Source organism: Aotus nancymaae, unplaced genomic scaffold (assembly GCF_030222135.1).
Source record: "Aotus nancymaae isolate 86718 unplaced genomic scaffold, 86718_ANA_hifiasm-v0.15.2.pri h1tg000067l, whole genome shotgun sequence".
In the NCBI taxonomy this organism is placed as follows: Eukaryota; Metazoa; Chordata; class Mammalia; order Primates; family Aotidae; genus Aotus; species Aotus nancymaae.
In genome coordinates this window covers 23,492,066-23,601,484 of record NW_026988482.1, presented here as the reverse complement: position 1 = coordinate 23,601,484, position 109,419 = coordinate 23,492,066, and the positions used below count along the sequence as shown (strand labels likewise).

The following is a 109,419-nucleotide window of genomic DNA, read 5'->3' as shown; positions in this document are numbered from 1 at the left end:
TCTACCTTCCGGGGTCAAGCGATTCCCTGTCTCAACCTCCCAAGTAGTTGGGATTACAGGCATGTGCCACCACACCTGGCTAATTTTGTATTTTTAGTAGGGACGGGGTTTCTCCATGTTGGTCAGGCAGGTCTCAAACTCCTGACCTCAGGTGGTCCACCCACCTTGGCCTCCCAAAGTGCTGGGATTACAAGCGTGAGCCACCATGCCCGGCCTGCTACTCTTTTTTTTTCAATTAATGAACTTTATTTATTTATTTATTTATTTTTTAAGATGGGGTTTCACCATGATGGCCAGGCTGGTTTTGAACTCCTGGCCTCAGGTGATCCACCCACCTCGGCCTCCCAAAGTGCTAGGATTATAGGCATGAGCCACCACGCCTGGCCATGAACTTTATTTTTTAGAACAGTTTTAGGTTCACAGCAAAATTGAATGGAGAGTACAGAGTTCCTGTATACCCTCACCCATGCACATGCACAGCCTCCCCTGCTATCAATATCTCACCTCAGTGTGGTGCACTTGTGTCACACTGCCAATGTTAACACATCATCAGCCAAAATCCATAGTTTACATAAGGTTCAGTTCTTGTGTTGTGCATCATCTTAGTCTGTTCAGACGTTTATAGCAAAATGCTACAACTGGGTAGCTTATAAACAACAGAAATTTGTTTCTTACAGTTCTGGAGGCTGGGAAGTCCAAGATCAAGGCACTGATAGATTCAGTATCTAGTGAGGGCCCCTTTCCTGGTTCATACAAGGCACCTACTTGCTGCATTTAAACATAGTTGAAGGGAGCAAGGCAGCATGCTAAGGCCTCTTTTATTAAGACACTAATCCTATTAATCCTAATCCTATTCTGTCCTCATGAGCTAATTATCTCCCAAAGGCCCTACCTCCTAAATACCATGTAACAGTGATCAGGTTTTAACAAATGAATTTTAGAGGGGGCACACACATTCAGCCCATAGCATAAATGCTATGAGCTTTGACAAATGTATAATGACATATATCTGCCATTATAGTGTACAGAATAGTTTCACTGTCCTAAAACTCATCTGTGCTCCATCTATTCTCTCACTCCCCCAAAAAACCTCGCAACCACTGATCTTTTTTCTCTCTCTATAGTTTGGTCATGGCTACATTGCTTATTTTGATTTGTATTCCTTGCCTTCTGATGAGTTTGATCATCTTTTCATGTTGTGAGGTTCTGTCCATTGCTTCCCAATACCCTTTTCTCCTTCTTTGCTAACAAACCTTGATTTTGTCCAGGAGAGTAAGTGTCCAGTCCCAAGTAATGGACAAATCCTGACCCCATTCTCTGACTTCTCAGCCTCCTTGTGAGCCTGAGAAGCCTGAGTCATTGGTCAGAGAACAATAAATGGAAGTCTGCTGGGGCTTCTGGGAAAGCATTTGCTTACCTAATAAAGCGGATAAATGTGGCTGGTGCCAGCCTACCTCCTGCTTTGAAATACTGATGTGATGTTTGGAAAGGATGCAGCTATCTTTCAATGCAAGGGCCATAAGCCTGAGGACAGAATTCAGCACATCAAGGATGATGGTAAAAGGATCAAAATAGCCTGAGTGACATGCAACAGAAACAAATGGTGTGTCCACCAAAAGACATGTAAAAGGCCCAGCGCAGTGGCTCATGCCTGTAATCCCAGCATTTTGGGAGGCCAAGGCAGGTGGATCACGAGGTCAAGAGATTGAGACCATCCTGGCCAACATGGTGAAACCCTGTCTCTACTAAAAATACAAAAATTAACTGGGCGTGGTAGCATGTGCCTGTAGTCCCAGCAACCTGGGAGGCTGAGGCAGGAGAATTGCTTGAACCCAGGAGGCAGAAGTTACAGTGAGCCAAGATCACGCTACTGCATTTCAACCTGGTGACAAAGTGAGACTCGGTCTCAAAAAAAAAAGATGTGCAAAAGAGCATTTTGGTCGAATGCAGTGGCTCACGCCTACAATCCCAGCACTTTGGGAGGCCAGTGGGTGGATCACCTGAAATCAGGAGTTCAAGACCATCCTGGCTAACACGATGAAACCCAATCTCTACTAAAAATACAAAAAAAAAAAAAAAAAAATTAGCCAGGCGTGGTGGCACGTGACTGTAGTCCCAGCTACTTGGGAGGTTGAGGCAGGAGAATCACTAGAACCTGGAAGGCGGAGGTTACAGTGAGCTGAGATCACGCCACTACACTCCAGCTTGGGCAACAGAGCGAGATTCCATCTCAAAAAAAAAAAGTTTTGCATATTTGGTGTACATGAACTTATTATTAAATAGTTTATGTCTTTATTTATTTATTTATTTATTTTTTAAAGATGGGGTTTCACCATGATGGCCAGGCTGGTCTTGAACTGACTTCAGGTGATCCACCCACCTCAGCCTCCCAAAGTGCTAGGATTACAGGCGTGAGCCACAGCGCCCGGCCTATTTATTATTATTATTATTATTATTATTTTTGAGATGGAATTTTGCTCTTGTTACCCAGGCTGGAGTACAATGGCGCGATCTCAGCTCACTGCAACCTCCGCCTCCTGGGTTCAAGCAATACTCCTGCCTCAGCCTCCCGAGTAGCTGGGATACAGGCGTGCGTCACCATGCCCAGCTAATTTTTGTATTTTTTAGTAGAGACGAGGTTTCATCTTATTGACCAGGATGGTCTCGATCTCTTGACCTCGTGATCCACCCGCCTTGGCCTCCCAAAGTGCTGGGATTATAGGCGTGAGCCACTGCGCCCAGCCCCTATTTATTTATTTTTTTAAGACCGAGTCTTGCTCTGTTGCCTAGGAGTGCAGTGGTATGATTTCAGCTCAGCTCACTGCAACCTCTGCCTCCTGGGTTCAAGCGATTCTTGTGCCTCAGCCTCCCAAGTAGCTGCGACTGGGACTATATAGGCATGCACCACCACGCTTAGCTAATTCTTGTATTTTTGTCTATTTTGTATTTTTAGTAGAGGTTTTTTGCTTTGGTTTGGTTTGGTTTATTTGCAGAGATGGGGTTTCACCACGTTGGCCAGGTTGGTCTTGAACTCCTGGCCTCAAGTGATCTTTATATCTGTTTCCTAAATTGTCTCTTTCTGTGTTAGATAGTGGCCTTGTTTATTTTGCTCAATGCCTTTCACCTTAAATCCTCCCTTTTCTCATGTCGTGTACTCCTATTCTCTTCTAATTGGTGCTGGCCTGATCTCTCTGTCCACTTCTTTGTTTTTCAGCCTTTTCTGTTCGTGTGGTCTCAAATATCCTATAAATAGCATGTGGCTGGATTTTGTCTCTCTAATCCAGTCTCTATGTCTTTAAAGGGGGTTCAGGGTATATTTACTGTGATAAAGATGTTTAATTTTGCTCATTCCATAAGTTCCTTTCTTTTTTTAAAGACACAGGATCTCACTATGTTGCCCAGGCTAGACTTCAAGTCCTGGGCTCAAGTCTCAAGTCCTCCTGCCTCAGTCTTTAGAGTAGCTGGGATTAAAGGGGAGAGCCATAGTTTCCAGCCCCATAATTTATGTTTATTATTTTTTACTTTGCAGTTTTATATATATATATATATATTTTTTTTTTTTGAGACGGAGTTTCGCTCTTGTTACCCAGGCTGGAGTGCAATGGCACGATCTTGGCTCACCACAACCTCCGCCTCCTGGGTTCAGGCAATTCTCCTGCCTCAGCCTCCTGAGTAGCTGGGGTTACAGGCACGTGCCACCATGCCCAGCTAATTTTTTGTATTTTTAGTAGAGACGGGGTTTCACCATGTTGACCAGGATGATCTCTATCTCTTGACCTCGTGATCCACCCGCCTCGGCCTCCCAAAGTGCTGGGATTACAGGCGTGAGCCACCGTGCCCGGCCCCCAGTTTTATATATTTTTTTCAATTGACCTATATGAAACTACTGTTTTTGTAGGTTAAAACAGTTGAATATTAGCAATTTCACAGGTCAACCTAGTATTTTTCTCTTGCTCTTGCTCTTGCTCTCTTAGGTTAAACTGTTGTTCATTTAATGCTTCCCCTTGGTAATTTGGACATTCTACTATGTTTTCCTCATTCATGGTTATTCTTCCCTTCCAGGCATGATAATTGTCCTTTAGCAGGGCCTAGGTGGGCAGATAGTGCACCTGTGTTATGAGGAAGAGTTTGAGGCCAGCTGGCCTTTCTTCCTTGGTATGTAACTTGTTTTATCTATCTAGAAGCTTATATAATGGTCTTTCTCTCCTCGGAGTTTAAAAATCTTACTGTAGTCTTTCTCTTCCATCCTGCTTAGGAATGTGGTCAGCCCTTCCCATCTGTAGATAGTTTTTTATTTTTTCTTCCATTTTTTTTTTTTTTGAGAAGGAGTCTTGCTGGGGTGCCCAGGCTGGAGTGCAGTGGTGCGATCTTGGCTGGTTGCAACCTCTGTGTCCTGGGTTCAAGTGATTCTCCTGTCTCAACCTCCCTAATAGCTGGGATTACAGGTGTGCACCACCATGCCTGGCTAATTTTTGTATTTTGTTTGTTTGTGTGCAGTAAGTGATTTATTTAGGTAGAGAAAGAGAAAAAGGAGAGGAAGAGAGAAAGCTTCCATGAGAGAGAGTGTGTGGAAGGGGACCCCAGAGGGGAAATCCTAATTTTTGTATTTTTTAGTAGAGACAGGGTTTTACCATGTTGGCCAGGCTGGTCTTGAACTTCTAACTTCAAGTGATCCGCCCACCTCAGCCTCCCAAATGCTGGGATCATAGGTGTGAGCCACTGCACCCAGCCGATACAGCTTTTTCTTCATGTCATGAAAATTTTCTTCTGTAATTTGACTAGCTGATGCCTCTATTTCAGCAGTCCCTTTTTCTCCCTTTAGGACTCCTGCTATTTGCACATCAGAATTCCTTGCCCTCCAGATCTGTGGTCTATTCCTTCAGGCTTTTCAGCTCTTTCTCTTTCTCTTGGGTCTGAGCTATTTCTCCCATTAGACCCAAGTGGCTTTCTCACATTCCTTCAAAATGTCAAACTTATTATTTCCTTGGGATCTTTGTAGTTGCTGTGCTTTTCTGCCAGAAATGGCTTCCTCCAGATCTTTCCATGCTCAGCCAATACCTTTAGGTTGATCTTAGCTCAGATGTCCCCTTCTCAGCTCTACTTCTCCCACTACCTTCGACATAAACACGATACTCTGCACTTTTACTTGGTTCCTTCTCTCCATTTTAGTCGTGCTGCCTATAATTATGTTATTTGTTCTTTTACTGTCTGTTGCCTCTCACCTACCTCTGGATAAATAAATCATTTGAATTCTTGCTGTGTTTATTCATGCTGCATCCCTGGGGTCTTATCTAAGTCAGACCTTGATAAGCACTTGCGAAAGGAATGGAAGAGTGAATTAATGCTAGGGCTGCCCCAAGGAGACTCTGCCTTTCCCAGCCTTACACCCCACACACAGGAGCACTGGAATGGGAGATGGGGTGGGGAGAGGGTGGGCACTGGTCTATATATTAAGGACCCGAATATGTAACCGCCCAATGGGTTGACCTGGCCCACTGACTAGACAGAGCCAATTTATCAAGACGGGGAACTGCAATGGAGAAAGAGTAATTCATGCACAGTCAGCTGTGTGGGAGACCGGAGTTTTATTTTTATTATTATTTTCAGACGCGGTTTCACTCTTATTGCCCAGGCTGGAGCGCAGTGGTGCAATCTCGGCTCACCGCAACCTCTGCCTCCTGGGTTCAAGCGATTCTCCTGCCTCCCGAGTTGCTGGGATTACAGGCATGCACCATCATGCCTGGCTAATTTTGTATTTTTAGTAGAGACAGGATTTCTCCATGTTGGTCAGGCTGGTCTTGAACTTCTGACCTCAGGTGATATGCCCACCTCAGCCTCCCAAAGTGCTGGGATTACAGATGTGAGCCACCGCACCCGGCCTCAGAGTTTTATTATTACTCAAATCAGTCTCTGGAGCATTCGGGGATCAGAATTTTTAAAGATAATTTAGCAGATAGGGGTGCAGGAAGTGGGGAGTGCTGGTTGGTCAAGTCAGAGATGCAATCACAGGGGTGTCAAAGTGAGGTTTTCTTGCTGTCTTCTGTACCTGGCTGGGATGGCAGAACTGATTGAGCCAGATTACTGGTCTGGGTGGTGTCAGCTGATCCATCGAGTGCAGGGTCTGCAAAATATCTCAAACACTGATCTTAGATTTTACAATAGAGATGTTATCCCCAGGAGCAATTTGGGGAGGTTCAGACTCTTGCAGCCAAAGGCTGCATGACCCCCCTAAACTGTAATTCTAATTCACAGCTAATTTGTTAGTCCTACAAAGGCAGACTGGTCCCCAGGCAAGAAGGGGTCTTGTGGGAAAGGGTTATTATCAATTTCGTTTCAGAGTCAAATCATAAACTAAATTCCTTCCCAAGGTTAGTTTGGCCTACGCCCAGGAATGGACAAGGACAGTTTAAAGGTTAGAAGCCAGATGGAGTCAGTTAGGTTTGATCTCTTTCACTGTCATAATTTCCTCAGTTGTAATTTTTGCAAAGGCAGTTTCAAATGATTAGTGCCTATTGAGCCTTTATTCAGCAGCCACTGTAGGTCCTGAAGCCACAGGCAGAGAACAAGAACAGGAGCTGGCCCAGGCTTCCCAGCAATTCTGCTGGTGTGAGGGGCCTTCTGGGCCTGACCTTGACCTGCAGGATTCTTACCCTGCCCCAACCTCTAGCTGCCCTGTTTTATTTTTCTCCACAGCACTCACCATTTAACACCATGTGACACTCATTTTATTCAATCAGTCAACTGGTCTATCTGGAGCTTAATTGGTATTTGAGTTGCTCAGGATACATCCATGAATAAAAGGGAGACTCTCACTTCACAGACCTCTCTTTCTTGTGGGAGAAGGCAGGCAATGCCATATAAGGATAATAAGTGTTTACTTTAAAAAGTGCAAAAAGCCAAATACAATGGCTCACACCTGTAATCCCAGCAGTTTAGGAGGTGAAGCAGGACTGCCTGAGCTCAGAAGTTTGAGACCAGCCTGGGCAACATAGCAAGGCCTTGTCTCTACTAATAATTTTAAAAAGTTGGCCAGGCACGGTGGCTCATGCCTATAATCCCAGCACTTTGGGAGGCCGAGGTGGGTGGATCACGAGGTCAAGAGATCGAGACCATCCTGGTCAACATGGTGAAACCCCATCTCTACTAAAAATACAAAAATTACCTGGGCATGGTGGCACGTGCCTGTAATCCCAGCTACTCAGGATGCTGAGGCAGAAGAATTGCTTGAACCTAGGAGGCAGAGGTTGCGGTGAGCCGAGATTGTGCCATTGCACTCCAGCCCGGGTAACAAGAGCAAAACTCCGACTCAAAAAAAAAAAAAAAAATGTTGAGGACCAGTCATGGTGGCTCTCGACTGTAGTCCCAGCACTTTGGGAAGCTGAGGTGGGCAGATCACTGGAGGTCAGGAGTTTGAGACCAGCCTGGTCAACATGGTGAAGAAACCTCGTCTCTACTAAAAATACAACCATTAGCCGGTTGTGGTGGTGTGTGTCTATAATCCCAGCTACTTGGGAGGCTGAGGCAGGAGAATCGCTTGAACCTGAGAGACAGAGGTTGCAGTGAGCTGAGATCACGCCACTGCACTCCAGCCTGGGGGACAAAGTAAAACTCTATCTCAAAAAAATTAAAAAATCACCCGGCATGTTGTCATGTGCACCTGCAGTCCTAGCTACTTAGGAGTCTGGGACTTTGAGGTTGCAGTGAGCCATGATCGTGCACTCTAGCCTGGGTGACAGGGCTAGACCCTGTCTCAAAAAAAAAAAAAGTGTATGAGAAGGTGGTAGCTGCTATGAAGCGGCTGGGTGTGGTGCCTCATACCTGTTATCCCAGCACTTTGGGAGGCTGAGGTGGGTGGATCACTTAAGGTCTGGAGTTCAAGACCAGCCTGGCCTGGCCAACATGGTGAAACCCCGTCTCTACTGAAAAATAGAAAAATTAGCCGGTCATGGTGGCGCACACCTATGATCTCAGCTACTCGGGAGGCTGAGGCACGAGAATCGCTTGAGCCCTGGAGGCAGAGGTTGCAGTGAGCCAAGATTGTGCCATTGCACTCCAGTTGGGGTGACAGAGCGAGACTCCATCTAAAAAAAAAAAAAAATTCTGAGAATGTGGTAACTGCTAAAGAAAAACATAGAGCCAGGGTAAGGGGATAAAAGTGATCCTGAGTGCTGGGGGCAGAGTGGGGCAGGTTGCAGTCTGAAATTAGGGGCTCTGAGAGTGCTGGGGTGCAGCCCTATGGAAATCTGTGCAATCTAGGCATGGGAACAAGCGCTGCTCATACACTGAACAGGAGAGTGCATGAGGTGTGATGTGTGAGGAACACTGAGAGACTAAGCTGGCTGGGAAGATACAGTCAGAGGGGTAATTGGGACTCATGAAGATCCTGCTGCCTCTGGTTTTTCCTTGGGGAGGAGGTACTTCAGGGTTCTGAGCAAGGAATGGGAGGATCTGACTCATGTATTCAAAGTCTGATGTGTGCAGAACGGACTGAAGGCATCAGGGGCAGCAACAGGAGACCAGAAGGCAGCTGTACATTTGCCCTCAGGAGAGATGGTGGTAGTTTGGACTCAGTGGAAGCTATAGACATAGCAAGAAGTTATTTCATTCTGGCCAGATGATGCTGATGGGGGCAGATGATGCTGATGGAGGCAGTGGAACTTTTTGGTGCACTGGATATAGCTGGGAAAGAGAGTACTCAGGGGGTACTTCGAGGTGTTTGGCCTGAGCAATAAGAAGGGTTGGGGTGCTATCATTCAATCTGGGGGAAGTGGGGTGAAGTAGGTTTGGGGTATGAGCCAGCGTTAGGGGACACGAGTTGCATTTGAGATGCCAATGACTGGGATTGAGAGTGCAGATGTCTAGTTGACAGTGGGACTAGTGAATCTGCCACTCAGGATGGGTCTGGACTTGACAAACACTTTTAGGAGTGATTGACATGTAGGTGGCATTTGAAATCATGAGCCTGGATGAGATTTTGCAAGAGTGAGTATAGACAAAGAGAAAATGCACAGATGAGATTGGAGGAAACCAGGAGGACATGGAGCCCTGGAAACCACATGCTAAGGTGAGAGCAGCTGCTCACAGGAAGTCTCTCCTGCCCACTGTTATAAGGTCAGGGATATTTATTTATTTTCCTTTTTTGTTCACTGCTGTATTTCCAGTACAGAGTGTAAGTGCTTAATAAATACTTGTTGAATTAGAGTGTTTGAGTGAATTTACACCTTTGCAAATGCCCAATACACAGGGCTGCAACATTGGCCTCCTTTACAGAAAGAGCAGAGATCAGGTAGGAGGCTCTAACCCTCTCCCTTGCCTTTCACTGCTACGCTGACATTCAGTCAGGTGAGAGCCCTTCTGTCCAACACAGGACCAAGAAAAATGAGCCTCAGACAAGCCCTGTGGTATGGAGCTTGGTGGGAGCTGGGTTGGGCACTGGGTCATCCACCTGTTCCCAGAAAACTCTATGGCCACTTTCTGTCTACCCCTCCGTATCTAATAATCTGGCTGTATATATAACCATTTCTTCGTCCACCGTCTACAGTCACTCTTTTGTCCATCTTTCCGTCTATTCACATCCAATCTCTGTCCATCTGCTAGAGTGACCAACTTCCCAGTTTGCAGCGGACTGTCTCGGTGTTAGCACTGAAATTCCTCCATCCTGCGAAATCGCTTAGTACGGTCAAACCAGGACTGTTGGTCAATCCATCTATTTCCCAGGTATCCTGCTGTCCATCGGCCCGCAGCTCTTCGGTCCACCCAACCGCCCATCTGACCTCCTGGCCACCCTCCCAACGGAGGACAAGGCCCCGCCCCCTCTGGCCCCGCCCCCAGTCCCCGCCTTTTACGGCAGCTGCTGCAGCGAATCCTGGCACCCTAGCAACAGCGCCTTTCAGGTTGTCCAGTCCGCTTGCGCGGCTCCTAGGATGAGCCAATAGCGAGGAGCATCGGGAGCGAGGTGTAGGGGGCGGGGCTCGGCCTGGCCGCAGCCATTTTGGTGCGAGAGAAACAATAGGACGGAAGCGGCGGGGAACCGGGCTGAAGCGGCAGGTAACGCCCGCGTTGTTGGGCTTATGGCCCTAGTTACCCAGGAGCTTTGAGGGAGATTTTTTCCGGGCTACTGGGAGACGTGGTCTCTGATCATTGGAGTCTTCTAGGTTATTTGGTAAGGACGTCTCCCGTGGTCATTGTGGGGGAAATCTCCCGGGGTCCCTGTGGATTCGACTTTCCTGGGTCATTTGGGAGGAGCCTTATTTCTTCCGATCAATGGAGAGGGATTTCCCTGGTTTGGGGGGTGCAGAATCCTGCTCGGTCGTTGGAGGGGTCTCCCGGGTTTTGCGGGGGCAGGATTTTTCCGGGTCATTGAGGAGATCTTCCCGGGTCTTACTATAGTGTCATTGCGGGGTCTCTCCTGGTCATTGGTGGCCACGATCTCCCCGGATATTTGGCGGGGGGGAGAGGGGTCTTCTTCGCGGATCTTTGGACAGGGAGTCAGCCCAGCGCCTCAGGTACTGTTACCTGGGGTCGGCAGATGTGCAGCCATTTTGAGTGTTGAATGCCATTTGGGCCCGTCAGATGGTGTTCGATGAGGGAATCTACACACTTAACTTTATTATGGAAAAAAAAAGCCTTAAAATGGATCAGAGGACACCTTTATAGTGATATTTCCACTCTTTGCATTTAATTACAGACTGCTTTTGTCTTTTGCATCCTAATGGCTTATTTTATTTTAGGATTGTATTCGGTCTCATATCAAGAAAGCCACACTAGCAGAAAAATGAGTGAAAATAAAATGTGGGAACCAGTAAAATCTAGTGCGCGTCAATACCAGGGGAAGTAGAACTAGTTACTGCTTCGAATTAAGCATTTCGGTAGCACATTGTACATAGAACAATAAATCATTTTGAATAGTTTTAAGAAAAAGTACTGAAACTTTGGAACGTGGTAATAAAAATGTTGCAGATTATCAGTTCTGTGATACTTTTAATAAAGGACCATGATTACAATAATTTTTTTTAATTCTAGTGTTTAAACTGTTTGCTGTATTTGCATTTGTAGCCAGGTAACATTTTAAGTGAACTAAGATGCTTATTTGTATAGGTTGTTGCCGTGGGGTTTGTATAATTACATCCTGTAACTTGGGTGTTAAGTTTAAGGAGAAGCTTCAGGGTGTTGTTTTAACTTGAGCCACTATCAGAGTTAGAAAGGACCAAATGAATACCTTATCATATGTGACATAATAGGCCAGTTGATGGCCTAGTAACTTTTCTTTTTGAGAAAGAGTTAACTATTAACTGTCATTTTTTTCATTTTTAAAAATTTTTATTTTCTGTGGTCTTGTTTGACATTGTCATTTCGATAGATTTACCTGCTTTGTGACTTTAGAATTCACAAGCATTGTTAGAAATCAAATGGAGAATCACTTGAACCCAGGAGTTCAAGATCAACCTGGGCAACATGGCAACACCCTATCTCTACAAAAAAAAAAAAAAAAAAAAAAGACAGGCAGAGAGAGAGAAAGAAATCAAATGGATAAGAACAAGGACTACAGTTGATACAATTGTAGAAACCAGGTTTTTTTTTTGTTTGATTGGTTCCTTTGTTTTTTATGCAGAACCTGGGTGGGGAGGGAGCAAGGAGGAAGAGGGGAGATCTAGAAACTAGTGTAACAAATGTAATATTATGACTTCTTTTGTGTTTCATAGCTTCGTAGGTAACAGACAGATACCCTGTGTGCCAGCCCTGTATCTGTCTGAGCAGTGGGATGTGTGGGGAAGGAAGGAGCAACCACTGACTGATGAACCTTTGCTAGTCTCCCTTCTAAGAGGGATGCCAGAGCCTTCTGTTAGCTCCTGAGATGTCACTGGTATCTAGGCAACAGGGATGAGCCTGAACCTCCCTGAGGCCAGCTTGCTGAGGTGAAAATTTTCCATTGTTTGGCTCATAAAGAGGATGCATTGGGGAAGAATTTTCCCTTTAACTGAAGTTACTTACCCTAGTGGGATAATCATCTTAAGTAACAAATTGAACACATTCTTATACATTAGAAAGTAGGCAGATGGATTATTCTGTTATTATATTTTAAAACCTGTTTCTTTTTTTTTTTAATAAATTACATTTTTGTCTGTTTGTGTACCATGTAATAAAAATAATAAGAAGTAGTACTGTTTTACAGTATATTCTGATGGCAAGAAAATGTCCTTTTCACGCCTGTAATCCCAGCACTTTGGGAGGCCAGGGCGGGTGGATCACGAGATCAAGAGATCGAGACCATCCTGGTCAACATGGTGAAACCCCATCTCCACTAAAAATACAAAAAATTAGCTGGGCATGGTGGCACGTGCCCGTAATCCCAGCTACTCAGGAGGCTGAGGCAGGAAGAATTGCCTGAACCCAGGAGGCAGAGGTTGCGGTGAGCCGAGATCGTGCCATTGCACTCCAGCCTGGGTAACAAGAGCAAAACTCCATTTCAAAAAAAAAAAAAGAAAATGTCCTTTTCTCCAAAAATTGAATTTAGAGCCCACTTCAGAATTTGGAGAAGTTAATTTGCTGAGATGATGCACAGTTGACTTGGGTCTGTCACCCATCACCAGCTTCAACAGTTACCAACTCTGGCCAATCTTGTTTCATCTACACTTTGCCCACCCTAATCACTGCTCTACCTTTTAAAGAAAGGGCCGGCCTGCTGGTTCACACCTGTAACACCACTTTGGGAGGCGGAGGCGGACGGATCATGAGGTCGGGAGTCCTAGATCAGCCTGGCTAACATGGTGAAACCCTATCTCTACTAAAAATGCAAAAATTAACCAGGCCTGGTGGTGGGTGCCTGTAATCCCAGCTACTCAGGAGGCTGAGGCAGGAGAATTGCTTGAACCCAGGAGGTCGAGGTTATAGTGAGCAGAGATTGCGCATACTGTACTCCAGCCTGGGCAATAGAGCAAAACTCTGTCTCAAAAAAAACATATATATTTTTTCTTGAACTCCTGACCTTGTGATCCACCTGCCTCGGCCTCCCAAAGTACTGGAATTATAGGTGTGAGCCACTGCACCTGGCCCAAAACCCCTGAATTTTAAAGGGAGCATCCCAGAAATTTGTTTTGTTTTTTGAGTTAGGGTCTCACTTTGTCACCCAGGCTGTAGTGCAGTGATGCGATCTTGGCTTATTGTAGCCTCGGCCTTCTGAGCTCAAGTGATCCTTCTGCCCCAGACTGCCAAGTGGCAGGGACTACAGGCACCACCCCCCCACCACATCTGGCTAATTTTTGTATATTTTGTAGGAATGGGGTTTTGCCATGTTGCCCAGACTGTTCTCAAACTCCTGAGCTCAAGCCATCTGCCTGCCTTGCCCTCCCTGTGTTGGGATTACAGGTGTGAGCCACTTTGCTTGGCCCTGAAATGTTATTTTTTCTATATATATTTCAGTGTGTAAGAGACAGAGAGCTAGCCACAAAATCTACAGTACTATTATTCTGCCTAAAAAATAGGATAATACCTTAATTTTTTTCAAATTAAGTCATATTTAAATGTTCCCAATTATCTCAGTTGTTTTTGTTTGTTTTAGACATGGGATCTTGCTGTGTTGTCCAGGTTGGCCTCAAACTCAAGTGATTTCTCACACTTCAGCCTCTCAGCTGGGCATACAGGCATGAGTCATCATGCCCAGCTCATTAGTGGTTGTTTGTTGTTGTTGTTGTTGTTGTTGTTGTTGTTGTTTTTGACAGAGTCTTACCCCTGTTGCCCAAGCTGGAGTGCAGTTGTGCAATCACAGCTCACTGTAGCCTCATCTTAGGCTCTGGTGATTCTCCCAGAGTAGCTGGAACTACAGGCACACACCACTGTGCCTGGCTAGTATTTGTTAATTTTTTTATTTTTTATTTTTTTGAGACTGAGTCTCACCCTGTCACCTTGGGAGTGCAATGGCATGATCTTGGCTCACTGCACCCTCCACCTCCTGGGTTCAAGCAATTCTTGTGCCTCACCTTCCCAAGTAGCTGGGATTATAGGCACGTGCCACCACACTCGGATAATTTTTGTATTTTTAGTAGAGACAGGCTGGTCTCAAACTCCTGGGCTCTAGTGATTCTCCTGCCTCAGCCTCCTAATGTGCTGGAATTACTGGTGTGAGCCGCTGTACTTGGCCTCATTAGTAGTTCTGTTCAAGTCAGGATCCAGATAAATTTTGCACATTGCATTTGATAGAAATAGCTCTTTTATCTCTTAAATTTATACATGCTCTCTCTGTTTTTCGTTTTGTAATTTATCTGTTGAAGCAAATAATGTTTGTCTTGTAGAGTTTCCCATATGTCAGCTTTTGCTGATCACCGCTTGTGCTTTACACCTTTTGTCTCTGGTGGCTGGATTTGTGGATTTGAAGTGGGGGATGCGTGTGTGTGGAGGCAGGGTCTTGCTATGTTGTCCAGGCTGGTCTTGAACTCCTGGACTCAAGCAATCCTCTTGCCTTGGCCTCCCAAAGTGCTGGGATTACAGGCATGAGCCACTGCACCTGGCCTGAAGGTGTGTCTCTTATTTATCTTTTCAGTGAAGAGGTTGAGAAGGAACTACCATGGCTCATTAAAAATGAGCCTCACTCCACTGTGAGTGCAGCAGTGGCAGTAGTGGGGATTAAGAAAAAAAAAGCCTCAAAGTATAAATTCTTAGGGATATCAGGAACCTAAAAGGCCACATAATATGAAACCCTCCTCCCTCTGTGTTACGTGGTCCAAGGAGTTTGAACCCTAGATTTCTGTATGGGACTGGGAGGAGATTCTGACTCTTTGCCTCCAGGAAGATGTAGATGTTCTGCCTCATGTGTCTGTTTACACGTTTGTTCAGACACCAATGTAGCACCCTTTGGTCACAGGAGGTTCACAGTTATGGAAACCTTGACCCTTTGTAGGTAATTCCCAAATCTGTTTTCAAGTGAGGTTCACTTCAGCTCCATCCCCACTGCTCACAACTGTCTGCTGAACCTTTCTTGAGTGCTTGACCATACCCTTTATATTTAAGTGTCTGCAGTTCAATATCTCCTCATCTGTTTCTGACTCCGTGAACGAAATGTTTGTCCCAACTTGGGAAGGCTCAATATCCGGGTCACCCTTTATAGTGATTTCATTTATCAGCAGTTTTGAGGATAAAGTCCATGGTTGCCTGTTCCCTAGATTATATGCAGAGTTCAGTGGTGTGTGTTTTTAAGGAGAGGCCCACAAATGTCAAATTTTTTTTAAAGCAGGCCTTCCTCTGTTGCTCAGGCTAGAGTGCAGTGGTATGATCATGGCTCACTGCAGCCTCCGCCTCCTGGGCCCTAGTGATCTTTCCACCTCAGTCCCCCAGGTAGCTGGGACTATAGGTGTGTGCAACCATGCTCAGCAATTTTTATTTTAAAATTTTTTGTAGAGTTAGGGCCTCCCGTGTTGTCCAGGCTGTTCTTAAACTCCAGGAACAGCCTGGGCTCAAGCTATCTTCCCACCTTGGCTTACAAAGTGTTGGAATGACAGGTATGAGCCACTGTTCTTGGCTTGCTGGTTTTGTCTTAACACTCTTTTTTTTTTTTTTTTTTTGAGATGGAGTCTTGCTCTGTTGCCCAGGCTGGAGTGCAGTGGCACAATCTCAGCTCATTGGAACCTCCACCTCCCAGGTTCAAGCAATCCTCCTGCCTCAGCTCCCATAGTAGATAGGATTACAGGCACATGCCACAATGCGCAGCTAATTTTTGTATTTTTAGTAGAGACAGAGTTTTGCCATGTTGGCCAGACTGGTCTCAAACTCCTGACCTCAGGTGATCCACCCACCTTGGCCTCCCAAAGTGCTGGGATTACAGGCGTGAGCCACTGCGCCCAGCCCTTGTCTTAACACTTGTTATGATTATATTTAATTGAAGCCATAATTTTTATATAAAAGTGGGAAATCATTTAATGTTTTCTTTCTTTCTTTTTTTGAGACGGAGTTTTGCTCTTGTTGCCCAAGCCAGAGTGCAATGGTGTGATCTTGGCTCACTGCAACCTCCGCCTCCCGGATTCAAGTGAATTTTCCTGCCTCAGCCTCTCGAGTAGCTAGGATTACAGGCTCACATCACCACGCCTGGCCAATGTTGTTTGTTTTCTCTGTGTATCCACCTATCTTACTTGAGACACTCGTATGTGTTTTTGAAATTGAGTGTCTAATCCCAAACCTAAGGAAGAGTAAAACTTCTTTTAATAGAATAAAACGTGTTACCAAGAAGCAGAACATCTGGCTCTAGTGTTGCTGATTTTGCACTTAGTTTGTGAGAATGTGCCTAGCTGGAACCTGGGCTAGATCTCACAAGTCTGGGTTTGTGGGAGGCTGCCACATTGCCTGGTCTGGCCCTGGGGCGCCATGGCCCAAGTTCCCCAGGCCATATTGCTCTACCTTAACCCCGCCTGTCAGAAGAGCCCACCTTTCATTGCTCCTTCCCTTGAACCTTGTCTTCCTCTTTTAGTTTGGGCTGCTTTGGTGCCAACAGTCCTTTCTAATTGAAATTGCACACTCAGAAATGAGATGACCCCATGGGCTGTGTGAGCTTGTCTCAGCTTTCATGGGATTGTGAACATCTCGCATCCCTCTTCAATATTTGTTTTATAAGAATAGTAGGTTACTTTTGCTTTGCAAGTGTGAAACTAACATTGGATATTACTTTTTGGTATAACTATTCGCCTGCCCATTGAGATTTTTATCTGCTGTAGTCTTTGAGATATATATATATATTTATTATTATTATTTTTGGAGACAGAGTTTCCCTCTGTTGCCCAGCAGTGATGTGATCTTGGCTCATTGCAACCTCTCCCTCCCAGGTTTATGCAATTCTCTTGCCTCAGCCTCCTAAGTAGCTGGGCCTACAGTCTTCTGCCACCAGCTAATTTTTTGTATTTTGTAGTGATGTGAGTTTCACCATGTTGGCCAGGCTGGTCTCAAACTCCTGACCTCAATTGATCCGCCCACCTTGGCCTCCCAAAGTGCTGGGATTACAGGTGTGAACCACCATGTCCAGCCTTTACATGGTCTATATTTTAAATATAGACAGTCTCAGTTGCCCAGGCTGGAATACAGTGCAGCAGTCATAACTCACTGTGGCCTCAACCTCCTGGGCTCAAGTGATCCTCCTGCCTCAGCCTCCCAGGTAGTTGGGGCTACAGGCACATGCCACTGGATCCAATTCCTTTAAAATTTTTTTTTGTAGAAACAGGGTCTCCCTTTTTTTACCCAGGCTGGTCTTGAACTCCTGGCATTAAGCAATCCTCCTGCTTCCATGTCCCAAAGCGCTAGGATTACAGCTGTGAGCCACTGCATTTGGCAAAGATCACTTTTCTACACAAATTTGATGGTATTGCTGAGGCCGCAGCCATATTTGTTTGGGGATTAACCTAACCCCAAGCCTGTCCGCTTTCACTCTGATGCCCATTTGTTTAGATGTGCTTTAAACTTGATGTCTGTGGACTGTGCCATGGTTTCCTTCCTCCTCATCAGCAGCAGGTGGTGTTAAGTTCAGTTTACCTGCTTTTATGGGGTGCCCTGTGGAGGTGTGCAGACCCGGTATCTGCTTGGCCCTGGTGCTCAAGAGTCATCATATTTCTTGAGAACTTGCCTAGTTACTCAAGGAAGAAAGAGGAGGGCTGAATGTAGTATACTTGACTAAGGAATGTATTTTTTTATGAGCTTGAACAACCTGACAGGAAAAACAAAAATAACTTGTTAAACCATCTTTTTGCACATTGCTGAGATTATGATCTTCCTAAATTAGTTAGTTCTTATTGAACATTTTCAATTTTTCAGCTATTATTAATAGAAGTTTTACTTGTAAGGCAGTAAAAGGTGTCATTCTTTGAAGAGTGTCTGTTCTTCCAGACAAGTGCCTCTGGAGGAGAGAGAGCTCAGTTGATTACAGACCCACTACTGAAGGGCTTGGGTTTTTCTTGCTTCGTGTTTGTATTTGAGCATGAGGATAGGATTGTCTATCCCTTCCTCAGGTCTTTGGGCTGCCTCTGTCTTTTATAGATTCTGTGCTGGGCCTTTGGAACTAACACCGCAACAACTTCCAGGGTCTCGTGTTGAAGACTTTATGGGTTAGTCAGAATGCTGCTTTTACATTGGGAAGGCCGGAGGAGGACTATAAGTGCAGGATACAAGGTCCTGGGGCATTTGGGAGGGTAGAACTTATAGGGGTGCCAGTTGGCAGCTGACAAGCTTAGATTCTGGGGCTTAAAAACTAATGGATGTGTGGCCTGGTGCAGTGGCTCAGGCCTGTAATCTCAGCACTTCAGGAGGCCGAGATAGGCAGATCACTTGATCCCAGGAGTTTGAGACCAGCCTGAGAAATGTGGTGAAACCTTGTTTCTACTAAAAATAACAAAAAATTAGCTCAACGTGGTGGCATGCGCCTGTAGTCCCAACTACTTGGGAGGCTGAGATGGGAGAATCACTTGAGCGCAGGAAGACAAGGCTGTAGTGAGCCATGATTACAACAACTGCACTTCAGCCTGGGAGATGTGATTGAGACCCTGTCTCAAAAAAACGAAAACAAAACTAATGGATGTGACCAGCAGGACTAGGGCAGGTGAAGCCTGGGAAATTAAGGGACAGGACCCCTGGGATGATTTATCTCATACTTAAAAGACCGTTTTTACTTTGGAAAATAACTTAAGCTCCTTGTTATGAATGAGAGAAGGGTAAGATGTTAAAACTGGAAGTAGCTTGTTGGCCTTCACTGCTGGTCTTGAAATGCAATCTTATTTTATTTTTATTTTTTTTAGAGACAGGGTCTCATTCTATCACCCAGGCTACAGTGCAGTGGCACAGTCTCATAGCTCACAATAACCTCAACCTTCTGTGCTCAAGTGATCCTCCTGCCTCAGCCTTCTGAGTAGTTAGGACTACAGGTGCATGCCACCAAGCCTGGCTAATTTTTAAAACATTTTTTTGTTTTAAGCCTCCATGCCTGGCCTCAAATGTGATCTTGGTTGACTGAATCCACTGCCTTCCTCACAAGCTGGGTGATTCTGAAGAGATCAGTGTGACCTTTGCTTTGGAACTATGAATGCAGTTGAACTTGATTTCCCCAACAAAAATTTTAAAATATTTTGCTGTGTCTTATTTTGGAGAGCTATCTCAGGACTTCTGAAGGATAATTGGCAAGTGTCTCTTTATTAGGACATAGTGCTGTGATTAGTGCAGTCTTAAGAATTTTCTCACAGTTGTATCTCATTCTTTTTCAGGCAGATTGGGTTGGGTGATACAAGCTGCTAGATTGCTACCATGAACCTGGAATAGTTTGCAGACCCTTGTAGGGAGTATTTGTCTAAGTGAGATGTTGAAAGGACCCGGAGGAAATTGTCAGAGTTCCCTTGGTCACAGGCACTGGTACAGCATAGGGCACCCTTTTGTCCCTGCTCCAGCAAATCCAACACTCAGGGGTGCTTGCCTGGGCAGATCAGGGATACCCTGCCTCTGTGGCTGCCCATTGGGACTGAATCACTTTTGGCACCCTTTATTTCAGAGGATGAATTTATGTGTCATTTGGGCTTGGCAGTGAGCTTAAGAGCTAAATGGGGTAAACATTGCCCACTGGCAGGAAACATGTAATCTTGTCTGAAGCTAATTGGACCATACTTTTTTTGTTTGTTTGTTTGAGACAGGGTCTTGCTCTGACTCCCAGGCTGGAGTGTGGTGGTGCAATCTTGGCTCACTGCAACCTCTGTTTTCTGGTCTCAAGTGATCCCTCCACCTCTCCCTCCTGAATAGCTGGGACAACAGGCATGTACTACCATGCCTGGCTAGTTATTTTTTGTAAAGACAAGGTCTCACGATGTTGCCAGGGTTGTTACCAAACTCCTCGGCTCAAACAGTCCTCCTGCCTTGGCCTCCAAAGTGCTAGGATTACAGGTGTGAGTCACCACACTGGCCCTGTGGGGCCATTACTTATTGGCATATGAGAGAACCCGTAACTTGAGGTAGAAAAAATCTCTCACAGATTGAGACCTCTGAGCAATTTTGGCTTTAGTCTGAGAGAGTTGCTTCTCTGTGTTCCTGTTGAGTTACGTTTCTTCCAACGTGGTGGTAGACTGGAGACAGAATTGTCCTTAAGAGAGGGGTAACTGGCTTTTCAAAGAAGACTGAAAACTCTCAGAATGTGTATGGAATACATTCAGCTATCTGAAGAAAATTTGGCCAGATGACCCATGGTTTGTAATCCTAGCACTTGGAGAGGCCGAGACCGAAGGATCACTTGAGGCCAGGAGTTCAAGGCCAGCCTGGGCAGCATAGCGAGCCCCCATCTCTTAAAACAAAATAAAGTTTCATATATTGATAAAGGAGACATAATGACACCTTAGAATCAATCATTGTTTTAGCTAGAAGCTTTTAAAATTGCTAAAATTCTTTATAATTCTAGCAGGTTATTCTGATAAATGTATTTCTTTTTTATTATTTATTATTATTTTATATATTTTTTTGAGACAGGGTCTCGCTCTGGCACACAGGCTGGAGTATACTGGTGTGATCATGGCTCACTGCAGCCTTGACCTCCCAGGCTCCAGTGACCCTCCCAACTCAGCCTCCCAAGTAGCTGGGATCACAGGTACGTGCCATTGCGCCTGGCTAATTTTTTTAATTTTTGGTAGAGACACGGTCTCCCCATCTTGCCCTGGCTGGTGATAAAGATATTTCTGGGTAGACTGAAAGTTCCTTTGTCCATGTTCCCCTTACCTTGGAGCCCTGTAGTCTGTCATTCCAGAAATCTGGTTAGACGAGGCAAAGAGATAGGGCAGTGTGGTCCTGCTGGTGGTTCTAGAAAGGAGAAGCAGCTGGGAGGCTACTGTGTCCCTTATGGAAAAGCTTGTCCAGATTTTTGGAACAGAACCTTCTGTTTTGGGGGAAGGAACTACATAATTGTATGACTTTCATGAAATCACTCCAGTTAAAACCTGTGGTTTCTTCTTTATTAAAACCAGAATGAAATGCTATTGAGGGCTCCTACCTTCTAGCGCCTTGTATACACTTTGAGGACAGTGTGTGTTGTGGTTGTTATTCTCACTTAGAGTGAAGCTCTGAGTACAAGGGTGGGTTGCATCAGTGTTTGTTTCTAGATGGCTTTAAAACCATCAAGAGCTAAGCAACCATCTGTGTTTTCCTGTTTCAATCTTGGATCCTCCTCTTCTCCCTGTATTTTCTCTTTCAGTTATAAAGGTAATGTGTGCTCAGAGTTGGAGGATATTATAAGAAGTTTGAAACATTCATAAAACTGAAAAGAGGGGAATCATGATCTTACCATCTAGTATAGGGCAGGTTTTACGGTGTCTGAAGCTTATGTAAAATAATTTAAGCTGGGCGCGGTGTCTCACACTTGTAATCCCAGCACTTTGGGAGGCTGAGGCAGGCAGATCATAAGGTCTGGAGTATGGGACCAACCTGTCCAATGTGATGAAACCTTGTTTCTACTAAAAAATACAAAAATTAGCCAGGCGTGGTGTTTTGAGCCTGTAGTCTCAGCTACTCAGCAGGCTGAGGCAGGAGAATCACTTGAACCTGGGAAGTGGAGGTTGTAGTGAGCCAAGATCGTGCCACTACAATCCAACCTGGGCAACAGAGTGAGACTCCATCTCAAAAAATAAATAAATTAATAAATTAATAATAATTTAAAAATATGTAACATAAATAATTTGTAATTATACATGTAATTATGAATGCCGTCTTTAAACAAAAGAATGTACAAATACGAGGCTGGGCACTGTGGGTCATGCTTGTAATCCCAGCACTTTGGGAGGTCGAGGTGGTGGGTGGATCACCTGAGATCACGCCATTGCACTCCACCCTGGGCAACAAGAGTGAAACTCTGTCTCAAAAAAAAAAAAAAAGAATGTACAAATATGAAAACAAATTAAGTAAGAAAGTGAATATTTAGATTGAAAAAAAATCACCAAAAATTGCACATTTAAAAATGTGGAAGTAACTTCTACAGTACTTATATCCCTACATTTTGGGACAGCAGTTTGACCACCTCTTTCTTCTTTATTTTTTTGGGGACAGTCTCACTTTGTCACCCAGGCTGGAGTACAGTGGCACGATCTTACCTCCCTGCAGCCTTGACCTCCCAGGTTTAAGCTGTTATCCTGCTTCAGTCCCCCAAATAGCTGGGACTACAAGTCTATGCCACCATGCCTGGCTAGTTTTTGTATTTTTAGTAGAGATGGGGTTTTGCCATATTGCTCAGGCTGGTCTTGAACTCCTGAGCTTAACTGATGTGCCTCCCAAAGTGCTAGGATTACAAGCCTGAGCCACTGCACCTGGCCTGACCACCTCGTTCTATAATAGCAGTGTTAAAACTTTCTGTAGAGAGAACAGAAGGGTCACCGTAGTCACTCCTCAGGGTAGTTGATCCCTTCTTTTATTTATTTATTTGTTTGTTTGTTTGACATAGGGTCTCAGTCACGAAGGCTGAGAAGCTCAGTGGTATAATCAGAGATCACTGCAGCCTCAAACTCCTGGGCTCAAGAGATCCTTCTGCCTCACCCTTCTGAGTAGCTAGGCCTACAGATGTGTACCACCACAACTTGCTAATTTTTTTTGTAGAGATACGGTCTTTCTGTATTGCTGAGGCTGGTCTTGAACTCCGGACCTCAAGCATTCCTCCTGCCTTGGCCTTTTAAAATGCTGGATTATAGATGTACCATGGTACCCAGCCTGTTATTGCTAACAACATAGATAAGTTTCTTTTGGTTTCAGCACTCATCACATGTTATTTCAGTTTTTAGGATTGTTGTCCTATTTGGGAAACCTGTATCAACTTTCTTTCACACATGAGCTGTGAGACTTCAAGGCATTCAAGGTTTCTTATGCAGTGACTGCAGGGCCTTGGAAGGGAGCAGGCAGCCATGGCCCCTGTGAGTAGCTGGTACTTTTTGTTAGTTTTTTTTTTGTTTTGTTTTGTTTTGAGACGGAGTTTCGCTCGTTACCCAGGCTGGAGTGCAATGGAATGATCTCGGCTCACTGCAACCTCCGTCTCCTGGGTTCAGGCAATTCTCCTGCCTCAGCCTCCTGAGTAGCTGGGATTACAGGCACGCGCCACCATGCCCAGCTAATTTTTTGTATTAGTAGAGACGGGGTTTCACCATGTTGACCAGGATGGTCTCGATCTCTTGACCTCGTGATCCACCCGCCTCGGCCTCCCAAAGTGCTGGGATTACAGGCTTGAGCCACCGCACCCGGCCTTTTTGTTAGTTTTTGTATGTATGTGATAAAATGTATGTAACATAGATTCCCATTTTAACTATGTTTGAGTATACTATGTGTACAATTCAGTGACATAGCTGGTACTTTTTGGCAGTCTTTTTTTTCTGTAAATCTTCAGACATAGTTTAAACAACATAGATTATCCACTTTATATATATATAAATGATCTGTGTACAGCAGGAAAAGTCTCTCTCTCTCTCTTTCTCTTTCTTTCTCTCTCTCTCTCTTTCTCTCTCTCTCTCGCCCCCCCTCCTCTCTCTTGTCTCTCTCATCTTTCGTCTCTCTGTCTCACTCTGTTGCCCAGGCTGGGGTGCAGTGGCATGATCACAGCGTTCTGTGGCCTCGACCTCATGGGCTTAGGTGATCCTTCTGCCTCAGCCTCCTGAGTAGCTGGGACTATAGACATGCACCACCACACCCAGCAAATTTTTAATTTTTTGTAGCGACGCAGTCTCATTATATTGCTCAGGCTGGTCTTGGAACTCCTGGGCTTTTAAGTGATCTTCCCATCCTCCCATCTCAGCCTCCCAAAGTACTGGGATTACAGATGTGAGCCACCATCCTGGCCAGATGATACAATTATATATCTTCTTTTTTTTTTTTGAGATGGAGTCTTTCTTACTCTATTGCCCGGCCTGGAGTATAGTGGCACAATCTCTGCTCACTGCAACCTGCACCTCCCGGATTCAAGTGATCCTCTTGCCTCAGCCTCGCAAGTAGCTGGGGGTACAGGCACATGCTACCATGCCCAACTGATTTTTGTATTTTTAGTAGAGATGGGGTTTCGCCGTGTTGGCCAGGCTGGTCTTGAACTCCTGACCCCCCTGACCTCAGGTGATCCAATTGCCTCAGCCTCTCAAAGTGCTGGTGTTACAGGTGTAAGCCACTGCATTTGGCCCGTCTTCCTTCTTATAACTTAAAAGTTTATCATAAGTGAGGCCGGGCGCAGTGGCTCACGCCTGTAACCCCAGTACTTTGGGAGGCTGAGGTGGGTGGATTACTTGAGACCAGGAGTTTGAGACCATCCTGACCAACACGGTGAACCCAGTCTCTACTAAAAAATACAAAAATTAGGCCGGGCATGGTGGCTCACGCCTGTAATCCCAGCACTTTGGGAGGCCGAGGCGGGTGGCTCACAAGGTCAGGCGTTCGAGACCAGCCTGACCAACATGGTAAAACCCTGTCTGTACTAAAAATACAAAAATTAGCTGGGCATGGTGGCGCATGCCAAAAATACAAAAAGTAGCCAGGATTACTGAGTAGTAATCCCAGGAGGCTGAGGCAGGAAAATTGCCTGAACCTGGGAGGTGGAGGTTGCAGTGAGCCAGGATCATGCCATTGCACTCCAGCCTGGGTGACAGCGTGAGACTTTGTCTCAAAAAAAAAAAAAAATTAGCCAGGCATGGTGGCATGTGCTTGTAATCCCAGCTACTCGGGAGGCTAGGCATGAAAATCACTTGAACCCGGAAGCAGAGGTTGCCATGAAGTAAGATCGCACCACTGCACTCCAGCCTGGACAACAGAGGCTGGACAACAGAGGCCGCCTTGGAGGCCAAGGCGGGAGGATCATTTGCGATCAAGAGTTCAGGGGCTGGGCACTGTGGCTCACACCTGTAATCCCAGCACTTTGGGAGGCCGAGGCGGGTGGATCACGAGGTCAAGAGATCAAGACTATCCTGGTCAACGTGGTGAAACCCCGTCTCTACTAAAAATACAACAACGACAACAACAAAAATTAGCTGGGCATGGTGGCGCGTGCTTGTAGTCCCAGCTACTCAGGAGGCTGAGGCAGGAGAATTGCCTGAACCCAGGAGGCGGAGGTTGCGGTGAGCCAAGATCGTGCCATTGCACTCCAGCCTGGGTAACAAGAGCGAAACTCCGTCTCCAAAAAAAAAAAAGAGTTCAAGACCAGCCTGAGCAACACAGCAAAATCCCATCTCTACACAGAAATACAAAAATTAGCCGGATGTGGTGGCATATGCCTGTAGTTGTCCCAGCTACTTGGGAAGCTGAATTGGGAGGATCACTTGAGCCTGGGCGGACCAGGCCGCAGTGAGCTGAGATTACACCACTGCACTGCAGTCTTGACAATGGAGACCCTGTCTCAAAAAAGAAAGCATATCATAAGCATTTTCACCTGGTTAAAAAAATATAAAATTGATAAGAAAGCTCTTTATGGTATCCTAATAGTCTGTCATAAAATTGAATGAAAAAAATATTTTTGTTTCATTCCTCTCCTATTGCTGGATGTGGAGGTGAATGTGTTCATCATCAAGGATGAGAGATGTCCTGATTTTACGGAGCAGTGGGCTTGAATTTTATGGAGGTTGAATTTTATGACTTGAATTTCCTGAGGTTGATAGTAGTTTGATGGTAGGTGATGGTACCCAGACAGGTCAATTTGGTGTTCCCACAAGACATCCTTTCAGAGTCAGACATTGACTGTTTTCTTCCTGAGTTTATTTTACTAAAAATGTTTTTAGTTTTTTATTGTTTGTTGTTTTCTTTGAGTCAGGATCTTGCTCTGTCACCTAGGCTGTAGTGCAGTGGTATGATAGTAGCTTGCTGTATCCTTAAACTCCTGGGCTCAAGTGATCCACCTCAGCTTCCTGAATAGCTAAGACTATAAGCAGGCACCACCATGCCCTGCTATTTATTTTTAATTTTTTATAGAGATGGGGGTCTTGCTATGTTGCCCAGGCTGGTCTCAAACTCCTGGGCTTAAGCAATTCTGCCTTGGCCTCCCAAAGTGCTAGGATTACAGCTGGCCTTACTCCTTTTTGCATATTCATTTTGTCACTAGGGATTGTACCTCATTTGTTGCCACTTTCCTTGAAAGTTCAAGTTATGGGAGGGAATGGTTTTCCTTTTCTTTCCTTTTTTTTTTTGAGATGGAATTTTGCTTTGTTGCCCAGGCTGGAGTGCAATGGCATGATCTTGGCTCACCGCAACCTCTGCCACCTGGGTTCAAGTGATTCTCCTGCCTCAGCCTCCTGAGTAGCTGGGATTATAGGCATGCAACACCACGTCTGGCTAATTTTGTATTTTTAGTAGAGATGGGGTTTCTCCATGTTGATTAGGTTGGTCTTGAACTCCCAACCTCAGGTGATCTGCCTGCTTGGGCCTCCCAAAGTGCTGGGATTACAGGCGTGAGCCACTATGCCTGGCTGGGAATGGTTTTCTTTTGGCATTGTGCTAACACACTTTAAGGCTGGACTGACAGACTCATTGCTGAAGAGGCCTTCTGTATATACTCAAGACTAATTCATGACCTCTCTTTACTTTGCCTGCAAAAGATTGGAATAGTTTTTATCTTTTATTTTTATTTTTTTTCTCTTTTTTATTATTTTTAGTTTTTAGTTTTTTTAGTTGGAGTCTTGCTCTGTCACCCAGGCTGGAGTGCACTGCCATGATCTCAACTCACTGCAACCTCTGCCTCCCTGGTTCAAGCAGTTCTCCCACCTCAGCCTCCTGAGTAGCTGGAATTACAGGCACATGCCATCATGCCCAGCTAATTTTTGTATTTTTTAGTAGAGACGGGTTTCACCGTGTTGGCCAGGCTGGTCTTAAACTCCTGGCCTCAAGCAATCCAGCTGCCTCGGCCTCCCAAAGTGCTGGAATTACAGGTATGAGACATTGTGCCTGGCCAATAGTTTTTATTTAAAAAAATTTTTCTGGCCGGGCGCGGTGGCTCACGCCTGTAATCCCAGCACTTTGGGGTGCCGAGGCAGGCGGATCATGAGGTCAGGAGATCGAGACCGTCCTGGCCAACACAGTGAAACTCTGTCTCTACTGAAAATACAAAAATTATCTGGGTGTGGTGGTGCACACCTGTAATCTCAGCTATTTGGGAGGCTGAGGTGGGAGAATTGCTTGAACCTGGGAAGTGAAGGTTGCAATGAGCCGAGGTCGCACCATTACACTCCAGCCCTGGGCGAAAAAGCGAGACTATATCTCAAAAAAAAAAAAAGATCACACCACTGCACTCCAGCCTGGCAACAGAGCGAGACTTCTTCTCAAAGAAAAGAAAAAGAAAATTATACTTATTTCTCATCTTCATGGTTGGCATGAGATAATTATTTTTGGCCGGATGCAGTGGCTCACGCCTGTAATCCCAGCACTTTGGGAGCCCGGGCAGGTGGATCACCTGAGGTCAGGAGTTCAAGACCAGCCTGGCCAGCATGGTGAAACCCCGTCTCTTTTTTATGAAAAAATAAAATAAAATAAAGAGATAACTATTTTTTAGTGATGATTTAGCAACCTGAAAACCTTGGTCATATCTTTGGGATATGGCCTCAGTATCCACATAGAATATCTGAATGCTGGTTAGTATATTTGTTATAAACAATGATAGAATTGAAATCTTCTTGTAGCCACATTTTCAAAGTTTATTCTTCATTAGTCTTTTGTTACTTGATTTTCTACAAGCGAGAGTTTCTCAAAAGGTTAGTTGTCATTACATTAAGAGCTTGGGTTTTGTTTGACATGAAATGTGTCTAGGCCAGAAGATCTCAGATGAATGTTCAGGCATGGGTCCTTAATTTATATTCCCCCGTTTATGCAGACTTACAAGGTGGATGATAATAAATGCAAAATAAACTAATATTAGCCAGTGCTTGGAATGCATTTTGTAAAGTGTGCAGCATGCCACATTTCAATACTTGTACTCACCATATGATTGGTGTGGATTTGGATGATGATTGCAGTGGGTGTCTTATGAGTTCTCTGCTGTGTGTGGTAGGTATTCATGACACAGTAGTGATTTGAGGCACATTCTGTGGAATGCCTACTTTATGCTGGTGCTCTTTTAGATCCTGGAGATTCAGCAGTGAACATTGCAGTCAAAAATCTGACATTACGAAACTTGTTTTGAAGTGGAAATGCTGTGGGAGACAAACAATAAACAAGACAAATAAGAAATTAGGTGTGCGTGAGAAATGCCTGAGGTAGGCGACTGGGTGGAGGGGGATGGAGACAGCAAACCACCATGTATGTACCTATGCAACAATCCTGCAGGATGCAGGATGTACACATTTACCCCAAAGGGAGAAAAAAAAAAAAGAATTAGGTGTGGTGCACGCCTGTAATCCCAGCTACTGGGAAGGCTGAGGCAGGAGAATCGCTTGAACCTAGGAGGTGGAGATTGTGGTGAGCTGAGATTGTGCCATTGTACTCCAGCCTGGGCAACAAAAGCAAAACTCCATCTCAAAAAATACAAAGAGTATGTTAGTTAGATGGTGATAAGTAGGAGAAAATGAAGCAGGGGTGCCCCAGGGAGTGGCACTTTTAGATAGAGTGGTTGAAGATCTCATTAAAGAGGTGACATTTGCTCAGCTGGCTGTGGTGATATACGCCTGTAGTCAGAACTACTCAGGAGGCTGAGGTGAGAGGAACACTTGAGCCCAGGAGTTTGAGGCTGCGGTGAGCTGTGATCACACCACTGCACTTTAGCCTGGGCAACAGAGCAAGACCCTATCTCTTAAAAAAAAAAAAAATGCTAACATTTGCCTAAAGAGCTGAAGGAGGTTGAGAGAGTGAGGCAAGGGGTTTATCTGGGGGAAGAATATATCAAGCAAAGGGAATAGCAAGTACAAAGGTCCCTGAGAAGCGAATATAATCGGAACATATTTGATGTTGATATTTTGTTCCTTATGGATATTTTTATTTTTTTGAGACAGAGTTTCACTCTTGTGTCCAGGCTGGAGTGCAGTGGTGCAATCTTGGTTTACTGCGACTTCTGCCTCCTGGGTTCAAGCAATTCTCTTGCCTCAGCCTCCCAAGTAGCTGGGATTACAGGCGTCCATCACCACGTCTAGCTGATTTTTAAAAAATATGTTATAGTAGAGGCCAAGGCTGACCTTAGCATGAGTGATTCAAGATACTCAAAGTGAGGCAGATGAGCCCAAAAAGAATAGATGCAAAAGGAAATTTCAGCCAATGAGTTTGTATATAGAAACTATTGAACAGTGAGTAGGATTTGTGTGTATGTGTGTGTGTGAGACAGAAGTCTCACTCTGTCAACCAGGCAGAAGGGCAGTGTATGATCTCAGCTCACTGCAACCTCCACCTCCCCGGTTCAAGTGATTCTTGTGCCTCAGCCTCCCAAGTAGCTGGGACTACAGGTGCCCACCACCATGCCTGGCTAATTTTTTTGTATTATTAGTAGAGACAGGGTTTCACCATGTTGGCCAGGCTGGTCTTGAACTCCTGACCTCAAGTGGTCTGCCTGCCTCGGCCTCTCAAAGTGCTGGAAGTACAGGCCTGAGCCACCACACCCAGCAGGAGCTTTTTAAGTATAATATTTTCTGATTATTAAAATAATACATACTATGGGCTCGGCGAAGTGGCCTGTAATTTTTCGTATTGTTAATAGAGATAGGATTTCACCATGTTGGCCAGGCTGGTCTCAAACTCCTGACCTCAGGTGTTCTGCCCATCTTGGCCTCCCAGAGTGCTGGGATTACAGGCGTAAGTCACAGCACCCGGCCATGTTGTCATTCCTCTTAGTTAAATACCTAGGAATGGGAGTGCTATGTATATAATAAGTATATGTTTAACTTTATCAGAATCTGCCAGACTGTTTCCCAAAGTGGCTTTGTATTCCTACCAGCAATGTATGAGGCATTGCATGATTAACCCTGGGTTGTATATGTGTACCAGGCACATGCTGGGTGGTGGCTCTGGGACACATGGGAAGGAGGTATAGGTGGTGAGGGTTGTTTTTCTGCCATCAGTATAGTGTGCCTTATACCATTCCTCTATGACTGCTTGACCCTGGGGCATTTCTTGAGCCAGAGTAAGTGACCCCAGTGGATCCCATTTTGTAGCCTCATTAACTAAATTCTGGATGAGTGAGCTAAGGGCCCAGGGGCTTTCATGAGTCATAGTCATATATTTTATTTGCATTATTTAAAAAGTTAAGAATATTAAGGCATTTTTTTTTTTTCCAACAGATCCTTAAACCAATTTGATAGATTTGGTGGATGGACTGTGGGGGAAAACTGTATGCCGTGCTAGGATGGATGTTCTGTGTTTCTTATGTGTTCGTAGTTTCATGGACAAATGTGAGGCAATGTGGAAAGCTAAAATAGATGCTAAATCTGAAGCCAGTATTTTGCATTTATTTCCTGTCTCTCTAGGTAGTGGGCCCATACATTGCATGGGCTTTATGGTAACCATTAATTAATTTTCCAGCCTTCCAGGGAAACTGAGATTTAGACCCTAGGGTCACACTGCAGAAAGAAAGAGAGAGAGAGAGAGAGAGAGAGAGAGAGAGAGAGAGAGAGAGAGAGAGAGAGAGAGAGAGAGAAACATGGAGATTGGTGCATCTGGTATAATTCGGGCTTTTCTTTATTTTGGTGTAGTTGAAGCCTGTACGGAGGGAGCTGATTTGCTTTGTAATCTTTGGAAAGTTGATCCTTCATTTTCTTGCAGAGATATGGGCTGTGAGGGACCCTAGAACAGAAGCTCCGCTTACTTGCAACTCCAAATGTGAGAAGTATGTTTTATAGTGAAGCCATACTTATGTTCATATTGAGAGTTTGAACATAATTGAAAAGAAAGGATCATAAAATAGGACTTACCTTATTATGTGCAATGCATTGATGTTTTGCAAGAGTGCTGGAATTCTAAGCAAGAGCCACCATACCTAGCCTGGATTGTGTTTCTAAGGCCTGGCCCATGAGGAGCATCTTGTGCTTTAACAGTTTTATAATATGGTGCCTGACATGTGCTTTGGTACTGGCCGGTGGACCATGAACCAGTAGCTTCTTTTGGTATTACTCTTATTCAAAAGGTCTTTTCAGTAGACTAGTGTCAACCAGTCTGCATAGACCTGGAGAAAAGGTTTTTGTGGCCAGACTTCTCAGAGCTCCATCTTGGGGATAGAGCCTGGAATGGCTAGAATGTACTCATAGTTACAGTCCCAGTGCCTGTGTTCAGTTTCTGGACTCTTCTCAATATATGCTGTCCTGGAGGCTTTTGTGGTGATGAGAAGGTAGTACCAAGCGATCAGAACCTTAGATTTAGATTCTCTGCTCTTTGCATATGGGAAAACTTATTGATTCCTAGCTCTTGAGGTCAGTTGAGGCCCACAGTCAGGCACTCTCTGAAAGGAAGAGATTAACACCATTTTACACTCTTTAAAAGAGGCTACTTTATAAATAGAAAATACTAACTAGGTGGGGTGGCATGTGCCTGTAGTCCTAGCTGCTTGGGAGGCTGAGGCAGGAGTATCCCTCGAGCCCAGGAGTTTGAGGGTACAGTGAGCTATGATCCTGTCATTGCACTCTAGCCTGGGCAACAGAATGAGACCCTGTTTACTTGAAAAAAAAATAAAATAAAATAATAATTGGCCGGGCACAGTGGCTCATGCCTGTAATCCTAGCACTTTTAGGAGGCCAAGGTGGGTGGATCTCCTGAGGTTAAGAGTTCAAGACAAGTCTGGCCAACATGGTGAAATCCCATCTCTACCAAAAATACAGAAAAATATTAGCCAGGTGTGGTGGTGGGCACCTATAGTCCCAACTACTTGGGAGGCTGTGGCAGGAGAATCTCATGAGCCTGGGAGGCAGAGGTTGCAGTGAGTGAGGTTGCACTTCAGTTTGGGCAACAGAGCAAGACTCCATCTCAAAAAAAAAAGTAAAAATTAAGCTGGGCAGTGCTGGAAATCATGGGCCCTAGAGGCAGCTGTGTGGGTTCATTTGGGAGAAGTGGCTTATTGTCCCTGGCCCTGGGTGAGTTTCCTAATCTTCTCTAATCAGCTTCATTGTTTGCAATAGGGAGAGTAGTGTCTACCTCAAAGAAAGTATCGAGAGGACCAAATGGCGTAAGAAATTCTTGTAATGAGCCTGATACATAATAGGTCATTTCCCCACATTAGAGGACAGAGGGCACATCTCCTCCAGATCCATCCTCACTCCTCTCTCAGTTGGAGTCATGGAACTGAAGGAGTTCCCAGTAAAATCCCTGTACAGGTACTGAAATGTAACTCAGGCCCTCTAAGAAATGCTAGTAGAAACTGCATAAATTAGACGAAACACAGAACGAGTGCAGCATGCCCTGTACCAGTTAACGGTGCATACAGAGATGTGCTTTGCTGATGATGCATCCAGTTCGTGGCTTTGTGAGTGGATGCAAGCCTGACTGCCCCAAGTGCACAACTTTGGTGTAAAGGTGTGCTCCGGCTTTTGGTGATCAGGTTAGAATGATAAAAATAGTCAGTGACCTAGAACACTGTCTGTCTTTTTAAATGGAGTTAGCCAGCCTTGATCAGTTGTTTTTAGATACAGACGTTAATCATTAAAGCTGGACCCAAGCTCCGTTGCTAATAAGGTTAATGGGGCTTGTCTTTCGCCTTGGGCAGGAGCAGTGTGTGTAGACAACCTGGACAAGTCAACAATGAGTCTTACTATATAAGATTAAGCAGGTTTTCCCTATATTTAAATGCATTTTATAAAAATACAATTAATAGGAGACCTGGACATCATTCACATTAAGCTTGACATTCTTATTAGAAAATGGTAACATTTAATCCAGGCATTAGGCTTGAAATTGTGATTTCACCTCACCATTGCATCAGTTTTGCCTATGGTAGTGGCTTTCTAACACCATAGTGGGGCCTCTGCCTTTTTAGGGGCACCTGGAACCCATTCCCTGCCTTTCTGCATCGAGCCCCGCCCCTATGAGCTCATGATGTTTTTGTTTTTCTGCTGGAGAAGGTGGGGCCAAAGTGGGTGGCATGGGCGGAGCCCTGCTAGAGCTCGGACTGTTTGTCTTTGTCTTTCTGCTGGCGGAGCAGGGTGAACAGCTCTAAGGCATTTCCTACGCTACTTCGAACCCCCATGTCATCATTGTGTTTGCTTCCAGCAGAGCGTCCTGGCCAGAGCAAGCCAAGAAGCCAAGTCGAGAGGGACACACAGACAGACAACAGACAGAAGACGTACTGGCTGCTGGACCCTGCCACCTCCCCCTTCCCACCATCTGCGCCCGGAGGATGAGCCCAGCCTTCAGGGCCATGGATGTGGAGCCCCGCGCCAAAGGCGTCCTGCTGGAGCCCTTTGTCCACCAGGTTGGGGGGCACTCATGCGTGCTCCGCTTCAATGAGACAACCCTGTGCAAGCCCCTGGTCCCAAGGGAGCATCAGTTCTACGAGACCCTCCCTGCTGAGATGCGCAAATTCACTCCCCAGTACAAAGGTAAGCCCCAGCTGCTGGAGGGGTTGCCACACTGGTGAGGAGATGTGAGGGATCGTGGCCACAGAAGGCCCTGGCAGCCATCCCTGGAGCCCTCACTCCTTCCCACTCTGTGCTTTTCCTCCCTCTTCTCCTCCTCCTTCTCCTCCTCCTGGCCCTCAGCCCAGCACCTCACACCCTCAGTTTTCAAGCCTGGTAAGATTGCTCAATTCTGTTTTGTTTTGTGGATTTGAGTTCGATTTTGGTAGAAGTGTAGTTGTGTTTTACGTTCAGGTGTCTCTTGACCACAGTAACCCATAGTCCCCCATGGTGGGGACAGTGGGGGAAGACTTTGGGAGGATTTTACCCAGAATACTTGCCGCCTGCTTTTTGTCCTCCAGGAAACCAGAAGCCCGGGTGATTAGGTAGGCCGGGGGAGCAGGGTTGAGTCAGATGGAATGCAGGAGTGGGAGGCCTGTGCTGATTAGCCCAAGCCCTTTGCTGTTACAGAATGTCCCCAGAATTGCTACATGAAAGCAACCTTTCGATTCACATATAATTTTTTGTTCCTTTTTACAATGTATTTTATAGGGGACATCAGCAGCCACCAGCATGGTGGGGTCTTTGTTGGGGAGGGGGGAGTCTTTTGTAAATCAAGGAAGAATCCATTAAAGAAATTAATTTTAAATGTGCATTGTCTGGTTACATAAAAGACTCTAGAACAACTTAGGTTCTTTTGGGACTGTTGAAACATTGTCTTTAAGGACAGAATGTACTGGGCGCCTGTCTCTGTACTCTGAATATGCATGTGTATTGTGGTGGGGATGGGGGAGTTGGGGGCCCTCACTTGGTCCTTCTCTGTTGTTTTTTCCAGGACAAAGCCAAAGGTCCCTTGTTAGCTGGCCGTCCCTACCCCATTTTTTCCCCTGGTCCTTTCCCCGTGGCCACAGGGAAGTGTGGTCTGAATCCCCCACTCTGGCTCCTCTGCACCCAGAGCTGGGGGCCACCTCAGAAGTGTCGTCTCTCTCTGAGCACGCATTCCCCTGCAGCAGTCAAGCGGGCGGGCAGCAAGGACTGAGCAGATTGAGTGATCCTGGGGCAGAGAGGCCTGGGAGGAAAGGTGTTCAGCCAGTCGTTTGTAAGGCGCTCGTCGGCACCTGCTGAAACGCCCCCCACCTGACAGCCCCATCCTCAAAGACTGTCTAATTACTCATGGCAGGTTCTAGAGACTTAAGGGGGAAAGCTGCTTTCAAGGTCACCACGTGTTTGTGTTCCCCAACCAACTCTATCTGCCTTGTGATCATTTTGTTCTTTTGTGACGTGAGATTGCAAAGACCAATAAAAACATATTTTATAAGGAAAAAAGGCCTGGGTGCCTACCCCGTGTGGGGGCACTATGGGAAACCTTTGCCAGGGTGTCTTGTGCTGTGTGGTTTGTTTTGTTTGCCCCTTTATTTTGCTTTGCTTACCCAGTCTTCCCTTATTCTTGGTTCTTAACCCTCAGGCAAACCTGTGTTCCCCAGTATTCAGGCTCTGCTTTAAAGCAAGCTTTGAGGCTGTTGGAGTTTCTGTTTAGGGCATTAAAATTTCCCGCAAACTATAAAGAGCAATGTTTTAAGTCTTTTAGGATTAGAAGAGTTACATAAAAATTAATAAACATTTTCAATGATGGAAAAATGTGTCTTGTAATTCTTTGGCTCTTGCCTTGTTGAGTACATGAGAGAGGAAGACTCTCGGCCCTGTTTGCTCCCTAATTGCTTGTCTTGTATGGTGTCATCTTTTCTAGCTGTTTTGATATTTGTTAAGTTTGCAGATGAGTTTGGGGCCTCTGGCAACATAGAGACTAAGGAACTGGGTAAGAAAAAAACAAATGTTACAATCATGTTACTTACAAGGCTTCTTCCTGTGGAATTAAAAGTTCTTTCTGCTCCTCACCCCCTTCCAGGTGTGGTATCTGTGCGCTTTGAAGAAGATGAAGATAGGAACTTGTGTCTAATAGCATATCCATTAAAAGGGGACCATGGAACTATGGAGATTGTAGATAATTCAGACTGTGAACCAAAAAGTAAGCTCCTAAGGTGGACGACAAACAAAAAACATCATGTCTTAGAAACAGAAAAGACCCCTAAGGACTGGGTGCGCCAGCACCGGAAAGAGGAGAAAATGAAGAGGTGAGTGGAGACTGAGCAGCCAACCCTTGGCTGTGTGGGAGGGTTGGGGATTTTGGTTACAGCCCAGTTCCCTAGAGCTAAGGACTTAAGTGGACTTACTAGGTGCCCTGTCATTCAGTGGCTAATTCCCACATGGGATGCTCTGCCTCTCTTTTATTGTAATTAACTGTGGTTAGATCATGCCAGTTTGGATAAACAGCTGCACTGGCCTCTGTAAGAGATTCACTCACTTTTCTATGACTGCTGTGTGTCAGGCTGTGAACTGGAGATGTAGCAGTGACTGACAGGAGCCATCCTTTTACCTCAGGTTGTTCACCAATAGTTGAAGACAAAATGGGCAGTTGGGCATCCCCGAAACTCAGTGATCCCCCTAAACAGGGTTATCCTACTCCTGCACCTTGGCAAAGCTTGTGAAAATATAAATAGTATATATAAATTAAAGTACATATAATACAGCTCAGTAGGTTGACCTATTCTCATGGAATTTGAGTTTCTATTTTCCCAGTCATCAGATTTTGGAATCTGGTTGTATTGGAGGCTAGGTGGTACTATTTCCTAGAAGAGGGCAAGGAAGGCTCTCCACATACAGGGGCTGGGGAGCTGGGGTTGATCTTGGATCTTAGGTTCTTTTTGCTGTAGAAAATAGTAGTTGGCTGGCCCCTAATTTTATTTTTTAAAATCAACTTTCTTGAGGTATACATACAGTAAAATGCACCCATTTGAAGTGCTCAAACAGTTTTGGCAAATGTGTACACGGTAAGCCACCACCACATCAAGAAGTCACTTTTCATTACTCTAGAAAGTTTCTCACTGGGTGTGGTGGCTCATGCCTGTAATCCCAGCACTTCGAGAGGCTGAGGTGGGTGGATCACCTGAGGTCATGAGTTCTAGAGCAGCCTGACCAATATGATGAAACCCCATCTCTACTAAAAATACAAAAATCAGCCAAGTGTGGTGGCATGTTCCTGTAATCCCAGGTACTTGGGAGGCTGAGACAGGAGAATCATTTGAACCTGGGAGGCGGACGTTGCAGTGAGTTGAGATTGCACCATTGCACTTCAATCTGGGCAACAAGAGTGAAACTCTGTCTTAAAAAAAATAAAGAAAGTTTCTTTGTGCCTCTTTTAACCCTGAATTTCTTTTTATTTGTGTATTTATTTATATATATATATTTTTAGACGGAGTCTCACTTGCTCTATAGCCCAGGCTAGAGTGCAGTGGTATGATATTTTTGGCTCACTGCAACCTCTGCCTCCCAGGTTCAAGTAATTCTCCTGCCTTAGCCTCCTTAGTAGCTGGTACTACAGGTGCACACCACCATGCCCAGCTAATGTTTGTATTTTTAGTAGAGACGGTTTCACCATGTTGGCCAGGGTGGTCTCAAACTCCTGACCTCAAGTGATCTGCCCATCTCGGCCTCCCAAAGTGCTGGGATTACAGGCGTGAGCCACCGAACTCGACCTGCTAAATTCTGGTAAGACATACTGATTTATTGGTTCTTATCTCTTTATAGCCATAAGTTAGAAGAAGAATTTGAGTGGCTAAAGAAATCTGAAGTCTTGTACTACACTGTAGAGAAAAAAGGGAATATAAGTTCCCAGCTTAAACACTATAACCCTTGGAGCATGAAATGTCACCAGCAACAGTTACAGAGAATGAAGGAGAATGCAAAGCACCGGAACCAGTACAGTATCCTTTGTTCATGGGCATCTCTGCATCGAGGGTTAGGGGAGAGAAAACAAGGAAGGCCCTTGGATCTTGGAGAGAGAAGTTGGGTTTTTATAGTCATGGTTGAGTTTCTTCTATCTGGGTTATTTCAGAACATGCTGTATGATAATTATGGGCAAGTAATCACTTCCCTCAGGGCAGGTACTGGCCTAGGAGTGCAGATGATGATGAGTGGGGTATAATGGGTCTCTGGGAGGTGAGGGGTGCCTCATGAAGGGGCCAGCTTGCATCAGGTGGGCTTTTGCCTAGATAACCTAGAGAAAGAGGGCAAGGGTCTGCCTCCTGTTTTCAGACTCTTCAGAAGTCTCAAAACATTGCTCACCTGCAAAGGGCTGGGGTGTTTGGGTGAGGAGATTGACCTTACACTCCTGGTTCACCAGACTGGCACTGGCACTGGACATGAGCAGTACATGAGGAAATCTTTCTTTTCTTCTCTCTTTTCTTTTTCCTGGAGACAGAGTCTTGCTCTTTTCCCCAGGATGGAGTGCAGTGGTGTGATCTCGGCTCACTGCAACCTTGCCCTTCCGAGTTCAAGTGATTCTCATACCTCAGCCTTTCTAGTAGTTGGCATTACAGGTGTCCGCCCCCACGCCTGGCTAATTTTTGTATTTTTAGTGGAGACAGGGTTTCACCATATTGGCTAGGCTGGTCTCAAACTCCTGACCTCAGGTGATCTACCTGCTTTGGCCTCCCAAAGTGCTTGGATAACAGGCCATGAGCCACCCCCTCTCCCCCTGCCTTCTCCATCCCTCCCCTTTCCCTCCCCTCCCCTTTGTAAAGGTGAGGTTTCACTATGTTGCCCAGGCTGGTCTCAAACTCCTGGGCTCAAGTGATCCTCAGCCTCCAAAAATGTTGGGATAATAGGCATGAGCCACCATGCCTAGCCTTTATCTATTTTTTTTGGTCTCTTAAAAATGTGAAAACCATTTCTAGCTTATAGGCCATGCAACAGCAAGCAGTGGGCCATAGTTTACCAGTTTCCCTTCTAGGGAGCACTGGTTCCTTGAATGGGAAATGATGAGACAACGGTCTGTGCACTAGACGCACTCATTAATTCTGGTCATTGTTTCTAGACCTTATTAGTGCACACAGCTGAGAAGCAGACATTTACTTTAAAAGAGAAAAGTAGCTGGGTGCGGTGGCTCATGCCTGTAATCCCAGCCCTTTGGGAGACTGAGGTGGGTGAATCACAAGGCTGAGAGTTTGAGGCCTGCCTGGCCAACATGGTGAAACCCCGTCTCTACTAAAAATACAAAAAATTAGCTGAGCATAGTGGCGGGCATCTGTAATCCCAGCTACTTGGGAGGCTGAGCCAGGAGAATCATTTGAAAACAAGAGGTGAAGGTTGCAGTGAGCCGAGATCGCGCCACTGCACTCCAGCCCTGGCGAGAGAGTGAGACTCCGTCTCAAAAATAATAATCATAATTAATAAATAAAATAAAGAGAAGGCCAGGCACAGTGGCTCATGCCTGTAATCTCAGCACTTTGGGAGGCTGAGGTGGGCAGTCACAAGGTCAGGAGATCAAGACCATCTTGGCCAACATGGTGAAACCCCGTGTCTACTGAAATACAAAAAACCAGCTGGGTGTGGTTGTGCACACCTGTGGTCCCAGCTACTCGGGAGGCTGAGGCAGGGAATCACTTGAACTCGGGAGGCAGAGACTGTAGTGAGAAGAGATCGCAACATTGCACTCCAGCCTGGCGACAGAGGGAGACTCCATCTCAAAAAATAAAATCAAATAATAAAGAGAAAAGTATTTTCATGAGTTTATACTGATACTTCCAGTTCACATATAAGGCTACAGGATTTACTGAACTTCCTTGATGTTCTACCTGTAATTGAGAACTTTGTTTTTGGACCCTAGTCCTATACTTAGTTAAGAGTTCAGGAAATGGCTTGTGTGTCTCCCAGGCTGGAATAGCCCAGGCCTGAGAGTCCAGGTGTAGGCTGCTTTCACACCAGTTCCCTGACAAGAAGTAAAGGTGTCGCTCAGCTTTCTAATCAGCCCTGGACTCCCTGTGTAGAGGCAGCAGGACTAATGGAGTCTCCTGTGGGTCACTGCGTCCGGGCACTGTGCCTTGGGAGTACCAAGGACCCATGCAGTAGCACTTCCTTTTGGGGGTATTTTTCTTAACTGCTCAGAATTTATCTTACTGGAAAACCTGACTTCCCGCTACGAGGTGCCTTGTGTCCTTGACCTCAAGATGGGCACACGACAACACGGTGATGATGCTTCAGAGGAGAAGGCGGCCAATCAAATCCGAAAATGTCAGCAGAGCACATCTGCGGTCATTGGTGTGCGTGTGTGTGGCATGCAGGTGAGGGGGATGCTAGGGCTGGCTAGGGCATCCAGTGGCTCTCACTTGGGGAAGTGACATAGTCCTGTTTGCTCAAAAGATTCCAGGCCAAGTCCGATGTCACACCTGTAATCCCAGCACTTTGGGAGGTCAAGGCGGGTGGATGACCTGAGGTCAGGAGTTTGAGACCAGCCCAGACAACATGGTGAAACCCTGTCTCTACTAAAAATACAAAAATTAGTTGAGCATGTTGGTGTACACCTGTAATCCTAGCTACTTGGGAGGCTGAGGTACGGGAACAGCTTGAACCCAGGAGGCGGAGGTTGCAGTGAGCTGATACTGCAGCATTGCACTCCAGCCTGGGAGACAGAGTCAGAGTCTGTCTCTAAATGAAAAGATTCTGGGCCAGGCACGGTAGTAACACGTGTGCCTGTAATCCCAGCACTTTGGGAGGCCAAGGCAGGTGGATCATGAGGTCAGGAGTTCAAGACCAGCCTGGCCAAGGTGAAACCCCATCTCTACTAAAAAAATATGCAAAAATTTAGCTGGGCATGGTGGCATGTGCCTGTAATCCTAGCTAATCCAGAGGCTGAGACAGGAGAATTAATTGAACCTGGGAGGTGGAGGTTGCAGTGAGCTGAGATTGCGCCACTGCACTCCAGCCTGGGCAATAGAGCAAGACTCCGTCGAAAATAAAAATTCCAGATTTAACTCCACATGAGTCTGTTGCCTTTTGGTTAAAAAAGAAAGCATGCATACCTGCATGATCCTGAGATTAGGTTGATTGACTGAGTCCAGAATCTGTGGATAGTAGTAGGGAAGAAAGCAAGAGGGTTAGGTCCTCTCCAGTGACCCAGATGTTGAGTTGGGGTGCCAGGGCACAATGACCAAACCCAGGTTGGATGGCTGCATCCCAGGTGGGGGCTGATCAGAGAATATAGTGGACAGTGGCTCATGTGTGACTGGTGTACTTGACAAGTTTTGATCTGATCTGATCTGTCACATCCCCCCCACACATACATACCACTGCCCAGGATCCAAGGTTTGAGATGGCCCTTAGCCCCTGACTTACTGGTCTCTCTCCTACAGGTGTACCAAGCAGGCAGTGGGCAGCTCATGTTCATGAACAAGTATCATGGACGGAAGCTGTCGGTGCAGGGCTTCAAGGAGGCACTTTACCAGTTCTTCCACAATGGGCGGTACCTGCGCCGTGAACTCCTGGGCCCTGTGCTCAAGAAGCTGACTGAACTCAAGGCGGTGTTGGAGCGACAGGAGTCCTACCGCTTCTACTCAAGCTCTCTGCTGGTCATCTATGATGGCAAGGAGCGGCCTGAAGTGGTCCTGGACTCAGATGCTGAGGACTTGGAGGACCTGTCAGAGGAGTCAGCTGATGAGTCTGCTGGGGCCTATGCCTACAAACCCATCGGCGCCAGCTCTGTAGACGTGCGCATGATCGATTTTGCACACACCACCTGCAGGATGTATGGCGAGGACACCGTGGTGCATGAGGGCCAGGATGCTGGCTATATCTTCGGGCTGCAGAGCCTGATAGACATTGTCACAGAGATAAGTGAGGAGAGTGGGGAGTGAGCTTGCTAGCTGCTCCCGTACCTGAGAGACTCTGTGTCCCTGACGCAGCTGTGCTACGTCAGGGAGGAGGCCAGTATGGCCAGGTGGTGGCTCCTGCAGCCTGGAGCTGATGTGCAGTGGCCTCTGTGAGCCCCAGCCTGAGCCAGCCCCAGCTGCGCTTGGAGTCTTTATTTATTTTAACTATTTCTTCAACATTCCACATTTGATGATGATACCTCTTTCTTCCCCGAGTGTATCTGTCCTAATACAAATCTGTTTGTTTATTGTATATAGTGCTGCTGTCATTCTTTCAAGGGCAGGGAGTCGCCCTCCCAACCCTAGGAATCCTCACCACATGCTGTGACCACCTTCCTGGTTCAGTATTCTGGCCACCACCACTACCCCATGGATCCTAAAGTCAGCACAGCCTCTTGGCGTGGTCTGCAGTCTCCACCCTAGCACGCTGAAGGTCACCCAGAAAGGATCCCACCATATACATACCTTAGCCAGATTCTTCTGGGATCTGTGCCAGCTGAGAGTCTCGAACCACACAACACTTGGCACAGGTCTTCTCATGGGCCCTATGCAACTTAAGCCGGTTAGGTAGCAGGTGCTCCAAACCTTGGGTCCAGTTTTTAATCCCTTCTATGCCACTGGAAGCAGCTAATTGGCTGGTTATTGTGATAGATGTCCTGGAGCCAATACTCGTGTCTCTAGCCTCTAGGCTCTGGTCCATTGGCAGCCGTGATCTATGCTGTAAAGGGCCCCACATGATGGAGGGCACGTTAAAAGGGCGTGTTTGGGTAGGTAGGGTGGTCCTCTTGGCCACACCACCTGTCACCACTCCTGCCCAGCCCTGGGCCCCATTGCAATTACACCAGTCTCTTCTTCAAGTAGTCCCAGCTAGCACAGACCCTGAGATTCTACTCCTCTGCCCCAGGAGGGCTTCTGGGAGGAGGAGGGGCCAAGAGAGGACTTAAACTGCAGAGCCAGACCTGGTGCAGAGAAGGCAGGGTCTGGATGTCAGTTTCTAGCAGTTCTACCCCTCACCTGAACCTCACACTATGCCTATGTACTCTAGACATAAAAATAGGCAACTGGGTCAGACTGATTACAGGATCCCAACACTGGAAGGCTGAGGCGGGAGGACTGCTTGAGTCTGGGAATTTGAGACTAGCCAGAGCAACATAGCAATACCTTGTCTCTACTAAAAAAAAAAAAAAAAAAATCAGCTGAGTATGGTGGTGCATGCCTGTAGTCCCAGCTACTTAGGAGGCTTGAGCCTGGAAGTGAGCTTGATCATCTCACTGCACTTGAGCCTGAACGACAGAGCGAGTCCCTGTCTCAAAAAATAAATACAGATAAAAAGAAAAGTAGAAAACCTGCACACACTGGCCTGGTTGTGTCCACGACCCTACTTCCTGTGGAGTGGGCTCAGGCTTCCTGTGGAGTGTAGCTTGGCCATTCTCGGCCACCATCTCTCCAGGACCCTGAAGGCCTCTTCCCTGACCAGGATTTCAAATACCTGGAGGTCTGGGCTGACTGGAAAGCTGGGAGGATCAAACAGGCTTTTAAGGCCACGTGGTACCCCACTCCCTCTTCCAGCCCTCCTGTATGCTCTCAGAAAGGGGCATCAGAAATCTTAAATCCTATAAAGACAATAAAACACAGCAAGATGATAGCTATTGATAGGGGTGGGAGCTTCACGGACAAATACTATAGGAGACAGAAGGGAAGAGTGTCCCAGGTAGAGGAAACAATATGCAAAGACTCAATATAGAGAAAACCAGCCATGGCTGAAGAGAGAGGAGGAGGAGGAGTGGGGAGCAAAGATGGGAGGGCTTTAGACAGGGAATAGCCCCGCCTGGTTTCTTCTGTTTTTATAGCCCTCTTTTCCCCACCCTTGCTCCCCACCGGCCACCACCGGCACTCGGTGAAGAGAGGTGGTGAGGCCTAGACACACAGAGGAGAGCCGGGCCCCACGGGGGCTTCCAAGTGTTGTATCAGCAAGATCGTCTTTTCGAAGTCCCCGTCCTTGCACTTAGTACATGGGACTCACTCACTCCCCCAGGGCGGCGGGGGCGGAGCGCGGTTTCACCGGGAGGTAGGACGGGACGCAGCGCTAGGACTTGAGCGAGGAAAGGGAGCCGAGGGCGGGACAGATGAAGCCGAGGCCGGGGTGAGGATTGAGGGTGCGGGGTCCGGGGATGAGGGGCCTGGAGTCCTGGCTCCAGAGGCTACAGCGAGCTCTGGAGCCCCGCCCCGCCGCACCTCTCGTGGCCGCGCGGGGGCGCTGCGCTCCGGCGCGTGGATCGTTACAGCCCGGGGCGGGGCTTTGGCAAGCGGGCGCGCGCGCGCATGCTTGGTGTGTCACGGGGCGGGGCGAGCGCGGCGCGGCGCGGCGCGGAGCTCCCGGCCTGGCGTTGTAGCTCCGCAGCCCTTGCCACTTTCTCTGCACCTGACCGGCCCAGCCCCATGTACCGCGCGTTGTACGCGTTCCGCTCGGCGGAGCCCAACGCGCTGGCGTTCGCCGCGGGCGAGACCTTCCTGGTGCTGGAGCGAAGCAGCGCGCATTGGTGGCTAGCAGCGCGGGCGCGCAGTGGTGAGACGGGCTACGTGCCACCAGCCTACCTGCGCCGCCTGCAGGTGAGTGCGCCCCTCCCCGCTCGGCCTCCGCGCCCTTAGGGCAGGACCCCTTCACAGCCCCGCGGAACCGACCCAGGAACCTCCGGGTCCCGAGGCCAGGACCTCTATCAGACAGGCAGTTTGAGAACCTGACCCTGAGATCCCCGGACCCACGAGGGCTGAGACTCCAAGAGTCAGCATCACCCACAAAAGACCAGGCCCTTGACAGCCCAACGCCCGATCGACCAAAAGCCTAACTCTGGGACTGAGACTCCTCGGCACCCCAGACCCAACAATATCGAATCCGCCATATGAATGGCGACCCTGAGATTCCATCCCCATCGAATTCTGGCCAATTATTCAAATCCCTGGGACCCCAGGCCCTTAATATGCTCCTTCTGTGGATTCCTAAGACCCTACACCCATCCTCCCTCCCTCCCTCCTTCCCCCTTCCCCTTTTCCCTCCCCCCTCCCCCCGTTGAAGCCACCACTGAGACCTGGACCACCTTGGACACCACCTGTTTCCCCAACCATCCTGCAGGTCCTCAACCTCCCAGCTTGGACCCTGGAGCCATAGACACCTCCATCCTCTATGTGACACTCAAGCTTTGGTACTTTAGTGTCTTTCACTAGCCTGTGCTCAGCCACCCTATAGGCTCTTCTTAAGTCTCTCCTAACCTTATTTGAACCAAGAACCCAGGCCTCTGCTGACAGGGCACACTGCTCCCTCCACTCCCCAGTCCTGACTTCTCAAACATTCTTCCTTTGAAAGTGAGGGGGCTCCATCCCTTCTTGTCCCCAGCCTAGAGTGGGGACTGCTCCCATTGTGACGAAATGAGTTCTTATAGCTTCCCCTGGCCTGCCTGTGGCCCCATTTCCTTCCAGTGGAAGCTGCAGTCCCAGTTCCTGTTTCCCTAAGAGTAGCCCTGCTGCGGGGGTTGGGGTGTGGTGTCTCCAGCTGGTCTATTCTGACCAGAGAGGAAAGAAGGGCCCAGAGCTGCCTGGCCTGTGCCAGACACCCCCGCCCCGTCGTAGTCCCGATCCTTTAGGAAACATCCTGTCCCAGCCCAGTTCAGGACAGAAATAACAGGATAAATTTGGAAGTGTCATCTGGTCTTACCAGGGAGGATGGGCCCTGGGCCCTAGGGGCTTCCTCATAGACCCTTGGCCTGATCCCATTTAGGAGTGCCAGGGGTGGGAGTGAGGGCCATGGATACCATGGTTGCTGTGTTTCAGACCCAGTAAGTGTGTCAGACCCATCCTTTTTGGGAATGGGTTCTCATTGACGGCCTCTGAGGAAAGCCCTGTCTCTTCCCCTACTGAGCATAGAAGTCAAGGGCCTGTGAGTCCCCTGCTTCCAGCCAGGACCAGTGGGGCACAGTGCTTGTGGAGGGCAGAGGGGCTACCATCTTCTCTGTCATCGTTTCTCAGTTTCTTTCTGCGTGTCTCTTTCTGTCTCATTGCTGTGACTCTCTGTGCCTCTCTGCCTGACTCCACCTGTGTGTGTTTTCATTTCTTCCTCCGACGCTCCCCCACACTCTGGCTCTGGCTCTCAGTTTCTTTCTGCGTTGTTTCCCTCTGTCTGCTTCTCCATTCCTCTCTGAGCTCCTCTCTTTCTCCATGCCTTTCTTACTGTGTGTATGTGTGTCTTTCTTTCTGTCCCCCCATCTGTCTCCTCTCCCTGCACTCTGGCACACCTCATACCACCTGGAGGGCTTTGCTGACCTCTGTGCCCACCTGTCTGTCCCCATCAGGGAAGCTTCTCAAACTCATGGTGGAGTGAGTTCATCTCAGCTCTGGGGCTCCTGTGTAGCCTGATGGACCATGTGTGCCAGAGCCAGGGGAGGGCTGAGGGTAGCTGGTCCCCCACACCCCCCATCACAGATAGGCTGGGTAGACTGGACCCCTGGGTTGTTGGGGATGGCAATACAGAACCTGGAGCAGGGCCTAGCCCCCTCTCTCATGTTCATCCTTTGCCACAAACACGGAACTGCTTCCTAGGGAGGGTCTTGGAAGCTTACTGAGATAGCTCGTGGGGATGAGGGCCAGAGCAGGGTTGGGGAGGGTAAGTCCCTTTGACCAGCTCCCAGGGCTTACAGAGGACTCTGCAAAGACAGGGCTGTGCTGGGGTATGACCTTGGTTTTGCGAAAGAGCAGCAAGATGCAGAGTGATGTATTAAGGATTCCAGACACTGGAGGCCTCCTGCTTAGCGTCTCAACCTGGGCTCTGAGCCAAAATCAGGGATAGACTAGGTATGCGCTCCTGGCCCCAAGCTGGGAATCTCTGGGCTTTTTGGCTTTAGACCCCTGATTTTCAGAGACGTCTTAGCCAAGAGCCTTGCTGTGGGATAAAATCCTGATCGGGGCCTCCATATGTAATGTGGCTGCATGGGGGTCACCCTGTGCCTCAGCTCCCTGAGTGATGCAGTTTGAAAACCTCATTCCATATTCTGGTTCAACTTTCTGTGCTGTGTCTAGCATTCCAGGCTTTAGCTGTAGTGGTTCTCTGACCTGGGTTCTGTCTCGGGCTGGGTCTGGGCTGAGCACCTCCATTTGGCCTTCAGGTCTAACTGCTGTCCCCTGCTCCCCAGGGCCTGGAGCAGGATGTCCTCCAGGCCATTGACCGGGCCATCGAGGCTGTACATAACACAGCCATGCAGGATGGTGGCAAATACAGCCTGGAACAGCGTGGAGTCCTCCAGTGAGTGTGGGGGGAGTGGAGAGGCACCGCCCCTTAAGCATGTTGGGTGAGGTTCTTTAGTGAGTGTCATGGGGCAGGTAGGCCTGGGAAATGTGAGGGTTGGCAGGGGTGGGGGGGAGTGGCACCTCCCAGAAAGCATGATGGCGTCAGGTCCTTCAGTGAGCACCAGGGATGTGCAGAACACAGGACTGAGGATAGTATGGGGAGGGCAGGCTAGGGTGGAGCATGGAGGAGATAGGGGTGTCTGAGGGGCCTGGGCTGTGGGGTCCCAGCATCCCACAGGAGGCATATGAGGACTTTGAGCTGTGAGATGCGACCCCCATAGTCTCCCTGTCCCTCCATCAGGAAGCTGATCCACCACCGGAAAGAGACCCTGTCACGCAGAGGCCCTTCAGCCTCCAGTGTTGCAGTTATGACCCCATCGACCAGTGACCACCACTTGGATGCTGCTGCAGCCAGGCAGCCCAATGGGCTGTGTCGAGCCGGGTTCGAGCGGCAGCACAGCCTGCCCAGTTCCGAGCATCTTGGGGCAGATGGAGGCCTCTACCAGGTGTGTGGTGAGGGCATCCTGGAGAAGGGAGGTGGGCGGGGCTTAAGGCTTCATCCACAGGCTCAAGGGGTCCACTCAGGAGTGATGCACCCCAGAGCCATAGTCCTGCCTATGCCCAGGGCTCCGGGCCCGAGCCTGGCTGCCGCCCTGGATGTCAGTCTGTCCTCCCAGATCCTACTTCCGTCTTCCCAGATCCCACCACAGCCTCGCCGAGCGGCACCTACCACACCGCCCCCACCAGTGAAGCGCCGAGACCGAGAGGCCCTGATGGCCTCTGGGAGCGGTAAGAAGGCAGGGTTCGGGGAATTAGGGTAGAGGCACCCTGCACTTGGAGTGGTTGTTCTGCCCATGTCAGGGAGATGGAGGCTCTAAGCTTGGGAAGAAGACAGGACTCCCATGTTGGGGCAATTAGGGGCTCTGGGCTTTGTGGGGAAACAGTGCCTAGCAGAGAAACTAGGCCCTGTGTTAGGGGACAGGGGCTCTGGGCAAGGAAGGGTATGGTTTTCCAGGGGGCTGCCCCGGCACAGCTTCTACTCACTGCTCACAGGTGGCCACAACACCACGCCCTCCGGGGGTAACTGTGTGTCCAGCGGCTCCTCAGTCAGCAGCACCTCCCTGGACACGCTCTATACCGGCTCCAGCCCATCTGAGCCGGGTTCCAGCTGCTCACCCACACCCCCACCTGTACCCCGCCGAAGTACCCACACCACCGTGTCCCAAGCCCAGCCCCCTCCCTCCAGGGCCTCAGCTCCTGAAACCCATGCAGAAGAAGAAGTGGCAGCTGGTACAACCTCAGCCCCTGATGACCTGGAAGCCCTGGGTACACTGCACCTGGGGACCACAGAGGAGAAGGCAGAAGCTGAGGCGGCTGTGCCCAGGACCATTGGGGCTGAGCTGATGGAGCTTGTGCGGAGAAACACTGGCCTGAGCCATGAATTGTGCCGGGTGGCCATCGGCGTCATAGTGGGTCACATCCAGGCCTCCGTGCCAGCCAGCTCACCTGTCATGGAGCAGGTCCTCCTCTCACTTGTAGAGGGCAAGGTGAGGGTGGGCGGCACAGCAGGGCCACCCTGCTACCCACCCTGTTCCCACCCTCACACACTTGTCCAGCCCATATATTACAGGTATTTCTCAAGCTCTGGCTCGGAGCTCTTACTGTGCTGAGCACTGGGGAGATTGAGCTGATTTCTGAAGCAGAAAGGAAGGACAAGCATTCCAGGCAGATGCGCAGCCTGGACAAGGGCCACAAGGCAGGAGTGAGCTTGGCTCGTGGGAGGAAGTGGAACAAGGCCTGCAGGGCTGGAACACAGGGAGTGAGGAAGTGGGTGCTGTGGGAGGAGGTGGGACCTGGGGCAGGTGACAGCTGAGACCAGATGTGGGTGGCCAAGAGTTCTGTCTGGCTGCAGGGAAGGAATGGACACAGGGCATGGGTGAGGGTAGTGCCTTGCTGACCTTGGCAGTGAGAGATTGAGTGCTGGGAGAGATGTGATTATGATGGAGTCTAGGAGCTGACTTGGATGAGAGGGAGTGAGGTATGTGGGCATCATGGGATGTTTGAGATCCTTGGCACTCATGAGCAGGACAGGGCAGTGAGCCCGGCATATATGATTGGGGTCAGATAGACCAAGGGTCCCTCTTTAGGGCCCCATGGTTCCTCTTACAGTTCTGGTTTGGGTGTTGGGGAGTGGGCCAATGGGCTTGCCTGTGCTAGGCACAACAGCCAGTGCCTGGTCAGCAGGGTTCAAGGAAAATGTGGGAAGTGGGTAGATGACAGGCCTGTACCACTGTGTGGAATGGGAGATTGAGGTCTCAGAGTCACATTTGGCAGTGGCAGAGTTCATGGCCCTCCTAGTCGGTGGCGTTTATCCAGGTCTGGAATGGTAGCTGAGCTGTTGAAAACCGCCCCCACAGATGAGTCTTCTGTTGAATCCTGTCCTGGGAGGTCATCAAGACTGGAGTTGAGCCAGTGTAGGCCAGGACGGACTTGAGTTCAAAGAGTATAGGTTCGCACGCAGGTGGACTCTCCAGGCCTTGGGGGCTTCCCAGAGATGGTGAGGGCAGAGAGTATGCTGAGTCATGCCTCGCCCTCCCCCTAGGACCTCAGCACGGCCCTGCCCTCAGGGCAGGTCTGCCATGACCAGCAGAGACTGGAGGTGATCTTTGCAGACCTGGCTCGGCGGAAGGACGACGCCCAGCAGCGCAGTTGGGCACTTTATGAGGATGAGGGTGTCATCCGCTGCTACCTGGAGGAGCTGCTGCATATTCTGGTGAGGGTGGGGGCCCACACACATACCCCACATGGGGAACAGTGACCCCTGCCCTGCAGCATCCCTCTACAGTGCCTGGGAGTCTCCCCTACACATATGTGCTCAGCCCTCTCTTGTGTGGCTGCACAGCTTCACTCATGCTGGCTGACACTCTCACTTCCTCTTTTCTGTAGACCGATGCAGACCCTGAAGTTTGCAAGAAAATGTGCAAGAGAAACGAGTTCGAGTCTGTCCTGGCCTTGGTGGCCTATTACCAAATGGTATGTGAAGGACGAGGGGAGGGGGCATGGAGAGACCTAGGTAGCTGGGGAGTTCCAGGCACCGAGCACACAGGGTTCCCTGCTAGGAGCACCGAGCATCACTGCGGCTGCTGCTCCTCAAGTGCTTCGGCGCCATGTGCAGCCTGGACGCAGCCATCATCTCCACACTTGTGTCATCTGTGCTGCCTGTGGAGCTGGCGAGGGACATGCAGACGGACACACAGGGTGAGGCTGGAGGGCGGGGTGGGGGGAACTTCCTGCCATCTGGAGGGGGTTCCTGCCATCTGCTGGGGTTTCCTGCCATCTCTGGGGACTCTGACTGCCTGCCTTTCCCCACCAGACCACCAGAAACTCTGTTACTCTGCCCTCATCCTGGCCATGGTCTTCTCCATGGGAGAGGCGGTACCCTATGCCCATTATGGTAAGAATGCAGTCACCAACCAGCTGATCACAGGTCCTGAGCCAGGGCCCATGGTCTGAGAGCCTGGGACCTACTAGCTACACAGCCTAGCAGGGATAGGATATCCCCAAGGCTCACAGAAAGCCAAGAAGGGTGGGTGGTGGGTTTGGGGGAGAATGGGGCTGCAGACTTCTGTGCCTCCCTCTCCCAGAGCACCTGGGCACGCCTTTCGCCCAGTTCCTATTGAGCATCGTCGAGGACGGCCTGCCCATGGACACCACGGAGCAGCTGCCAGACCTCTGCGTTAACCTGCTTCTGGCTCTCAATCTGCACTTGCCAGGTGGGGCGGGGCCTGGCCAGGTGGTGGCTGAGCACATGGGGGCTCTCAGGCTCAGCACCCTGTCTATACCCATGTCCTTCCTTAGCCCCTGACCAGAATGTCATCATGGCCGCCTTGAGCAAACACACCAACGTCAAGATCTTCTCCGAGAAGCTGTTGTTGCTCCTGAACAGAGGGGGTGAGGGCCCGGGAATCTGCGCGGGTACCAGTTCGATGCCCTGTGACTCTATGACCCCTGCAATGACTCCTATAACCCCCTGGGGTGACTCTGGGACTCCCACAAGGACCACCCTGACTCCTGTGACTCCTGCCTCCTAGATGACCCTGTGCGTATCTTCAAACACGAGCCACAGCCGCCACACTCTGTCCTCAAGTTCCTTCAGGATGTGTTTGGCAGCCCGGCCACGGCTGCCATCTTCTACCACACAGACATGATGGCTCTCATTGACATCACTGTGCGGCACATCGCGGACCTGTCACCAGGAGACAAGGTACCTGGAGATGGCTGCAGCAGGGAGGGTCACTGTGTGGAAACTGAAACAGAATGGCAGGGGGCATGACATCGAGTGGAGATGAGGGGGCAAGGCCACTGCTGGAGCCAGGTAAGTGTGGGTGGCCACTCAGAAACCACGACAGGTGCACCAAGACCCGAAACAGCCACCCACAAGTGATCTGGAGGTGCGGCAGCTGCAGGAGGCTGGAGAGGAGGGAGGGGTGGGAGATGAGGCATGGAGGATGGAGTTTACACAGAACCTCAGAGGCTGCTGCAGGAGGTTGTGATCTGCTCAGGAATGGGGAATGTGATGTGACTAACATCCCACATGGAATCTGAACTGTGTGCCAGCAGAGTGGAAGCCAGCCAGGGAGGAAGCAGCCGCAGTGGTCCAGGTGGCATGGATGGGGTGGGGACGGGCCTGGCAGTGGCGAGAAGAGGCCAGGTGTGGAGTGCTTAGTAAGTGGATCTGGCAGGGCTTGCTGCTTGATACATCTTGAGCAGATAGATGGTTAAAGTGCTGATGATTGAAGCTGGGGAGGCTGTGAGAACTTCTTGGGGGAAAATAGTTGTGTTTTGAATGTGTCAAGATTGAGGAGATGCCTGCTAGACACCCCGGTACCAAGGGCATCAGGGAGGCAGTGGGGAATGAGCTGGGACTAGAGAGACATTTTGGAGTTGTCTGTGATGATGGAAAGCCTGTGACAATGTGATTTTCTCGGAAATGAGATAGTTGGGCAGGTCAGTGGGAAGCTCGGGCTGCAGCCCTGGGCACAGCTGGAAAAACTAGGGAGAAACCCAGGAAGAGAACCAAAAAAGCAGGAGCCCAAAGCCACATTTAGAGGAAGAAGATCAGCCCTGTCTACACCATTAGCAGCTTGAGCAAGATGGGCTGAGAACTGGCCATTGGATTCACCACACAGAGATCAGTGGTGACTGATAAACAGCGTCAGTGGGGTGCAAGGAGGAGAGTCTGAATAGAAAGTTTGAGAGAACTTGAAGTTATTGGGGAGTCAGAATGAGGGGCGAGTTGGAAGCAGTAAATGGAGACAATGCTTGTGAATTTTCTGTGAAGGGGAAGAGAAAAATGGGAGGGAGGTCACTGGAGGGAGTTGACATGGGGACAGAGAGAGTGTTTCATTTTGTTGTTGTTGTTGTTGTTTTTTGAGATGGAGTCTCCCAGGCTGGAGTGCAATGGCGTGATCCTGGCTCACTGCAACCTCCGCCTCCCAGGTTCAAGCGATTCTCCTGCCCCAGCCTCCTGAGTTGCTGGGATTACAGGCACACACCACCATGCCCAGCTAATTTTTATATTTTAGTGGAGATGGGGTTTCGTCACGTTGGCCAGGCTGGTCTCGAACTCCTGACCTCATGCAATCCACCTGCCTCAGCCTCCCAAAGTGCTGGGATTACAGGCGTGAGCCACCGTGCCTGGCAAGGAAGAATGTTTTGAAGACAGGGATGTTGGCCAGGTGCGGTGGCTCACACCTGTAATCCCAGCACTTTGGGAGGCTGAAGCAGGAGGATCACTTGAGTCCCTGAGTTCAAAATCAGCCTGGGCAACATAATGAGACCTCTGTGTAGCCTGATGGACCACAATAAAAAATAAAATCGGGGCCGGGCATGGTGGCTCATGCCTGTAATCCTAGCACCTTGGGAGGCCAAGGCAGGCGGATCACAAGGTCAAGAGATCGAGACCATCCTGGCCAACATAGTGAAACCCTGTCTCTACTAAAATACAAAAATTAGCTGGGCATAGTGGCGTGTGCCTGTAGTCCCAGCTACTCAGGAGGCTGAGGCAGGAGAATTGCTTGAACCCAGGAGGCAGAGGTTGCAGTGAGCCGAGATCACGCCACTGCACTCCAGCCTGGTGCCTGGCATCTGGTGACACAGCGAGACTCTGTCTCAAAATAAAATAAAATAAAATTAGCTGGACATGGTGATATGCACCTGTAATTCCAGCTACTTTGGAGGCTGAAGTGAGAAGATTACATGAGCCCAGGAGGTTAAGGCTGCAGTGAGCCATGATTGTGCCATTGCACTCTGGCCTGGGCAACAAAGCAAGACCTTGTCTCAAAAAAAAAAAAACGGTAGGGATGGAGGTGCATGTTCTGGCCAGAGGGAATGATCCAGCAAGCACAGAGAGATGGATGATGTGTTGGAGATGGTGGGCCACCACAGGAGTCAAGTGGATGGGGCAGCAGGGGAGAGTCCCGGTCCATGCCTACATGAACAGGAGCTAGGGCCGCTCATTCTGGTAGGGACAGGTGAGATGTGGGTACTGAGGGGAAAGACGGCTTTCTGCAAGATTACTTGTGTTTTCTCTATGAAGCACAAGGCCAGCTGACTAGGTAGTTTAAGTTTGGAAGACAGCGTGGATATTATTGCTACGCTAAGGGAGAGTAACACAGCAGTGAAAAGCAGTGGGAGGCCCAGGCAGTGCTGCGTGTCCATTCGAGGTCCATGGTGGTGAATGACATTCAGGCCTGCACATGGCTCTGCATTTGTCTACAGCTTAGACACTGGCGTTTGATGTGCAGGCACCTCCGTATGAAACCCAGGGCTGGGACTTAGCAAGGTGTGCTGCCTAAAGGAGGTTTTGGTATTATTCCTCTAATGAAAGGTAAAAAAAGAAATGAAGAATGTTGAGGGAAGCAGACAGAGTGCTAGGTCAGGTCAGTGGATTGGGGGGTCTCTGTGAGAACAAGCTGTCAAGTCATAAGGGCTAGCCGGGCATGGTGGCTCACGCCTGTAATCCCAGCACTTTGGGAGGTCAAGGTGGGCAGATCACTTGAGGTCTGAAGTTTGAGACCTGCCTGGCCAACATGGCGAAACCCCATCTTTACTAAAAAAGAAATAAAAAAGTAGTTGGGCATGGTGGCGCATGCCTGTAATCCCAGATACTTGGGAGGCTGAGGCAGGAGAATCACTTGAACCTGGGAGGTGGAGGTTGCAGAGAGCCGAGATCATGCCACTGCACTCCAGCCTGGGTGATAGCACGAGATCCTGTCTCAAAAAAAAAAAAAAAATGATAAGGGCTGTTGGAACTGGTTCAGCCAGAGGTGCTGGGAGTATGGGTTGGAGGAGAGGCTGTTGGAGATGGATTCGGGGCATATGTAGGAGGTAGGATGGCCAGGTCTTGGACATGGCTTGGATATGACGTATGTGGGAGACAGGAAGCAAAGAGGATACCATGTTTCAGGCCTGTGCTTTTGGGTTGACAACAGTGCTCTTTCTGAAGGTAAGAACATGAGAAAACCTTCAGCTCTGGGAGGATGGGAAAGATCATGAGTTTGATGGTGCATATGTGGATTTGGGTCTGTGAGATGTGCAGATGACAAGCAGGCAGTTGGATATTCTTGTCTGGAGCTCACAGGGGAGTTCTAGGTGAGAGGTATGCGACTGGGTCACTCTTTGAAGCTGTGAATGTGCATGAGATCTCTCAGGGCAAGAGAGGATAGGGTGAGCAGCAGAGGGCTGCTAACTGACAGACAGAGGCACCTTGGGGGACCAGCTTTAATGGATGGGCAGGACTTCCCTGGGCAGCCCACATACTTGGGACTGTCTGTGGTTGGGATGATTCATTCACTCACTTAATTCAGAAACTATTGAAGACCAATTCTGTGCCAGATACATTCTGGGTGCTAGGGATGCAGCCCTGATGTTCAGGTCCACAGCCCTGGGGTCTGTGGGACAGTGGGGTCCTGCCCTTGTCCAGTGGTGGTTGCAGTACCTCCCTGGGGTCCCTGAGCTGGCCTGCTCTTCCCACAGCTGCGCATGGAGTACCTCTCCCTGATGCATGCCGTAGTCCGCACCACGCCCTACCTGCAGCACCGCCACCGGCTGCCCGACCTGCAGGCCATACTGCGACGCATCCTGAATGAGGAGGAGACCTCACCCCAGTGCCAGATGGACCGTATGATTGTCCAAGAGATGTGCAAGGAATTCCCGGTGCTGGGGGAGGCTCCCAGCTAGCACCTTGCTGTCCTCCCTTCCCTGCAGCTCCAGTCAGGGTGCGGGGGACTCAGGGGCTTGGCCCTAAGAATGTTTTGCACTGACAGTGGGAGGGGATAGGTGGCAGAAGGAACCTGAACAGGGCCCCCCACCTGAAGTAGAGCTTATGAGAGGGGCCAAGTGTCGGATTGGGGACCACAGTCTGGGAGCTGTTCTGGGGCAGGGGGAATATGCAGGCTAAAGCCCCTCTATACCCTGGTAGGCTTCCTGTTCAGCATGCCCCGCTCTTCACCCCACACCCACGTGTACACTCACGAGTCCTGCTGCTGTTCCAGGCTGGGCCAGACCCCACCCCACCCCTCCTGGTCTGTATCCTGGGCCTCAGCAAGCCATGCCCCTGGGGTGAGGGGAGGCATCTCCCACCAGCTCTATTCTTTGCCTTAGCTTTGCAGTGAGTGCTGCTCATGTGCTCCCCTCCACCCCCACATGGGGGTTGCTGCCCTTCACTCCTACCCCCAGAGGCCTTGGCCAAGCTGCTGCTTTGAAAGCGGAATCTTGGAAACAGGCCATCCATCCTGGAGCCTCATGGAACAGGATGATGGCACTGAGAAAGCCAATGACTGAATCTCTTTTCTCTGTAAAAATGTAGACTGAAAAGCCATGTGTATTTTCCTACGTGCTGCAGCTCTCCTTTGGAAATAAATCACAGGCATCTGGAAACAGGCTTCCCTGTATGATCTTGGGAGACAGTGGGGGAGGATGGGTAGAAGTACTCAGGCCTCAGGACCCCATCACTACAGGTTACACTGACTTCTCCAGCCTGAGGAGGTGATGGACCATGACAGGCCTGGCCTTCAAGGCCCTTTGAGCCCTGTTCCAGCCTCTCTTCCCTGAGCTCCCACTTATCCTGAGCCCCAGCCACGGCCAAGTGCCCCCCAGCAGCCCACTTGCAGGTGTCTGCACCTCTAGGCTTTACTTACATCTTTCTTTCTCTCTCTCTTTTTTTTTTTATTTTTTGAGACAGGGTCCCACTCTGTTACTCAGGCTCACTGTAGCCTCGACTTCCCAGGCTCAAGTGATCCTCCTGCCTCAGCCTCCTGAGTAGCTGAAACAACAGTAGCCACCATGCGCAGCTAATTTTTTTTTTTTTGGAAGGAAAATTTGTATTGTTTTAATTATTTTTATGTACAACACTGTACATTTAGCCCAGTTTCATGGCAAGTTCTTTAGCCTTTGCCTTTTCGAGCTTGGCGATGCAAGCCACAGACTTGGGACCCAGGACATTGCCTCCCCAGTGACGGCGGATCTCATCGCATCTGTCATTGTAATTGGTGCGGATAGCTTCCACCAGCTTAGCCAAAGCACCTTTGTCTTCCGCGTTACCGTGTGTGAAGGCGACAGTGGTGCAGGTCTTCCTGTGGTCTAGACGGCCCAGTCTTGCCTTCCCCTTGATAATGCAGTAAGGTGCTCCCATTTTACGACACAGGGCAGGCAAGAAGACAACCAGCTCAGTGGGATCCACGTCGTGTGCTGTCACCACCAGCTGAGCTTTCTTGTTCTCCACCAAGGTGGTGACGGTGTTGACTCCTGCTCGAAGGACAGGTGGTCTCTTAGTGGGGACGTCCCCTTTGCCAGCCGCTTTCTTCTCGGCCCGGGCCAACAGCCTCTGCTTCTTCTCTTGCTTCCTCTCTGGTCTATACTTGTGGGCCAGCTTAAGCAGCTGAGTAGCTGTTTGGCGGTCCAGGGCCTGGGTGAACTGGTTAATCGCAGGAGACACTTTCAGCCGCTTACAGAGGATGGCTCTTTGCCGCTGCAACCTGATACAGCGGGGCCGTTTCACAAAGCGGATGAGGTCTCTTTTGGGCTGGATGTCCTGTCCAATGCCAAAATTCTTCGCCCTTTTCTCAAATAGTGGATTCACCACTTTCTTGGCCTCCTGCTTCTTCACGACAGCAGGGGCCGGAGCCACCTTCTTCCCCTTGGCCTTCTTTCCTTTCGGCATCTTGGGCGGCGGGAAGAGAGAGAAAGGAAAGGGAATTGTCGCGCAACTAATTTTTAAATTTTTTTTGGTAGAGACAGGGTCCCACCATGTTGTCCAGGCCGGTCTTGAACACCTCAGTTCCCGTGATCCTCCTGTCTCGGCCCCCCAAAGTACTGGGATTATAGATGTGACCCACCGCACCAGCCCACTTATATCTTTCGCTTTACTTTGAATACCGGTACTCTCTCCCCTGTGGAAACCCTATCGTCCTTCATAGTTGTTCTCAAATGAAGCAGGCCCTACCTACCCCCAGCCCTGGCCTCTGAATGGTTGGGCCTTATCCAGCCCTATTTCCTTTCCCCATTTGTCCTTGTTTCCAGCAAGATCACCTTATCTTGCAACCTCAGCAGAGATTTGGTAATCATGGTAGGACAGAAAGAGTGTCTTAACAAGCATGGGGTTAGGTGTGCATTACTGTTTTAGAGGAACTAAGGGCCAAAATTTGGCAAAAACTTCATTCTTGTGGGCTCCCAAGTTAGCAAAAAAGTTCTCACCATAGGTCAGGGAGTAGAGTCAGAAACCTACAGGCAGACACCAGTCAGAAGTGTTTTCGTTTTTGTATTTTAGATGGAGTCTCACTATCTCTTCAAGGCTGATGTCCAACTCGTGGACTCAAGCAATCCTCCCACTTCAGCTTTCCAAGTAGCTGGGACTACAGACGCACACCACTGTGCCAAGAAGTGGTTTTCATCAGTTCACTTTATTTTTTACTTGAACTCCTCATTCATCAGACAGTTCCACACATCAGGAATCACTGACACTGTGACTTCTGGTCATGACGTTTTCTTTCTCATTGGGGTACTGAAAGCAGGGGGAAGTTATCCTCCCAAAAAGAAGGTAAAGCAGCACAGGGAGGCTCGGGCCAAGGCTTTGCCCCCACCCCGCCCAGCAACAGGCTCTCAGGAAGTTGAGGCAGGAAAATTCATTCCATAGGAAACCCGTGGGAGCGAAGTATGGGAGCCTAGTGGGAGATGCCTGCTCACCGCTGACTGTCAGAAGGCCAGGTGCACAGGCTCGCTCAGGCCTGAGAAGGGGCTGACAGTGTCTGGCCCCCAGTAAAGCTCTGTGGGACATAACCTGGTTACTAATTATTATTATTTTTTGAGAGACAGAGTTTAGCTCTTGTTACCCAGGCTGGAGTGAAATGGCACGATCTTGGCCCATTGCCTCCCAGGTTCAATCTCTGCCTCCCAAGTTCAAGCAGTGATTCTCCTGCCTCAGCCTCCTGAGTAGCTGGGAGCACCTGCCACCGTACCCAGCTAATTTTTGTATTTTTAGTAGAGACGGAGTTTCACCATGTTGGTCAGGCTGGTCTTGAACTCCTGACCTCAGACGATCTACCCGTCTCTGCCTCCCTAAGTGCTGGGATTACAGGTGTGAGCCACTGTGCCCAGCCCTTTTTTTTTTTTTTGAGACATAGTCGCTCTCTGTCACCCAGGCTGGAGTGCAGTGGTGTGATCTTGGCTCACTGCAACCCCTGCCTCCTGGGTTAAAGCAATTCTTCCTGCCTCAGCCTCCCCAGTAGCTGGGATTACAAGCGCCTGCCACCACACCCAGCTAATTCCTGTATTTTTAGTTGAGACGGAGTTTCGCCACGTTGGCCAGGCTGGTCTTGGACTGGCACCTCACCTCAGGTGACCCACTCACCTCAGCCTCCCAAAGTGCTAGGATTACAGACATGAGCCACCACACCTGGCCTGGTTACTACTCAACCCTGGAGAGTTAATACTGCCTCCCTTTTCACATCCGGAGTGGATGACACCGCCTTCCAGTCACAACTCCTTTTTCATTGGAGTGCCGAAGGCAGGAAAGTCTTCTCATGAGATAGTGTATTTCAGTGAAAAGCACAAGTTCTCAGGAAGCTGAGGCAGGAACATTGGACAGCCTCTGTGACTTGCCGTGTTTCCTGTCATGATGCACACACAAACCTTGTGGGAACAGCAGGACTGTGCTGTGCCGTCTGTCCCAGTGCTGGCATGTAGGTCAAACAAGGTGTGGCTCCACGGCAGAGGCGTCTGCCCACTTCTGCAGGAGTGTCCAAGGTGGTCCCTGGCACCTGTTTGTAAGAGATGCAGAAGCCCCAGCTGATGAAGTTACATAAATGCTGACTCCTGGTAGCAAGCGTGCTCTGAGGGACTCCAGGACCTCTTCAGCAAACACCCTTGTGTTGGCCTCACAACACAAAATTACAACCAAAGGCAGACTATGATTAGCCAGAGAAGTCCTCTTGGGGAGGGAACTGTCTGATAGGACACGTCTATGGCTGCATGAAAGGTTGGTAGATGTGATATGTGGCTAGGCAGTAGAAAGGGCAATGAGAGAGAGCATTAAGTCACCCCAAGAAAGGGAAGTGTTTAGGTAGAGTTGAGAACTCAAATTTTGGGGGACAGTGAGGGGGTTTGGGCTGAATTCTGGGTCAGAAATTTCTGAAGCCACAGCTAGGAATGGGTGTGTAAGTGTGCTGTTTGCTCAAACCTACAATCCCAGCACTTTGCGAGGCTGTGGCGGGAAAGTCGCTTGAGTTTGAGACCAACCTGGCTAGCATAGAAAACCCCATCCCTACAAAAAATACAAAAATTAGCTGGGTGTGGTTGCCCGTACCTATAGTCCCAGCTACTTGGGAGGCTGAGGTGGAAGAATCATCTGTGCACATGTGCTGAGCCATAAGCTGTGCATGCATAAGGCCAACTCCACGATGAGGGGTTGAGTAATTCTGCCTCAGCCTCCCGAGTAGCTGGGATTACAGGCACGTACCACCACACCCAGCTAATTTTTGTATATTTAGTAGAAACGGGGTTTCGCCATGTTGGCCAGGCTGGCCTCAAACTCCTGACCTCAGGTGGTCCACCAGCCTTGGCCTCCCAAAGTGCTGGGATTACAGCCGTGAGTCACCGCTCCTGGCCTATCCATCCACTGTTGATCTTTCAGTTGTTTCCAGTTTTTGTCTATTGCAAATAGTGCTGCAGGAGCACTATTGTACATGTCTTCTTATTGGTCATACACATTATTTTTGGAGGGTGTATTCCCAGATAAATAGTGGAATTTCAGGGTCATAGGCACATACTGCCAAATAGGTTTCCAAAGTAGCTGTACCAATGTATGCTCCTCCCGTAGTGTCAGACAGTTCAAGCTTCTCCTGTCTTTCCCAGAACTTGGTATTGTCAAGCCATTTTTATTTTAGCTATTTTGATAGAGTGCAGTAGTCTTCCTTTTCCTTCCTTCCTTCCTTCCTTCTTCCTTCCCTCCCTCTCTCCCTCCCTCTCTTTTTCTTTCTTTCTTTCCTTTTTTTTGGAGATAGAGTCAGTGGTGCAATCTCAGCTCACTGCGTCCTCTGCCTCCTGGGTTCAAGCCACTCTCATGCCTCAGCCTCCCAAGTAGCTGGGACTACAGGCATGGGCCACCACACCCAGCTAACTTTTGTATTTTGAGAAAAGACAGGGTTTTTCCATGTTGGCCAGGCTGGTCTCAAAACTGGCCTCAAGTGATCTGTCCACCCCAGCCTCCCAAGGTGCTGGGATTACAGGTGTGAGTCACCTCACCTGGCCAGTATTTATTTTTTTCAGTATGCATTTCCCTGATAACTAAAGAGGTTGAGTACCTTTTCATTATTATTTGAATGTTCTCTTTGTGAAGGAATTATTCAAATCTCTTGCCCCATTTATCTGTTTGTGTATATTTTATTGATTTGTAGTATGTATTCAGGATATGAGTCCTTGGATATTCTATCTTACAGTATCTTCTCGCATTTTTAATGTCTTTTGATAAAAGAAGGTTCTTAATTATTATGTAATCCAATTTATCAATATTTTCCTTTATAGTTAGTACATTTTATGTCCTGTTAGAAAATCTTGGCTGGCTGTGGTGGCTCGTGCCTGTAATCCAAGCACTTTGGGAGGCCAAGGTGGGAGAATCGCTTGAGCCCAGGAATTCCAGACCAGCCTGGGCAAAATGATGAGACCCTGTCCCTACAAAAAATTAAAGAAATTAGCTGGGTGTGGTAGAGCATACCTGTAGTCTCAGCTACTCGGAGGCCAAGGCAGCAGGGTCTCTTCCTTGAGCCTAGGAAGTCAAGGCAGTGGGGAGTGGGGAGCTATGATCACACCACTGCACTGCAGCCTGGGCCATAAAGTGAGACCCCCATCTCTAAAAAATTTTTTAATATAAAAACAAATTTTTAAATCTTTGCCTTCATGCTTGTGCCTAGACACTGTACTCCAGCCTCCATCTCTGTAAAAAATAAAAAATAAAAATCTTTGCTTAAAGTCACCTTTAAGATCTCTTGGCCAGGCACAGTAGTTCACGCCTGTAATCCCAACACTTTGGGAGGCTGAGGCAGGTGGATCACAAGGTCAGGAGTTCAAGACAAGCCTGGCCAATATGGTGAAACCCTGTCTCTACTAAAAATACAAAAATTAGCTGGATGTAGTGGCATGCACTTGTAGTCCCAGCTACTCAGGAGACTGAGGCAGGAGAGTTGCTTGAACCTGGGAGGTGGAGGTTGCAGTGAGCCAAGATTGCAGCACTGACTCCAGCCAGGGCAACAGAGTGAGACTCTGTTCTCTAGATAGATAGATAGATAGATAGATAGATAGATAGATAGATAGATAGAAAAGAAAAAAAGCTAAAAACATTGAGCCGGGCATGGTGGCTCATGCCTGTAATCCCAGGACTTTGGGAGGCAGGTGGATCACAAGGTCAGGAGTTTGAGACCATCCTGGCTAATAACACGGTGAAACCCCGTCTCTACTAAAAATACAAAATATTAGCCGGGCGTGGTGGCATTCGTCTGTAGTCCCAGCTACTCAAGAGGCTAAGGCAGGAGAATCACTTGAATCTGGGAGGCGGAGGTTGCAGTGAGCTGAGATTGTGCCACTAGATAGACCCTCCAGTATAATACTGGGGCTTGTGGTCATGAATATAAAATGAGATCAATTAGCATGGTTGGTTGTTTTCCTCCAGCAATGCTCTGCTGCTCTAGAGGCAAATAATACATAAATAGTCTATTTTAAGTGGGGTTAGATTTTAGCCCAGCAAGTTTGTCTAAGAACAGGACTGGGAGTTGCCATAACACTGGACTCTGTAAGGCTAATTACACAGGTCAATACCTGAGGTGGTGAGTAATGGACTGGAGATCTCAGTGAGTCAAAAAAATGCTGGATAATTGAGCTGAACAGGTTGGCCAGGTCTTCTGGAAAGGTACACCTCGCTAGGAGTAGACAAACACAGGGTGGGGTGGGAAAGGCAGAAGGAGAGAGGCTGAGAAGTGTTAGGGGGCAGTATCTGCCACACCCTTGACCTCTGGTCTTCTGTTGGCCTCCCAATAGCCTCAAAGCCAGGTCTCTGGGTCCTGGGTGGACCCTCTAGTTGGAAGCTGGTAAGAGAATGAGGATAGGCCGGGTGTGGTGACTCACACCTGTAATTCCACCACTTTGGGAGGCCGAGGCGAGCGGATCGCTAGAGGTCAGGAGTTTGAGACCAGCCTGGCCAACATGGTGAAACCCAATCTCTACTAAAAATATACAAATTAGCCCAGCATGGTGGTGGGCGCCTGAAATCCCAGCTACTCAGGAGGCTGAGGCAGGAGAATTGCATAAACCTGGGAGACAGAGGTTTCAGTGAGCCGAAACATGCCATTTCACTGCAGCCTGGGCAACAGAGTGAGACTCCATCTCAAAAAAAAAAAAATAAGGATAAACCACATAGGGGTCTTCTTAGGAGGCAAGGGCAAGATTTGGAGGTGGAGAGAGGAACTATCACCAACACTTGGTTTTTGTTTTTTACCGGGAGTGCATTAGGAACTGCCACTGGCGCTGGGGCATAGAGGTGAGTGCAGATGGAGGGAGAGGGGCTTCGCAGAACAGCCACAAAGGAAGGATGACAGTGGGGACACACAGCAGGGAGCAACATGGGGAGCCATCTGCAATCAACCTCACTGCTCAGGATTGAGGAGCTTTGCTCTCCAAAAGGAGTGTTAGCTGAGGCCAGTGCCAGTCCTATTGGTGAGAGGGCAGGGCTTAATTTCCCTCAGCCATAGTCCCTTTATGCCTCTGCATATTTGTCCACACAGTCTCCAAGACCTAGGATGCCCACCCCCCATCCCTAGCCCTCCCTGCCCTTCCTTTGCAGATGCAGATCTCCCGTTGGTCATTCTAGGCACTGCTCTGGCGTCTTCTGCAAGAAGGCTTCTCAGGTCACGAAGATGACTCAGATGCCTCTTCTGGGACTCCAGCACCCTTCCCCAGCAGTGCCCCTGCCTGTCTCCCTCCATGGCATCAGGTTTTGTGCCCTCTAGTCACTAGATTGTAGACCCCAGAAAGCGCTGTATCAAAACCACTTCTGGGTTGCCAGCCACGGTGGCTCACACCTGTAATCTCAGCACTTTGGGAGGCCAAGATGGGCGGGTTGCTTGAGCCCAGAAGTTCAAGACTAGCCTGGCCAACATGGTGAGATCCCGTCTCTACAAAAAATGCAAAAATTAGCCAAGTGTGGTGACATGCACCTGTAGTCTCAGCTACTCGGGAAGCTGACGTGGGAAAATCGCCTGAACTTGGGGAGTTCAAGGCTACAGTGAGCCATGATCACCACTGCACTCCAGCCTGGGTAAAAGAGTGAGACGCTGTCTCTAAATAAATAAAACCACTTTGGCGGCCTTGCTCCTCCAGCCCCTGCACCGATTGGCTCCCATCCAAAGGAGTTCCGCCCTAAGCGCTGCAGATCCTCCACCCCCACCCACAAACCCATTGGAACCCCGGCCTTGTATCCGGCGCAAAGCTCTGATCCTGGGAAGGTGCTCAGATTCTAAGAGGGAGAGGGCACTACTGGAGACTTGCGGCCTGTTCTTGGTAGCCACAAGGGGCGCTCGGGAGGTAGAACCCGCAGGAACCCCGCCTCTCGGAAGCGAAGTCAAGGGGCGAGAGAATTCGCCGACTGATTGGTTGATGGTGATGTCATAGGTACCTTTCGGGGCGGGCCAGAGGACTTGGCCAGGAGTTCTTCGCCTGTTACAACCAGGATCCACCCCATCGAAGGAGCCGCACCCTTTGGAGCGTTCTGGAGTCTCGCCCCTGACCTCTTCCTGGGTGTCGGGATGGCCGCGTCCTCTGCACCCCGTGCTGCAGTTCGTTATCGATTCCGCCTTTGGAAGCCGGTCCGTATAGTGTACTACCCAGACTATCTCTAACGGTTAGCCGACAACCTGCGGAGCCCCCTCCGCCGTAAGGGGCGGGGCCTCCTATTGTGCCAATAGAAACAATGACTCTCTGATTGGAGTGCTCCGCGTTCACCCCTAGCCTCCGCTCCTCTCGTGACGTCTGTTGCGCCAGGTCCACCCATTGGCCTGGCGAGACCGCCGCGTGCCAGGAGTTGCTCAGGGAGAGCTGGAATGCACCGAGGGTGGGGGGAGGACTGAGCTTCTGTGTCAGTCCCTTCAAGGGGTTAAAGGATGCGGTCGTGGCAGACGAGGGGCGGGGATCCGAGGAAGCTGGGACCGCAGCCATGGGGCAACGCCGGGCTCCACGTGGCATCCCGGAGCACTCGGGATCCGCAGCCTGGGAGGGGGTGCAGCCTCCAGTGGAGGGGCCCTGAGCTCGGGAGACTGCTGAGAACTGGCAAGGCGGGAAGAATTTGGCCTTTGCTCCCGCCTTGGGAGGGTCATCTCCAGTCCCTGCTCCGCCAGGGGTGCTCCAAACAAGCAGGTGGTCGCGACATGTTTCATAAAACTAGCTGATTGAATCGTTAAAGCTATTGTTCGGGCTGCTGGCACCCCAGACCCCTGTCCAGCCATCGTCCCCCCTACCCCAGGATTTCACATGATACCCCCTCCCAGAGCCGTGAGAACGTTCATGGGCACCAAAATTTCAGACCAAAATCCGGGACACCGTTCCGAACTAGTGGTCAGGAAGGAGGACGAGAGATCTGGGAGGAGAAAAAAGGCTGGGAGACTGAGCTGGGACAGCGCCCAAGAAAGAGGGAGGTGGGTGAGGGCGGCGGCCGAAAGCGGGGAGGGCGGACCCAACGGCGGTGCACCTCGGCGCTCTGTTCAGCACCATGAGCAGCGTTCACGTCCTTAATAAAGATGGCGGCAACAGCTTCGGTCCTCAGAGCTGCCATGCGCGATGGGTTGTACCACCGGGTTTGGGGCGCTGGGGCGGAGGTGGAGCGAACCATCGGGACGGCCGGGAGCCATGTTGGAGAGGCGGGAGGCGGCAGCAGCGTCGGGGATGCTGTGGTGGGGGCAGAAAAAGCCGGGGTCGCACGCCGGAGGGGCTCCGGCCACGGAGTAGATGGTGCCCAGAGGGCGGCGGCGGCGGCGCGGAGAGACAGGCGGAGGGGCGGGGGCCCAGGGCGGCAGCAGGGGCCCGGGAGGGGGCTCGAGCGGCGGGGCCGGCCCAAGGCCCGGACCGGGGCGGGGGGCGGTGGAGGCCGTGCAGGGAGGCGGGGGATGATGGCGAGGCGACGGCCGTGTTGGGGTCTCGGGGGACGGTCGACCCCCATACTCCTGCTCCTTCTCCTCCTCTCTTTGTTCCCCCTTAGCCAGGAGGAGCTGGGGGGCGGTGGGCACCAGGGCTGGGACCCGGGGTTAGCTGCCACTACGGGGCCAGGGGCGCAGATCCGTGGCGGAGCCTTAGCTCTTTGTCCCGAGTCTCCCGGGGTCCGGGAGGATGGGGGGCCTGGCCTGAGGGTCAGGGAGCCTGTCTTCGTGGGGCTCCGAGGGAGAAGGCAAAGCACCCGGAACAGTCGAGGGCCCCCTGAGCAGCCGAACGAGGAGCTGGGGATTGAACACGGCGTCCAGCAATTGGGCAGCCGCGAACGAGAGACCGGACAGGGACCAGGGTCTATGGTATACTGGCGCCCAGAGGTTTCCTCTTGCGGGCGGACAGGATCTTTGCAAAGAGGTAGTCTGTCGCCAGGGGCTCTGTCCTCAGGGGTCCCGGGCTCGGGGAACAGCTCCCCCCTCCCTTCAGACTTTTTGATTCGACACCATGGTCCCAAGCCGGTGTCCTCCCAGCGAAACGCTGGGACAGGCGCCCGCAAAAGAGTGAGCACCGCGCGCTGCTGTGGGGAATCGTGGGCAACAGGGAGCAAGGGTCAGGACGAGAGACCCACGACATCCGGAGGAGAAAGGACAGCTCCTCGGCGGAACTGTCTTCCAGGAGCCTCGGGATCTGGCCCCGAGCTGGATTCAGCACTGCGCACGGCGAGGACAGCTCCTACATCAGGTTCAGCACTCCGCGAGTCTCGGACAGCTCCCGAGCCGGCGCCCGAGCGCATGCGCTCCCGGGGTCTCTTCCGCCGCCGCTTCCTCCCGCAGCGCCCCGGGCCGCGCCCCCCGGGACTCCCAGCCGGTCCTGAAGCCGGGAAGATAACCTCGGCGAACCCGGCACGCTTCCGTCGCGCCGCAAACCGCCACCCGCAGTTTCCGCAGTACAACTACCAGACGCTGGTGCCGGAGAACGAGGCCGCAGGCACCGCCGTGCTACGTGTGGTTGCGCAGGACCCGGACGCCGGCGAGGCCGGACGCCTAGTCTACTCGCTGGCGGCGCTCATGAACAGCCGCTCGCTGGAGCTGTTCAGCATCGACCCGCAGAGCGGCCTCATCCGTACGGCGGCAGCTCTGGACCGCGAGAGCATGGAACGTCACTACCTGCGTGTGACCGCGCAGGACCACGGCTCGCCGCGCCTCTCGGCCACCACGATGGTGGCCGTGACGGTAGCCGACCGCAACGACCACTCGCCGGTTTTTGAGCAAGCGCAGTACCGGGAGACGCTTCGCGAGAATGTGGAGGAGGGCTACCCTATCCTGCAGTTGCGTGCCACGGATGGCGACGCGCCCCCCAACGCCAACCTGCGCTACCGCTTCGTGGGGCCGCCAGCTGCGCGCAACGCAGCTGCTGCTGCCTTCGAGATTGATCCACGCTCCGGCCTCATCAGCACCAGCGGCCGAGTGGACCGAGAGCACATGGAAAGCTACGAGCTGGTGGTGGAAGCCAGCGACCAGGGCCAGGAGCCCGGGCCGCGCTCGGCCACTGTGCGCGTACACATAACTGTGCTGGACGAAAATGACAATGCTCCCCAATTCAGCGAGAAGCGCTACGTGGCGCAGGTGCGCGAGGATGTGCGCCCCCACACGGTGGTGCTGCGCGTCACGGCCACTGACCGAGACAAGGACGCCAACGGATTGGTGCACTACAACATCATCAGTGGCAATAGCCGTGGCCACTTTGCCATCGACAGCCTCACTGGCGAGATCCAGGTGGTGGCGCCTCTGGACTTCGAGGCAGAGAGAGAGTATGCCTTGCGCATCCGGGCGCAGGATGCTGGCCGGCCACCGCTGTCCAACAACACGGGCCTGGCCAACATCCAGGTGATGGACATTAATGACCACATTCCTATTTTCGTCAGCACACCCTTCCAAGTCTCTGTCTTGGAAAATGCTCCCTTGGGCCACTCAGTCATTCACATTCAGGCAGTTGATGCAGACCATGGGGAGAATGCCAGATTGGAGTACTCCCTAACTGGTGTGGCGCCTGATACTCCCTTCGTGATAAACAGTGCCACTGGCTGGGTCTCTGTGAGTGGTCCCCTGGACCGTGAGTCTGTGGAACACTACTTCTTTGGTGTGGAGGCTCGAGACCATGGCTCACCCCCACTCTCTGCCTCAGCCAGTGTCACAGTGACTGTGCTGGATGTTAATGACAATCGGCCTGAGTTCACAATGAAGGAGTACCACCTTCGACTGAATGAGGATGCAGCTGTGGGCACCAGTGTGGTCAGCGTGACTGCTGTAGACCGTGATGCCAATAGTGCCATCAGCTACCAGATCACAGGCGGCAACACCCGGAATCGCTTTGCCATCAGCACCCAGGGGGGTGTGGGTCTAGTGACACTGGCTCTGCCACTGGACTACAAGCAGGAACGCTACTTCAAGCTGGTACTAACTGCATCTGACCGTGCCCTTCATGATCATTGCTATGTGCACATCAACATCACAGATGCCAACACTCATCGGCCAGTCTTTCAAAGTGCCCACTACTCAGTGAATGTGAATGAAGATCGGCCAGTGGGTAGCACCATAGTGGTCATCAGTGCCTCTGATGATGACGTGGGTGAGAACGCTCGTATCACCTATCTCCTGGAAGACAACCTGCCCCAGTTCCGCATTGATGCAGACTCAGGGGCCATTACACTACAGGCCCCGTTAGACTATGAGGACCAGGTGACCTACACCCTAGCTATCACAGCTCGGGACAATGGCATCCCACAGAAGGCAGATACTACTTATGTGGAGGTGATGGTCAATGATGTGAATGACAATGCTCCACAATTTGTGGCCTCCCACTACACAGGGTTGGTCTCTGAGGATGCCCCACCTTTCACCAGTGTCCTGCAGATCTCAGCCACTGACCGGGATGCTCATGCCAATGGCCGGGTCCAGTACACTTTCCAGAATGGGGAAGATGGGGATGGGGATTTTACCATTGAGCCCACCTCTGGCATTGTCCGTACAGTGAGGCGGCTGGACCGGGAGGCAGTGCCAGTGTATGAGTTGACTGCCTATGCAGTGGACCGAGGTGTGCCCCCACTCCGGACTCCAGTCAGTATCCAGGTAACGGTGCAGGATGTGAACGACAATGCTCCTGTCTTCCCAGCTGAGGAGTTTGAGGTGCGGGTGAAAGAAAACAGCATTGTGGGCTCAGTGGTGGCCCAGATCACCGCAGTGGACCCCGATGAAGGCCCCAATGCCCATATAATGTACCAGATTGTGGAGGGGAACATCCCTGAGCTGTTCCAAATGGACATCTTCTCTGGAGAACTGACGGCACTCATTGACCTAGACTATGAGGCTCGCCAGGAATATGTGATTGTGGTGCAGGCCACATCTGCTCCTCTGGTCAGCCGGGCCACTGTGCATGTTCGCCTGGTTGACCAGAATGACAACAGCCCTGTGCTCAACAACTTCCAGATCCTCTTCAACAACTATGTATCCAACCGCTCAGACACCTTCCCATCGGGCATTATTGGGCGCATCCCAGCTTATGACCCTGATGTCTCCGACCACCTCTTCTACTCCTTTGAGCGTGGCAATGAGCTGCAGCTGCTGGTGGTCAACCAGAGCAGTGGAGAGCTGAGACTCAGCCGAAAGCTAGACAATAACCGCCCACTGGTGGCCTCTATGTTGGTGACTGTCACAGGTGAGGGGCATGGGGCAGGCAAGTGACCCAGTGATCCCAACCTGTTTGGCCTCACGAACTCCATGGGGCACCTCAAGCCAAAGAGGGATTTCCAAACCTTCCAAGAACCCCTTAAGTGAAGGGTTCCTGTACCCTACAAGATCTTCCATAGACCTCATGAGGATTCTGCTTAGGTTCCTGGATAATCTCCACAGAATTCCAAAGATTCCAAGGCATCTAGCAGACCCCATAAGCCTGTAAAGAACTGTCTGCTACCTAGGGATAGCTCCCCTGCTGACAAAAGGTCAGAGGTCCTGGGGTAATCCTCTGGAGGTCCCAGGCAAAGCCATTATGGGCCAGTAAGTCCACATTAGGCCCATGTTTAGACGAAGGATTTCTTTGGGTCCAGTCGGACACTTGCCCCATCTGTGCAGGAAATAACCAATAATTTAGTGGTCAGGAACAGCAGCTTACTATGGAAGCATCAGGTGGAGAGTGGGTCCATAGGGGCTGAGACCCTGACCTTTGGGAAAATGTCCAGAGGTCCACCTGCCTCTTTCCTGCCCCATCTGCTCCAGTCTTTCACAAACCCCTCCCTAATAGGAGAGTGCAGGTGGGAGAGGCTCTTGAAGTCCTGCCTACTGGAGGCTGCAGGGGTTGGGAAACAGGCTTTACTGGTGCTCATTTCTCAGTTCTGGAGCAGGGACTCCTGGCACTTCCTGAGAAGGCACAACCTTCATTTATCCCTCAATTCACTCAACAGTCTATCCTCATTGACTACCCAGTATGTGCTAGGGTCTGGGGACAAGATGAACAAGGCAGATAAGCACCTCACCTTCCTTTCTGGGGTGGTCACTGAAACCACAGGACCCAGGTCTGGAGTGGCAAGCAGGCTGCTAACTGAAGAATGCTGGGGTGTGTGTGTGTGTGTGTGTGTGTGTGTGTGTGTTGGTGTTCAAGACTCTCCTGGAGCTTGATAACCCAGGGTTCTGGGGGATGGCATTGAGTGTTCACTGGGCCAGAGCCCTTTCTAGTGCCATAGAAGAGCAATTTGCTGATCAAAAATTGGAGATAGGTGATTCCTGATCTGCAACTCTCGTTTTTTGGAGGGGATGTTTTGCTTGCTCTGCTACGCTGGGGGAAGGGAGAAGAGGAAGGTGGCTGGGAAGGTGTCTAATGGCCCTAGCTCCTCTTTGTGTCCCAAGTTGGGGTGGCCTGCTGACCATGATAACTTGGGGAAGTGTGGGTTACTGAGTACTTAGGGTACTTGAGTGCTGTTGGGGGAGTGACTTGCTAACCCATGGCCACTGTGTGGGTTGGTTGATCCCTGGCCCAGATCCCTCTTTGTATTGGGGGTTGGGGGAGGAAGCAGCGGCTTTTTGACACCTTGATGCTGAAGGAGCTGGTGGTCACTAGCCCCAGACCTCCTTGTGTCCTGGTGGGGTCAGCCTGCTGACTTAGAGGTCCTGGGAGCTTGGGCTATCACTGGCCCCAGCCCTCTTGTGTCCTAGGGAGGGGCGGCCGCTGGCCCCAGGCTGACCGCTGCCCCTTCCCCCACCTGCAGATGGCCTGCACAGCGTGACGGCCCAGTGTGTGCTGCGCGTGGTCATCATCACGGAGGAGTTGCTGGCCAACAGCCTGACCGTGCGCCTTGAGAACATGTGGCAGGAGCGCTTCCTGTCACCGCTGCTGGGCCACTTCCTCGAAGGCGTGGCTGCGGTGCTTGCTACGCCCGCCGAGGACGTCTTCATCTTCAACATCCAGAACGACACAGACGTAGGGGGCACCGTACTCAATGTGAGTTTCTCGGCGCTGGCTCCACGTGGGGCCGGAGCGGGCACTGCCGGGCCCTGGTTCAGCTCGGAGGAGCTGCAGGAGCAGTTGTACGTGCGCCGCGCGGCGCTGGCAGCCCGCTCCCTGCTCGACGTACTGCCCTTCGACGACAACGTGTGCCTGCGCGAGCCCTGTGAGAACTACATGAAATGCGTGTCCGTGCTCCGCTTTGACTCGTCCGCGCCCTTCTTGGCCTCGGCCTCCACGCTCTTCCGACCCATCCAGCCCATCGCCGGCCTGCGCTGCCGCTGCCCGCCTGGATTCACGGGAGACTTTTGCGAGACCGAGCTCGACCTCTGCTACTCCAACCCATGTCGCAACGGCGGAGCCTGCGCGCGGCGCGAGGGAGGCTACACGTGCGTCTGCCGCCCGCGCTTCACCGGTGAGCTGCGCTCCGGGCCAGAGCCCGGGGGAGCGCGGGCCAAGGCTGGGGGCGGGACTGCAATGCGAGTGAGTACTGGGCGTCACATCTGAGGCCCCTGGCCTCCGCGAAGGCACTGAGGAGGCTGGGGAAGGGGCGGGGCGCTGGGCGGGGCCAGACGGAAGGGGCGTGTCCACGGAGCGCGATTTTTTGGGGGTCTTGGCACCCGACCTGGTGGCGTGCGGTCTTTGGAGGGGCTCGGCCGACTCCAGCAGGGACGGGCATAGGCGTGACCGCCTCTGACCCCGGCTTGGCCCCCAGGAGAGGACTGCGAGCTGGACACCGAGGCCGGCCGCTGCGTGCCGGGCGTCTGCCGCAACGGGGGCACCTGCACCGACGCGCCCAACGGCGGCTTCCGATGCCAGTGCCCGGCAGGCGGCGCCTTCGAGGGTCCGCGCTGTGAGGTGGCGGCGCGCTCCTTCCCGCCCAGTTCGTTCGTCATGTTCCGCGGCCTGCGGCAGCGCTTCCACCTCACGCTGTCCCTCTCGTAGGTGCCCGCCCCGTGTCTGAGCGCCTCCACGCCGCCCCCACCTACTCACCCTGATTTAAATTCCTGACTGCCATGTCCTGACGTTCCCACGGGACACCGCCCGTCCCCTGACGCTCCCCGCCCCCCTCCTCCGGGGTCTCCTGACCTCGCTGCACTCGCTCTGTTCGTTTCGCCCCAGCCCCTTCTCCTCGCGGCGATGGAGGGTGTCAAGTGGTAACCTGCTCCTGACGCCCCCATCCCCTCAACCCCCGCCCGCCCAGGTTCGCGACGGTGCAGCAGAGCGGGCTACTCTTCTACAACGGGCGCCTGAACGAGAAGCACGACTTCCTGGCCCTGGAGCTCGTGGCTGGCCAAGTGCAGCTCACATATTCCACGGGTAGGTGCCCTGGATGTGACTGCGAGTGGGTGCATGTGTGCTGGAGGACACAAGCCCCAAGTCGCCTCGGGTTTGCCTCACTGTGCACCTGAGCACACACTCGATGCCAAATGAACAGTGAAAACCTAGCTCCTTAGCTCCTTGGCCATTCCCTGTCCGAAGGTCCATCCGTCCAAGAAGTCTGTGTTTCTTCTGTCTGTTCAAAGGCACTCTGGGCCAACCACTGTGGTCACTAGTGGGGGGACTGATCTGATGCATCCAGGGTGGCCCTGGGAGTGGCTGTGCTTATATGACTGGGGTGGGATGGAGCGACTCCGCTGCTCCTAATGATTCTGCATGCGTCTCCCCTCCAGGTGAATCCAACACGGTGGTCAGCCCCACAGTTCCAGGAGGCCTGAGTGACGGACAATGGCATACAGTGCATCTGAGATACTACAACAAGGTGGGCACCATCCCTGGCATTGGGTATGAGGGGAGTTGGGATGCTGACTTCTGCTCCTCAGGGGTTACTAGGGGCACCGTTGACTGGTGTGCCTGGGTCTTTAGCCCCGGACAGATGCCCTAGGGGGTGTGCAGGGCCCCTCCAAGGACAAGGTGGCTGTGCTGAGCGTGGATGATTGCGATGTGGCTGTGGCTCTGCAGTTTGGTGCTGAGATTGGCAACTACTCATGCGCAGCTGCTGGTGTGCAAACAAGCTCCAAGAAGTGAGGCCCCTGCCCCTTGGTCCCCTTGTCTGCCTGCCAAAGCCCACTCCAACCCTTCACATCCCATTCCTCATCCCATCCTGCCAAACTCCCCCATCCTTCCCCTAAACCACCAAGATTTCCCTCTCTTCTCAAACACCTGAAAGCCTACTCACCCTAGCCCCCAATCCTGTATTCCACCCCAGACTTCCTCTTGGCAGACACAGTCCCCAGGCAGTCCTCAAAAGCCTCCACCTCCCCACCCCAGTCTCACTAATGCCCCACATCCCCTCCGAGTCCCTTTGTCTCATGTCCAGTCTCCCCCAGACTCTTCACTTCTCCATCCCTTTCCCCGCCAGCCAGATGCCTCACTCTTTCATCATAGCCCTCAACCCCCGTTCACCTACCTTTCCCCAGAACATTGGTCTGTTATGAGCTCTCCTTTGCTCCCCAACTGATGTCGGACCCTAACTCTTTCCCCAGCTTGGCCTTATTTTCCTCCTTCAATCACTCTACTCTCTGGGTCCTGCCCCCTACTTCCTGTGCCCCTCCCCCAGAAACAACTTTATTCTGGGCCCATTCCACCAATGACCCAGACCTCTGATCCCCAGGTCCCTGGACCTGACAGGCCCCCTGCTTCTGGGGGGTGTCCCCAATCTCCCCGAGAACTTCCCTGTGTCCCATAAGGACTTCATCGGCTGTATGCGGGACCTGCACATTGATGGCCGCCGAGTGGACATGGCGGCTTTTGTTGCAAATAATGGCACCATGGCAGGTAGGCCTGAAGCTTCCACCAGCCCAGCCCATGGCCCTGGTCCCCATCATTGGGAGGGAGTGGAGGACTACATGGGGTGACTCCACACCTGACTTCAACCCAGTCTCCTTTAGTGGCAAGCACCATGCAACAGCCCAGCCTTTAAGGCCTGACTTACCAATCCCAGAGAGAACATGGGGGTGAGATCTTGGCCTTTTTCAGCTCCTCTGGACACTAAAGTTCTGTCCAGCACTTGTGCTCCCTAACCCTTGTTCTCACGTCCTCCATGTGCCTTCATCTCCCAGGCTGCCAAGCCAAGCTACACTTCTGTGACTCAGGCCCCTGCAAGAACAGTGGCTTCTGCTCAGAGCGCTGGGGTGGCTTCAGCTGCGACTGCCCTGTGGGCTTTGGTGGCAAAGACTGTCGGCTCAGTGAGTAGGCAGCATGGGGCAGGAGGGGCCTGCAGGGTCAGATCTGTTCCTGGATCAGGGCCTGTAACCCTGTTTCTCTTGTCCACTCAGCCATGGCCCATCCCCACCATTTCCGTGGCAATGGCACACTGAGCTGGAACTTTGGAAGTGACATGGCTGTGTCTGTGCCATGGTACCTGGGGCTGGCATTTCGGACACGGGCGACACAGGGGGTCCTGATGCAAGTGCAGGCTGGGCCACACAGCACTCTCCTTTGCCAGGTGTGTCCACCTTGCTCACCCTCCCTATACCCTCAACTCTGTCTCTCACGCCGCCACCGATATTCTTGTGTGCACAGGCTGGTCACACAGCATACTTTTCTGCCAGGTGTCCCAACCACATTTGACCCTGCTCTGGACCCTAGCCCTTGATTCTCTTTCCCATCATTATATCCTCTGCAGGTGCAGGGCTCCAATGTAGCTCTCTTGTGCTAGCTGCACCAACTCATCCACAACACCTGGTCCAATCCTCTGGCCCCTGATCCCATATCAGCAACATAGTGTCCCCTGGCACAGTGTCCTGTGTGCCAGGTATAACCTTGACCTCACTGTCCTGACTGCTGATATTCCTGACCTCTGAGTCCTCTGATCTCACCTCCAAGTCCCAGCCCACTTGGGGCTCTAACCACAGGGCTATGCATCTCTGTCCACAGCTAGATCGGGGGTTACTGTCTGTGACAGTAACCAGGGGCGCAGGCCGTGCGTCCCATCTCCTCCTGGACCAGGTGACTGTCAGTGATGGCCGGTGGCACGATCTGCGGCTGGAGCTGCAGGAGGAACCAGGTGGCCAGCGGGGCCACCATGTCCTCATGGTCTCTCTGGACTTTAGCCTCTTCCAGGTCTGATCTCTGACCCCGGGGTAGTCTGTTCTCAGCCTTCCAACCAGATCTGCCTTATTTGACCCCACCCTCTAGTCCGGCTCCTCTCAGTTCCTTCCACTGCACTGAGTCTGATGCTCTCTCTCCATATATCCTTGCACTGAGCCCACCCCACCAGCCAGGTTGGTCTGCTCTCAGGTCCTCCTTGTGCCAGATTTGGGGCCTGGTCTTGGGGAACCTCTGTAGCCAGCACTTTGCCTGATTCCTAAAAGCCCCTTCTAGTCTCTGCCCCAATCTCTACCCACCCCCAGTCAAAATCAAGCAATATTAAGGTCTGCTCTGGGCCCCGGTGGGAGGGGCCAGCCTAGAAGGGCTAGAAGGCCAAGACTGACTCTGGGCTATGGCAGGGGTTCCTCAGGCCCCTGCTTCCTTCCAGTGTTGACTCCCCCTTCCTTCAGGACACCATGGCGGTGGGGAGCGAGCTGCAGGGCCTGAAGGTAAAGCAGCTCCACGTGGGAGGCCTGCCCCCTGGCAGTGCAGAGGAGGCTCCTAAGGGTCTGGTCGGCTGCATCCAGGTGGGGGTCAGCATGGGAATGTGATGTGGGGCATTAGGGTTAGAGGTCAGAAGTCAGGGTCTCCTTGGGACCTGAGAGGCAGCATTCAAGTGGGGGTTGACGCGAGGGGGTGGATGATCCAGAGCCGAGAGCTAGGTCAAGCCTTTCTGTGGCATTGGAGGTGGGAGTCTAGCTTGGATTATCAAGGGCCATTAGGAATCTGTGTCAGAAACAGCACATAGGGTTCCATAGGGGGACTGAATTGGGGATAGTTTTGAGGCCTGGGTTTTCGGGGGTCTCAGGAAGACTGCACGTCAGGGGTCATCAGACCGGGTGGCTGGCTCTGCAGTACTTGAGGCTGAGGTGCCTTAACATGGCCTCACCCCTTGCTGGCTGTGTGTCCACAGGGGGTGTGGCTTGGCTCCACACCCTCTGGCTCCCCGGCCCTGCTACCCCCCAGCCACCGAGTGAATGTGGAGCCTGGCTGTGTCGTGACCAACGCCTGTGCCTCTGGGCCCTGCCCACCCCACGCTGACTGCCTGGACCTCTGGCAGACCTTTTCTTGCACCTGCCGGCCAGGTAGGCCTTGAGAGGGTTGGGGGAAGAGTGATCTGGGCAGGAGTTAGGAGCTCATGATGAAGACTGGAGAACCTGAAGGAGGCAGGGACTTGGGACAGGTGCCTGCTTCCTTCCATTCTCTGCCACCTGGGTCCTGAGCTTTCTGACCCAATCTGCAGGTTACTACGGTGCAAGCTGTGTGGACGCCTGCCTCCTGAACCCCTGTCAGAACCAGGGGTCATGCCGGCACCTCCCAGGAGACCCCCATGGCTACACCTGTGACTGTGTGGGTGGCTATTTCGGGCACCACTGTGAGTACAGGTAAGATGCTGGGGGTGAGGCGATGGGAAGGCCTGGCAGGGACAGGGAGGGTCACTGGGATGCCATGGAGGCATCTCACCTGGCTATGTACCCCCAGGATGGACCAGCAGTGCCCTCGGGGCTGGTGGGGGAGCCCAACCTGTGGCCCCTGCAACTGTGATGTTCACAAGGGCTTTGATCCCAACTGCAACAAGACAAATGGGCAGTGTCACTGCAAGGTGCGCCTGGCCCCTGACCTCTTAACCCTTCCGTGGACACGATCTGCAATTCCTGTCCAGCTTGCTGACCTCCACCACCTGACTTGGGCCCTAACCTCTTACCTGTGTCCTGTGACCTAGCTGCTGTCTCTCATCCTTTACCTATGACCCCTCCCTTGCCTTCACGCATGGCCCAGGTGTCCTCTGGCCCATGAGCACTGTGCTTTTGACCCTTTGCCCTTGATTCCATCATTCCCTAAGCCCTGACTTCTGACTTCAGGCCCCTGGCCCATCCTCAAACAGGAGTTCCACTACCGGCCGCGGGGCAGTGACTCTTGCCTCCCATGTGACTGCTACCCTGTGGGCTCCACCTCGCGCTCATGTGCACCCCACAGCGGGCAGTGCCCCTGTCGCCCAGGAGCCCTTGGCCGCCAGTGCAACAGCTGTGACAGTCCCTTCGCAGAGGTGACAGCCAGTGGCTGCCGGGGTGAGCAGGCTCCACCCATAGAGGGCTGGTTCCAGTGTGCCACCATCACATATCAGTGGCACACTTGGATCCTTGGGGACTCTGGAAGCTTCTCCTGAGGGAGACCACTTATATCCAGGGAACCCTACCTTTGCCCCAGTTACTTTGCTGACCTGTCACAGAATCTGACAGGTCAGCTTCTGAGAAGCCAGCAGAAGTGTTGGGCAGTGGGCCTTGGGGTGGGTGGTGGAGGGGCAGTGGGCATGGCTGTTGCTGCCTTGGACCCTGACTGCCTGGCTCAGCACCTCTTCTCTCTCTAGTGCTCTATGATGCCTGCCCCAAGTCCCTGCGATCTGGTGTGTGGTGGCCCCAGACAAAGTTTGGTGTCTTGGCCACAGTGCCCTGTCCTCGGGGAGCCCTGGGTGAGTATGTGGGGGGCAGGGACATCACTGAGGGTGGGGGTGGGCCTGTCCTCTGACTACCAGAGCCATCTCTTTTCCTGAGTTGGGTGGCTTTGTTCCTGCAAAGAGGTGGAAGTTGGGTGGGAGTCCATTTGAGCCCCTCACTTTTTTTTTAACCCTCCACCCCCGTGAGCCCCTCACTACCGACTAGGGGCTCTGGGCCCCTTCCTATACCCTCATTGAGCCTCCGTCTGTTTCTCTTGGCTTCTGGGCAGGATTGCGGGGTGCAGGTAAGGGGTACGTGTTTGCTCAGGTGCGCTGCCCCCTCCCACTGCCAGAGCTTTTGCAGACCCCTCCTGCTGCCTGAGGTCCCTGCAGACCCCTCCCTGCTGCCTAAAGTCCCTGCAGGCCCCTTCTGGCTATCTGAGTACCCCAGGGGCCCTTCCCTGATGCCTGAGGTCCTCAGAGACTCCTCAGTTCCTGGGGTCCCCATAGGACTTTCCCCACTGCCTGAGGTCACAGAAGATCCCTCCTCAGTCTGAGGACCCTACAGCTCCTTCCTGCTGCTTGGGGGCCCCTCCCCACTGCCTGAGGTCCCCTCAGAACACTCTCTGCTGCTTGAGGTCTCTGCAGTGGCTGGACAGAGATTGTCTGTGTACGCATGCTCATGTGTGTGTCTCTGTGCCTGTGCACGTGTCTGTGAGCCTGTTGAGGGGAGGGGATTCGGTGTTTAAGTTAGGCTTTCTCGTTGGTAGCTACACACTCTTTTAAGATCTAAGTCAATTCTCATTCAACCTCCATCCCAACCCCAGAGACAAGGGAGAGAAAGGACAGCAAAGTCACCACTGGGGCAGTTGAAACTTGTGTGAGAATCCCCCCACCTGACTTTGGTCACGGATGTTCCTGGAAGCCCTGGTCTGTGTTAGCATGTCGGTGTGTGTGCGAGGGCATCATGTGTCTGTGTGCTGGTCTGGTCTATGCATCTGTGTGTGTAATTGGCGAGCATCGGTATGTGTCTGTGTGTTTGTGCAGAATTGGCACATCCATGAGCCTGTCCTGGGCCACATAGGTGAGTGTATGCAACCCCACCCTTGTGCTTTGTGTGGTTGCCAGTTGAGAATGGTCTATAGCCTTCTCAGAAATTGCCTGCCAAGCAGCTGGGGCCTACCTGGGCTTGCTGCTACCTCCAGGGATGCAGCTATAGTTGCTCCTGCCTCTGACTTCTGCCTCAAGGATCCCCAGGGATAGGAGAGAATGCTGTGGTTATCTCCTCAGCAAAGGTATTCAGGCCCCAGGCCTGACCAGGGGTTGCCTGCCCCCAGGTGCTGCTGTGCGGCTGTGTGATGAGGCCCAGGGTTGGCTGGAGCCTGACCTCTTCAACTGTACCTCCCCTGCCTTTCGAGAGCTCAGTCTGCTGGTGAGACTGCCCAGAACTTTCCCTGTGCCTAAGATGTTCCTTGGTGAGGAACATCTGAGGCCTGTGGTGGGCCTCAGATACCACACCCTAGCCCTTGACCTCCTGAGCCTTTCCTGGTTGCCCTTTAATCTGGCAAGCCTTTCTCCCTGTGAGGCTTTGGAGGAAGGCCTAAGGGACCACAGAGCAACCAACTCCTTCTCGTCCTGGCAGCTGGATGGCCTAGAGCTGAACAAGACGGCACTGGATACCGTGGAGGCCAAGAAACTGGCTCAGCGGCTACGGGAGGTGACTGGCCACACTGACCACTATTTTAGCCAAGATGTCCGAGTCACTGCCCGCCTGCTGGCCCACTTGCTGGCCTTCGAGAGCCATCAGCAGGGCTTCGGGCTGACAGCCACACAGGATGCCCACTTCAATGAGGTGGGGCTGTGCCCTTTGTTCTCAGTGCCCTGGCCTTGGCCCCCCCAGCTCCCAGCCTCCTGCCCCTGGATCCTCAGATCAGGCCCCTGCTGCTCTCTTGGGAAGTGAAGGTCCTGGGCTCTCCCTCTGTCCTTGTCCTCTCCAGTCCCACCCCCTTTCCTGTTGGGGCCCCTCTGAGCACCTGTCCAGACCTCTCATGCCTGCCCTGTCCCTTCATACATCCTGACCACCTGGCTGAGCCCACTCTATCTCCGTCCTCCCAGAATCTGCTGTGGGCCGGCTCTGCACTGCTTGCTCCAGAGACAGGGGACTTGTGGGCGGCGCTGGGGCAGCGGGCCCCTGGGGGCTCCCCAGGCAGCGCAGGGCTGGTGAGGCACCTGGAGGAGTATGCAGCCACGCTCGCAAGGAATATGGAACTCACATACCTGAATCCCATGGGGCTGGTGACGCCTAATATCAGTGCGTTGTGAGTGGGCTAGGGCGGGGCAGGGCAGGGCAGGAACCTGAAGGTCTGAGGGGCTATGGCTATCGATGCCAATGTTAATGGCAGGAGACTCTGCCATCACCCTCGGCATTTTGTAGGGACAGGCTCTGAGCTGGTAGCAAGGAAAATGGATTGTGGGACTTGGGTGCGGGATGCAAGTAAGAGAGAGTAGAACCCTTGGCACCGGGAAGAGGTCCGTGATGGGCCTCCCCTTTCTTTCTCCCGGGTAGTGCTCAGCATTGACCGCATGGAGCACCCCAGTTCTCCCCAGGGGGCCCGTCGCTACCCCCGATACCATAGCAACCTCTTTCGGGGCCAAGATGCCTGGGATCCTCACACCCATGTGCTGCTGCCTTCCCAGTCCCCATGGCCATCCCCATCTGAAGGTGAGAACCCCTGGGGGAACCCCTAGGCCAGGTCCTGTCTCTGTCCCCTCCAACCAATTTTCCCCTTTCCAGGCCTCCCCAGTGTCAGACCCTCCCACATCTCCCCTCCACCCTCCACCTCACCACACCCTCACTTTGTCAGACCCTCTCCCTCATCACAGATGACCCCTCCTAGGCCTTGACTATTCCTTTCTGGGTTCCTGCTATCCCCACTCCCGAATTCTGCTCCTGCAGGGAAGAGACCCTCATGCTTGATTGGGTTCAGAGCTGGGTTGGTGGGTGCTTTGGGTCAGAGGTCACTGACAGAAGTTCCTCCTCCTCTCCTGGCAGTCCTGCCCACAAGCAGCAGCACAGAAAACTCCACCACCTCCAGTGTGATCCCCCCACCAGCCCCTCCGGAGCCAGAGCCTGGGATCTCCATTGTCATTCTCCTTGTTTACCGCACCTTGGGGGGACTGCTCCCTGCCCAGTTCCAGGCAGAGCGCAGAGGTGCCAGGTACTCAGGCCCCTCACCCCTGAGCTTCCTGTGACCTTCTCAGCCCGGCAGCCCCTTTTTTGGTGGGTAGATGCGTAGGTTCGCAACACACAGAGAAGCTCCTCTGCGAGCCCCGTCCTTGCCGGGTTCCCTGTGAATCCTCTGGAGTTGTGCAGAGTAGCAGAGCCGCAGGCTGACAGACACACAGCCACAAACACAGGAGGGATCCTTGAGCCAGGTACAGACAGGCCAAAGGGCTGACAGAGACAGACAAGGACAGGCTGACTGATGGCGGTCAGATGGGGGCAGGAGGGAGGGCAGTCAGAGGCACAGTCGCAGGTCCCCTGGAGCTGCTCAGCCCCTCAGCAGCCCAGCAGAGGCTGGAGGGATTCTTAGAAACAGCGTCCGCTCTGGGGACATCCCAGACCCTGGGTCGGCAATGGCGAGTGGCATGAAGATGGGGTGAGGCAGGCAGGCTGAGCATGGGGAGGTCTGCAGTATGCAAGGCCAGATGGGTGTCTCCCCAGGCTTCCCCAGAACCCTGTCATGAACTCCCCGGTGGTCAGCGTGGCTGTGTTCCATGGACGCAACTTCCTAAGGGGAGTCCTGGAGTCCCCCATCAGCCTGGAGTTCCGCCTGCTGCAGACGGCGAATCGGAGCAAGGCAATCTGCGTGCAGTGGGACCCACCTGGCCTGTGAGGACCCCCATTCTGGAAACCCTTGGTTCCCTGTTAGCCCTTGGGAGGCCAACTAGAAGTCTCAGCCTGCCCCTGGGGCCCCCACTAGTGCTATTGTGCAACTCAGACTGTGAGGAATGTTGCACCCCAACTCCAGGCACCCTCAGCCCTTCCCATGATCTCTCACAAACCCTTGCCTGAGAGTGGGTCACTGTCACGTCTAACTGCCCCTGTGGCTGCAGGGCGGAGCAGCATGGTGTGTGGACAGCACGGGACTGCGAGCTGGTGCACAGGAACGGGTCCCACGCACGGTGTCGCTGCAGCCGGACAGGGACCTTTGGAGTCCTCATGGATGCCTCCCCCCGTGAGGTGCGGCTGTGTTCAGTGTTCCGAGGAAGTGGGGGGGTGAAAGGGATGGGGGGATTCTGCCCAATAGCCCATTAACCATCCCTGTCTCTGCAGAGGCTGGAGGGCGACCTGGAGCTGCTGGCTGTGTTCACCCATGTGGTCGTGGCAGTGTCTGTGGCTGCACTGGTGCTGACTGCAGCCATCCTGCTGAGCCTGCGCAGCCTCAAATCCAATGTGCGTGGGATCCATGCCAATGTGGCAGCCGCCCTGGGGGTGGCAGAGCTCCTCTTCCTGCTGGGGATTCACAGGACTCACAACCAGGTGCAGGATCAGGGCCAGGGAACTTGTATCGCAATGACCCTACTGGCCCAGGAGGGCTGGGCCAAAACTCAGGGTCAGAGGTTAGGGATGCTCAGGTTGGGGCCAGGCTTTGCAGCAGGAAGCCGGGATAAGATATTGTGGTTTAGGGGTCAGAGGTAGGAAGCAGATGCCTGGGGTAGGGTCAGAGGTGGGTGAGGCAGGAGAGGTCCTGACACCCCCCCACCCTGCCCTCAGCTGGTGTGCACTGCAGTCGCCATCCTCCTGCACTACTTCTTCCTCAGCACCTTTGCCTGGCTCCTCGTGCAGGGGCTGCACCTCTACCGCATGCAGGTTGAGTCACGCAATGTGGACCGCGGTGCCATGCGCTTCTACCATGCCCTGGGCTGGGGCGTCCCTGCTGTGCTGCTGGGTGAGTCCCACTCGCCCGTTCAGGGTTGTGGCCTCCAACTTCCATCCATCACATGGCCTGACCCCAGACCCTGTCCCCAATCCTGATCGTGACCCTCAACCTCAAACCCCCAAGCCATCTACTTGTAGGGGGGCTGTTCCGCCCTCACCCTGCCTTCTCCCATACGTGGGCCCACCAGCAGCTCTGGAACACACCCCCTCAGTTCTTCCCCTTCTCTTCCCAAGGCCTTGCTGTGGGCCTGGACCCTGAGGGCTATGGAAACCCTGACTTCTGCTGGGTCTCAGTCCACGAGCCCCTCATCTGGAGCTTTGCTGGCCCTGTTGTCCTAGTCATAGTGGTGAGTGCCCTGGACTTGGTTTCCACTCTGTGAACCTCATGGAGGGGAGGAGGGAGGCCTGCGGCAGGTGCAGTGGAGTCAGCTGAGGGTGGCCAGGTCTGCAGGGTCGGCAGGCTTCTTGGGCTCAGCCTCCATTTCTGTCCTCTGGTCACAGTGACTACCCCCATTCAACTGGCATGGAGATGGGGGCACGGGGTCAGAGACTCAGCTCCTGCCCCTGCCTCTGTCTCTGCATCTCTCTTTCTCTCTGTCTCTGTCTTAGTCGCTCTCTGGTTCTCAATTTCTGACTTTTTCTGTGATTCTAAGCTCCTTTGGTATGTGTGTATATGTGTGAATTTCTCACTGGTTCTGCCTCCCTCTGTGACTCTTAGTCTCTGTGTCTCTCATTGCCTCTCTCTCTCTCTCTCTGCCCTGCCCGGCCCCATATGTCTGGCTGTGGGTCCAGATGAACGGGACCATGTTTCTCCTCGCTGCCCGCACATCCTGCTCCACAGGGCAGAGGGAGGCCAAGAAGACCTCTGCACTGTGAGTTGTCTGGCTGGGGGAAGGGGGTTCTCAGGATGGCGGATCCTTCCTGGGTGGGGTCTGGGCCCCCCAGCTCATCCCTGGTGCAGGCTGGGCTCCAAGTTCTGGATGAAGGAATGAAGTCACACCTGCCCTGACCTGTGGTCCCTCTCTGGCACCCTCGCTATACTGTCACCCCATGTGTGCTTCCGCCCTGCTGTCTCTCCTTGTCCTCTGGGTCCCCCCAGAGTCTCCTATGGCCTGGGTGGCTCACTTTGCCCCCTGCCCTGTGTGTTCCCACCTGTCTTCCATGCTCTCCCTCATGGCCCTCACACTCCTGTGTTTCCCCCCATGTCCTCATGGCTCTTTGAGTGCTCTCCTGCTTCTCTGTGGGACCTCCCATCTCCCCCAGTGTCCTCCAGAGACCTCCATGTTCCCATGTGAGTTCCTTTTTTTCACATCCTGTGTGTGGCCCCTGCGTGTCCTCCCATGTTCCCTGCATAAGCCCTATGTGAGCCTTGCATGTCCTCCTGTGTCCTCCCATGTCCCCACAGCAGGACCCTTCGCAGTTCCTTCCTGCTGCTTCTGCTGGTCAGCGCCTCCTGGCTCTTTGGGCTCCTGGCAGTCAACCACAGCATCCTGGCCTTCCACTACCTCCACGCCGGACTCTGCGGCCTCCAGGTGACTCTGGTGCCCCTCCCTCGCCCCAGAACCAGGTGGGCCTTCAGCAGGCTGGGGCCATCCCTAGGCAGATGCTGCCCCCAGGCCTAGAGCTGACTCTTACTGAATAACTGTTGCCAGGCTGGGTGCTACCCCAGACCAGACGCTGGCCCTAGCTGCTGCCCCCAGGTCTGGAGCTGACTCAAAACTAGACACTGACCCCAGACTGAGTGCTGATTCTGGATTAACCTTCACCAATAGCGAGGCTTCTGGCATCTTGCTGATCCACATGACCTTACCCACTGTAGCCACCACTGCTGTTCCTGCCTCTCCCCTGCTGGCCTTCCCGGACTCCCTTACTGAGTGCTGCTTGGGGTCCTTACTGACCCACACTAGCCTGCAGTGACTGACCCCCATTGCTGACTCACAGTGACTTATACTGGTCCCTGATTGACCCCTGCTAACCCTGCTTTGACCCTCGCTGACCCACAGGGCCTGGCAGTGCTGCTGCTCTTCTGTGTCCTGAATGCAGACGCTCGGGCTGCCTGGACACCAGCCTGTCTGGGCAGGAAGGCAGTGCCCGAGGAGGCAAGGCCAGCACCTGGGACGGTGAGTCGGGATGGGGGCCCTGAGAAGCCAGGGTTTGAGGCTGCTTCAGGGTTGGCTCACATTCTATCTCCACCATCCCCAGGGACCTGGGGCCTACAACAACACGGCTCTCTTTGAGGAGAGTGGCCTCATCCGCATCACGCTGGGGGCCTCCACCGTCTCCTCTGTGAGCAGCGCCCGCTCTGGCAGGACCCAGGACCAGGACAGCCAGCGGGGCCGCAGCTACCTCAGGTAAGAGGAAGGGCCTCCTTATGAGGGGCACACTCAGCTTAGTCCAGCCCCACCTTACCAGGGCTTGGTGTGACCAGGTCCTAGGGCAGGTGGCTCCAGCCATCTTGGCCATCTGGGGCCCTGCTGCTGCCTCTGCCCTAAATGCTTCCCACCACATGCCCAGGGATGCCATTCCACTGGCAGCTGGCTGTGCACTCAGACACTCCAGCCTGCAAGGTACCCCATTACAACCCTCTTTCATTGTGGGGCGCTCCTGCATTTCCAGGGACAATGTCCTGGTTCGACATGGCTCAGCCGCTGACCACACTGACCATAGCCTCCAGGCTCACGCTGGCCCCACTGACCTGGACGTGGCCATGTTCCATCGAGATGCCGGTGGAGTTGGGGCCTGGGGCAGGGAGGAGGGAGGCAGAGGATCTCTCCCCATCCCCTCTTCTTCTGCCCCATACTGGGAGCAGTGGCTGACTGGGGTGGGACCATCTCCCTGAGGTCCCTGCCTCAGGAGCCACCTACCTCTCCAGCCCTGGTTCTCCCAATTCACTCCTGATCCATCCTTTCCTCTGATAAGTCCCAGCCCTTGTGCTTCTACCTCCACTGCAAGCACTGCCCAGGTTCCCGTCCCTAACCCCAACCCCCTTGCTGTACCCACCTTAACACCCTCAACTCCAAGTTCCCTTATCTCCAAGTCCCTTACCTCTGAAAGTCCCAACTTTCCCAACTCCAGGTGCAGACTCCGACTCCGACAGTGACCTGTCCTTGGAGGAGGAGAGGAGTCTTTCCATTCCGTCTTCAGAAAGCGAGGACAATGGCCGGACACGGGGGCGCTTCCAACGGCCACTCCACCGGGCAGCCCAGAGTGAGAGGCTCCTCACCCACCCCAAAGGTGCCAGGCACCCTCTGACCCCTTGGGTGATCAAGGGATGCCCCATTTGTTATCCCTCTAGCTCCCCATCTTTCCTGCAGTTGGGGTTCAGCCTGGTCTTCCTGACCTGTCCGCCATCAGATTCCCTCACTTGTAGTCTTTGTCCAGCTCCAATTAAGGGGAAGGGGCTGACCAGTCACCCCCATCCATTGATCTCTGAGGAGATACCCTCCTTTTCCCACCTCTGCTCAATGACAACAGCCAGGGTTTCAAGGCTCATTAGGGTCAGGGGTCTTGAGCCACTGGGGTCAACCCAGAAGCTCCTGTAACCTGCCCTGGCTCCACAGATGTGGATGGCAATGACCTCCTGTCCTACTGGCCAGCCCTGGGGGAGTGCGAGGCAGCCCCCTGTGCTCTGCAGACTTGGGGCTCTGAAAGGCGCCTGGGGCTGGACACCAGCAAGGATGCAGCCAACAACAACCAGCCAGACCCGGCCCTAACCAGTGGGGATGAGATCTCTCCGGGCCGGGCCCAGCGCCAGAGGAAAGGTACAGTTCCTGACCCCTGGCCTGCACTACAGGACCCCTGGGGGCTGCTCATGCCCTGAGCCAATGGATTACAGTTCCTCATCCTGGGGAGCTTCTGCTTCTCTAGCCTGCTTCGTGGTCCTCAGGGACTGTTCCTGTCCTGACTTGGGAACTCTCTGTCCCCCTCTACCCTGGCCAGCACCACAGGGGGCCACTCCTGCCCCAGCCCGTCTGTTTTTCAGAGACCCTAGGAGCTGCTGCCCCTGCTCTGATCTGGAAGGTTTCTGGCCCCTACCCTGCTTTATGGGAACCCCAAGAAGAGGTTTTTGCCCTCACCCTTGCATCACAGGGACCCTGGGGACTGCTCCTGCCCAACCCAGGGTGTTCCTGCGTCTTTCAGCCAGGACTGCATTGTCAAGACGTGAGGGCTGCCCCTCTTCTGACCTCAAGGAATTTGCCCCATCCCCTGCACCATGGGACCTGCCTCCTCAGGACCACAACTGGAAGATTATTGCCTCTCCACTTTCACCCCTGTCCTGCTGCCCAGGACCACCAGGGTTGCCTCTGCTGCTTCCCAAGGGGTTCCTGCTCCCAACCCTGTGTGACAAGGATCCCAAGGGCTGCTGCCCCCCTAGACTCAGGAATTCCGGCCTGCCCTCCCCCTCCCACATACACCCTGACCCCCATTTTGTTGCTCCCGTAGGCATCCTGAAGAACCGGTTGCAATACCCACTGGTGCCACAGACCCGAGGTGCCCCTGAGCTGTCCTGGTGCCGTGCAGCCACCTTGGGCCACCGTGCTGTGCCAGCTGCCTCTTATGGTCGCATCTATGTGGGAGGGGGCACAGGCAGCCTTTCACAGCCAGCCAGCCGCTATTCTTCTAGAGAACAGCTGGACCTGCTCCTCCGGCGGCAACTGAGCCGTGAGCGACTAGAGGAGGCCCCCGCCCCCGTTCTACGGCCCCTGAGCCGGCCAGGGTCCCAGGAACGCATGGATGCTGCACCGGGCCGACTGGAGCCCAGAGATCGGGGCAGCACTCTGCCGCGGAGGCAGCCACCTCGGGACTACCCTGGGACCATGGCTGGCCGCTTCGGGTCACGGGACGCGCTGGACTTAGGGGCGCCTCGAGAGTGGCTGAACACACTGCCCCCGCCCCGCCGCATCCGGGACCTTGACCCACAACCCCCACCTCTGCCCCTATCTCCCCAGCGACAACTCTCAAGGGATCCCCTCTTGCCATCTCGGCCGCTGGACCCTCTGTCTAAGAGCTCGAACTCCCGGGAGCGGCTGGACCAGGCGCCTAGCCGGCACCCCTCACGAGAAGCCCTTGGGCCACCCCCACAGCTGCTCAGAGCTAGGGAGGACCCAGTCAGTGGCCCCAGCCACGGCCCCTCCACAGAGCAGTTGGACATTCTCTCCTCCATCCTCGCCTCTTTCAACTCCTCGGCCCTCTCCTCCATGCAGTCTTCAAGCACGCCCTCAGGCCCTCAGACCACTGCCACGCCTTCTGCCACAGCCTCTGTGCTTGGGCCTTCCACGCCACGCTCTGCCACGTCTCACAGCATCTCAGAGCTGTCACCCGACTCAGAGTAAGCAGCCACCTGCTCGCACCCTCTTCAACTTAGGGCAGCCTCCTGGGTACCCTGCTCTGTGTTCTGCCACAGAAGGGGATGAGGGTTTGCAGACAGTTGTGGGCTACCCTAGGCTCAGCACAGCCAGAGGGCCATAGGTTGAGGACAGGAATCTGGCAGGAAATGGGGATGTGACTAGCAGGGACTTGCCGGCTGTGTGACTGTGGCCAGCCACCCTTCCCAGCATCTCCCAGGCTAAGGAGAGATAGATACCTTCCAACGGGTTGAGCAAGTGGAGGGGAGGGCAGGAGCTGAGGCCTAGAAGTGGGAGGCGACCTGGAATATGCAAGGGGCAGTGGGGGAGAGCAGGAGGCCTTGCTTGGGAGGCTTTGCTTAAGGGATCGTATAAGACAAGGAGAGGCTGGAAGTGGTGCCAGGATATACCAGGCTGAAGAGCTTACTTTGTTGAGGATAAATCATTCATTCATCGATGTATTCAGTCAATATTGAGTTCCTCCTGTCTGTGGACACTTTGGGGTGGGGCTCACAGGAACTGAATTGGGACCTGGTTCATCTCAGGGGCATCTGTGGAAAAGGGGATGGCAGACAGACCCAGAAAGTAGCTGGATACACACAAGTCCGAGAGGGACTGGTGGGAGTGGGGAGGAACCAGGAGCTGCCAGATCTTGTAACCCAAGAGGAGAGTTGAGTTTCAAGGAGGAAAAACAGCTGAGTCAGGCTCTGGGGTTTTGTGGGGTAAGAGATGGCTTGGAGAGGAAGGGGCCCCTGGGGGTGGGGCAGGGAACCAACAGAACTGAGCAGGACCCAGGGCAGAGAGAGCACAAAGAAAGGAGGAAGGAACAGGGGTTTGAGGGTCCTGGGCCTGGGCACTGAGGGCTGCTGGGGGGTGGGGACCAGAGGGAGCTAACCCACTGCCTGGGCCCCCCTGCAGTGTAGCTTTGGGGTCTGGCTGTGTAGGAAGGCAACTAGGGGCTGAGCAGGGGTCCTGGCTGTGGAGTCCCACCGGTCTGAATTTGAGCTCTGTGTCTTACCTCATGAGCCGTGTGACCTTGGGCAGAGGCAGGTCTTTCTGAGCCTCGGTTTCCTCATCTGTAAAGGGGTCTGTAGTAACAAACTCTTTGAGATGTGGAGATTGATGAGACAATTGTCTATCAAGTGCTCAACATAGCATCTGTACAGTTGGTACTTTTGAAGCACTTAGAGAAAAGACCTGGATGGCCAAGGAGCCTTGCTGACGAGTCTAGTGATGTGGAATAGAGGACTCTAAGAACCCCGGAGTGGGCATGAAGGGGCTGGGGGCTGAGAGGCAAGGGCAATGGTGGAGGCGAGGGGAGCAGCCAGGCCAAATGTGGAGTCCAGGGCCGCCTGACGTGGAATCCTCTCGGCATCAACCTCTGATTTCCTCATGTGCCTCCAGAGTTCCCAGAAGTGAGGGTCACTCCTGAGGGGACGACGGCATGGATGAGGAACAGCTGAGGGCGACGGAGGATCTAGGCTAACAGGAGAGACTCCAGGAGTGGGGGTGGATCCCAAGGCAGCCTCCTGCTCCCCAGCGGCATGTGCCCCAGCTCTCTCCGATGTGACAGGGCTGATGCTCCATGCGCATCTGTGAGCATGCGTGTGACAGGTGCAGGGTGGGGGCTGGAGGGAGACTTTTATACGTTTTGTACCTTTGTAACCAGAGAGATGCTTATGTTATTTTTCAGCTTTTCTGTCTCCTGGGGGGTTTGAAGCTGGGCTGGGAGGGGAAGGGGGACAGAGGGAGACAGATGCAATTTGGCCCCATTTGGGTCCTTAGCAAACCATATGCTCATCTCTCTCTTCTTCCTGGGGTGGAGTCAGATGGGTGGGACACATGCCTTCCTCCCCTTACTCCACCCCCAGGTTGATCTGAATATCATCAGGGGCTCAAAGTACAGAATTGTTCTTTGCTTTTTCTTGAATGCCCCAAGGGCCAAATTTCTGGGGCTGGGGGTTGGTCTTGGAAACAGAGGTCCTCTGACTTCCTCATGGGGGCTCACTCATGCCGCCCCTCCTGGTGGATGTGTGTGTTTATTATGTGGAGTCCCTGCCACTTACTGCCTTATGACCTAGGACTGATGCTGTGGGGTGCTGGTGGAACAGCTGATGTCGTGTTTACAGAGCAAGGCTTCCCTGTCTCCCACGGGGAGGGGCTCAGGCCTCTAGTCAGACATTCCTACAGAGGGTTGGTGGAGGGGTCATTCACCTGCCCCTGTGGCAAGCAAAATTGTCTGTGGTGCCATTTGATTCCCTGACACTGCCCCCTGCTTGAACTGATTCTGAAGGGTAGGGTGGGAAGGTGAGCAAAGGGAGCAGAAACAAGGGGATTCAAGACTCAGAATGTAGGTGCCACTGCCTCCTATGTTTACAGGATCCTCCGTGGCCCTAGGCACCTGGGCTGCAGGAAGTGACTCCATTCCAATCCTCCTTTATTCCCTTAAAAAGGGAAAAATGACTGTTAGGACCCTGTTCACAAAACTCTTACTTTTGCTATTTTGTCTGCTGTCCAGAACTGGAGACTTTAAAATTTTGTTACTGTTTACAAGTCCAGATTCAAAAAATGTTTTTACTTTGTTTACAATTCAAAACTGAGCTTTTACACTTTGTTTACAGTAGAGAATTTATTTTTCCTTTGTTTACAAGTGAAAGGTAGGGAAAGTGGGAGAGGGACTTGGAGGACCCACCTGTGAGGACCCTGGACCTGGCCATCTTGGGGTTTTCTAACCCCCAGCTCTTCCAGGCCAAAGGTCAGCCTTGAGTCCCCTGTTTAACAGCAAACCAGAAGACCTTGAGAGTAGATGTCCTCTTACCACTGGGGAGTGGTTGTGCAGGGTTGCAGGGTAGTCTGTGCAGACACCTCCTCACCCATCACCCCATGCATACTCTTGGGAGGCAGTTTCCTGGGAGATTAGAAATTCTACTTCACTGACTGGAGCTAAATCCCACCAGCCAGGACCCAAGCTCTCCCTACCCAGAAGGACCCCAGCTCCTGAAGGGTTGAGTGGCCTGCTGGGGGTGGGAGGGTGTCTTTGCTATGCCTAGGTTTCCTAGATGCCCCTCTCTGGGGGTTCCCCTCCTCCAGCCCAGCGGCCCCCTTTCCTGTCTGTGTAAATTGTTCCGTGAAGCCGCGCTCTGTTTTGGGAATAAACTTCTATAGAAAACAGTTGTTGCCTTTTCCTGTTGGGGGCTGGGGAGGTAGGATGGCGGCTGTGAAAGATTCAATCCAGACTGACCTTTGGGAGGAATCTGAGCCCCTCCCAGGAATATCCAGCTATTTTTAGCCCATTTCATGGCAGATTTGGACCAAGTCCCATCTCTTTCACCTTGAAATCTGGCCCCTCACCTTGTGATGAGGGCCCGAAGTTGGAGCACAGGTGCTGAGGAGAACCTGCTGGTCAAGGCAGCAGCACCAGGACTTCTAATTCTTCAGGGTCTGCATCCCTGGACCGGCATTTTTTACCCTCACCCGGAGTAAAACCAACCCGAGGAACTGCTCTTGCAGTTCCTGCCTTGCCAACCACCAGCACTGACCCCCACCATCCTCCTCGGCGGCCCACGCACGAACCTTATGGGAGCGATGTCCCGGCTGCACTTAGTGCAGCAGAGGGGATCCTTCAACCATTTTTGGCCTGAGTGGCCAGAGTTAAAGGGGAGGTCTTGGGGACCGTCGGCTCCGGATCTCAGAGACATGCCTAGTCTCAGAAAGCCTGAGGGCGGCGCTCTCGGTTGGAGGCATGAGAGGCCCCACAGACCTGGATCCCCCACGAGAGTTAAGGCTGCGGTTACTGGCCACACTCCTAGGCCTCCCGGCCACTGGAGTTTCTCTTTCCCACTCCTTGAGTACCTTCCCCAGAGCCAGGACCTAGGATCAGCTTCAAACTACTCAGGGCCTGGGGGCGCGGCTGGATCGGACTGCAGAACTGGAACTAAGAAGCATCCAGCGCAGGTGCTTCTTCGTTCCAGTTCTGCAGTCCGATCCAGCTAGGGGCAGAGGGCCTGGCGAGAAACTAGGGGGCCGCACAACCCAGGCAGCCGGGGAGGAAGCGGTTAAATCCTCCTTCTTAAGCTCGTCCCGCCCAGAGAGCGCCACTTAGGCCCCGCCCCAGCGCGCTGATTGGCCCAAGCCTCTCCGTCCTGTCCCGGGATTAGCCCCCGGGAGCGCGCCGCTGGCCTCGCCCGGTCCCGGCGCCGCCTTCCGGAGCGTAGCGGCCTCTCGCACTAGCAGCAGGAGCCGCCGGCGCTGGACAGCTTGCGAGCCATGGGGCTAGCGGATGCGTCGGGGTGAGTTCCGCGAGCGCCTACCTGGAGCAAGCATTCTCTGCTTGCGACGCCTCGGTTTACCTCTTTGCCGATTTTCTGAAGGCGTCTGCCCCTCTGCAGCAAGGGATGGGGGCGGGAGCCGGCGCGACCCCAGCCCCTTGGGCTGTGCGGAGAGCCGCTGGAGTGCCGCCCGAGGGACAGCTCGGGCCACAGGGAGGCAGCTGCGTGCGGAGGAGCCCAGCCAGGAGATGTGCCGGCCGGGGTGCGTGGGGGCCGGGAGTCCCTGGCGGCGGCCCGTGGGACTAGCTGCTTTCAGCTAGGGCCCGAGTCCACCCAGCTCCACTGACCCGGGGAGTGAGCGCTCCGGCCTTTCTGGCCCCAGTTGCCCTCCTAAAGGGAGGGGCCAATGCTTAAGGCTCCGCCCTCCAGACGCGTGTCCCACGTTGTGCGCGGAGGGAGTCCTTTAAGAAGACCTGAGTGACTCTCGTAGGAGGGGAGAGGGGGCTCTAAGATCTCCTTGAGACAGCGGTGCCAAGAGTCTATGAGGATCTTCCTTGCACCCACTCCAAACTCCTCCAACCGTACAGCCAGGTTAGAGGCCCTCCCAGGTGAGTTCCTGTCCCTCGAGTGGGATCCTCTCCGCAGGTCAGGGCTTTTCCAAGATCAGAACTTTCCTGACTGGTGAAAGCTTCCCAACAGGCTAGAGCTTTCCCCTGGTAAGATCCCCCTGTAGATCTATTCCCAGGTGAGAGCTTTTCCCCTTTCCATCGGTAGCCTCCCCCCAGGTCAGCTTCCCCTAGGGGAGAGTTACCTCTAGGTGAGAACCCTCTTCCTCTAGGTCTTCTCTTCCCATGTAAGAGCTTTCTCTGACTTCAGGTAGGAGCCTCTGGGCAGAGGGAAGATTCTCCCTATGTCAGAACTTGCCTGGCTGGTAAACATTTCCTGGCAGGTTAGAGATCCCTCTAGCTGAGATTCTCTTTGAAAGCTGCTATTCCTAGGTGAGCTCTTTCCCCCACTTCAAGTGGGTACTTCCCTTTCCAGGTGGGGTCCTCTCCCTCTAGGTGAGAGATTCCCGCTCCAGGAAAGACTTTATTCTCAGGTGAGAGCCATTCCTTGGCTTCCCCAGACCAGGCCTGAGCTGTCTACCACCTGGACCCTGGGGCTGGAGGCCCAGGGGCAAGCTTGGCCCCAACACTTTCCTTCCCTTAGAGGGGTGGGTCTCATCTGAGGCCTGAGGCTTGGGAAGGGAGTTGCTTGAGGAACTGGACCCCTGGTTTGCTGAACCCCTTCCCTGAGTGTGCTCTCAGCCAGCACTGGGCTCCCAGGGCAGTTGGAGGAGGACCTGGGAACAGGACAGGGATTGGCTGGGGGAGAGGGATTGGCACGGCCAGGGGCAGCCTGGTACCTGGACTGGTAGAATGTCCAGCACTGGGCAGCCATATCTTGGCTGGAGGTATAGATCGTGCTCATCCTGCAGTCCCTTCTTGGGGGACTTTGTCCTAGAAAGAGGCTTCCACCAGCCAAAGTTCAGGTACTGCCCCTGTCTGGGTTTGGGCATGTGGCCCACAGATGCCAGCTGGGGGCCGGAATACTGTACCTTGATCTTGGGGCCTGGAAAAATCAGGTAGGTAACTCTCTAGCCCTAGATGGAGGTATGGGGGAGGTTGGGCCAGGGGTGCCCTCACTGTATCTCTGTGGTCTTGCCACCCCAGACCGAGGGACACACAGGCACTGCTGCCTGCAACACAAGCAATGGAGCTGCGGAAGCGAGACTACCACATGGAACGGCCGCTGCTGAACCAGGAGCATCTGGAGGAACTGGGGCACTGGGGCTCAGCACCTAGGACCCGCCAGTGGCGGACCTGGTTGCAGTAAGGCCGAGATTGGGGTCTGGGGATGCTGGCAGGGCCCAGGTAGCCCTTGTTCCTGACCACCTATCCCTCATATCATGTCCCCAGGTGCTCCCGTGCTCGGGCCCATGCCCTTCTGCTCCAACACCTCCCGATTCTGGTCTGGTTACCCCGGTATCCTGTGCGTGACTGGCTCCTGGGTGACCTGTTATCCGGCCTGAGTGTGGCTATCATGCAGCTTCCACAGGGTGAGCCACCTTCAGTGCCTTGGCCTGGAAACCCTGTGGTCTGTGATGCCCAAAACTGGGGCCATGGCCTGTATCTTGGAACTGTGGCACCTGACCCAGGGCTGGGATTCCCTTATCTTTTCAAGATCTGCCCTCCAGGCCCGCACTGCTACCATTCTACCCCTAGGCTTGGCCTACGCCCTCCTGGCTGGATTGCCCCCCGTGTTCGGTCTCTATAGCTCCTTCTACCCTGTCTTCATCTACTTCCTGTTTGGTACTTCCCGGCACATCTCTGTGGGTAAGCGGGGCAGGCCTAGCCTTCCAGGAGGATGCCCACGTCTACCATGGAGGACAGGGTGAGGGGTGCTGAGCAGGGCAGGAGCAGCGGGGGAAGAGGGTGGCGTTGGTGCTGCATCCTGGGCTAGTCCACGAGTCATTCCCAGGCAGGACTAGACCCCTGACCATAGGACCACAGAGGCAGGGGACCTCAAAGCCCTGGCTCCAGGAAGATGTGAGTGGGTGAGGCAGCCCAAGGGGCCTGGAACTTAGCAGAGGCCTGACCAGCCCGAGGCAAACCCTGACCCCTTCCCTACTCCACAGAGAGCGTCTGTGTCCCTAGACCAGTAGACACAGGTGGGACAGAGTAGATGAGGCAGGGCCAGCATTTCTTTTTCTTTCTTTCTTTTTTTTTTGTTGAGGTGGAGTTTCACTCTTGTTGCTCAGGCTAGAGGGCAGTGGTGCAATCTTGGCTTACTGCAACCTCTGCCTCCCAGGTTCAAGTGATTTTCCTGCCTCAGCCTCCCAAGTAGCTGGGATTAGAAGTATGCTCCACCACGCCTGGCTAATTTTTGTATTTTTAGTGGAGATGGGGTTTCTCCATGTTGGTCAGGCTGGCCTCAAACTCCTGACCTCAGGTGATCCGTCTACCTCGGCCTCCCAAAGTACTGGGATTACAGGCGTGAGTCACTGCGCCCGGTAGAGCCAGCATTTCTAGCCACCCTTAAGGGCCCGTGAGCTCAAGATTCACTCCTGGCCTGGCCATACCTGAACCCCAGCACTGCCCCCATTCCTACAGCCATGGTCTGAGGACGTTTGTCCAGAAGTGAAAGTCTCCTGGCCTCTCTCTTAAGACTAGGGCAGGGCAGTGTCCTTTCCCCTTCAGACCTGCCCTGTGCCATCCTTACAGGGACCTTTGCTGTTATGTCTGTGATGGTGGGCAGTGTGACAGAATCCCTGGCCCCACAGGCCTTGAATGACTCCACGATCAATGAGACAGCCAGAGATGCTGCCCGGGTGCAGGTGGCCTCCACACTCAGCGTCCTGGTCGGCCTCTTCCAGGTGTGGAACAGTCAGGAGTACGTGCCCCCACCATCACTTCTGCTCCTCCCACTACCCCGTCTGCATTCCCCTGAGTGTCTGACCATCTTCGTCCTCCTCTTGCCACCCACTCATCCCCCTCCCATCCTACTTGCCCTGCGCTCCTTGTCGGCTACCCTTAGGACCCCTGCCTCCCCTGACTGCCCCTGGCCACCCCACAGGTGGGGCTAGGCCTGGTCCACTTCGGCTTCGTGGTCACCTACCTGTCAGAGCCTCTCGTCCGAGGCTATACCACAGCTGCGGCTGTGCAGGTCTTTGTTTCACAGCTCAAGTATGTGTTTGGGCTCCATCTGAGCAGCCACTCTGGGCCACTGTCCCTTATCTATGTGAGTGAGGGCAGGGGGAGGGAGGGGTAGGTGTGCCTCGTGGCCTTGAGTGCTGGCTTGACCCTGCCTCTCCTCAGACAGTGCTGGAGGTCTGCTGGAAGCTGCCCCAGAGCAATGTTGGCACCATGGTCACCGCAGCTGTGGCGGGGGTGGTGCTCGTGCTGGTGAAGCTGTTGAATGACAAGCTGCAGCAGCAGCTGCCCATGCCGATACCCGGGGAGCTGCTCACGGTTTGAGGGCCAGGGAGCGGCGGGCAGGGGAGGAGGGCAGGTCAGGCTGGGTCCCTGCCGCGCGGCAGCCTCACATGTTTGAGGGCCAGCTCGAGGGGGATTGAGAGAGTTCTTGGGTATTATGGGGGGCACAGCAGAAAGCCCCTATGTTGGTTTCTTCCTGCCCCTGACAGCACCTCCCCATACCCGAAATGGTGTTGCCCATCTCTCACCGTACACGACTTTTCCCCACCCCTGAAGTAGGGTTTGCCTGATGTCTCCCTCCTCACCCCACGTGGTTTACCCATCCCCCCGACCATGATGCCAGCACCTGCCTTCCTGACTCTGTCCTCTTCCACAGCTCATTGGGGCCACAAGCATCTCCTATGGCATGAGTCTGAAGCACAGATTTGAGGTAGACGTCGTGGGCAACATCCCTACAGGGTGAGCTCTGGCCTCTGTCAGGTCAGGGAGGGTTGGGCAGCCAGGCCCAGACCTTGCTTTGACCTCACAGATGCCTCTCACAGGCTGGTCCCCCCAGTGGCCCCCAACTCCCAGTTGTTCTCAAAGCTCATGGGCAGCGCCTTCACCATCGCCCTGGTTGGGTTCGCCATTGCCATCTCGCTGGGGAAGATCTTCGCCCTGAGGCATGGCTACCGGGTGGACAGCAACCAGGTCTGGGTGATGCGGGACATGTAGGAAGCATCTAGGTGTATGGAGGCACCAGCAGCGGGTTGGGGAGGAACAAGTGGGACGTGGGGAGACGACAGATGTGCTGGGGCCACGTGTCACTAGGGGTGGGAGAGGAGGATGTGTGGGACAGCATCCAGTCTCTGGGGGCCGCTGGGTGGGGATGAGATTGGGGATACACAGGCCTAGACACGGTGGGACAGCAGCCAGGCACTTCTATTAAGTCTCACACCCACACTCCCTCCATCAGGAGCTGGTGGCCCTGGGCCTCAGTAACCTCATTGGAGGCATCTTCCAGTGCTTCCCCGTGAGTTGCTCTATGTCTCGGAGCCTGGTACAGGAGAGCGCCGGGGGCAACTCGCAGGTGGGCTTCGGGCGTGGGCATGGGGGTGGACGTGGACTTTGCCTGGGGAAGGGGGTCTCACCCCCTGCTCGGCCCCTCCCCCAACAGGTTGCTGGAGCCGTCTCTTCCCTTTTCATCCTCCTCATTATTGTCAAACTTGGGGAACTCTTCCATGACCTGCCCAAGGTGAGCCCCCACCCAGCCAGGCTTCAGGTCTTGGCCAGGCCAGGGCTCAGATCAGCCAGTCTAGGTTCAGGCGAGGGGTGGGGACACAAGGTTAGGTCCTGTTTTTCAAGGCTGAGCTCTTCAAGATGAGATTTGGAGTCAAGGGTCAGGAGTTAGAACCTTTCAGAGTCAGATCCAAGTGGTCAGGGTCAGGGGCTGGGTGGGCGTTCGTGTCTGGGGTTCTGTCTGAGTGCTTGGGCTCAGTCTGGCCATGCCTCGATGGGGAGGTTGTCAGCATCGGGTGCCCTCAATGGCCCCTGGCGGCCCTGCCCCCACCCCAGGCAGTCCTGGCGGCCATCGTCATTGTGAACCTGAAGGGCATGCTGCGGCAGCTCAGTGACGTGTGCTCCCTCTGGAAGGCCAATCGGGCGGATCTGGTGAGTGCTCTGGGAGCCCAGGGCAGGGACTGGGCAGCCCCGTGGCTCCTCGCCACTCTTCAGCCACTGCCCTTTGTTCTCAGCTCATCTGGCTGGTGACCTTCATGGCCACCATCCTGCTGAACCTGGACCTTGGCCTGGTGGCTGCAGTCATCTTCTCCCTGCTGCTCGTGGTGGTCCGCACGCAGAGGCGAGTTCACTATGTTGGTCCCCTCATTCCAGCTAGTGGGGGAATGCCACAGGGTTCCCACCAGCTTTCCGCACATATCTGGGGACTTCAGGCTTCTTCAAACTCCTCTGCTGTCTCTGTTTTCTGTCCCCTCTTCATTCATTCTCTCTCTCCTCCACAGGCCCCACTACTCTGTCCTGGGGCAGGTGCCAGACACAGATATTTACAGAGATGTGGCAGAGTACTCAGAGGTGAGCCAGACGGCGTGGATGGGGAGACGGAGGAAGAATGGGCCTTTGTGGGTCTGTTCCTCACTTGGCCAGGACACGGGGCTGAGGACACTTTAGCATTGGCCTTTGGGAGTTCAAGGGAGGAGACTGGGTCTACGACCCCCTCTAGAGGTATGAAGGGACAGAGGGAGAGTGAACAGAGATGGGGCTGGGGAGAGGTCTGTCATGGAGTCAACAGCACAAGCTCAACCTACAGAGCAGCCCCAGGTCAGACAGAGCCAGAGCAGCAGCTCCCTGGGGCACCAGGATGGAACGGAAGCATTTCCTGATCTGATCAGTGGAGTTACTAAATCCCCAGTCATTTATTGACCTCCTGAGAGGTCTTGGGCCAAGTGCTGGGAACATAGGTGGGGGGCTCTGGAAGAAAACAAGACTGTTCCCTGCAACACGGGTGCAGTGCGATTAGGCAGTGCGGGGAGGAACTAAGGGGTCTGAGACATGGGAGAGGAGGAGCCCAGCCAGGTGGAAGAGGGGTGCTGCACCATGCAGGCCTGGAGCCCAGCGGAGACCTGGGCTGTGACCTAAATGGGGTGTGAGCTGGGGAAGGTCTGACTGGGATGACAGCCTAGGAGGACCTCTGTCTGGGTGCAGAAAACAGACCAAAAGGCAGGGGTTGGAACCCCAAGAGAAGGACTAAGAGCCTGTGAAGCCTGCCTGGGCGGTGGCAGGAGAAATGGGGAGGGAGAGATGAGGTGGGCATGGGGATGACACTGCCGGGCTCGTGGCCCAGGTCCCTGGGAGGGCCTGGACTCTAGGCTGGGGAGCAGAGGGCTGGGTGGCGGCAGGCACTGGGCATGCTAGGAAAGGAAAGGCAGGAGAACAGGGTGAAGCTGGGAGAGGGGAGATCCAGCCCCCATGAGTTCTGCCCCATCCCCAGGCCAAGGAAGTTCCAGGGGTGAAGGTCTTCCGCTCCTCAGCCACTGTGTACTTTGCCAACGCTGAGTTCTACAGTGATGCACTGAAGCAGAGGGTGAGGCGGGGTCCCCAGGTGGGTGTCAGGCCCCAACTCCCCCAGAGCTCACCACTCCTTCTCTGACGTTTGGCTCCAGTGCGGTGTGGATGTCGACCTCCTCATCTCTCAAAAGAAGAAGTTGCTCAAGAAGCAGGAGCAACTGAAGCTGAAGCAACTGCAGAAAGAGAAGAAGCTTCAGAAACAGAAGAAGCTTCAGAAACAGGCAGGGCCCCTTTTGGCTGTCCCCTGCCCTCTGCTCCCTGCCCCCGCCCCCTGCCCCAGCCTTTCTCCTGGCCTCTGGCCTCCTCACTCATCCTCACTCCTCATCCCTTCCCCATTCTCCCCCATGCTCCCAGGGACCTTGCTTCCCTCCCTAGCGCGTCTGGACTCTAGGTGGAATTTTGTTGCTCTCCCATCGTCTGAACCAGTGACAGTCCTCTTCCCTTTCATGGCTGTTCCAGGAGCTTCAGCCTGGCTGCCCCGGGTCCCACAGCTTTCAGTCCTGGCCCAGCTACCTGCCCAACACTGGGGCATCACCAGGCCTATGTGACACAGCTGTCATGGCAGCCGGGATAGCTGTTTCCCATCCCCTGTCTTCCCTGGCATAGGCTGCCTCTTCCAAGGACACCTCAGTTTCCATTAATGTCAACACCAGCCTGGAAGACATGAGGAGCAATAACGTTGAGGACTGCAAGGCAATGGTGAGGCTGGCGGTGGGAGAGGAGGGGACAGCTGTGAGCTGCAGAGATGCAGCCTCCACGCATGTCTCATGAGGAATGCCATGGACCCAGCAGCTGTGGGCTCTAGGGTGTTGTGCCGATGGCAGGAGGAGTGGGAGCTGGCTCAGATACTCTGCAGGGAGATTCGTGATATGCCACAGAATCTAGGCCTAGACTCTTAGGCCTCAATGAAGATTCTGGATTTGTAGATGCCACAAGACCCCCCCAGAGTCTGCTCATGGGTAGAGGAAAGGGATTGGGTGTATGGGAAAAAATCTAGGGGTCAGAGGCAGGTGTGTGGTGGTGTGCGCCTGTAGTCCCAGCTTTTTGGGAGGCTAAGGCAGGAAAGTCATTGGAGCCCAGGAGTTCAGGGCTGCAGTGCGCTCTGATGACACCTGTAAATAACCACTGCATTCAACCTGGGCAATGAAGCAACACCCCATCTCTTAAAAAAAACATCTGGGGCCAGGCCTGGTGGCTCACGTCTATAAATTCCAGCACTTTGGGAGGCTGAGGCAGGTGGATCACCTGAGGTCGGGAGTTCAAGACCACCCTGACCAACATGAAGAAACCCTGTCTCTACTAAAAACAAAAAATTAGCCGGGCGTGGTAGCACATGTCTGAAATTCCAGCTACTCGGGCGGCTGAGGCAGGAGAATCACTTGAACCTGGGAGGTGGAGGTTGCTGTGAGCCGAGATCATACCATTGCACTCCAGCCTGGGCAACAAGAGCGAAACTCCATATCAAAAAAAAAAAAAAATTAGGGTTCAAAGGGGATGCCAAGCTTAATTAGAGACTCAGGACAGGGCAGGGTGCCAAGGCGTGTGCGTGTGTGTTATGTGGACGCCTGTGTCTATTCTGGTCTGCTCCTGGGCCCCCTCCCCATTTGGACCTGGCTGAGGAGAATGGGACAGGGTCTCGCAGCACTGTCCCTTCTCATGTCCCCGTGCAGCCTCAGTTAAGGAGGTAGCAGACCAGTATATGCATGTCTGGGTGTGGCCTCCTGCGTGTCCCCACACATCTGTCCTTCCTGTCTTTTTATACCTATGTGACTCCCCCATGTCTGGGTCCTTATGTGTCCCATGCATGCTCCGCATCTGACTTGCATGTCCCTGCATGTCTGTGTGCATCCAGTCCTGCCTTCACCCTCTCATGGGTGACCCTGGCAGCATGTCTGGCTCCCCGTCAGGTGAGCCCAGGGGATAAGATGGAAGATGCAACAGCCGGTGGTCAAGAAGACTCCAAGGCCCCAGATGTGTCCACACTGAAGGCCCTGGGCCTACCTCAGCCAGACTTCCACAGCCTCATCCTGGACCTGAGCGCTCTCTCCTTCGTGGACACTGTGTGCCTCAAGAGCCTGAAGAATGTAAGGATGGGGGCAGACCAGGACCCCTCAAGCCTCCACACTGACCCCATAACTTTCCCTGAGAGCACTCTGAGCCTCTGACTCCCCAAATCCTCAAAGCTCCCCCTCTAAACTCCCTCCCCAAGCCTGCCCGAGCTGCCCATGAAGTCCCTGAGCCTCCCTCTGAGGCTGGCGCCCTTTTCTGCTACAGATTTTCCGTGACTTCCGGGAGATCGAGGTGGAGGTGTACATGGCGGCCTGCCACAGTGAGTAGGGTGGGGACAGCAGGAGGGACCTGGGAAGAGGGTGGGATGCTTTTGACCAAGGAGTTTTCCAGGTAGCACAAGGGAAAAATTTTTCTCTGGAACTGGAGGTCAGAGGTATCCTGGGAGACAGGAGTCCAGGGTTACAAGTGATGTGAGTCCAGCTATAGATAGCCTCAGGGGTGGAGATCAGGGGTGCTGAGGTCAGGGCATTCTGTTGGCTCCTGGGAGTTGAGTTCCTGGTGGTTCTGAGAGTCAGGGGAGGCCTCCTCCTTGCCCACAGGCCCCGTGGTCAGCCAGCTTGAGGCTGGGCAGTTCTTCGATGCGTCTGTCACCAAGAAGCATCTCTTTGCCTCTGTCCACGATGCCGTCACCTTTGCCCTCCAACACCCAAGGCCCGTCCCCGACAGCCCTGTTTCAGTGAGTCAAGACCTCTGGCCTGCCAAGCTCTTTTTTGTTAATCTACTGCTTGTCCCCACCCTGGCCCCAGCTCCAGGGAGTCTTTCCTTGTGGCCATGGCGCCATCCCTAGTGGGCCCAGTGCTTTCCGCACTGTCTTTGGATAAAGCTGTTCCTGGGGGCCAGGCGCGGTGGCTCAAGCCTATAATCCCAGCACTTTGGGAGGCCGAGGCGGGTGGATCACGAGATCAAGAGATCGAGACCATCCTGGTCAACATGGTGAAACCCCGTCTCTACTAATACAAAAAATTAGCTGGGCATGGTGGCGCGTGCCTGTAATCCCAGCTACTCAGGAGGCTGAGGCAGGAGAATTGCCTGAACCCAGGAGGCGGAGGTTGTGGTGAGCCAAGATCGTGCCATTGCACTCCAGCCTGGGTAACAAGAGCGAAACTCCGTCTCAAAAAAAAAAAAAAAAAAAAAGCTGTTCCTGGGGGCGGGGGTTGGTCTGTGTCCTTTGGAAACTGACTGGAGCCTCCCCTCCTCTGCCCACCCAGGTCACCAGACTCTGACCATGCTGCAACCTGCCTGAGACTGTGTACCTCTGAAGGTTGTGACAGGGCACCCTTGAGAAGCCCTTCACCCCTAGGCCACCTCCAGGTGCTACCCAGGAGTCCCCTCCATGTACATACACACAACTCAGGGATGGAGGTCCTGGGACTCCAAGTTCAGTGCTCCAGGCCTGGGACAGGGGACTGTAGTCAGGCTGGCACTGGCGGGTACAGGGAGGGAACTGGTACATGTTTTAGCCTCAGGAATAAAGGTTTGTCTGCTCAACTCCAGGCTCTGCTGTGGCTTAGTGGGGACTTGGTGGCGGGTGGTCCACAGCTGTGGCTGCTGACCCTTCCTGTGCCCTGAAGGTGAGATGGGGTAGAAGGTGGAGGAAAGACTCAGGGAGGTCAGGGTACAGAGGAGGGGAGCTGTAGAGGCATCCACGGTTCAGGTTTCTCCCCAGTCATGCATAGCGCTCAGTCCCTGTGTCTTCAGCTGTGAAATAGTTGGAACCAGAGCTGCTTCTCAGGAATAACTCACTCTCAGGAATACCCAATAAGGTACAGGACAGTGTGGGTGCCACTGGGCAGTCCCTGGAGGATGCAGAGTGATCACCTAAGAGCAGCTGTTCCCCCACATTGCTGCTCTATGCTTAAGAATAAGCATGCCCGGGCTGGGCGTGGTGGCTGACAACTGTAATCGCAGCACTTTGGGAGGCCAAGGCGGGTGGATCACTTGATGTCAGGAGTTTGAGACCATCCTGGCCAACATGGTGAAACCCTGTCTCTACTAAAAATACAAAAATTAGGCGTGGTCACGCACGCCTGTAATCCCAACTACTTAGGATGCTAAGGCATGAAAATCACTTGAACTTGGGAGGCAGAAGTTGCAGTGAACCAAGATCTCACCACTGCACTCCAGCCTGGACGACAGATAGATCACCTGGGCTTGGTAGAACACTGTCAGTCAAGGAGTGTGTGTTGGTTTCTGCCATTAAATGCTGACATCCGTGCATGTGACCCAGCAGGCGGTGGGGCATTGGGCCAGCTGCCATACAGTGATGGTAGGGGAGGGGCCGGGTCCTGGGATCTTTCTGGGCCTCAGTGTACTGTTCATCAGTAGAGTGAGTGGTCACAGTTCTTGCTTCATGGGTTGCTCAGTGAATATTAAATGAGTAGATGCTGGGCCTGTAATCCCAGCACTTTGGGAGGCCCAAGGCAGGTGAAACCCTGTGTCTACTAAAAACACAAAAATTAGCTGGGCATGGTGGCACATGCCTGTAATCTCAGCTACTGGAAAGGCTGAGGTGGGAGGATCGATTGAACCTGGGAGGTGGGAGGTTGCAGTGAGCTGAGATCGTGCCACTGCACTCCAGCCTGGGTGACAGAGCAAGACCCTGTCGCAAAAATAAATAAATAAATAACGAAATGCCGGGAAATGCTTAGAACAATGCTGGGCTTAGGTCCTCTACTCCAAACCTGTGAGCGCCGCTGTTCATCAGGTGGTGAGCAGGTGCCACGCTCTGTGCTGGGGCCTGGGCACTGTCCTTAGAGTGGACAGAGGCCACCCTGCCCTTCAAATCTTGGAGGCAACCTTGCCTGGCTTTGTTTTATCATGATCTGTATTAGTGCCTGGCACCATCACCCCCCAAATCCCTGCCCTAGAAGCTCAGCCCCAGGAAGTAAGAGCTTTTATTTACTCTGTCACACCACATTCTAGCAGCAGCAATTATCCCTGGCAGCTGCTCAGTAAATAATGGTTGAATGAAGATTAAGTGTTAGAGAGGGCAGCAGACCTCAAACAAGAAATTGCAGGTAGTTAGAAGTGCTTTGAAGAAAATAAAGCAGGGTCACGTGACAGACGAGGTCATGTATCACCCAAGATGCTCATGGGAGGGGGACTCAGGGAGCAGGTGATGCTGGAACTGAAACTCCAGCCATGAGAAGGTGACTTCCTAGGCGTGGGAAGCTGTACTGTTGGCACTGGGAGCAGCAGGGATGTTGAGAGAGGCCCGTGGGAGGCGGGGGCAGCATGAGCTGAGGTGAGCAGGTTGGGGGACCTCTCAGGCCAGTCGGAGCCTTCCAGTTTTGTTCTCACAGTGAGGGAGCTACCCATGGGTTTTGATCCCACACCTTTGAGCACTGACCCAACTGCGATACAGATTATGGGGCTGAGGCTGGGGTGGGGGACCCGTGAGTTTGGTCAGCCTAGACAGGTGATGCCCCTGGTGGAAGCAAAAGGTTTTAGGAGCCATGTGGAATTTTTTTTTAATTGGGTCTTGCTCTGTTGCCCAGGCTGGAGTGCAGTGCTGTGATCACTACTCACTGCAGACTCGACCTCCTGGGCTCAAGCAGTCTTCCTACCTCAGCCTCCTACATAGCTGGGACTACAGGCACATACCATCACACCCAGCTAGTTTTTTGTTTTTTGTTTTTTTTTTCGTTTTTTTGAGACAGAGTCTTGCTCTGTCGCCCAGGCTGGACTGCAGTGGCGCCATCTTGGCTCACTGCAACCTCTGCCTCCTGGGTTCAAGCAATTCTCCTGCCTCAGCCTCCCGAGTAGCCTGGCCAACATGGTGAAATCCCATCTCTACTAAAAATACAAAAAATTAGCTGGGCATGGTGGCACGCACCTGTAATCCCAGCTACTCGGGGGGCAGAGCCAGGAGAATTGTTTGAACCTGGGAGGTGAAGGTTGCAGTGAGCCGAGATTGCGCCACTGCACTCCAGCCTGGGTGACATAGCAAGACTTGATCTCAAAAAAAAAAAAAAAAAAAAAATTGGCCTGGCATGGTGGTACATGCCTGTCCCAGCTACTCAGGAGACTGAGGCAGGAGAATCACTTGAACCTGGGAGGTGGAGATTGAAGTGAGCTGAGATCATGCCACTACACTCCAGCCTGGTGACAGAGCAAGACTCTGTCCCAAAAAAAAAAAAAAAAAAAAGCTGGGCGAGGTGGCTCATGCCTGTAATCACAGCACTTTGGGAGGTCAAGGCGGGCGGATCACAAGGTCGGGAGTTCAAGACCAGCCTAACCAATATGGTGAAACCTTGTCTTTACTACAAATACAAAAATTAGGTGGGCGTGGTGGTTCACGCCTGTAGTCCCAGCTACTCGGGAGGCTGAGGCAGGAGAATCCCTTGAACCTGGGAAGCAGAAGTTGCAGTGAGCAGAGATTATGCCACTGCACTCCAGCCTGGGGGACAGAGCGAGACTCTGTCTCAAAAAGAAAAAAAAAAAATTTGTAGAGATGGGTTGTTACCATGTTTCCTCGGCTGGGCTCAAACTCCTGGGCTCAAGAGATCCTTGGCCTCAGGCTCCCAAAATGCTGGGATTACACATGTGAGCCACTGCAGGTGTTTGGATTTTAGGGGTTAGCTGATGGGTGAGGAGAAGGACGAGGGAAGGTGTTACTGAGCAAAACAGCTCACTGCTTGAAGTGCTAGAAACTAGTACTATGACACTGGGTTTTGGGCTGAAGCAATTCTCACCATGTTGGGCTAATTTCATTAGTTTTTTGATAGTGGTAGAATCTCACTATGTTGCCCACCATGGTCTCACTCTTGGACTGAAAAGATCCTTCTGCCTCAGCCTCCCAAACTACTGCAATTACAGTTGTGGGCCTGACACCAGGTTTGGGTTCAAGCAGTTCTCCCACCTCAGTCTCCCCAGCAGCTGGGATTACAAGTGTGTAATCCCTACGGAGTCTCACTCTGTCACCTAGGTTGAAGTGCAGTGGCATGATCTTGGCTCACTGCAACCACCTCCTCCCGGCTTCAAGCAATTCTTGTGCCTCAGCCTCCCAAGTAGCTGGGATTATAGATGCCTGCCACCATGCCTGGCTAATTTTTATATTTTTAGTAGAGACAGGGTTTCACCATGTTGTCCAGGCTGGTCTCTTAACTCCTGACCTCAAGTGATCCACCCGCTTCGGCCTCCCAAAGTGCTGGGATTACAGGTGTGAGCCACAGTGCCTGGCCTAATTTTTGTATTTTTAGTAGAGATGGAGTTTCACTATGTTGGTCAGACTGGTCTCAAACTCCTGACCTCAGGTGATACACCCACCTTGGCCTCCCAGAGTGCTGGGATTACGGGCATGAGCCACCGCACCCAGCCAAGAAAAGCTTTTTATTGCAAGTCAACTAGCAAGGAAGCAGGAGTCCAGCTCCAGTATGTCTCCCTGTGCCGGCATTAAGGCAGTGATTTTACTGGAAGAGTTTTAGGGGATGGATACTGGGATTTGTAGGTGATTGGTGTAAGCGAGGGGAGGTCTGGAAAGTTCTCAGGCATATGCACATGTGCAGTTAACTCTTCATGCCTCCTCATGGGTCCCCTGTGCAAATTCTGGGAGAGTTACATGAAACATAGTGGAAATTCAGCCTGTGATGTCAACAAGTTCTTTCTGTGCAAATTCGTTGGCAATAATTGGGTCCATCTGATTTCAGACAGTTTTTTTTAAATCTTATAAGCAGAGGGAATTTCAATGTTTCAGCAAGTTGTTTATTTTCTTATCTACCATCCTGTAAACTCAAGGATTTCTAGGGACCAGGCATGGTGGCTCACAGCTGTAATCCCAGCACTTTGGGAGGCTGAAGTGTCAGGATCACTTGAGGCCAAAAGTTTGAAACCCCCCTGGGCAATATAGTAAGACCCCCATCTCTAAAAAATAAAGTAAATTAAAAAAATAAGTAAATAAATAAATTAGCCAGGCATGGTGGTGCATACCTGTAGTTTCAGCTGCTCAGGAGGCTGAGCCAGGAGGATCACTTGGGCCCAGGAGGTCAAGACTGCAGTGAGCTGTCTCTTAAAAAAAAGAATTTCTGGGCAGGGCACGGTGGCTCATGCCTGTAATCCCAGCATTTTGGGAGGCCGAAGTGGGCGGATCACGAGGTCAAGAGATTGAGACTATCCTTGTCGACATGGTGAAACTCCGCCTCTACTAAAAATACAAAAATTAGATGGGTGTAGCGGTTCGCGCCTGTAGTCCCAGCCACTCAGGAGGCTGAGGCAGGAGAATTGTTTGAACCAGGGAGGTGGAGGAGGTTGCAGTGAGCTGAGATCATGCCACTGCACTCCAGCCTGGCGACAGAGCAAGACTCTGTCTCAAAAAAAAAGAATTTCTGTTAGTCTGGTTTCTTTAACTGTTTGTGACTTGGTTTCTTCTTTTTATCTTTTTTAAGACAGAATCTCACTCTGTCACCCAGGATGGAGTGCAAGGGCGCAATCACAGCTCATTGCAGCCTTGACCTCCTGGTCTCAGGTGATCCTCCCAATTCAGCCTCCTGGGTAGCTGGGAATACAGGCACACACTACCACACCCAGATAATTATTTGTATTTTTTATGGAGACAGAGTTTTGCCATGATGCCTAGGCTGGTCTCAAACTTCTGGGCTCAAGCCATCCACCTGCCTCAACCTCCCAAAGTGCTGGGCTACCAGGTGTGTGCTGCCACACCCGGCCTAGGGTGCAGCTTCAAAAGGAAGTGCTCCCTCAGTTTTGGGCCAGTCAGGGCCTGCTGGGAGAGTAGGAACCAGAACCCAGGTCTGCCATTCTCGTTAAGCCCTGGATCCCAGCCCCCCTACCACAGCCAGTTTCTGGCCAGGCTGCCTCATGAAAGGCCACAGGCCTGGCTGGAACCTGCTGCCTCAGAGCCAGGCCTGTTCCTGGGGGAGGGGTGTTTGCCCGTTGCCAGGCGCCCGGGTTCCGGCCCCTGGTACTAGCGGCAGCCATGCTGCACGTGCTGCCCTCGCTGCCCTTGCTATTCCTGCTGGTAATGCCTGCCCCTACCCACGCCTGGTCGAGACCCCTCTGGTACCAGGTGGGGCTGGACTTGCAGCCCTGGGGGTGTCAGCCAAATACTGTAGAGGGCTGTAGGGGCCGCTCGAGCTGTCCTGGCTACTGGCTGGGCCCAGGATCAAGCCACATCTACCCCGTGGCTGGGGTCATGATCACCACCGTGATGCTGATGATCCGCCGTAAGATGCTGCAGTGGCGGCAGCGCTCACAGGCCACCAAGGGTGAGGTGAGCACAGCTCTTGTCTCCCCCACAGCCCCTGCCTCCATGTACACCCAGTGAGCCTCTGTCTTCCACCCAGCCCTGCCCCATGGGGCCACACTGTGGCCTGTGGGCCTCCTACACCCCCACCCCCGGCTCACAGCCCATTGTCCCTGTGTCCACACACCTTTATGGAACCCATGTTCACCACCCACAGCTGGCACCCTGCCCCCAGCTCTCCCCTTTAGTACCCCTGCTCTCATCCAGCCCCTGTGGGCCCTGTGACCACCATAGCCCACAACAGACCCTTGGTGATCCTCTATCACCCTGAGTCTACCTCCCATCCCATCTGGGCACTGCCCCACAGCCCTCACCCTGTTCCCCAGCTCCATCTCGGCCCCTCGTCGCCCCTCCCTCTTGGCCCTCCACTCTCACTCCTGTCTCTTGGTCCTGTTCTCAGCATCCACAGGTGACCCCTGAGCCCTGTGGCCCCTCGAAACGGCGGGCCCCAATCTCAGACCGCACCCTGCTCCGTGAGGTCCTGCACGTGCTGGATGCCCTCCTGGTCCACATTGAAGGCCACCTACATCATCTAGCCATCCAGTGGCAAATCCAAATAAAGGGGACTTCCACCCAGAGTGGGTGATCAAACATGTGCCTCTCTTTGCCTGATAGCCAGGAGGGTGAGGGGGATGGCCTGAGGTCCTGGGCCAGGTCTGCTCTCTTCAGGCCTGTCTGGACCCTGTGCCCCTTTTCTACTTTTAGAGCCAGCTGATTTGGTGTCCAGGACGGGCAGGCAGGTGGGGCACAGGCTGGCTCACACTGCTCCATTGCCCCCACCAACTGACCTTTCCTCCCTAAGGATCCCACCTGCAGACACAACTGCTCCTCCAGGGTGGGCGTGGTGGCTCATGCTGTAATCCCAGTGCTTTGGGAGGCTGAGGCGGGAGGATCATTTGAGCTCAAGAGTTCGAGACCAGCCTGGGCAACACGGCAAGACCTCATCCCTACAAAAAATACAAAAAAAAAAAAAATTAGCTGGGCATGGTGGTGTGTGCCTGTAGTACCAGCTACTTAGGAGGCTGAGGTGGGAGGATGGCTTGAGCCTGGCAGGCAAAGGTTGCAGTGAGCCAAGATTGTGACACTGCACTCCAGCCTGGGTGACAGGGCCAGAACTTGTCTCAAAACAGACAAAAAACTGCTCCTCTGTACCCGGGGACCCCTAATGTGATGGGAGAGGACTCCCATCGGGACAGACT

At 52.5% G+C, this 109,419-nt stretch overlaps 6 protein-coding genes across 21 annotated transcripts; 5 read left to right on the top strand and 1 right to left on the bottom strand.

Moving 5' to 3' along the window:
- The first annotated feature begins 9,959 nt into the window (after positions 1-9,959).
- Positions 9,960-41,462, top strand: IP6K2 (inositol hexakisphosphate kinase 2). 8 transcript variants are annotated; one of them, XM_064367061.1, is made up of 7 exons: positions 9,963-10,047; positions 19,644-19,761; positions 33,103-33,431; positions 35,353-35,578; positions 37,092-37,267; positions 39,450-39,625; positions 40,694-41,462. In XM_064367061.1, exons 3-7 carry the CDS (start codon positions 33,230-33,232, stop codon positions 41,192-41,194), a joined length of 1,281 nt encoding a protein of 426 aa, XP_064223131.1. In that variant the 5' UTR covers positions 9,963-10,047; positions 19,644-19,761; positions 33,103-33,229; the 3' UTR covers positions 41,195-41,462. The 8 variants fall into 8 exon arrangements, with proteins under 8 accessions (XP_012323096.1, XP_064223131.1, XP_012323095.1 ...); XM_064367060.1 differs by having other exon boundaries at positions 9,985-10,162; positions 33,106-33,431; XM_064367059.1 differs by having other exon boundaries at positions 9,985-10,162.
- A 2,076-nt stretch (positions 41,463-43,538) lies between these two features.
- On the top strand, positions 43,539-55,483 carry NCKIPSD (NCK interacting protein with SH3 domain). 2 transcript variants are annotated; one of them, XM_012467664.2, is made up of 13 exons: positions 43,539-43,819; positions 46,390-46,499; positions 46,845-47,049; positions 47,242-47,332; positions 47,597-48,090; positions 49,146-49,316; positions 49,490-49,576; positions 49,663-49,801; positions 49,917-49,997; positions 50,188-50,316; positions 50,402-50,494; positions 50,635-50,807; positions 54,581-55,483. In XM_012467664.2, the coding sequence occupies exons 1-13, from the start codon at positions 43,649-43,651 to the stop codon at positions 54,782-54,784; spliced, it is 2,148 nt and encodes a 715-aa protein (XP_012323087.2). In that variant the 5' UTR covers positions 43,539-43,648; the 3' UTR covers positions 54,785-55,483. The 2 variants fall into 2 exon arrangements, with proteins under 2 accessions (XP_012323087.2, XP_021523290.1); XM_021667615.2 differs by having other exon boundaries at positions 43,735-43,819; positions 46,363-46,499.
- Positions 55,484-55,916: 433 nt separating this feature from the next.
- On the bottom strand, positions 55,917-63,977 carry LOC135270828 (large ribosomal subunit protein eL8-like). The gene is made up of 2 exons (XM_064367056.1): positions 63,762-63,977; positions 55,917-56,765 (listed from the first exon to the last, which is right to left on the bottom strand). Exons 1-2 carry the CDS (start codon positions 63,825-63,827, stop codon positions 55,965-55,967), a joined length of 867 nt encoding a protein of 288 aa, XP_064223126.1. The 5' UTR covers positions 63,828-63,977; the 3' UTR covers positions 55,917-55,964.
- A 1,267-nt stretch (positions 63,978-65,244) lies between these two features.
- CELSR3 (cadherin EGF LAG seven-pass G-type receptor 3) lies at positions 65,245-90,758 on the top strand. The gene is made up of 35 exons (XM_012467667.2): positions 65,245-68,995; positions 70,539-71,189; positions 71,490-71,715; positions 71,979-72,094; positions 72,448-72,536; positions 72,641-72,798; positions 73,389-73,552; positions 73,837-73,962; positions 74,053-74,222; positions 74,654-74,839; positions 75,277-75,393; positions 75,780-75,951; positions 76,110-76,251; positions 76,349-76,469; positions 76,752-76,935; positions 77,235-77,336; positions 78,638-78,732; positions 78,943-79,152; positions 79,416-79,611; positions 79,867-80,022; positions 80,353-80,518; positions 81,025-81,192; positions 81,417-81,543; positions 81,637-81,843; positions 82,078-82,252; positions 82,477-82,589; positions 83,035-83,114; positions 83,651-83,774; positions 84,246-84,362; positions 84,445-84,593; positions 84,859-84,968; positions 85,318-85,476; positions 85,803-86,003; positions 86,686-87,571; positions 88,992-90,758. The coding sequence occupies exons 1-35, from the start codon at positions 65,245-65,247 to the stop codon at positions 89,017-89,019; spliced, it is 9,942 nt and encodes a 3,313-aa protein (XP_012323090.2). The 3' UTR covers positions 89,020-90,758.
- A 1,040-nt stretch (positions 90,759-91,798) lies between these two features.
- On the top strand, positions 91,799-102,450 carry SLC26A6 (solute carrier family 26 member 6). 8 transcript variants are annotated; one of them, XM_064367052.1, is made up of 21 exons: positions 91,799-91,876; positions 93,568-93,726; positions 93,814-93,953; positions 94,120-94,230; positions 95,119-95,270; positions 95,471-95,635; positions 95,713-95,865; positions 96,206-96,288; positions 96,372-96,519; positions 96,785-96,898; positions 96,986-97,063; positions 97,384-97,479; positions 97,563-97,669; positions 97,830-97,899; positions 98,816-98,908; positions 98,988-99,113; positions 99,499-99,591; positions 100,800-100,976; positions 101,167-101,221; positions 101,502-101,638; positions 102,171-102,450. In XM_064367052.1, the coding sequence occupies exons 1-21, from the start codon at positions 91,854-91,856 to the stop codon at positions 102,183-102,185; spliced, it is 2,295 nt and encodes a 764-aa protein (XP_064223122.1). In that variant the 5' UTR covers positions 91,799-91,853; the 3' UTR covers positions 102,186-102,450. The 8 variants fall into 8 exon arrangements, with proteins under 8 accessions (XP_064223122.1, XP_064223121.1, XP_064223123.1 ...); XM_064367051.1 differs by lacking the exon at positions 91,799-91,876 and adding an exon at positions 92,304-92,446; XM_064367053.1 differs by lacking the exon at positions 91,799-91,876 and adding an exon at positions 92,353-92,463.
- A 5,430-nt stretch (positions 102,451-107,880) lies between these two features.
- On the top strand, positions 107,881-108,910 carry TMEM89 (transmembrane protein 89). Its single transcript, XM_012467659.2, has 2 exons — positions 107,881-108,187; positions 108,621-108,910. Exons 1-2 carry the CDS (start codon positions 107,894-107,896, stop codon positions 108,804-108,806), a joined length of 480 nt encoding a protein of 159 aa, XP_012323082.1. The 5' UTR covers positions 107,881-107,893; the 3' UTR covers positions 108,807-108,910.
- The last annotated feature ends 509 nt before the right edge of the window (positions 108,911-109,419 follow it).

What these genes read in the sequence shown, in the direction of transcription:
- TMEM89 (XM_012467659.2), top strand. Translation starts at nt 107,894, where the DNA reads ATGCTGCACGTGCTGCCCTCGCTGCCCTTGCTATTCCTGCTGGTAATG. An exon ending in CACAGGCCACCAAGGGTGAG is followed by an intron (nt 108,188 to 108,620) that starts GTGAGCACAGCT and finishes TCCTGTTCTCAG; the next exon opens with CATCCACAGGTGACCCCTGA.
- SLC26A6 (XM_064367048.1), top strand. Translation starts at nt 93,274, where the DNA reads ATGTCCAGCACTGGGCAGCCATATCTTGGCTGGAGGTATAGATCGTGC. An exon ending in TTCCCGGCACATCTCTGTGG is followed by an intron (nt 94,231 to 95,118) that starts GTAAGCGGGGCA and finishes CCATCCTTACAG; the next exon opens with GGACCTTTGCTGTTATGTCT. An exon ending in AGAAGAAGCTTCAGAAACAG is followed by an intron (nt 99,114 to 99,498) that starts GCAGGGCCCCTT and finishes TCCCTGGCATAG; the next exon opens with GCTGCCTCTTCCAAGGACAC.
- NCKIPSD (XM_012467664.2), top strand. Translation starts at nt 43,649, where the DNA reads ATGTACCGCGCGTTGTACGCGTTCCGCTCGGCGGAGCCCAACGCGCTG. An exon ending in CATGCAGACGGACACACAGG is followed by an intron (nt 49,802 to 49,916) that starts GTGAGGCTGGAG and finishes TTTCCCCACCAG; the next exon opens with ACCACCAGAAACTCTGTTAC. An exon ending in GGTACCCTATGCCCATTATG is followed by an intron (nt 49,998 to 50,187) that starts GTAAGAATGCAG and finishes TCCCTCTCCCAG; the next exon opens with AGCACCTGGGCACGCCTTTC.
- CELSR3 (XM_012467667.2), top strand. Translation starts at nt 65,245, where the DNA reads ATGATGGCGAGGCGACGGCCGTGTTGGGGTCTCGGGGGACGGTCGACC. An exon ending in CATGTTCCATCGAGATGCCG is followed by an intron (nt 84,969 to 85,317) that starts GTGGAGTTGGGG and finishes TCCCAACTCCAG; the next exon opens with GTGCAGACTCCGACTCCGAC. An exon ending in GAGCTGTCACCCGACTCAGA is followed by an intron (nt 87,572 to 88,991) that starts GTAAGCAGCCAC and finishes ATGTGCCTCCAG; the next exon opens with AGTTCCCAGAAGTGAGGGTC.
- LOC135270828 (XM_064367056.1), bottom strand. Translation starts at nt 63,827, where the DNA reads ATGGGGTGGATCCTGGTTGTAACAGGCGAAGAACTCCTGGCCAAGTCC. An exon ending in CCTCTGGCCCGCCCCGAAAG is followed by an intron (nt 56,766 to 63,761) that starts GTACCTATGACA and finishes CCGCCGCCCAAG; the next exon opens with ATGCCGAAAGGAAAGAAGGC.
- IP6K2 (XM_012467671.2), top strand. Translation starts at nt 35,124, where the DNA reads ATGAGAGAGGAAGACTCTCGGCCCTGTTTGCTCCCTAATTGCTTGTCT. An exon ending in AAAGAGGAGAAAATGAAGAG is followed by an intron (nt 35,579 to 37,091) that starts GTGAGTGGAGAC and finishes ATCTCTTTATAG; the next exon opens with CCATAAGTTAGAAGAAGAAT. An exon ending in TGCGTGTGTGTGGCATGCAG is followed by an intron (nt 39,626 to 40,693) that starts GTGAGGGGGATG and finishes TCTCTCCTACAG; the next exon opens with GTGTACCAAGCAGGCAGTGG.